We start from the raw sequence: 121896 nt of genomic DNA, 5'->3' as shown, positions 1-121896 counted from the left end.
AAGCAAACTTTGTATCCATGAATGAATTTCAAATCCTGGTCAGTTAAAGTTTTAATGTTAATTATTGATAAAAAATCACTGCTTTGCAGAGCTGGGTAGAGATTACATTTACTCAGTTACATTTACTTCAGTAACTTTTTGGAATAAATGTACTTTTAGGAGTATTTTTACTGTGCTGTACTTCTTACCTTTGCTGGAGAAATGTAGTTTGAAGCATCGATATTCTTACTTGAGTCTGGATTCTCTACCAGTGTGAGTAACTTCACTGAGTGAATACAAAGCTTGTTTTGACCAAAAATTCACCAGATAGACACTGAATAAAATTGATGTGTGAAAATGTTTCTTTTGCCTGAGCTTTTTACTTTTGCAATTTTGTTATTAATTTATATGGCTTTTAAAATAACAAAAAATTTGCATAATTTAATATTTTTGATCGATCATTCATTAGTTGAAGCCTTTTCACCAAATACTTTTTTACTTTTCACTTTTATTTTTGTAAAAATATGAAGTAGTGCTACTCTTATATGAGTTCAATTTTTGGGTACTCTACTCTCCTCTGCCACTTTGTGACCTTTGTACAGTGTTGCTTCTGTAATGGTCAAAAATAAGAGATCTCAGTTAACTTGTTTAAGTTAAAGGTTGGGTTTTATGTGAGGGTAACAGTAAATTAGACTGAAAACAAATGCACTTGGGAAAAAAACCGTATCTTGTATGGTCTATAAGCACTTTCTACGATTTGTTCAGCCAATTTTTTTAGACTGTGACGTTGCGTCCTTCCTCTGTGTCTCCACAAAACTGATGTCACGCATGGATAAGTGCAGCTCAGAGACTGAAAGGGAGGAGAAGTGATCCAAGGCGCGCATGAAAGCCGGTCGCTGATTGATTCTTCTTCTGGTTTATTACGCGCGTAAAGAAGCTCTAAAAGGGAGCTGTGTAAACTTTTATTTACCATTATAAGTTAGTTTTCCTCTCACTCTTTTTGGTGCACCTGCCCTGCTGACACAGCGGTCCATCCGTCTCCTCGCCGCGGGTTCTGGAGTTGGGCTCCCCCGCGAAACCTGGATGGACATGGGATACGTCAGAACCGCCGCAGCTTTGCGCTTGTTCACCTGAAAGAGGCTTTGCAGATTTAAAAGACGCGTTTGAAACCACAGACTGCGCTCCAAAGGGGGGACCTTTGGTAGATATCTGGATCTAAAGAATCTCCGAGAGGGACTTAATATTTTAAACGCACGTTTTGTTTATTTTTTTTTTTTGATGGTGGAAGGATGATTTCTTCCAGCTGCTTCAAACTGCTCGCCGTCATCTTCTGCTGCTCATCACTCACAGCTGGTAAGATATTGAATACAACTGTGGAGAGAAAATTGTAGCGTGAATATTGGGCAGTTTGATTCATTTCAGTGAATGATTGCAGCACTTCTGTTTGTTTTGGGCTCTACTTTTAAAGGAGGCGCTGAATATGAATCGTTTCATACTGCTGGTTGTAAATCTATAAATGGGGCCCAACTTTTATGGGTTATTTTTTAAAATATGGATACAGAAAACAGCCACATTTTAGGACATTCTGTTTGGATGTTGAAGTTCTGACATCATCCGCTAGAGGCAGTATTGTCCCTTTGAAGTTCCTTAAAAATTTGGGTCGTAAAAATCAATTGAACCTGGCAGGTAAATTGGGAGATTTCTTTCTGGAAACATAAGAGTGATTTCATGGACAAATCTGTTTATCCTAGATTTTCTCAAGACTTTGCTCTTTGTTTTATTTTTGAGGAAAAAGAGTTTATTCCAGGAATTGTTATCTCTGAGTGAGGAAGACAACATTGCAAGTTTTCCTCTCTCTTTTTTTTCTGTTTGTGAAATCAGCTTCATTGTTTGAGAGCAGCTCCTGCAAAACGACACGGAGCAGAAAACATGGATGTTCCTCCACCTTGTGTCAGGTTGATACACACTAAGGCTTCCAAATAAACAGCCCATCCAAACAAAGGAAACACTGTTCCCATTCTTACCCTTCGCCTCCCTCCCACTCACACACACTTTGAGCATATGAAGCTTTTGTTAGCAGTGTTTTTAAGTAGATTTCCTTCACTGTCCACGCACAAAGCGTGGGAAAGACGCACGCAGGAAACGGATGCAGCGACAAGAGGCAGCTTGGAATTGTTCTGGCTAGTAAAGGTCACGGAAATGTGACACGCTACCTGAGCACAAAAAATGTCTTCCCGTAGCTTCTTGAGATGATTTTTAAATATCTCGAACCTGATGCACAAGACAATGGCAGAAAGGAAGCAGGGGGCATTGTTTCTTTGAGGAGCAGCAGACTGGTAGAGTCATTAGTCATTTTATAAGGGACAATCTGCTGATGTGTGTAACAGGTTTGCTGAAGGACATAAAATTGTGATGAGTTACTCTTAACTCAACAAAATAAAAGGTTCAGAATCATTTTTATCATTTTCTGAGTTATGCAGAGAAGCAATAATCACATAAATAAAAAGCAATAAAGATTTTAAAATGGCATTTAATAAAGAAACTCGACAAATCTCAACTAAACAAATAGTACAACAAAAACCTTAAAGTTGTAGGAGTGAAATCTTATGTAGAAGTTTTAAAACATGGATGAAATCCAAAGAAATACACAAAAAATAAATATAATAACAATAAATAAAAAAACACAGTTCATAAAAACTGGAAATTATGTTTAACATATATTTAAACCAGATAAATGCCATTACTTGGCAACATTAAATAGATAAACGTAGTATAAGATTGATTACATTTAAGTATGTTTATTCCAATCAAAAATGTTGTTATATGTTTTTTTCCATAAAAATTAGAACGTTTTGTGATTCCCAAAACAAATGTAGTTCATGGTAACACAGATAAAATAAGAATATTTGTTGTTTGCATTTAAATTTTTATTTTCATTTAGAGATCTGGGTTTGAAAAAAGAAAATTATAAGTCATCCAACTCTGCATCCTCAAGACAAGCCTGTAGCTTCATAACTGACAGACGTTGAATAAATTATAGGTACAACTGGGTGTTTTTACTGTGACCACGGAAGAAAATGTTATGTTAATTAAATATATTCCCAAACTGCTTCCACAATATTGCTCCCAAAGGTAGTTTGTAAAAGGAAAATAAAATAGGACCTAAATTATGGTGTCCCTGAGGGACACCATAATTCACTGTAACAAGAGATGAGAATATGTTGCTTATGATATAAATTAGAATTAATCTAGCGAATAATTTTTCCAGAATAAGTTTGAAAATGTAGCATTAGTTGCTGATCAGTTTTGTGTGGATTCACTGAGGTACAACTGAGTGTCATCAGCGTAACAAGTGATACAATATAATATTTACTGCTAATGTTGTGAAAAAGTAGCCCTCAGATGAAGCATGTGTAAGAAAAGCTGAATTGAGCCTAAATCAGAACCCTGAGGGACACCATAATTCACTGTAACAAGACATAATTATATATTATATAAATTAGAACTGATCTTATTATTTTCTTAGAATAAGTTTGAAAATGTAGCATTAGTTACTGATCTATTTAATGTAAATTAAGTGAGGTATAACTGAGTGTCATCAGCATAACAATTCATGCAAATATAAACTTTACTGCTAATATTGTGAAAATGAAGCTCAGAATCAGGACTTGTAAGTCAAACTAAACTGAAACTAAAGCAGAGCCCTGGTGAACACCATAATTCCCTGCAGTAACAGTTGAAGATCTGCTATTGAAAGACACATATTTGAACTGGAATAAAGTAGAATCTGATAGATAACTGTGAATTGAACATGTTTATAGGGCTACTTTCAATTCAATGACTCATGTTGGCATAAAAGCACTTTTTTTTAGTCAATTATGGAGCCTAAGGAACAAAATTAGGTAATATGTTAATATTTAACTTTTAAGTTGCCTCAGGTTGAGTCATAACCTTCGGCAGTTAAACTCTTCTTCCTGCAAGAGGAAAAATTCTTCTGATTTCATAAATAAGCTTTGAGAATCATATTTTTTATAAATGTGGAGTTTTACATTGCTTTCATTTATTGCATTTCCCTCATACACGTAATAACAGGAGTGACGAGAGGTCAGCCGAGTTCAGCGGGGGCTTATTGCTCGCTGGCGATGCGTCTCACTGCACCGTCTGAGACGCATTGGCAAAAAATCCCCCAAAAAAACAAACAAAAAAAACCCCGACATGGATTGTCAAACAAGAAGAAGAAAAATCACTCCCCCCAAGACGTCCTTCTTTACAAATTACTCTATATGTCTCTGTTCTTATTTGACTATTAGGACATCTGGTCCATCTGGATGCATGCAGCGATATATTTTCCTTACGTCCTGCAGGGAATTTTAATTTCATGGGGCTTCTGTCTAACTGCCTGCCCTAATCACACGTTATGGAGCAGGAATTCTTTAGGTTTACTTATCTGGACTCCCATGCAGGAGACTCCTGGTTCTTGGCTCATCTCAGCTTTATATAACTTAGATTGGCCACCCATCTTGTCCAGATGTTCAGTTCTTTTGCAGTTTTAAGAGGAGTCAAAGGCATTTTGCCCCCAAATCTCCACAGGCTAATAAATGACTAATAAAAAAGACGCTTGCAGTAACTGTTGTCATAACCTTGCAGTTGGCAGAAAAGGAGAAGAGGTTAAGAAGTCTGCTTGTGAAAGAGAACTGCAGGACAAATGTTTCTTATTATGGCAGGTGGCTATGGTGGAGATAGTGCTGGGATTTTAGGAAACATAAATCCACTTTTGCAGCATTTAAATCCAATTTATCGCCTTCTCAATTAGGAATGTGGATATATACTGTAGAAGTGATAGAAATGTGGCCTGTGATAGAGATCTGTAACCACGGCTAACCACGGTAAAACTTGTTGATGACGTAACAGGTTGGCAACAAAACAGAGCAAGCAGGAAGCAAAGGAAGAGCTCTTTAAAAAGACAGATTAATTGTTGGGATGTTCTGTGGTGGCGCCGGGGTTCAGCACAACCCACATATAGAGGCCTTAGTCCTTGATGCGGCCTCCATATCGAACCTGCCATCGCAGGTTTGATTCCCGGCCTGGCGACCTTTGCCGCATGTCTTCCCCTTCTCATTACTCACTTTCCTATCAATTAACTATCAAATAAAAACCCCTAGAGCCAATAAAACCTTCTTTAAAAAAAAAGGCAAATGAAAAAAAGCATAAATTATCTGAACCTAGCTCAGGTTTAACCTCCCGTGGTATTAGCACGATGCTCAGATGGAGCGCGGCAGATGTCACGATCAGACAGTGGGGGTATATAAATTTTATATAAATTATATCACAATATACAGCTCTGGAAAAAATGAAGAGCCCACTGCGCTGAACCCCATTGAAAACATCCTGATTATTCCACCAAATATTGATTTCTGAACTCTTCCTGAGTTAAAACATTAGTATTGTTGGTATTGTTGTTTCTAAATAAATCTAAACTTGTTTTCTTTGCCTTATTTGAGGTCTGAAAGCACTGCAACTTTTTCGTTACTGAGCTTTTTCCCCATTTTCTGCAAATAAATACAAAAGTATTACTTGAAATTTCGGAGACATGCTGTCAGTAGTTCATAGAATAAAATAACAATGTTCATTTTACTCAAACCTATAAAGAGTAAAACCAGAGAAATCTATAATTTTAAGTGGTCTCTTAATTTTTTCCAGAACTGTACATTGTGATATGAATTTTATGCCGTATCTTACATCCCAATCTCAATATTGTTTATTGTCATGAAGGTTGAACAAGAGAACAATATCGTTGACTAGCATTCCAAAAAAAACCAAACTAATAAAAGATAGATTCCCTTTTTCTCTGGCGGCTTTGTCATAATTTGTCATAACAGGACAGGAAGCCAGGAAGGTGTGATGTATTTTCTTCAGAAGAAAAGGGAATTCCTCATATTATTTCCAGCACTTGAAGGGCAGAGTCTCGGGTTTTCCTGTTTGATTCAGTGACTCTACAGTCATCTCTTACAGTAATACTGGTTTTTATTATGCAACAGCTGTTGCAAGCGACTATCACGCGCGGTTCAAAATGGATGACTTGCTGCCAGAGGTCTTTCCTGTCTCAGGACTTCTGTTTATGTAACGCTTTGCCTTTACAAACATCCGTAACTTTTAAATCATTATTTTTCTATTTCTACATGAAATTTGTTAAATGTTTTATTTAAAAAGAAAACAGTTGAATTGTTGCGCTTACGTTTTCTCAAAGTGATGTATGGTTGTATTTGTATTAAGGATAAAAGTATTACAAACCGTATTTTCTAACAAAGGAAAATGTTATTTACGACACAATATATTCATCTTTTTATAGCCAAGCTTTTATAATAAGTAGAACCATGTTTATCCAGAAACGTGACTAAAGAGCACGTATGTAAATTTCTGAATTTCAAGAAAGTTAAAGGAAAATCCCTCTAATTTCTCTGGCAAAAATCATTTAAGTAATCATATCTGATCTAAAAGAGGAAACATTTTCTCTGGCTTAATCGCAGACAAAGGTTATAAGTCGTTTTATATTGTGTTTATTTGGTTTCCACTGCAATTACCACGCATTTTTCCACCTCTAATATTACTCAGCTGGTATAATCTTAGTGGCTTGAGCTGAAAATAACCCGCCCTCTTCCTCCTTAACACGGTTTGATCCAAGCCTGTTCTTTCCCTGTAATAGATGCTAATAGGAACCAGCTCCAGGGCCTTTGAACCATCAAAATAAGCACAAATTCTGGGATTCTTCAGAAAATATCCAGCAGGAATGCATCACACAGCTGGTACAGGAGCTTAGGAGTGTCTGGATGCTTTGCAGGGTCAGAGCTGGACAGCGGCAGGTGGGAATTGTGGGAAAGACAACGATGAGATTTCTTTCTTTTTTTTGCTCTCGTCTTTATTTTCATGCCTGTGACCCCTGTTGTTTCATCCATCTGTATTTCATTACTGAGGAAAAGGGGCAGAAATTATCACAGTTTAAGAGGACAGGATGCCCAATTTTCACATCGTTTTTCTATTGGCGGGTTTTGATTTTCAAAATATAACTCAGTCTTATTTATTTAAGTTCATAACAGCAGTGTCAAACTCTTTTTCGTTTTGGTCCATATCAAGATCTGAAAGTTCTTAAAGGGCTTGTGGGCCAGAAGGTATCGATAAAATCCATTATCCATCCATCCATCCATCCATCTTCTTCCGCTTATCCGAGGTCGGGTCGCGGGGGTAGCAGCTTCAGAAGGGAGGCCCAGACTTCCCTCTCCCCAGCCACTTCTTCTAGCTCCTCCGGGGGAATCCCGAGGCGTTCCCAGGCCAGCCGAGAGACATAGTCCCTCCAGCGTGTCCTGGGTCTTCCCCGGGGCCTCCTCCCGGTGGGACGTGCCCGGAACACCTCACCAGGGAGGCGTCTAGGAGGCATCCTGACCAGATGCCCGAGCCACCTCAACTGGCTCCTCTCGATGTGAAGGAGCAGCGGCTCTACTCTGAGTCCCTCCCGGATGACTGAGCTTCTCACCCTATCTCTAAGGGAGAGCCCAGCCACCCTACGGAGAAAACCCATTTCGGCCGCTTGTATCCGCGATCTCGTTCTTTCGGTCATGACCCAAAGCTCATGACCATAGATGAGGGTGGGAACGTAGATCGACCGGTAAATCGAGAGCTTCGCTTTTTGGCTCAGCTCTCTCTTCACCACGACGGACCGGTACAGCGCCCGCTTGACAGCAGACGCTGCGCCAATCCGCCTGTCGATCTCCCGCTCCCTTCTTCCCCCATTCGTGAACAAGATCCCGAGATACTTAAACTCCTCCACTTGGGGCAGGACACCCCCCCTGACCCGGAGAAGGCACTCTACCCTTTTCCGGCTCAAGACCATGGCCTCGGATTTGGAGGCACTGATCCTCATCCCGGCCGCGTCACACTCGGCTGCGAACCGCTCCAGCGAGAGCTGCAGATCACGATCTGATGAAGCCAAAAGGACCACATCGTCTGCAAAAAGCAGAGATGAGATCCTAAGGCCACCAAATCGGATCCCCTCAACACCTTGGCTGCGCCTAGAAATTCTGTCCATGAAAGTGATGAACAGAATCGGTGACAAAGGGCAGCCCTGGCGGAGTCCAACTCTCACCGGAAACGAGCCCGACTTACTGCCGGCAATGCGGACCAGACTCTGACACCGGTCATACAGGGACCTGACAGCCCGTATCAAAGGGCCCGGTACCCCATACTCCCGGAGAACCCCCCACAGGGCTCCCCGAGGGACACGGTCGAACGCCTTCTCCAGGTCCACAAAACACATGTAGACTGGTTGGGCGAACTCCCATGCACCCTCCAGGACCCTGCCGAGGGTGTAGAGCTGGTCCAGCGTTCCACGACCAGGACGAAAACCACACTGCTCTTCCTGAATCCGAGGTTCGACTATCCGACGGACCCTCCTCTCCAGGACCCCTGAATAGACCTTGCCAGGGAGGCTTAAGAGTGTGACCCCTCTATAATTGGAGCACACCCTCCGGTCCCCCTTTTTGAACAGGGGGACCACCACCCCAGTCTGCCAATCCAGGGGAACTGCCCCCGATGTCCATGCGACATTGCAGAGTCGCGTCAACCAACACAACCCTACAACATCCAGAGCCTTAAGGAACTCCGGGCGGATCTCATCCACCCCCGGGGCCCTGCCACCGAGGAGCTTTTTAACCACCTCGGCGACCTCGTCCCCAGAGATTGGAGAGCCCAACCCAGAGTCCCCAGGCTCCGCTTCCTCAGTGGAAGGCATGTTGGTGGGATTGAGGAGGTCTTCGAAGTACTCTGCCCACCGGCCCACAACGTCCCGAGTAGAGGTCAGCAGCACACCATCCCCACTATAAACAGTGTTGGTGCTGCACCGCTTCCCCCCCCTGAGACGCCGGATGGTGGACCAGAATCGCCTCGAAGCCGTACGGAAGTCTTTCTCCATGGCCTCTCCAAACTCCTCCCACGCCCGGGTTTTTGCCTCAGCAACCGCCCGAGCCGCATGCCGCTTCGCCCGCCGGTACCCATCAGCTGCTTCCGGAGTCCCACAGGCCAAAAAGGCCCGATAGGACTCCTTCTTCAGCCTGACGGCATCCCTCACCGAAGGTGTCCACCAGCGGGTTCGAGGGTTGCCGCCGCGACAGGCACCGACAACCTTGCGGCCACAGCTCCGATCGGCCGCCTCGACAATGGAGGCACGGAACACGGTCCACTCAGACTCCATGTCCCCCTCCATGTAAATCAAATATTTAAAATCCATTAAACTGTTAAAATATTAATAAATAGCTGCTTTATTATAATATGCTCAGTAAATGTTTCTTAAAATTAAATAATATCGAAAACAATTTCAGTCCCTCCAGGATTTTGTGATTGTTTTTGTGTTTTTTGCTATCAAAATCACAAAGTTTGTGGTGCTAATTTAGAAATATTTGCAAGAATTTTTACAATAGACTTAAATTAAATGTTTTTGACAATTTTTGAAGAAAATTTCTTGTAAAATTAGGAAAAATGTGAGAATCAATTGATTTTGCGGGAATTTCACGTGGATTTTGTAGGAATTTTGTTAAAATTTTGCAGATTTGAAAAAAACTCTATGAACTTATTGATGTAATTTGATGTCTGGAGTCTAGAGGGCCACATAAAAAGCTACAGCGGGCCAGATTTGGTCCCTGGGCCTTCAGTTTGACCCAAGCTGTATTTCATTGGTATTTAATGCAACAAGCCAAGAAAAAAAATGAAACTTTTTTCTCACTTTCTCTGCTTCACTTGCATGAAATCCAGTCCAACATTTTCCTTCAGTAATCACATAATTGCAAACAGAATTAATCTGTGTGTAATTTAATCTCAGTATAAATCCAGATGCTGTTCTTTAGAAAACAAACAGCATCGCAAAGATGAAGAAATACAGCAGAAAGGTCAGGAAAAAAGATGTGGGGAAGGTTGAAGCAGAAAAAACTTATCCCAACGTTTGAACATCTCAAATGGAAAAAGTGTTTTTCAGGAGAGATTAAAAGCTCTGGAAGGGAATTAAGATAACAATTAGTCTTAGACAGAGGAGGCAGAGCACCCAAAAATTATACTTAGCTAAGAGTAGAGATATTAAAACATAATTTTACTCAAGTAAAAGTAAAAAATAGCCGACCAAGAAATTACTCAAGTACGAGTAAAATAGTATTTGATTAAAAGTCTACTCAAATAATGAGAAACTGATCAAATTAACCATTTAATATTTAAAAATTACATCATCAAACAGAACAAAATATAAAATGAAGTGGATATTTTGGTATTTTAAGGACATAAATGACAATAATTAATATAAGAAACAAAAAATAACGAAATCAGCCAAAAGAAATTTTTCCAAATCAGTTTCCGTCAAAGTAAAAGTTATGAAACTGCAGGTGTGTCTCTGTGTTTGCTGAATTTTTGGTTAAAACATGTTTGTTTTTCAATTATTGTGAAGAGAATCTAGAAATTTTACTCAAATAAGAGTAGAAATACTTCAAAATAAAATTACTCAAGTTAAAGTAAAAAGTACAGCATAGCAAAATACTCCTAAAAGTAATTTTTTTCAAAAAAGTTACTCAAATAAATGTAATTGAGTAAATATAACTAGTTACTACCCAACACTTGTCATTATGCAAAAGAGGCAAGAGGAAAGCCGCTGTTGAATTTAAGTCCTAAGAAATCAGTTTTACCGCGGCTTTGATCACATCGGACCAAAGTGAAACATAAAACACTATTTGTAATAAGAAACATGGTAATGGCAGTATCATGCTGCGATCAGAGGGGTATTTTCTCTACTGTGTAACTGTAACAAAAGTATTTCTCCAAAGCGTTGACTCAGGGAGGTTGAATACATATCCATCTTTCACTTTTAACTCTCTTACTAAAGAAACAAAGAAAACCAAGTATAATATTTCCTCCACTTCACAATACCTTATAGTTTCTATCAAGTAAAATCCCAATAAACTGTTTGGGGTCACAAAATGGGAAATGGATCTATGGGTTCGGTATGGAGACACTAAGAGCAGAAAATCTCTGATGTAGTTAAAATTATGTGGTGAAACAACATGACAGTGTGTGAGAGAAAAGCCCTCCCAGTCTGCTCAGCCTTAAACAATAAAACAATGATGTTGTAATATTTGGTTAGGAAGTGGATATTAAGTACCAGTGCCAACGCTGGCTCATTCTTAGCACAACAGCTGTTCCAAATAATAGGAAAATACTTGGCCAGCGTGCAGAGTGTGTGTATTCCTAAACGCTTTGTGCTTGTCAGGGTTTCCAGGTGCATATGTGCTTACACATGCATGTCCACCAGCTTGGGTTTATGCGACTTCATTGTTTAGCCCTCCCCAAAGACGGTCACGTTTGAAGGATAGAGCTGATAAAGTTCGTGTTCTGGGCTGCCGTGTCAGTCTGTTCAGGGATTTTCTGAAAAGAAGGAAACCACATCAGGGTCTGTGATCGCTCCTGAACATCAGGGGGAATCATACAGCGCTTCCTCTGTCAGAGAGACCTCTCAACAGACTCTGCAAAGAGATATTTTATTATTATTATTACTAAAGAACGAGGGGCAACAAGTGTACAAAGAACAGTATACCATAGAAGTAGCAACAACAGCCAGGGGTTATTATAGCTTCGTGTACATAAGTTGAAGTTAGATAATACACTGAAAGTAGTTAAATAGGTTCCAACTCACAAAACAAGGATTTCTTCTATTCAATTTACATTTGTGGATAAAAAACTTTGCTAAAAATACGATCAAATTAATTAAAAAACAAATTTTTTCTTCTTTTCTTCAGTAATTGTGAAAACCAAGGATAATATTATCCCCATGTAAAACAATGTCTTTATATATATATTACTGATTATAAACCAACTGACATCTCCCCAAAAATTGGCAAAATTAGAAAAATTTATACAATTTTTGAATTTATAAAATTTGAAAAATTCATACAATTTTTGAATTTATAAAACTTTCAAAATGTATAATTGTTTTCCAGAATTTATAAAATTTAAAATTTATAAAAAATTTTAGATACATTTTTCTAATTAGGAATGTGGGAAAAAGGTATAAAAAAAATTACCTGAATTTATATTTAAAAATGATAAATTTTACCAAATTTATAACATTTAAATTTTATGTTAAAAACTATAGTTTTTTCCCCCATTTTTAAATCGGAAAAAAATATGAAAATGCATTAAAATTTTATCAAAATGTATTGAAAAAATATATACATTTTTCCAAATGTATAAATTGGAAAAATATTAATTTTTTCAATTTATATTTTTAATATTACGTGACCAGTATAAAATAACATATAGAGCAGTAACAACGTGTTTCTGAAATATTTTAGCTTTTTGTGGAAGTGATTTGAAACATATTTCACCGACAGGACAAATAGCAATAGAAGACGGCGAAGAAAGAATCAAACATTCAGAATACAAGGTCTAAATAAAAAAAAGAGTCTGGTTGACACATTCAGCAGCTCTTTGACTCTGTCCGAGCAGCTGCTCGGCCCGGACCTCCATCCGACTCAACAACCTGCCCTCCTGTGCCGGAAACACACGCAGCGGGCCACCACTTTGCAGAGGCAGGGGCAGAACGGCACAAAAGAAAGAAACCCAAAGCATAGCAATGTGGTGAATCATGGGAATTTCCACCGGTGTTTTGCATTCCTAGCGAGAAATAGTGACTGACACACACCATTACTGAGGGACTGTAAATGCTGAGCTGTGTGTGTTTGTGTGTCTTTGCAGGACAAGTGGACAGGGATCCTAAAATCCGTCCCTCTGATAATCCACTGGTTCGTCATAAGGGAAACTCGTTGAACCTCACTTGCAGGTATGCAGCGCAACACACCAGTGATGGTGAAGTCTACACTTCCCCAAAGATGCATGAGGTCTTATCGATATTTTTAACATAAATAATAATTAACCAGATTTACGCTGCAAAAACACAAAAATGTACCAAGTATTATTGGTCTAGTTTCTATCTTAGTACACTTGAAATAAGAAGAAACTAACTTAAAAGTAATGTATCAGCAACTTATGAGCTCGCTTTAAATCAATAATTCCTCAATGTTGATGAAAAAGTACTTTTTCCACTGGCAGATTATTTCACTTATGAGGAAATATGTTCAAATCCTAGTATTTTTAAAATACTAAAATATGTCATATGTCTTGTTGAAAAGTTATTTGTGAGTTAGTTTTGTCGTATTTGAAGTATATTAAAATAGTTGCAGTAAACTTGGCCAAAACTACTTGGTAAGATTTTATGTTTTTGCAGTGTATAGTCTTAAAAAACTTGACATAGTAAATAGTTCATAGAAGAAATATTCAAAATATGAATATTTATTATGAAACTTTATTAATTTTTATGCATCTGTTGGTATTTTGGTGGACTTGGTTTTGAAAGCGTGACCATTAATGGCTAATTGCAATCACCATACAAAACCAGAGAAATCCAGTTGACATTTATCTAGTTTTTGATTTGTTTTCATAGCAGCACCCAATAGAGTTCAAAAATGCAATTGTCTTGCTTTTATGTCTTGTATGAGGCTGCAGACCAGAGGAAAAATAAACAACCACAGCAAAACGGGCGAGAGTGTTTGACAGGAACCAGTGGTGGTGGTCCAAATTTATCGGCCCCTCGCTATTTCCTTTAGAGCTGGTGGGACCCAAGTGTACTACTGTACATTCACATTTATAAAGTATTTGGGGCATTATATCATTTCGCAGGCTTGCAAAGAATGCACAGAAACTAGTGGCTATCTAATGTAATGCTTCCCTACAAGGCGATATATGGCGAGCCTCTTGGAGGCATATAGGCCTGCGTTGTTTTCTGTCACTGGATGAGAACTAAAGGTTGGTTAACCCAAAATTTCTGCAGGCAAAGTCTACGGCATACTTGACATGTTTGATGTTCCTCTGGGATCGCTTTAATGAGAGTTTTAAAATGGGTTCTGCGTGGAAAGAATGTGTTAGCTGAGCACGTCTTTCAAGAGAAACATGTTCCCATGTGAAAGTTCAAGGTATCGGGTGACTCGAGATTAACTCCAAATAAACTCAGGATGAACATCGGGGCAGAAAATCCCCAAAGGGGGGGAAGCAGCCGCTGTCGTCCTGAACCGAAAAGATTGCAAGGCCGTTTGCCAGCTGTGACACTTTAACTAAAAATAGTTCTGAAATATGCACATAGTTGGTAAATATGATCATCTGCGCCGCTCTCTCTCTCTCTTTCTTTTTTTCAGAGGTCATGGCATCTTACAATGGATCCTTGCAAATCGACTGATCCAATTGGAGGAGGGTGTTAATGTGGAAAAGTGTGACTCCAAGCATTATTCGCACTGCAGCAGACTCACAATTACACACTTAATGGCCAATGACACGGGGACGTATACCTGCAATTACTCCAAATCTGGCTCAGAGCATTCCACCTCAGTTTACATCTATGTGAAAGGTGAGACAGAGGAAACACTCCTGACAAAATGTTGACCCAATGCATGCCTCCAATGTTTTTAAAACCTGATTTAAGAACTGGTCCTGCCAGATACTTAAATTAATCAATCAGAGCAACAGTCCAGCTATATTTTTGATGAGACAATAACGTTATAAAATGACATAATGATATATATGTTTTTTCCATTTTTTATTAAAGCAAATACAGATCAGTCCTTATCAAAAAAGCAGTTTAGACTTTTTTTCCACCAAAATTTCAAGAATTTATTTTTTGCATGTTAAGTTTTTTCTGTGCAAATTTAAGAAAAAGTGACCACACTGCAAAAACACAAACTCTCACCAAGTATGTTGGTCTAGTTTCTAGTGCAAACATCTTATTACACTTGAAATAAAACAAAACTAACCTACAAATAACTTTTCAGCAAAACATGGCAGCTTGTTTTAAGTAAAAAAGAATCCTTAATACTGATGAAAAAGTACTTGTTCCATTGGGAGATTATTTCATTTATAATAAGACATTTTACCCTTTTTATAAGTGGAATAATCTGCCAGGAATAAGTATTTTTCATCAATATCAAGGAATTATTGACTTAAAACAATCACCTATATATTGCTGAAAAGTTATTTACAAGTTAGTTTTGTTTTCTAAGATTTTGTGTTTTTGCAGTGCAATAGTAGATTATTTGTTATTTATGTATATGCAAATTAGTAGATTTAACGTACCTAACAAACATCTAGAGTGGCAAAAAAATAAAACTTTCAAGGGATTTCAGCTCCAGAAAATGAAATAAAAACATCTATTTTTAAAGGTCAGGTGTATCCAACAATGTATTTTCAATAGAAATTGATGCATAAAAAGTGCTGAAAGAACACAGATTGTTCTATTTCGTTCAAAAAAACCTCAAAAAGAAATCATTAAAAAATTATATTCACTCCAAAATAAACAACCTGGACAACTTATGTGTCATCAACGTCAAAGTAATTCAAAAATAAGATTTATATCTACAAAAATGATTCAGTAAAGCAAGAGGGTTGAGATACATAACAAAAACGAATTATTCTCTAAGCATGTTAGAAAGTGAGACAAAGTGGAGAAATATATTTGAAGAATTAGCTTTTATCTAAAATAAAAAACATAAATATGTCATACAACACTATTAAATCTAGATTTGTAGAAACAGGGAAAACATTGTTCTTCAGAAGACCTGCCAAGAAATAACAGACCAGCAAAACACTCAGACAAGCCAGAGAGGGTTAGGCATAAACCTGAGAGATAACCATGAGGTCAAAGGTTATCCCAAATGAGCTGCAAAACTTCGGAGCATCAGTCAAAGCTGCAAACCTGTTTTTCATGAAAAATGGTCCCAGATTCAAGAAGAAAACATGAAAAGAAGAAAAACTGATTTCAGAGAAGTACTGGCAGATTATTTCACATAAAAGATATTTCCCCATGATATAAATACAATTATCTGCCAATGGAACAAGTAATTTAAAAAAAATCAATATTAAGTAATTATTGAATTTGAAGGAGTTTCTACATCTTGTTGAAAAGTTAGTTGTAAGTTAGTTTTGTTTTTCCTTTACTAGATGTTTGCACTAAAAACTAAATAAGAAATACTTGATTTGGTGTTTTTTGCAGTGAATCAAACGTTTTGAAAGGAAATGACCCAAATCCTGTTATTTTATCGAGAATAAATTTGCTTGATTGAACCAAAACATTTTTTAAACTTGATGTCGATTAGTACAGCTAACATACAAAATCCTTTTTAAGTTTTGGATCTACAATGAACATACAGAATGTTTTATTTGCTTTATTTTAGTCTTTTTTTTATTAGTTTAGACTCAATGATTTTGACAAAAACATTTGGACACCTCTGCTCTAAATATAGAGATAAACACTGCAAAAACTCTAAATCCTACCAAGTATTTTTAATCTAGTTTCAAGTGCAAATGTCTTAGTACAACTGAACTAAGATAAAACTACAAACAAAAGGTTCCCATAATATTAGGCATCAAAATGTTTTTTGCATTTCTTCTTAAAAGCAAATATTTATAAGTCCTTGTGAAACAAAGCAATTATTTTTTTTACCTTTTTCAACATATTCAGACCCCAAATTTAGCTTTCTTGATAATCTTTGGTGCAGAATAGCTTAAATATTAATGCACACAAGAAGCACTTCTATATAGAGTTGTGCTTATCCTCCATTTTTCTGGTAGTCTGCAGCCTCCTTCATTGGTTATTCCTCTGGTTTCCTTAGAGAAACAGAGAGAACGGGAGCAGTTTGTGCTGTGGTTTCTCCTGGAGGTTAAAGGGTGAGCCTGATTGCACAGGAAGCTCTGGTCATTGACTGATTTCCTGCTCCTGCTACTGTTTTCCAAAGTCGTCCCTAAAGCATTGCGTCGCACCGGTTACAGTTCCCGTACTCTTCAAACGGAGCCTGAGCTGAAACTCCAAAGCTAAGAAGTTTATATAAATACAGAGTTCTTAGATTTGAGTCCAAGAAATGGTTTGCGTTCGAATGAAGCTGGATACTCTTCATTTCCTTTCCTGTTGCTCTGGGAATGTGGTTTCCACTCTGCCCGTGTTTAGTCTGGCAAACTATTTTCAAAGCCCCTCAGTTGTTTATTAGATTATGATACACGCTTACTTCTCAGATAAAAGTCCCTTCATCACGCCAATAATGCTTGACCTCACACCGATCGCAGACTGTTTGAGTTCCCACCGTTGTAGTTTGATGCCTGGCTGCCCAGCAGGCGCTAAGGCTAAGAGCTCCTCCTGGGCTCTGCAGCCTTATCTGGGCAGAATTAACTAATCGGTTCATCTCTGCGTTGAATTCCTGGACTTTGTCCTTTTTCAGCTCAGGCCGTCCAGCTGGGAGGCTCGGGCAATAATAAAAATATGTGCCAATCCTTGGAGCGTCATGGGAAGTTGGAGACAATCCCAACTGACTCTGAGTGAAGTATGACTGCACAGACTTTATTTCTAAAGGAGGGATGGACTGCTACACAGAAACCTGAAATACAAATGGATAAAGTTGGAGGAGCATCAATTGTTCCTAACACTTTGAACAATAATGTGATAAATATATTGATTATGACAGGTGTTTTAATTCGGCCTCTGTATATATTTTTAATTTAGATTTTATGACGTATAAATTAATGCAAACATTTAAAACAAAGAAATGATCAAATTTAAAGTGGCTTTCTGATAAACAAGATTATTGTTTGTTTCATTATGTCTGTTTCTCTCTTTTCTTGTGTCTTTCTTTCTCTGTTTCTTTATCTCTTTCTTCCTTCAATCTTTCTTTCTATTCCTGCTTCCTTTAGTTCTACAATTCTTTCTTTCTTTCTCTTTCTTTTTTTCTTCCTTTGTTCTTTTTTCTGCTTTCTTTTGCTTTTCCTTTTCTTTCTTTTGTTCCATTCTTATTTGTTTTTCATTCTTTGTGTTTTTATTTTTGTCTGTCTGCCTGGACTCTTTATGTTTACTCTTTATTCTGTAATTATCTGTCATAATTTCAAATTAAATTTGTGTTTTTAATATTTCATAATAAATATAAAGGACTGAAACATCTGGAAGGCTTAATCTGGAGAGAAAACATTGTTTATATACAGTATACAGTATAAGAATCTCAGTTATTTTTCAATGGCTTCTTCTGCTGCATATTTTCGTATATGATGCTAACTTTGGTGGCTTTTTTCCTCTCGTAGACCCTAAACAGCCGTTTGTTGAGCCTCACACCGCTACACCTCTGATTCTGAGCATTTACCAACATGAAACCTCCCTCGTCGTGCCATGCAGGACCACCTCACCTGATGCTGTTGTACGCCTGATAGCGGTAAGAAACGTTCGCACTTCTTCCGCTTGTGAGGTTAAATTGTCGTGAGCGCTCATGAGAAACTCTGAAAAATCACGCAGTGCATCATCTGAGAAAACAGAACTGTTTTTATTTTAACAGCAGGGAGTCTTTATTTATCATCTGTGGAGGGTCTCCATCATGAACGAAACTGTTTCCCACACTTAATGTGTGGTCAACATATTTTTTCTCAAGTAAAAGTAAAAAGAAGCCATTTAAAAAACTTACAAAAGAGTATAAAAGTATTTGGTAAAAAAGCGACTCTTGTTCTGCAAGAACACTAAATTTTGCAATTTTTTTTTTTTGTCTAGTTTCTACTGTAAATATCTTAGTGGACTTGAAGTAAGACAAAACTAGCTTACAAGTAACTTTGTAGCAAGAAACATAACCTTGTTATAGGTCAATAATTCCTTCAAATTTATGAAAAAGTTCTAGTTTCATTGGCAGATTATTTCACTTACAATAATAAATTTTTCCCCTGTCATAAATTAAATAATCTGCAAATGGATCTAGTACTTTTTCATTATTGACTTAAAATAAACTCTTATTTCTTTGTGAAATTAAACTTGTAACAAATATATTTGCACAAGAACCAAAAAACATGATAAAATATTGTGTTTTTGCAGTGTGATCAAAATATTCATAATTTAAAATTTAGAAATTACAACATCAGATGGACCAAAATATAAGGTTATGTGGAAATGTTGGTATTTTAAGAACCAACATGAAACAATTGATATAGATAACATAATTACAAAAAATCAGGCAAAAATAGTTGTTTTTTCTTTCAATATTAAACTTTAAGAAGAAAAACTGCAGGTGTTTGTCCGTGTTTGGTGATATTTTGGTGAAAACAAGGATCATTTTTTGTAGTAAAATTAACCGGTCAAGAAATTATTCAGGTAAACTGTATTTTGGTAAAAAGTCTCCTCAAACCATCCATTATTTAATATTCAAAAATGACATCATCAGATGGATCAAAATATAAAGTTATATGGGAGTTTTGGTATTTCAAAGATGAAAATGAAAATAATTCATGCACATAACATTACTACAAAATCAGGAAAATGTTTGCAAATCATTTAACACCATATGAAACTTTAACACAAACTGCAGGTGTCTTTGTTTAAAACATGTTTGTTCTTCATTCAGTGGGCAGAGAATCCAGAAATTTTAGTCAAGTAGGTTCTTCATACTAAGATTAAATTAAAATTAAAAAGTACAGCACAGTAAAAAATACTCCTAAAAGTGAACTTTTTCCAAAACCTTGCTCCGGTAAATGAGCAAGCTGCGCTGCGGTAAACAGAGTCGTGTTGTCTGCTTCCTGTGAGGACAGGAAGGTGCTCCAGGAGCTCTCATCTGCAGAAATAGACCCTGGGACCAAATTTAGCCTCGTATCTTGTCTAAGCATCAGGAAATGTAACAGAAAAGAAACAGCACACGGCTGAGGAAATGGCAGGTATAAAGCATTTAACAATATCCATTCATTATTTCATCTAAAGTTTATCACATCAGAATCTAATGGCACAGATTGTACAAACTTCCTGTTTTTATTACAACTATGACACCGTTCCTTCCTTCCTTCCTGGCCTCCTTACTTCCTTCTCATCCTTTGCCTCTTGTCCCAACCCAATGCTTGTCTCCTGACTTGAGAACAAACAGGAGCAGGCACGTACAGCTTTGCCAGACTCTGTGCTCCACTTGCATGAATGATTGCAGAGGTCACGCTCAGTATACACAGTAAAACTAATTAGATGCTCACTCTAGCAGATGTTAGTCCCCAGGTGATCTTAGTAAAGCAGAAGTTACATATTAAATGAAGTTGAAAGCTTTTCTTTGCAGTCAGTGATGTTTACCAGACATATTTTTCACGTCTTTATGTGTCCATTTGTGTCTGTACTGCTTCTACAAAAAACACAAGCACTTAAAAAGCCACTTTTTTGCCAATAAGTTAATGTTTTTTGGTGTCTGAAAAATGAGCCATGTCAAAAACCTTCCTATTAAGTTGTACTGCACCGTTACCTAGCAACCCCAGCAGAATTCTGCCCGTTACCTAGCAACCCAAGCAAAGCTCCAGCATATTTGGCCATCTAATTTTACCACATTGTTTGCTGGAAAGAGTGTTTTGTTATTGACTTACCATCCAGAAACCACTTGCTGCATTCTTGTTGGTTGTGCAGGAGGCTCTACTGAGCCTTTTCAAAGATGTACGGTTGTATAATTGCGCATGTGTTTGCAGCCATTTTCACGTGCAAGCGTAGGGTTTGGGGACGTGGCCAGCAGCAGCAGCTTATGTTATTCCATAGCATTTCATTATGAAAGGAGCTCAAAATAGGCAGAACTGAGCAGACTAAAATTTCATCATCTAAGAATGATTTTATGCAAAAAAAAAAATTAACTAATATGTTTTATGCATCCTATAGAGCTTCAGTAGGCTGTTTAAAACAAATGACCTTGCCTTTATCACTACAGAATCCAAATCTTTCAAGAGAAACAGATAAAGAGAAGGTGTGGGATCCCAAAGTGGGGTTCAAGATTCCTTATGCTTACTATAAGCTGCTCACCTGCAGCACTGAGGTCGGTGGGATTCAGTTCCACTCCTCCTACATTCCACGTAAATTCTGTAAGTTTAAAATTTTATTCTGAAATTTGCTGAAAATGTAACATTTACTAACATATTTTCCTCCGTTCTCCAGCTACAGATGTAAATGATTTAAAAGTCACACCAGATCGTGTCAAAGTGTTGGTTGGCGACACGCTTGTCCTGAACTGCAGCGGGGAAACCAGCCCAAACGGAAGAATAAAATTCACCTGGGATTTTCTGAGGCTTAAAGTAAGGAAGGCCTGGCTTTGTAAAAGTGGACCGTCAAAACGTACAGTAATGATGTTTATGATGCTTTTTTTCCCCCCCAGGAAAATCGATACCATACGACCAAAGTTGATCTGACACGTGATCGTATTATCAAAATGAGCAAGACTTTGGTGTTGGAAAACATAACAATGGAAGACAGAGGAGTGTATCTCTGCAAAGCTGCGACTGATGCAACAACATACTACAATGCTTCAGCAAGAGTAACTGTCTATGGTAAGCATGATGTAACAGGGGTTCTTCTGTAATGATGTGAGAATAATTTGAATATTATCCGTGTTGGAGTCGGGTTTTTGTTTTATTTATAATTTCTCTTCTGCTGCAGAGCATCCATTCCTCAACATATCTCATAAGCACAGCAATAGCGGCGTAGTGATTGTCCGAGAGGATACAAAGAAGGTTGTGTTGGAGCCCAAAGTCAAAGCGTTGCCACTACCAGACGTGATTTCATGGTAGGTTACCGTTTACAAGAAAACAAGTGGAACAAGGTTTTCTGGTCAGACGAGAACACGGTTTGACCTTACATGCAAGTTCTTTGTATCTGAAAACTAATTGTTCGTCTATGGTGAAACATGGTGGAGGCAGCATCATGCTGTGGGAATGTGTTTTCTTATCCATGAACCAGAAAAAGACTTGAAACTGGGGCAATACCATGGAAAAATGTCTTGTTATAAGTAAAACAATCTGCGAGTGGAACTAGTACTTTAAAAAAAATTATATTAAGTAATTATTTACTTAAAACAAGCTCCTTTATCTTACTAAAAGGTTACTAATAAGTTAGTTTTATCTCAAGTTTAGCAGGATGATTTGCACTGGACCAAAAATACTTGGTTAGATTTTGTTTGTAGCAGTGAGAGCATGTTGACGATCTCCTACACTGCAAAAACACAAAATCAAGTATTTTTGGTCTAGTGCAAATTATCTTAGTAAACTTGAAATAATATGTAGCAAACTAAGTTAGTTTACTAAAATAAGTTAGTAAGCCAACATAATGGAGATTACAAGTTAGTAAACCTGCAGACTAACAGGTTAGTTTACTAAACTTAGGTAACTAAGTCAACTTAGTAAGCTAACTTAGTTTAATAACTTGTAAACTTACAATCTGGTTCAGATCGTAAGTTATTTTTGTCTTATTTCAAGAGCAGTAAAATAGCTGCACTTGAAACTAGACCAAAATACTTTGTAAGATTTTGTGTTTTTGCAGTGTATGCAACTACATTTCAAAAATCTGCTTCAGATAACAATAACAATAAATTATTCAATCATCATGACTACATTTTTTTCTCCCTCCAAATATCAGGTACAAAGACGGCGTCGGCATTTTTAAGAACTCAACCTGCTACAGGATGTCCGGCTACAGCTTGTCCATCCTTGAACTGAAGCAGAGGCACTCTGGGGTCTACACCGTAACCGTGGGCAGCCGGGACGTGTTCAGGAATCTGAGCTACACTCTGATCGTTGAAGGTAGGCCGGCGCTGCGCTGCGCTCTGAGGTAATGCGGACTGAGGCCCAGCTGCTCTGGACGGCAGGTAGCAGCTCCAGAATGAGAGGAATTTGGGGGCTTGTTGTTTCCAGTGCTGGATTGACGTAGCTCGGGCAGCTGTAGTTGATTACTGAGGCTCTTCTGAGGGGCCAGAGCTGCTATTGTGCCGCTCGCATGTGCATACACAGACAGCGCTGCTCACAGAAACAAAATGTCCCATGCAACAAGTACAAGGACCTGGGTTTCAGTGTTTTGATGACTTTATGAGCGATGCTGATGGCCGTTAACACTTGAGGCTGTAAATATTTTAGGCCTGTTATGGGTAGTCTGCTTTCTATAGAGAACAGAGAGGTACTGCTTGCCATGGTGGGGGAGAGAGGGCGCAACCTTTTCTATTGGCTTCTTTAAAGTTTTCTGAGAAATCCCGATGGCGTGCCAAAAAGTGGAAAAATTGGACCCCTTCTGGCGTGTGTAATCTTTATTTATGATCCCTGACTGTTAGGCTTTGTGCCAGTTTTAGTTATCGGAATGACAAAAAAAAGGAAGTGCATCAGACAGAAATAAACAAAAGTAAAGAAATATTTCTGGCAACAATTAGAGAGCTGTGTGGGTTTTGACTGAAGTTATGAACGAGCAATAGATGCTTATCGGATGGATGTGGGATTTTTCACAGTTCATACTTCAACCTTGTACAACTAACAATTATTTAAGTAATTGATTATGCTATCAATCATTCTGATGATTAATCAACTGATTGAATAAAAATGGGTACATTCTGGTTTTTTTTCTTTTGACCACTTAATCCTTTTCTTTGCGATACAGCAACACATTTAAATACTGCAAATAAACAATTCAGTTTCCTTTTTTATGATTAAAAAAATTAAACATTTTATTAAAATGCAATAACGTAGCATTCCTTTGGTGAAGACTTGATCATTTGTAGCAAAAGATGCATCTCCATCTAAAAAATACTTCCAACATCAACATGTGAAATGCTCAATGCTTTCTGCATCAATACAGTTCAGGGCTGATCTGGTGATTATTTATCAATTAACTGATTAATAATTTGATAGCAAAAGGTGCTTAATATGTGTTTTTTTGTTGTTTATTTGGGGGTTTTTTAAATAAAATTTGAACTAGGAGAATCTAAAATTTCCCCCTTGGGGATCAACAAAGTATATTCTTCTCTCTTCTAATCACAACTAATCACTATTAATCACGATTAATCACGATTAATCCTATTAATCATTTCAGCCCTACAGCTTTGTGAATATTTAGGAATTGCTGAGTGATCTGGACAACCTCCTGAGTTGGCACAAGTATCTTGATCTGTTGCTCATTACACGGTTGAATCAATGACCGATGTGAGCTTGAGGTCACAAAAAGGTCGCTCTCTGACCTCCAGCCCCCCGGCTCTCCAGCCGTCCTGCCATTCTTCTTCTGCAAAGTGTCTACAGGACAATTGGACTCAAGGATGCCTTTTTCCCTCTCAGCTATCCATCATGATTGTCATTTTTCATTAAAAGACATTATCGAATACCACAACCTGTTTCTCTCTCTTTCCTCGCAGTTAAGCCGACTATTTCTGAGGCGGAGCTCTCCATCCAGGACGTGCAGCCCTACATGGCTGGCAAGCAGCATCAGCTGACCTGCACCGCCTTCGGCGTGCCGCTACCCCAGCATCACCTGGCTGTGGCAGCCATGTCACACCAGCACAACAGTGAACAGTGAACAGTGAGTCACCATCTTGGCTTTGTTTTCAGTCACATGTTCTGCAGGTTCCCACTCGACAAAAAACTTTACTGGAAGCTAAAACATCAAGTTCACAGAGGTGAGACCAAATCAGTGTTCACTTTATTGTCAAGTCCCAAGTCTGAAACTTGGGATTTCAAGTCCTTTCGAGTCTTCTTTCTTATCAACTGGTTCAGGATTATGATGGGGACAGAGATGATGCTTTCTGACACAGATCCGTGCTCACTATACACCGGCAATCCTGAGCTAACACGCTGCATTTTAAAACGAAAGTGTAGCCTAAATGAACAGAAATCAGGCCAAGGACGCACTTTAAGAATAACTCTCTTCTAAACCTGATTTCATTTAGAATAACAAGAATTTCATGTTCTGTTTCTAAATTTCAGAAAAAAGCTACATCTGTGCACAAACAATCATGATTCCCTTTTTTTATTATTTCAGAAAAAAATATTTATACTGATATTTGAAAGAAAATAGGGGTTTTATCTTTAATTTAAGCTGTAATGAAAGAATGAAATAATTATGACCATCAGATTCACTACAAGCTAAACCAGGTATTAGGAAATGCTTATTATAGGAAACTGAGTCACCGTTCCGCCCTGGGTAGCCAATATTGCAACACATCCACTCTGATTCAGCTCAGTCTGTCCCCGAAGATGACAAATAAATCAAAAGATGGAAACATTCAAGAACTGCCCTCTCCTTTCTGGTCAGTATGTCCGTGGGCTGAATGAGAAACATGGGGGAAATATATTAAATCTCAGATTCCTGGAGCTGAACAGCGCTGAGTGACTTTGCACGAATGCCGGCCTGGAAGTGAACCTGCGAAAAGAATAAATATTAGGACATTTACTGAGGTCCTGGCCTGTTGGGGGTATCAGCAAACCTTGGAGTGCTAAAATCAGGAAAACAATGGGCCATTACATTTGGCATATCAGCCAAATGTAAACGCTGACAAAAACAACAAAGTGGACTGAAGGAGGCTAAATTATGTTTCATGCTAGATGATTTTAATCTGCAAGTTTTTACATGTTCTCCAAGAACAATATGTTATTTATGGATTTCTGATAAATCAAAGCTGAGGTCAAACAAAGTCTGAGTGCAGATCTAAGCATAATCGAGGCTGGCATCAGGAACAGTGGCTGCACTGTGGTGACCAGCTAATGAGACGGAGGAACAACTGCAGCCTGGTGGGAGGCCAATTGCACAAAAATGTTTGTTTTATACAAGCGTCACACAACACAGAATATGTCACTGTAAATCCAAAATATGGCCCTTCAAGCTCATACCTCAATCTTAACGGGGATGTATTATACAAAACGTCTTCCATTTGGATCCCTACTGCTTCTAAAAACAGTCACAGCACTTTAAAAACAAAAACAAAAGCAGCCACATTTACACAATAAGTTAATATTTTTTAGTGTCTGGAAAATGAGCTGTTTTTTTTTTAAAGCCTTCTGAATGTAACTTCATAAATCAGCAGGCACTTCCCCGTTACCTAGCAACCCCAGCGAAATTCCAGAATGTTTGGTCAGCTGGTCTTATATGCATTCAAATGCAAATTCAAAAATACTTTATTGATCTCGAAGGGAAATTAAATGTTGTTGTAACTCATACTAATTCAAATTCTTCAAAGAGTTGTTGTAGGCAGGAAAGATCTCTTGTAAGCAGTCTGTGTTACAACAAATTAGAGGAAGCCTCTGACTGAAGACTCTCTGCTTTCCCCAGATATGCTGTGCCTGAAAAGACTAGTGTTTTATTGTTGACTTGCCATCCAGAAACCACTTGCTGCTTTCTTGTTGGTTGTGCAGAACGCTCCACTTCTGCTTTTCAAAGACGTACGGTTGCATAATTGTGCATCTGTTTGCAGCCATTTTCATGTCCGAGTGTAGACATTGAATTGGTGGGCGTGGCCAGGAGCAGTTTATTTGGGTTTAAAGTGAAAAGAGGCCCTAAAACTGCTCATAGGCAGAACTAAAATCTCCTCATCTAAGAATTATTTAAACTGTACAGAACAGGTTTTGTATTGCCCCTAAACCCACCCTAAACTGTTCAAGGAAGCATAATAGGTCACCTTTAATCTTTTGGAGAAAACTCTGGGATTTAGAGGTGACGAGGGAGCAAAACATGAGGATGTCTTTATCACCAGGCTGAGGAGTTATCAGCTGTTCCCAGCTGACCGTCGAGGTTTAGGATCGGCCTTATCTCCTCAGTCCAGAGTGCAGTGATTCCTGTACGTGGCGGTGCACAGCCCTTCCTGTCGCTACTGCTGTTTCCTCCTCTCCTTTTTGCCTCATCAGGTTAATTGTTCACCACGAGCAGTGAAGGGTTTCAGGGATGAGGTTTAGGGGAGGTTGGCTCAAATCAAATTCTCAGACCCAATCCAGACCTGGACTGTTCCCAGATAGTTTTCTCTCAAAGGAGTCACTCAGTTTAATGAGCAACTTCTTTGCATTTTGGGTTGTAGCTCATGATAGGCGTTTTCATGTTTGACGGACACTGAAAATAATTTAAAAGCAGTGGAAAGGGATGCTGTGGTGGCGCAGGCGTTAAGCACAACCCACATATGGAGGCCTTAGTCCTCGACACGGCTGTCACAGGTTCGATTCCCGGCCTGCTGACGTTTGCCACAGTGTCTTCCCCCTTCTCTCATTACCCACTTTCCTGTCAATTCACTAAATAAAGGCCACTAGAGCCAATAAAACAAACAAAAAGCGTGGAAGGAAAAACAATCAAAGCAAAAGATTGTTGAATTATCCATCACAGACAAAAGTGGTGAATTCAAAGTCCACAGCTTAGATTTAGTTAATAAAATTAAGATTTATATGATGTTTTTCCTTTAATGAGTTGGAGACTTAGGGGAACCTTATGGAGAGATTTAAAAAGACTCTGTTGAGAGTCCAGTCTGTCTGTAATCCACCACATTGAAACCAAATTAGTTTCCGTCAGTACAAGTCTGTTTTATAGTAGTGACTGATGCAAGTCTCACTTTTCTCTACATTATCAGCCAGTGTTTTACTCCTGAGATTTAAACCTAGATGACATTATTCTGACAACACCTTTCATGCAATTTAAACTCTGTTCACTGTTAGTTTCCTCATAAGAACATTTTTACCTAAACAATTGTTTCTAAGCTTATGGATATTTTGCACTGACTACAAACACATAAACAGCAGAAAATGTTGTGTAGTTTACACTTTATGCTCACAAACAACAGCTGTGGTCTTGCTGTTGAATCATTGCTCAATTTATCTTTCCTAATTCACTCATGTTCATAATCTTTGTTGCAAAACTGCTTGTTAGACCCACATCTATATCACCAATGAGTATCCAGAGATCTTTTTAAAATAAATAAACCAAGTTTGATGTGCAATAGTTATTTTAACATTGCAGACTGGAAAGGGTTTTTGTAAAACACAGCTTTGAAAAACACAGAAAAGGTCAGTTATGATCTATAAATGTTTCAACTGTTCTTATTTCTCTAGAATATGATGCTATTTCCTGTTTAGCATTCTATTGATCTAATCTTTGCAGGATAAGTTTGCATCACTGAAAATGCAACATATAGAGTTTTAAAACTTCTTTTCTTTGCAGATGCATCTCCGACAATGACCCAGTCCTGGTGACGCTTAATGAACAAAGTAATAATTTCCACAACTTGATCGCCAGTATAAATGTCGAGACAGAACTGGTCCAAGAAAAAAACAAGGTGTGTACTAAATTATTCATTTCTAAACAGCTGATGATTAATTGGTTAATTTTATAATCCTGTGTGACCACAAACAACTAAATATCCTCCGCTCCCTTAATCAGCACAAAACCTGTTTATCTTCATCTATGCAGTTAAAGAGACGTGATTTATTCCAGGAATACTCAGGAAAACATGAGATACTTAGGCTGCTTTATTGCTATAGGCATATAAAAGCCTCAGCCAACTTAAACACAAAATTTCAACACCCAGTGACAGTTTGAGAGAGAGAAAAATATCTTCAGACCATAAAAATGCAGCAGAGAAAATACTTGCACTGCTTTTAACATCTGACTGACATCTGAATGACTTTTCGCTGAGTTCAAACACAGAGCTGCTGCGCAAATCCATCTGATTCAAATGAAGTCTGCACGCATTCAGTCCTACAGCTTGTGAGAAGTCACACTCTGAAACACGTGTGCATTTCATTTATTCGGGACGTCCGTGCATTTGACCTCTAAACGGCAACGCCTGAGGCTAGCAGTCAGCTAACCTCATTGCAAAAAGACAAAATCTCACCAAGTATTTTTGATCTAGTTTCTAGTGACAATGCCTTATTGCACTTGAAATAAAACTTCAGCAAGATACTGGTGCTGGTTTAAGTCAATAATTGCTTAATATTAATGAAAAAGTACAAGTTCCACTAGTGAAATGCTGGTTTTACCGCAGCATGCGCTGTACAATGGCTGCTGGAAAAGACAAGTGTTTTGTTGTTGACTTAAAATCCAGAAACCTCTTGCTGCTTTCTTGTTGGTTGTGCAGGAGGCTCTACACTGTAAAACATTTAAAGGTGGATTAACTTGAACATGAAATTCCACCTGCTGCCTTTTAAATGCAATTTAAGTCAACAAGACAATTGTGCTCAGAAATTAACATCCATGAAGTTGATTTAACAACAAGACACAAGTTGTCTAAACATTATTTTCAAGTTTTGATATATTTAATTATTCATTAGTTAATGATTAATCTTGAATTGTGAGTTTTCACTTAATTTTGCAATTTAAACCAAATAAATTTTTTACATTCTGGAAAATAAAAAACTGTCTTCACCCAGTTAAACAGCCACATTTCTCTATTATTTTTACTCACGATATCAAGTTACAATTATTTATTTTACTTCAGAATAATTAAAATTCTTGTTTCAAATTGCATGAATAAAATTCCTGATCTGATAATGAATTTTATTAAACATCACAATGAATTCAAAACATTTCAAAAACATTTAGTGTGAATAGAACATTGTCCGCTTTAAAATAAACATTTGCCTTAATAAAACACAAGAGTCAGATCAATGAAACGCACAGGATACAGAAACATGCCTGCTAAGCATTCTGGGAAATAGTTCCCACTCCTGTCTTTTTCTTCTTTCCTAAAAACGTTAGTTTATTCAACTCTTGGAGGTTTGACAAAAGTTAACACAACTTATTACTGTAAGTTTATCTTTCACAAACTCACATATTTAGATTGACAAAGTAGGAGATAGCAGACATGACTAAATGTGTCAAATAAATGTTTTACAGTGTAGTTCTGCTCTTCAAAAATGTATGGTTGTATAATTAATTTCATTCTGAAATGAACTCAAAATAAGCAGAACCGATCATCCAAGAATGATTTTGTTCAAAAAATAAAAAGCATAATGAACATGTTTTGTGTTGCCCATAAACCAATCCTAACCTGTTCAAGGAAGAAGAATAGGTCACCTTTAATTAACTGTAAATTTATCAAAAGGCACTGTGCATCACTTCTAATATTTCCTTGACATTAATGGGGCAGGCATAACTAATTTACACATGCTTGTGGCCAGTCGCTGGTATTTTATGAGGGTTAGGACTGAGGGTCAATGATAACAAGCCGCGGTTTAAAGAGCGAGGGATTTGTTGGCAGCAAATTCCTCTCTGTCAGCCCACATAAATCGTGCCGGCCCGTGAATAAGAACACAGTCGGGGCCGGGCCTCGGAGCGGGCCCAGTGGAAAGGCGAAGCTCGCCCAACTCACAGTATGAGGGAAGACGTTGGCCTGGGGGGCAGGGGGGTCACGGTGCGTCTGGTCAGGTCACCTCTTGAGGAGTGTGAATGTTTTCAATCTCAGGTTGCATCATGGAGGGTAACATAATACGATAAGACCATGTTTTCACAGATGACATTTCAGCCTGGATTGGCCGACACGATCCAACTTTAATCTTTCAGTGCTGCCTGGACGTTTTAAGGGGCTGAAACGGGTTAATTTCGTCTAGAGCGAACACAATGGCAGTCCAGGAAGTTATGACCCAGCATACACCAGACAATCCTCCTCATTGTAGCTCAGTGCCAAAGAAAACAGATGTTCCCAAAAATGTTAAACAGAACCCACAGCCATCTGGCTCTCATCCAAGCTGCAGTTATTATTTTGTCTATCTAAACCATTAAAATGTTGTATTTTTTGTAAATTGAGTATGTCATTAGTGCTGCTTTCCAGGAAATGCACACTGTGCCCCAGCTCTAGGCCTGTAGCAAAGGTTTGAGGGTGACTCAGTGGGCTTTAAAAATCCAGATGCATCCGTTCATTAGCATCAGGACTGATGAATGCACAAGTACAGCCCACTGAAATAGACTAATGCAGGCAAGTAGTGATTGGACAGCGTTTAGGTAAATGTTCAACGTAAAATGAAAATCTAGAAATCTTCTCTGGAAATGTGTGGAATTTAGAAATGAAGAATCTGTGTTGATACTGAGATTAAATAACACAGAAACTGGTTGGAGGTTTGATGATCTCCCTGTGAATGGGTGGACCCTCTCTGGGTACTCCAGCTTCCTCTCACCTTCTTAAACCATGTCAGGTTAACTGGTTGATCTAAAGTGTACTGATTTATACTTACACTGGATTCAGGTTTGTGATATCACATTAACGGTTAAATACGAAACCCCGCCGCATTTTTCAGATTTTTATTTGTATCACATATATTTTTTATTTTATTATAGTTATAGCTAGATTCCTGGTATGAATACAAAATCAAACTATATTTTCTCTTTTCTTTTCTTTAAATAAAGAACAATGTGTAAAAAAAATAAGACACATCAAAAAAAGGAGGCTGGATTAAATACATTTATACTTTTATATTTAGAAAACTGTACAAATAATTATCTAAATATATATTATGCTATTTGAATTATGAATGTGAACATGTTTGACATAAATAAGTGAACTAAACTAAAGTAAACTAAATTGAACAGAAATAAAGTGAAATAAATTAATTTAAATTGAACTGAACCAAAGTAAACTAAACTAGAGCAAATTGAACTAAAGTAAAGTGAATTAAAGTACAACTCACTTTAATCTACTGAACTGAACTGAACTAAAGTAAACTGAACTGAGTAAAGTAAATAAAAGTGAACTAAATATTGAAGTTGGATAATTTGCTACATGACAACTTGTAGCTTTCTTGGTGACCGAAGCGTAAAAGAGAATATTCTTTATAATTCTGATAATCTGTTTAATTATTGATTTTAATCTGAATCATCTCTCGTAGACTGTGAGCACCCTGGTGATCAGAGAGGCTCGCGTGTCTGGACTTTACCTCTGCCAGGCCCAGAACAAACTCGGCACTTCCCACATGACTCTCCCATTCTACGTTAATGGTAAGTGTCGCTCAAAAAAATCGATCAAAAATTGTTTCAGCACTAATTGCAAAGCGCTGGATTATTTCAAATGGACTGCAGTGCTCGCTTTAATGAACTGCAAGAGCGGGAAAGGAATGCACAGATTGTGTTGTGCAATAAAGAGACCAGAGGGGGGCATTAATTGAAAACATCTTCCACTGTAGCTGAACGGCCCGAAAGGGGGAAGAGAGGCGAACGTGTCCTGAGCCATATGGGGCGCTGTAACGGCACGCGTTTAAAAACAACCGTGAATAACTGCATTCCTGCTCCGGTGCCAGCAGGTCATTCCTCTTTCTCTCTCAGCCCGTGTGCACGAGTGCGAGTTTCCTTTTTATGTGCATCTGAGCGTTTCCAAATGTTTCCCAAAAGGTTGTCTGTTGAGACGGTTATGTAATAACAGCAGAGATGAGGTGTTGGAATAAAGCAAAACACTTTTATGATTTTTTTAATCAAACTTGAGCAAATCACTTCTCCTTATGAGCAGAAAAAGCTTTTAGAAATTGAATAACCTGCAGGGTTATTCGATTCCCAGGAGGCACTCGGCTCTCCTCCTGAGGTGAGGAAGATGGAGAAAGAAGAAAAAAGAGAAGAGGACAATTGTAATAACATCTGTCTTCAGAGGACAGAGAATGCTTTCCAACAAAACTGAATAAACAAGCACAGTCTGGTTCCCGTGGGTCACATAGTCAGTCTAGCTCCAGTTGGAGCACAGAAGTGCCGTCAGCCACGCTTTTCGCCAACGTGCTTCCAATTAATGGTGATTAAACAGGAAACAACTTCAAATGTGACATTCCTTCTCTTCTGACAAGCGGTTTATGGTTTAAAGAGCACGGCTAGTGCATAATACTGCTGACGGCTGAACACCTTTGTAGCTGGGGAAGATTTATGAAAATGATGCAAAGTTTTCTTCTGTTTAGATGAACCGGAGGAAGTCACCATCGAACCTCGAGCAGCCATAGAGGGAGACGACGTCACCCTGACCTGTAGGGCGACCCGTTACCTCTACACAGGCCTGCGGTGGCTGGACTCCAGGAATAAAACAATCACCACTGACGTATCCAACCTCCGGGTGGACCGATACTCCATTTCCATGTCTCTCAATGTGAGCAATGTGTCCGAAAGCAGCACCGCAGGGTACCAGTGCTACGCATACAAGCTGCCGAAACCGAAAAAGTCCAAAGTCAAGATGGCCGCCTTGGAGTTGAAAGGTAAGAAACGACATTTCCATCCTGTCTGAGTGTTTATGTCAAATAAAGTACCACAAGACAGGATCTTAATTTGAATAGAAATAGTTAATGTGTCAATAATTAAATATATAATTAAGTAAACATGCATGAAATGTACTACTTAATGTTTAAATCATGTTTATATTTATTTTATGGTTCCTGTGCCAAGAAATAATTTAAACTTTCACCACAGTTTGTTAGATAAACTTTAACATCTGATTGGTCGCCATGAACAGCATGTCAGCTTCAGTCCAATCGGATTTCAAGAGTAGTGGTAGCCCCGCCCACTACTTCTGAGTATGGATAACATTAATTCAGTATGTGTTGCAACAGGACAGTGTAATAATTAAATAGTGGAATTGGTGCACATGATTTTTGTGAATGAAATAAACATTTATTTAACCTATGCATTATGCTCATACTGCATATTGCTTTTGTGAAACTTTATATCTGCTACTCCAAATGTCCCTTTTGCTGGGCTTCAATAAAGATTGTTTCTATTTCTAAATTAGTTTATTTTAATTGACTATTGACACATTTAACTACCGTACTCAAGGACAAACTAATTTAGTCAGATAATTTTGGCACTTTTGGACTTCCATACTGTTGCTTACTCCAGCACAGGTTGTTGGAATGTTTTCTCTAAGTTAATTGCATCTCCGATTGAATTTTCTGCTCATTTTGATGCAGAGCGGAAGCGGCCATTGCTCAGCCAGAATCTGACCAATCAGGACGTGAACAGCAGCAGCACCCTGGTGTTGGGTTGCTTTGCTTCGGGGGTTCCTCGTCCGCTGATCCGGTGGTACAAAAATGGTGTTGAAGTGGAAGAGAGTCCAGGTATTTTTCAGAATAACGCCACATAACATGATATGATGCAAATTTTATTTCATTTTTCAACTCTAAAGCATCAATGTATGCAAACTTTGTTGGTGGTGTTATTTGTGAGATGCAGAAATCATTTCATCTGCACATCCTGAGTGCAGGGAATCGTGTTTTTCATATTAAAATACCACAATCAGCTCAAAGCTTTGTGTTGCAGGGGTATCGCTGGGAGAAAACGGCACCCTCATCATCGAAAGGGTGAAGAAAGACGACGAGGGCCGGTACGAGTGTGTGGCCCAAAACGCTGAGGGATTCGCCAAAACGAGCGCCGTCGTCACTGTGCTGGGTGAGTCCGTCTCTCTGCAGAGACAGAGGAGAAAAACATCAGCTCAGTAGATCAGATCAAACAGACCAATTAGTCCAAGCAGCAAGGCCGGAGCTTTTTTCTTTTCTTTTTTTTTTATCTCCACATCCCAGGGTATCAAAGAGGCCGTTCTGGCCTCCTGTTTTCTTTTCATCACTGCAAATAGCTTTGGCCTGACTTTAGTGAGGAAAAATGGCCCCTGACGGAAAACTGGCAGCTGCCAGGAATGCCAAGTGAATTCCTTCATGGGTTTTATGATCAAGGTTTTGGCTGTGAGCGTTTCTATAGAGGCCATAACCTCTGTGGAGTATTCAGAGTGTCACTAATGACTGTGTTTTACAATACGGCGTAAATTTAGATCAGCAAGAAATCCAAAAAGTGGATGAGTTTATATATCTGGGTGTCATTCTGGATTCTCATCGTAACTTTGAGGAATTTAAGAGCAGCCTAAACTGTTTTTATGTTATAAGATCATTTTCATGTGAAAAAATTTCCTTTTTTTAAAATTGACTTTTAAATGTCTTGTCATGGAGTTAGTGAGCAGAATGATTTGAAGAAAGGAGTTGTAACTAGAGATGAAGTTAACGGAAATAAAACATACAGCTCTGGAAAAAAATTAAGAGACCATTTAAAATGATCAGTTTATCTGATTTTACTCTTTACAGGTACATATTTGAGTAAAATGAACATTGTTCTTTTATTCTATGAACTACTGACAAAATGTCTCCGAAAGGTCCAAGCAAACATTTTGTATTTATTTGCAGAAATTGAGAAATGGTTAAAATAATGAAAAAGATGCAGTTCTTTCAGGCCTCACATAATGCAAAGAAAACAAGTTTATATTTATTTAGAAACAACACCACTAATGTTTTAACTCAAGAAGAGTTCAGAAATCAATATTTGGTGGAATAACCAGGAGGTTCTCAATGGGAACCTACTCTGCTGTGGATAAGTAGCTTTCTCTGATATGTATCTTCATATTTTTCTTGTCTAACCAAGGCCTGGGTTTGCAAATTAGCCTGTGGCTAGAAAACATTTCTACAAAACTGAACAGAACAAACATAGAGAAGAGACTCCAGTTAACAATGAATCAATTACTAAATTAGTTGATTGCTATTTCAATTATAGACTCATCACAGTTAATCTGATTAATTGTTTCAGCATTAGTGATCTGCAGGAACAGGGAATAAATTAGAGGAGCTAAAAACAAAGCAAAATACTCAAGACATGAGGATCTGATCAAAATATGCAGGCAGATCTACAATGGAAAGGTCTAAATTAAAGCATTTTTGTCTGCTAGAATGGCCCAGTCAAAGTTCAGACATAAATCCTGTTAAGAATCAGTCTTAAAGCTGCAATATGTAACTTTTACATAAAAATATGTTTTATGTATATCTGTTAAAACTGTCACTATGTTGTGACAGTGTCATAATCCTCCATTACCTCTCTGAGCTACTTGTCCTGTCTTAAGAACTGCACAGCTTCCGGTCAAAAAGAACCTCTCAGAGCCAGGAGGAGGGTCTTATCGCTGTCAATCAATGTTGTGAACGTGTTGCTAAATGTGCTGACGAAGAAGAAACAACTCACCAATACAGGAAAATCATTTATCCACCATTATTGATGCTCATGCTAACACTGCTGAAGCTCTAGTCGTAGCACAGAGCATGATTGACAGCGCTAAGACCCGCCTCCTGGCTCTGATTGGTTGTTTCTAGTTAGCACTGGTAGAAGGCAGAGGAGCTTGATTTTTTTTCTCAGTTTATTTGTCTCATATTATACTATGACACTATAGTGACAGTTTCAACAAATATGTAAAAAATATTTTTTCTTATAAAAGTTACTGCAGCTTTAAGATTTTAAAATGGATCCCATTCATCCAATTTTGTAAAGAAGATCGTCTTTAAACATTTCAGTCCGTAGATTAGCATCCTATTTCACAATTATATGCTACTTTGTCCCAGATAAATACATCCCATTACGTAGTTGCATCGTGAACAAAATGTGGAAAAGAGTAATTTTGCACAACACTGCAACTGATTAAGCCGTTCAGTCTTTCTTTAATTAAGATTTATAGTTGTCCTTTCTGTGTGAATGTTAGTCAGAGACTGGAAAATAAACGGTTAGTGATTGCACGAATTACTTCAAAAACAATGTTTGAAGGAAAAATCCTTGGAAGAAATGCGGCGTGTTTGCTCCACGCAAAAATGTGATTCCACCTCCTTTTTTTCTGTACATCCACAGGAAAATGTCAAGGAACAAGTAAACAAAACAGAGAAAGAATGTCTTGACATAAAAAGCGTTGGTGACTTCAGGCAACAACAGCGATTTTTATTTGTAAATTTGCAACAGACGGTTTAGGTTTTGATGGTAAATTCTCCAAATACCTCCTGTTAACAATCGAATTGAAAAGCGTGCGCCGATTTCACAGGCCAGGCATCCAGGCAGCTGACGACAGCTCTTCTCTTTCCAGGAGATGAAAGCAAGTCAAACATTGAGGTCATAATTTTGGTGTGCACCGGAGCTGCTGCCACGTTCCTCTGGATTATGCTCATCCTGTTCATCCGAAAGCTGAGGAAGGTAAGAGCGGTGCAGCTTCAATTCTGTGGAAGTGGATTCTTCCTCTAAATGGAAACCAATTTGGTTTGCAGACATCACTAACCCACGCTGGGTTGTGACACAATTTAACACTGAATGATGCATTTAGCTGCTTTTCTAAACGTTTGTGTTCAGCTGAGTCATGTGGAAACAATACATCTCAGCCTTTTTTTCTGCCTCATCGCTCAAAATGAAGCCTAAGATGTAAGAAACTATTAAAATAACTTATTTAAGTGCTGAGCAGAGCACTAAACAGAAATAAAACTAAAGTAATTGGGCCTAAAGAGGAACAACAATCATCAGCAGCAGTTATAGTTACACTGTAAAACGTCTGAGTGTCATTTAGTTGTGTCTGCTGTCTTCTGCTCTTTAAGTCAAATAAATTTGGCCAGTTTTAGATTTTGAACCTAAATGTGAGTTTGTGAAAGATAAACTTACAGTAGCGAGTTGGGTTAACATTTTATACATTTTCTCAAACCTCCCAGAGTTGAATAAACTAGCGTTTTTAGTTTTTAAAAAACTGAAAGAAGAAACATGCAGGACTGGGAACTATTTCCCAGAATGCTTAGCGGCATGTTTTTGTATCCCGAGATGGAAGTGCGTTACATTGATCTGACTCTTGTGTTTTATTAAGGCAAATGCTTATTTTAAAGCAGATAATGTTCTATTCACACTAAATGTTTTTGATGTTTAGTAAAATTCATTATCAGATCAGAAATTTTGTTCCTGCAATTTGAAACAATAATTTAAATTATTCAAAGGTAAAATAAGTAGTTAATTTAAAGTGAAGTGTCTGCTTGCTCAAATGTTTTATTCAGCTAAACTAGATGATAATAAAAACTATAGATAATCGTTATGATTCTTCTGTTTCCTTTTCAGCAGCCAGCACACTATAAGATGGGTCCGTCCATCATCATCGATCCTGATGAGTATCCTCTCGATGAGCAACACGATCTTCTTCAGTATGACAGCAGCAAATGGGAGTTTCCTCGTGACCGCCTGCGTCTCGGTGAGCTGCAGTAACAAAAAATAAATACTCAGAAAATTCAATATTTCAACAAAAAAATTACCTTAACACAGTCTCTGATTTGTTTTTGCATCGTAATTGATACATAATGCATTTATGGTCATGAATTTATCATTTTTCCCAACCAAAAGAATATTGATTATGTGTCACTGATCTATAAAATGTGCTAAAATAAACTTCATGAAGGTTTTTCAGTTCTGAACATGATTGAGAGCAACAGGCCTTGTAAGTTTTAGTCAGAACGTTTATACTATTAGGGCCATTAAAGTCACGAATGGGACAATTGGGACATGTGAGTCACTGCAATGTTTAACGTAGGGTCAGTTTTTGCTTGGCAATCCAGATATGTCTGTAATGGTGCGATGTGAGATCCCAAGGTGTGAACAACCCAAACACTGAGCTGAGCAGAGGATAGAGCTGTGACTCACTCATCTTAATCGCCTAAGCAGCCCAATTAGTGTCATTACTGCAACTCATAATCCTGTTTCTGGCAACCATGTTTAAAACTAAAGACGTTTTGGATGAAAGGTGAAAAATCCTCAAGAAACATTAGAAGTCGTCCAGTCCCCCTCTGCTTTATTACTAAGAAGGCAAGAATAGGATTCAGTTTGGAGGCTTTTTGAAAACGGTGCCAACTTTTTTAAGAGGCAGAGGTCTCGAAAATCACGCGTCATTTGCCAATTCTTAGTGTTTAACTGAGTGTGCATGCAATGGCTCTTAAATATTTCCGACACCTTTGTTGAAAACGGAACGTTTTGTCCCCTTAATGTGACACCTGTCCTGCACAATTCATATAAAAACAAACACATTTATAACAGGAAATTTAATGCAAAAAATACAAGTACACACTTCATTAAACCTACCTCTGAAGCACCTTTTGAATCACTATCATCATTTAGCATTCTTTATTTTACACCAGCCATCAATTGTTTGAGCATTTGCATTGCCTAGGTAAAGTCAGAGTTTGTAGAAAAGTGACAAATAATCAGCAGGATCTGATTGTATGAAGTTTCAGTCAAGAGAAGAGTATAAAAAAGTTGATTTGATTTGATTCTTTCCAGAAATGTCACAACCATTGTGTTGAGCATTTCCCCATTAACACTAATATGATTGTTTGTTGGGATGTGGAGTCACCTGTCCTCATAATCTGACAGACCTGGGGAAATCAACATTAAGGAGTTATTGACTGAAAACAAAAAAAGTTACTTCTAAGTTGGTATTTGCGCTATAAATAATACCAAAAATACTTGGTAAGATTTGATTTTTCCATATTGCATGTTTACAGATGTGCATACTTAACACAGCCAAGTTATTTATCAACAAAAAAATAACCGTAACACACACACAAAGTTGAGTTCTTCTACTTCTAACAGATTTATTTGTTTGAGATGATCTGTCAGGAAGAAACACTATGAAGGGGTAAAAGGTAATTGTAGAAGCTGTTCATCGTGAGTGCCATTAAGATAGATGGCAGAGGAATCGCATCGCTCTGCAGCTGCACAGTTGAGTACATCACTTAACACTGACCTGCACTGTCGGCCCGGCTTAAGTGCACCATAAATTAATCTCTAAACACTAGAATATCAAAGCCTCCGTATGTTTTCTGCAACCTTAACGTTTGTTTTTCTTTGTATGCTTGGTTATTTATCCCCAGGGAGTCTGATTTAAATCCTCTTCTGACATATTTGATTTCCTTATCAGGTAAAACTCTCGGCCACGGAGCTTTTGGAAAGGTCGTCGAGGCATCTGCTTTTGGGATTGACAAGCTCTCAACATGCAAGACTGTTGCAGTAAAAATGCTTAAAGGTAGGAATAAAACAGATTAAAAACAAGCTATGAATAAAGAGAAAACTTGAAAAACATCAGTTCCTTGGGTTAAGTGAGTAACCAAATGAATTTCTCTTCTCAAAAAAACATGTGCAACTGGTGTTTGTGTGACTTAATAGTTCAAAGCAAAGAATTAGAGATGTGTTTGTTGCAGAGGGAGGCAGAGCTAAAGGCTAAGACCTCTAACCTTGCAGCTAATGTAGGGCTTGAGTAAGCGTTCTTCACATCTGCAGGTGAAGAAAAGTTCAAAAGTGCAAGAAATGAGAGCAAAACTATCAACAAATCTTCAAACTTTCTTATTCTATTCTTTGGAAACTTGTCACTGGTTTAGTTGTGGTTTAAAGTATTATGAAGGGTCTTTACTTTTTCAAATATTTCCAGTGAGTTACATCTGCATCAAAGTTAAAACAGGCAGCCAAATTAAAAAAAAAAAATCAGTTTTATTACTTAAGAGTTAACCAATAGACCAGAAAGTGAAAATCAAACATCAACATTACGGCTCTCAGCTGCACTTATTGTCTGCTGTCTTATCTTTGTGAATCATGTCTGGGGATAAATCACAGACTGTGAGAGAAAAAGTGGATGCAGGTCAGATTTAATGGAAAGCAGCAGCTTTGTGACTTCAGACTGCATGGCTGCTTTTGTCTCATAAATCTGATGTTGACCAAAGCAGCAGACTAAAAGTCTTGATTTGTATATTTCAAGACATTGTTATTGTTTAAATTTACCGCAATCAGATATGTAATCTAAGCACACATACTTATCTTATTTTTGTCTGGATTTATTTGTTTGAGTTGTGATTAAATCTATTAAGAGCTGCTTCATAAATCCTGTAAGAATGTATCCTTTATTTATCTTAGTTTTTTATCCAGTTTTGTCTACATACTTGCAAATTGCAAACATATCTATTTCAGACTGTACAAAATCCATGAAACTATAGACAAATTTAATCTTCAAGCTCTCAAGCATTCAGAAACTTTTGTTTTAATCTTCATAAAGATGCAGATTAAAGTAAACAAGTTGCAAACAGAAAGTGAAAAACAATTTTGGTAAAATTTTGATAAATGAAGAATTGAAAAAATGTAACTTACAAACATAAATCTGTTAAATTGTACTTAAAAACTGGGAAAATCATAAAATTATTATAGTTAAAATGGTAGGGAAAATTGTTAAAAATGTTATATATATATAGATATATATATACAAGCACCTTGTTCTCATTGTTGATACCGTGGAGGTTGTCTGTTTCTCTTTTTAAAAAAATATTTTTAGGAAGGTTTTCAAGAGACCCATCAAGGTTAAAAAAACCGGTGTAATGATATTTACTGAAGTTGTCTGTTTTTGCAGATGGCGCTACATCGAATGAGCGTAAAGCTCTGATGTCGGAGTTAAAGATCCTGATCCACATCGGCAACCACCTGAATGTGGTCAACCTGCTGGGAGCCTGCACCAAGCCTGGAGGTGAGCTTTACACTGCAAAAACACAAAATGTTACCAAGTATTTTTGGTCCAGTTTTTAGTGTAAATATCTCAGTGCCCTTGAAATAAGACAAACTAACTTAAAAGTAACTTTTCAGCAAGAAATAGGAATTGATTTTAAACAAATAATTCCTTAAAATTGATGAGATGTACTGGTTCCACTAGCAGATTATTTCAAGGAAAAGATGTTTTATTATAAGTCAAATAATCTGCCAGTGGGTTTAATATTTTTTAATAAACATTAAGGAATTATTGACTCTAGACAAGCTCCTATTTCTTGCTGAAAAGTTGCTATTAAGTTAGTTTTGCCTTATTTAAAGTGTACTGACATGCAGTAGAAACTAGACTAAAGATACTTGGTAAGATTCTCTGTTTTTGCAATCCAGAGGGTGTTTAGAGATGAGCAGACCTGTAACAAAATCATAATCAGGTTGTAGATTAAAAATATCAATAATCACAAGAACTGTGTTTAACAGGACGTTTAATGATGATTGTGGAGTTCTGCAAATACGGCAACTTGTCCATCTACCTGAGAAGCAAAAGAGACGACTTTCTTGTCTACAAGGTGAGTTTACTTCTTTCTCTTCCTGCACTGCAAAAACAAAAATCTTACCAAAATCTTACAGGACATTTTCCCCAGGTTTTAACTTAAATGTTTTGTTGCACTGACTGGAAGATTATTTTACTTATAGTTAATACCTTTTAAGGAAGCTACTATGTCTTGCTGAAAGTTAGTTTTGTCTTATTTTATGTGTACTAAGAGATTTGCACTAGAAAGTACACCAAAATTATTCAGTATGATGTTTGCAGGGTAGGGCCATATTTTCTCCAGGGAATCCTTTTCATCCAAGAAATAAAATAATTTTAAGGACTTCAACATATTTTTACTCAAGTAAGAGTAAAAAGTATTTGGTAAATCAATCAACTCAAGTACTGAATGACTGATCAAATTATCAAAATTTAAAAATTACATAATCAGATAATATAAAGTTAAATGGACATTTTGGTATTTTAAGGACCAAAAATACAATAATTTATATGAATAACATAAAATAACACAAACAGGCAAATTAAAATTTTTCCAAATCGTTTTTTCTTTTCAATAAAAAACTTTAAACTTTAATAGAAATTGCAGGTGTGTGTCTGGTGAATATTTGGTTAAAACATGTTTGTTTTTCATTCAGTGGGTAGAGAATCCAGAAATTGTATTAAATAAGAATAGAAATACTTCATAATAAAATTACTATAAAGTAAAAGTTAGTCGAGTAAATGTAACTAGTTACTATCCCAAAAAGTTACTCATAAGGTAGTTTTGTCTTATTTCAAGTGTAGTAAGATCTTTGTGCACTAGAAACCAAAAATACTTTGAGATTTTGTGCTTTTGCATTGTGATCTTCTGATCTAAACATTAATCAGCGTGTCAGCTGCAGTCTTTAACTCTATGGTTGTTCTTGATGCGGTCAGCGTCAGGACGGTAAGGTGTTGTCAGCGGGATCGGGCTGCGAGCTGAGCGAGCTGATGAAGCGCCGCCTGGAGAGCGTGGCCAGCACCGGAAGCTCGGCCAGCTCCGGCTTTAACGAAGATAAGAGCTACTGCGACTCGGAGGAAGAGGAAGAAGGTAAAAAGGCCAAGCCCGTTTCTGGAACGAGAGCTCCCCGCAGATTGTTTTCAGGTCTGATGGGACGTTTCCTCCCCCTGACCGGCAGTACAATCGCTGCAGCGGGAGCCGCTGTCACCCCACTGAGTCTGGGGAGGCGTCTGTTTGTTTTCCTGTCGGGCTCAGCATGCCGGACTTTTTATTTCCGAAGTGTTATTTCAGATCTGATTAGCTGTTTACTCAGGTGGAGAGGTGGAAGGACTCCTGAGAAGCTACTCAACAGACGAGGCTCATTACCACACATTTCACCTGACATCTTGTTAGAAAACACAAAAGAAGCAGTTTTGATCTCTCATCTGTTTTGATCTTTTAAAGAAAAGGAAACAGGACATCACTTTAAGTTGACTTGTTGTCTTTACCTTTGTTCCTCCCACGGGAAGTTTTATCTTGTCTGATTTATCTGGCAGGTGTACGAGGCTGAACACACCGAATGCTTTGAAAAAACAGCCCTAGATGAGGAGATTTAGCTGCTTTGGATGTTGGAAAAATCACCCTAGATGGAAAAACACTTTATGCTTTTCATTTTACAGAACCGGAAGATTTATACAAGAGAGTTCTGACGCTGGAGGATCTGATCTGCTACAGTTTTCAAGTTGCAAAAGGCATGGAGTTCTTGGCGTCACGCAAGGTATTCCCTTCTGCAGTCGCTTGTGCACAAGCATAAACAATTTGAGAACCAATTCTCATTTAAAAACATGACATGGATTTATGTGGAGTTTAATTGAGAACGTGAAAATGTTGAAAAGTGTATTTTGCATATGTTTTCAGACAGCAAACATACATAGTATTCTTGTCTAGTTTCTAGTGAAAATGTCTTAGTACATTTGAAATTGACAAAACTAATGTGGAAGAAACTTTTCAGCAATAAATAATCAATAATTCCTTAATATTGATGAAAAAGTTGTAGTTCCACTGGCAGATTATTTCACTTTTAACAAGACAATTTTCCTAATTTGTAAGTCAAATAATGTCCAGTGAAACTAGTTCTTCTTCTGTCAATAATAAAAAATGATTGACTTAAAACAAACTCCTATATCTTGCTGAAAATGTACTTGTAAGTTAGTTTTGTCTTATTTCAAGTCAGCTAAAATATTTGCACTATAAACTAGACTAAAAATGCCTGGTATCAATGGGATCATAGACGGGTTTTGCACATTTTCCTTGTTAAATAAAAAACATCTGGTTTGCTCATTATTTTGGTCTTGATTGAAGAAAAGTGAAAAAATATTTTGTCTGTTCCCTGCAGCAGAAACAGGATCTGTGTCAGAAAACACTTCCTGTGTTTGGCTAAGTTTCAAAAGCAGATTTAGGTGCATTAAGGTGTTGGAGGATAACTCAATAAGTAGAATGTAAGTCCTATTTAACATGAAAATATGATGAAACTTTGTGTTCCCTCCAACATTTTTGTGAACAGATTTTAATTTAAAAGTTTTGTCCTAATTTTATCAATTTGTGGTTGGAGGGGGCCGCATAAAGTCGGTCCAGAGGCCGCAAGTGGCCCCCATGCCTCACGTTGAACACCCTTGGCCTACAGTGACGGTGCCATTGCTGCTTTGACCCACTTTCAGCTGTGTTTTCTGGATAATGTCTCCCCGGAGGTTTGTGAAGGATGCCAGGCTTGATAGGCTTCATAGTTTTGGGGAGACAGGATGAAACTGATTAGAGAAAAATGCTATTGTTGTAAAACACCTTCAACAGAAGCAAAAACAAAAAATCCCGCAGCGCTATTACTGATCTCTTGGCCATATGTCTATCCTGCCCTATTGTTAGCATGCCAGTTTGGGGAGCCTGACATGCTTGTGTCCAAATTGTTTGAGTCTGACTGAGTGTTTTCCTCTCTCTCATCAGTGCATTCATCGGGATTTGGCTGCTAGAAACATCTTACTGTCTGAGAACAATGTGGTGAAGATTTGTGACTTTGGGCTGGCCAGAGACATTTATAAGGACCCGGATTATGTGCGCAAAGGAGATGTAAGTTTATTTTTATTTCAGTTATTCACACAAATGTCTCCATTTAACACTTAGTTGCTGCAGAGTTGGCAAAAAAAAATGAAATTTTGAGCTCTGCTAAATGATTTCAGGGTGAAAACTTAGATTTTTATGTGTAGTTCCTGTGTGGATTGATAAGTTTGATATACAAATAGGAGAGAAACGTGAACTTGTATCAATCATTGGTTACAGGCCAGGCTGCCGCTGAAGTGGATGGCTCCTGAAGCCATATTTGACAAGATCTACACAACCCAGAGTGACGTTTGGTCCTTCGGTGTCCTGATGTGGGAGATCTTCTCTCTAGGTGAGTGTCACCAACCCATAATGCAGTGGATATTATGCTAAATTATGATTAATTACACTTTTAGGAAAGCTAAGTTTAATTTTAGAAGCCACATCCAGGCCTGATTACTAAGATTTAAAAGATTAATCATGATTAATCTCTGTAATAATCGTCAACAAAGTTTTTTGACTGGACTATATTGGCATTTTATATCAGTCAATATCAACAATTATTAAGTTTTTTGACTTTAAATGTCTGATTTTCTGCCAGACTGGTGACAAGATCTTTCCAGTTGTAGCCACAATGTTCACTTCACGCCGTTGTTTTTTTTATTTTTAAGTAGTTATGAGGCACAGTGGCAAAACCTACTGTGGGGTGTTTACTGGGGCTCAAAAAGCATAAATCAAGAAATAAAGACTAAACAAAACTGCAATATAATGCTCCAGCATTAAAAAAAAATATTATTTTAAACAAATCAGCTGTGACTCTGGTTTGAATTCACAGCTTAAGAGCCAAAAACTATAACTGTAGAGCAGTAAATAAGAAAGCTGATGATTTTAAACAGAAAACTGTTTGCCAATAGTGATACAATTATAAATTTAAAACTAATATTTTTGTGTAGCAAAGTTTTATTAGATTTCAGTGCATTGTGTAGGTTTAAGGTAACAAAATCCAACTGCTGTCAAAAATACATCAAAGAAACAACATTATTTGTTTAATTTGGTCTTTTTTTGCAGTGTTTTTCTTTTCACTATGTTTCTCACCAACTTTCACCTAAATAAAAATTCTACTGGAGTTTTGATCCATGTAACCAGTAAGTCCTGGGACAGAAATATGTTTTGGATCGCCTCAAAGATGACAAATTGGGGATTTGGACAAATAAAAATAAAATATAATGTTTCACTTTATGTTTTCTTATGGCATGGAAGAAGTCCTACAGCTTTTTATTTCCCACATTATGGATGAAAAGTAAATAAGTTGAGCGGAGGTTCCCTTTTGAGCCGGTTCAGTGATAAATCAGACGGATTTATGGTGGAGTCTGAATGAGAATAACAGCAACATTTTTATTTTTTTTTTTACCATATGTTAAAAGCAAACCGCAGTTGCATCATGCAACTGTTTCTGATCACAAGTCTTTTGTTTTAAATTAGCTTTCAGCCATATCAGTAGAGGATCATGCATTTCTTTAAAACTCATGATTACGTTTCTGTTTGTCGCTGCACATTATCATTTAAGCTGCACCATGAAAACATATTTCCCATTCAGGTATCCCTATAAATTATTCTTTTTAAAGGAAAACAAATGCTGTAAGCTAAGTGTAATGCAGACGTCCGTTTCTTTTTTTTTTCTTCGTCTCCCAAGGTGCTTCTCCGTATCCTGGGGTCCAGATTGACGAGGAATTCTGCTGCAGGCTGAAAGACGGGACTAGGATGAGAGCGCCAGATTACGCTTTTTCTGAAATGTGAGAATTTATGTTTACGATGCTAAAGAAAAACGGGAAACTTTATGTTAAAAGAGCACTGTCAGTCTTTAAATGACTGAGTTTACCAAGTGTTGTTATGATGAAGAATTAAGGCTAAGAAAATAAAATTACAAGAATAAAGTCAGAATGTTGCAAGATTAAAGTCAATATTATGAGAATAAACTCAAGATAATAGGAAAATAAAGTCGTAATAATGTGAAAATAAAGTTGAAATAATGTGAGAATAAAGTCATAATATTACCTGAATAAAGTTGTGATATTATGACTTTATTCTCATATTATTACAACTTTATTTTCATATTTTCTCATATAATACTATGACTTTTTTCTTGTAATATTATGATTTTATTGTCGTAATTCTTTAATTTTCGTGTAACTTTATTCTGATATTGTTACTACTTTATTCTCGTATCATTTCCACTTTATTCTGGTAATACTAACACTGTATTCTTGGATTATTTTGACTCTATTCCCTTAACACTACAACAGAATAGAGCAGGAAGACAATTAGAGCCATTGAAAAAAAAGATCTGACTTTTTTTCTAGAGTTAAAATTTTAAGAAAAATAAACAGAACTCTTTGTTTTCTGTGGCCCTAGTCATCTTCTGTAGAAGAGGATCGAGACGCTGTTAAAAAAAATACTGTGGAGATCAAATGCCGAGGTTTCCTTTCATTCACATTTTAAAAACTGTCTTTTGCTTGTCAATCACACTCAATCCTAGTGAAATACATTAATGTTTATAATTGCAACATGACAAAATGTGGGGAGGTTTCAGAGGTGAATACAAATAAAACATCATATGTCACTGTATAACACAATATTAAGAATCTACTAGCTATTTAATGTTTTCAGTTTTACTTCCTGTTTGTCGCTAAAATAGTTAGCTTCTTCGTTGTATGATAAGAATCGGCTCTGAACATTGCAGGAGGAAACCTTAGCATCTGATTACCATTCGAACGTTGAGCTTTCTGACAGCGACACAGACGAAACTGAGCACCTAATTTTTTTCTGAGCAGAAGTTGGAGGATTCCTCTGGATTAAATATTTGTGGGGGAACACACAGTCCTCTTCTTTGGTGCTGCTGCTGTCAGTCAGCGATGGAGTGGGTGATTTTTCTTTTCCCCCTGCAGCCTCAGCGTGACGTCTGTGTCTGCTTTTAATTTAAACCTCCATCAGATCGTGATACACTTTAGACAAATGATGTTTAATCAAAAGGTTCAGCATTTCAAAGCATTTTAAGTAAAAAAAAATCATTTATCAGCCACACTAAAGAGACAATAATTTGAATTGATCTGCAAAATAAAACCCAGGTTGTAAGTTTCCGGACGGGTCAAGACTTCTGTAGTTTCCATCACCAGTTCGGAGTAAACAGCTCCACCAGATTAAATACTTTACATTCTTAAACCAAGAGGTCTGGCTTTAATTTAAAGTGTAGATAAACTAAGTAACAGGTCAAGCAGGACACACAGTGCTGCTGAAATCTACAAAATTCAGGTTTTGATCAACTCAAACCAATTTGGAAATAGAGGAATGATTAAAAACACATGAGGCAACAAGGGGATGCCATTTAATTTGTGCCTCTGCCGGCGGATATTCATCTGGAATGCGGCGATGTTCTGATGCATCGGAGAGGAATGCAGCGGATGCTTTGCAAAGAGTGGGTGCACAATAAAAGGATGCTCATTTCCCATCAGATGAATTAAAAGCACAATCCTTCCTTTTCCAAAAAAACAACTCCGCATTCACGGTGATGTGGGGCTGTGCTATTTATTCTCATTAAGAAGCAGGCAGGAAGGGTCTTGAATTGTGCTCTGATGCATTGTGTGCACTTCCTGGTCAATGAAATGCTTCAGATCATGCAGGAAAGATGACAACTGAATGGGTGAGCTCTGCATTTAATAAGGTGAAAATGTAATAAACCAATAAGGTGAAGACGTGGTACTTCAATAAGTGACAAAGTTAGACATTTAAGTGGAGCAGTAGGAAACTGATGCACGGTTTTGGTGGGTTTTTTTCCAAATAAAAATCTGCAAAGTGTGGCATGCATTTGTATTTACACTGATATATTCTGAAATCCCTAAAAAAAACAATCCTGTGTCTAATTATCTTCATCACTCACATAATAGGAACATAGAGTCCATGTGTGTCTCAGTGTAAACACAGCTCTCCTTTAAAGGCCTCAGAGGTTTGTTAGCGAACATTAGCGAGGCTTATTGGTGAAAAACTGTACCGAGGTGAAACATGGTGGTGGCAGCGTCATGCTAAGAGCTACAAAGAGGGAAATCCTTGAAGAAAACTTACTGAAGCTGCAGAAGAGTTCAGATTGAGGCTCTAGTGAGACTACAACTCATAACAAACAGCCAGAGCAACAACGGCTTCACTGCAAAAACACAAAATATTTCCAATTATTTATGTTTAGTTTCTAGTGCAAATATCATAACTTTAACGTAACTCTTCAGCAAGATATTGGAGTTTGTTTTAAGAAAATAATTCTTGAATATTGATGAAAAAACTACTAGTTCCACTGACAGATTATTTCATTTATTACATGGAAAAAATGTCTTATTATAAGTCAAATTAGCTAGTAGGTTTTTATCATTTTTTAAGGAATTATTAAAACAAGCTACTTGGTGAATAGTTGCTTTTAAGTTTGTTTTGTCTTATTTTAAGTGTACTACAATATTTACCCTAAAAACTAGACCAAAACTACTTGGTAAGATTTTGGTTTTTTGCAGTGTCGCATCTAAAACATGTGGCGGAACGGACCAGTCAAAGTTCAGACCTAAATCTAATTGAGAATCTGCAGGACGACATAAAATTGTTCTCAGGTGCTTTCAATCTGATCCACTTTACAATTACGAACTACTTTTGGGGATTAAATCTCAATAAAATACACTCAGATTTGTGGTTGTAATTTAATAAAATATAAGAAAGGTTGAAGTTGAGGCACGCTCTGTTACAGATGTTTCCAATCCTCCACTAAATCTAGGAGATGCTGACAGCTTGTCACGAGGAGAACAGGGTGTATTTGTTTCTGCAGAAGAATGAAAAGACCACCAGGCCCTACGGTTGTTCTCCATCTTCCTAAAAGTGTTAATTTTCACTGTATGTCAGTGGAAACGCAGTCTGTGGGTTTGAGGCTTCTGGAGCAGCCGTTCAGCGTCCTGAAAACTTCTCCTTTCCTTACAGATACCAAACCATGCTGGACTGCTGGCAGGGAGAGCCACAGCAGCGGCCGACCTTCACTGAGCTGGTGGAGAGGCTGGGCGATCTGCTGCAGGCCAGCGTGCAACAGGTACAGCACACAAAACGAAACAAAACAAACTAAAACTCTGCATAATACAGCTGGAGCTTCAGTCCATGGACTCACGCTTAGTGGACTCACAGTTGTAGTCAGAAAAAAGTATCACTGATTTGTTTAAGCCTTGTTTTTCAGTAAACAACTTCAGTGATTTAAGAACACAAAGTTGATTTTATTATGCATTTCTATATTTGACACGTTTAAAAGTACCTACAGGCACAAATCTTTGGACAAATGTCCCCTACTAAGTTAAATAGAAATAATTCTTCATTTAACCATTTAAGTCTATTTATTACAATGACAAAAATACATTTAAAACCAATTTAATTCCTTTTTTAAGTATTAAGATGAACATTGTATTGTCTGAAATGCAATAAAACAGTATTTCTTTAGTGAACGCTTGATTATTTTTTTTCTAGCAGTGAAAAAATAGTTTTAACATATCCATGTAAAAAACAAAACTAAGTACTTTCTGCTTTACATCAGTACCGTGTAGGGTGACCCGGTGATTCGTTTTTAGACTAACTGATTAAAATTAAGATAGAAAAAGGTGCTAAATAGGAAATTTTATTACTGAATTTGAGTTAAAACTATGCTTCTTAAGTTCTGTGGAAAAAATATTTAGAGAGTATTTTTTTAATCTTAAATGCAAAATGTATATAGTTTTTGTACAGTTTTTGCTTAATTACTGCTCTGATTGTGTTCTTTCAGTAAATGGCCTTTTTTGAGTCTGTACACTACAGTAAACGTTTAATCGTTAACGGAAGAGCCCTAGATTCAAATGTTAGTTGGGATGTATGTACATATTTGAGCCTCTGTGTATATTTCTGACCCAGACAAAGAGAAAATCTTTAAACGATTAAAGATTGGTGCCTCCAACTCTAGTTTTGGAAAGAGAAAACTTGTTATTGTTGTTACACGATTACTCACTAGTTTACCAGGATTAGTCACAGTAATTTCACCTAGTCAGGAAGAAGCTGAAGCTGAAGCATCGTAATTTCAGAGCAGAACAGAATAAGGAAACAACACTCAGTAAGAAGACTGAGCACAACTTTGAGATGGCGGCACACATCCCGTAAAAGGAACCACATGCTGAACAATGTCATTACTGGAGAGATCCAAGACTGTCTGATGTGGGCGCTGCTTAATGTCACAAACTGCAGACTTTGTGTAGCTGCAAAGATGTTAACCTGGAAGAAATTTAAAAACTAGAAAAATCGCTGCCCCTTGCGAAACAGTCATGAGAATAATCATTTGTTGAGTGAACGCATCAGATGGTACTGAAAATATTTTATATGGAACTCAATGAAGGAAGGGGTGACATCCCTACGCTCAGGGAGTGTTTTAAAGAAAACCGTAAAACCTACGGCAAAGACGCTTATATTCCCTCAAAGCAGACGCATGTGGCTACGTTTTGATGCATAAATTATTTCTCTAGAGTGAAAAATGTGCTAAGAGCAGCATTTTGTTTGTGAAAAACCAAAAATCGTCAGTTACTAGAGTGCGCACTCTGTCAGTTGAAGAATTCCGCCATTGGATTACATTGTAAAACTGAAAACGGGCAAAAACTTACATAAAACTTAAATCGTGATTTTAGAAACACCGTAAGTGATATACGAAAGCTGAATCGCTTGAAGATAGCCTAATGCCTTGTGACCTGTTTAAAAGTTGAATGGCGTTTCTAGGTTGACGTAGGCAGAAGTAGTACACTGCCAAAAAGCTCTGAGTTTTTACAGAATTTTGTGGAATTCTCATGAATTTCAATGAGGCTGAAATTTTCATGAGAGTTAAAATATTGAAAAAATTATAAAAGTTGAAATTACCCAAATACAGAGTAAGAGTCCCCAGAACAAGCTGAACGTTTTGATATATAAACTGCTGAAATCAGTTGAAGTATGCAGACAGTTAAGAACTGAAAAATGTACAAAAGACAAAATAATACAAAAACCCCCTAAATTTCAGGAAGTGAGAATGCTGAATGCATTTGGTTCAGTACATTAAAGAAAACTGAGCCAAATTTATTTTTCTTGAAAAATTCTTCTTTTCTACGACAAACAAATTCATAGTTTGCTTTATATGAATTTGTGGCTACATTCATGTCAAGAATGTAGTCTTTGACATTCTTGACTTTTTGCATCTCTTAAACTCAATGCTTCTGGCCATTTTTGAGGGAAATTTGCAGGAATCTGTTGATTTTGCATGAATTTTGTGGATTTGCGAAAATCCGGAAGGACTTATTGATGAAATTTGGAGTCTAGAGGGCCACATAAAAAGCTACGGCGGGACAGATTTGGTCCCTGGGCCTGGAGATTGACATATTTATTTTAATCCAACTGAGAATCTGTGGCAAAAGTTGAAAAATGGTGCCTTCACATCCATAATTCTTCTTCTACTTTACAATTATTTACCACTCTGTGTTAGCCTGTCAAATAAAACCTGAATAACACATATATTAATCAAGACACTGTGAAGATAAAGGGATTTAATTTCTCTCACAACATGGCCTCAAAATAGGATAAAGTGCGGTGATGAACTGCGCTGCTTAAACTTCATATTAAACGGTTTTGGATTTATTAAGCATGACCCTGGTTTCTTTGGCCTGTCGCCACCAACCTTGAATGTTTTTGTTTGCACAGCGCACACAGCACCAGACATAAATCTTCTTCTTGTGTTGATTTAGGAGGGGAAACACTACATACCCATCAACACTGCCCTGTTGGCGAAGGTGGGAGAGCAGATTGAGGAGACGGAGGAGACGTCCACACGACCCGTCTCCCACCGGGACTCGGGGGGCAACTGGTGAGAGTTTGGATCGCTCTTCATTGGCTAGCTTACATAAACAAACTCATTGCACTTTATACACCTTCCCTTACTGAATTATTTGACATTCAACTTTAAAAATTTCACCAAAGTTTTCTTCTTCTTCAAGTTTTCCCTCAACTTGAAAAAAATTGACTGATTTTTATGCGCTGCAGATTTCTTCTGTATCTTAAAATGTTGGTGTTGACATTTACGGCTCCCTTAGGATCAAATGTGACACTTTAACCTCCTGTAACTTATTTTATCTTTACATTTGCCTTGCATTTTGCTTATAATCAAATTCCAGTTCTGTATGTGTCGAGTTGCACAGAGCTGCAAGCCTGGCTGCACTGCAAAAACACAAAATCTTACCAAGTATTGTTGGCATAGTTATAATGCAAGTATCTTAGTACACTTGAAATAAGACAAAACTAAGTTTTCAGCCAGAAATGGCAGCATGTTTTAAGTAAATAATTACTCAATATTGATTTTAAAAGGTACTTAAACAAGCTCCTATATCTTTCTGAAAAATTACTTCTAAGTTAGTTTTATCTTATGCCAAGTGTACTAAGATATTTGCACCAGAAAAAGAACAAAAGATCATAGGAATGGGTCAAAACTCCAGCAAACTATTGAGAAGCTTGTGGAAAGAAATCTAAAACATTTGATCCAGGTCATAAAGCTTTTAAGGCAAATCTATGAAATGAACAAAAAATGCATGTAACCTTTCAGCAAGATATGGGAGATTGTTTTAACTCAATAATTCCTTAAAATTGATGGAAAAAAAAAATTTGTTCCATAGTCAGATTATTTCACTAATAACATGGGGAAATAGGGAATAATCTGCAAGTAGAACTAGAACTTTAATCTAATGGATTATTCACTTAAAACAAGCTCCAATTAATTATTATTATTATTATAACTAGAACTTTTTCCAACAGCATTTAGGACTTACTGACTTAAACTTAAATATCTTACTGAATAGTTACTTGTAAGCTAATTTTGTCTTATTTCAAGTCAGAAACTAGACTAGGTAACATTTTGTGTCTTTGCTTTGTTTTCCTTCTGCTCTCCTCCTTGAACTTGCTAAGACGTTGTTGTGGACAAAACCAGATTTTTAAAAAACTTTTCTGCGCTGAAAAATATCCAAAAACACAAAATGTTCTTAGCTTAGAGGAGATGTTTAGCTATGGTCAGAGCACAATGAGAACCCGATAAGAAATGAACACATTTGCAGCTCCTGAAATTTCACCCACCAGCCCCCAAAAAAGAAAACACAGCGCTGGCGTCAAGATTTAAGTCCACTTATAAAAATATTTGTTGAGCTCTTGGGTTTTCACAGCTCCTCCAAGAGTGTTTATTGAGGAGGTGCTGAGAGGCAGTAATGACAGTCAGGCCTGGAGTAAAAACTGAGCTTCTGTTTGAGCTTCCAAGTGTTGAAATGCAAAGCAAACAGTGAGAGTTATCAAAGTACAGTGTCATGGATGCTGAACGATGTTGATATAAATGATTAGATTCCCGTGGTTCTGTTGCCGAACTTGACTCGGTAGAATCAGAACAGAGTCTCAAAGCTGGACTTTCTCCTTTTGTTCCCGCAGGAACATAAAGATCCGCCCTGCTAGCGTGAAAACTTTTGATGAGATCACCATGGAGAACGGGACAAATGAAAACCAAGAGGTCAGTAACACAAACTGCAGTATGAACTCTCAGTTTGGTGCAGCTACTCTTACTGAAAGTTATTCCCTAAAGTTGTTTTTCACTCTTCAGCTGCTTTTACACACATTTTCTGTCTTGTCCTTGCAACTGAACATGATTATGGTTTTGCTGTGTGAGCTTAAATAAATCAGGAAAGTGGAGGACAAGGGAACATAAGAAATATCTTAAGACAGTTAAGATAATTGTCTTAAGACAGGAGAATAAAAGTCATTTTAATTTTGAGCTACATCAAGATCACGAATGTATTGATAAAACCAATTAAACTGCTAAAATATTGATAAATAGCTCTCTGTAAATCAAATAATACTAAGCTTCTTTTCAAATTGATCAGTTTTGTTTTTTGCAATCAAAATCACTAATTTGTTGTGTTAATTTAGAAATATTTGCACTTATTTATGACAATAAATATGACTTTTTGTTACTCGCTGTATCGATCACGGACTATAATTTGACATCAAGAAAGGCGGAGGCCGCAGTATTGTTTTAGTAAGAAATGCCGCCACCTACAGGTGGGAGTTAGCATCACTTAAACCCAATGTTTGACAATTGTGTGGAAGATTTGCAATAAAACGTAAAATTATTCATTTGATTCTATTAATCTTTTCCAAGATCTTTTGCATAAATTTCCATGATTTGCGAAAAACTGGAGGCACTGATGGATTTAACTTCCTTATAGTACGGAAAATACGGTACTTTCTGGAGTCCAGAGGGCCGCATTCAAAGCTTTGGCGAGCCGTATTTGGCCCCCTGACCTTAAGTTTGACATGTGATCTAAGAAGTCATGCCTTTTAGAAAAACGGAAGAAATCCCATGTTGGTGCATCAACTCTGATTTCTGTCACAATTATTGCACAGTAATGGCCAAAATAAATATTCTTTTACCAATTAGATTAAACATGTAGTAATTTAATTAAGAAATAAGGAACTCCAATTTGTCGTTGGACAAGGATGTGTAAGACGTAAAAAAGATCTTGAGATGTGACTCGCGTTGCAATTTCTTTAGGTGTCGACTGGAAGAAATGTAACAAAATGTAGTCAATTTTGAGAAGTAAAATCAGGATTTAGGCCACTCTTTGTTTTGAAAACATTTGCTGTTTTTAATCAAGTTTAATAAATTAATTAAAAGCAGATTTGGAAGCAGCAAAGTCACTGAATAGATGTGGAACGTCATTTTTTAAAAAACAAATAATTAGTTCTGTTGCCAACGTTTTCAATTTTAAGAAGATTTTTAGTTTGTGATAATTTTGAACTAATTGAAAATAAAAAGCCTCCATTTACATCTAACACTGTGCTGGGGGCCACATTTGTTTCATTCTTGAAGGGCCACACGCAGTCAGTTCAGGGGCAGCAAATGGCCCCCGGGCCGCACTTTGGAGACCCCTGACTTAAACCAAGCTCCAATAAAGTTACTTTTTGTCTTATTTCAATTGTACAAAGACATTTGCACAAGAAACTAGACCAAAATTATTTGGTAAGATTTTGTGTTTTTGCAGTGTAATTATGCAGTGTTGTATTTAATTTAGAAGCCTTTATATGCTTGATTAATTCACATATAACACTGTGTTTCTGTGAAAAAGCTGCAAACAAGTAGAAAAATCAACCAAAGTCATAAGAAAATGGTATCACAGACATTAAGAAAGCCTAAACACTACTTTAAATAAATGTCTTCCTCTTTGGGAAGCAAATGCAAAACTTCCTGCACACTTCCGTTCTCTCTTACACTTTTAGTAATAATCGTTTAATCATTTCCCATCTTCCTGTCCTTCAGGGTCAGTCGGACAGCGGGATGGGCCTTTCGTCCGACAACATGAAGACTCTGATGTCGTTGGCAGGCCGACCTCTGAGCATCATGGCCTTGGCGTACGTAAGCTGCGACCTTCCCAGTGCCCTTCAGAGGCAACGAACCAACACAAACACAGACGGCGATCACAGAAAACCAGCGTGGAAACCGGCTCAGCGAGCTGGAATGCAGACGCTATAACTGTCATACAAATGCACACATGTTAAAAGAAGTCAGCAGCCCGTTTTCTCTTTTGTCCAAAGGAACTTTGTATGAGTCAAAATAATAGAGATGTTAGAGGGAAAAGAAAGCGCTAAAAACAAAAGAAAAATATTTTTTTTAACTCGAGGATCCAGCAGTTTTCAATGACATTGCAGCTGTTTGAGGGAGGAAAACAAATCTGAGGCAATATGTTCTCAATTTAGAGGTTTACTGAAGGAACACGTCTAATATGGTGGAGATTTTGTCTTGAAATCCCAAAAATTACACATTTAGCTTCTATATTTTACACTGAAGCTTGAATTCAAAGTGCTTCTCTTCATCAAGGCAAAGAGAAAAGAGGCTAAACTTGTATGAAAAACAGCAGATTTAACTTGTAGCCGGGGGGGAGAGTAACATGTGGGACAGAGCTGTAATTCATTTACAGCTCACCCAACTTCACACCACATCGCCTCAAAGTGTCTTTTAGATCTGAAAACGAAACATTAAGGGCTCATTACGGTCTGCCTGTCCAATCAAACCCTCCGCCCGGCACAAAGCGTTAGCTCAAGCATCCAGACAATTATCTGTGTTTCAAGGGGAGTCGTCTCTCGCCAGGCAGCCACTCAATCACTGCCAGTTTCTAAACTTAAGAAGGTTTACAAGGACCTCCCCTGCAGGAGTAGCCTTCCTTCTTTCACCCAGAAAACAGGAAAAATCACCATAAATCTAACTTATTCCAACATTTTCAATAGAAAAACTCCACTCCACCACTGAGAAGGTAACATGTTGCGCTTTAATAACTGGTTTACCAGATAGTTTATTAATCAAGACCGAATTCCAGTTTGGTGTCGTGTCTTCCTCCTGCTGGGAGCTGACCCTTTACTCTGAAGGGAGAGGTTCTGGTCCAAGACAGAAACACTCAGTCATAATGTAGCAATAAAAGGAAGCAGAAAAACCTCAGGATGATTGATTATATCGAGCATAAAAACAGGGAGGTTTTTCTGGTTATAAGGATGGAAATGTTTAAAGGAAATTGGATCAAACAGGCTTCCAGGGGGACATTTTATTTCATGAAGGCATGGTTTTCTTTACAGTTATGCAAGTAAGGTCCATTAGTGGCATTAAAAACTCTTGATTGACAGCACTAAGACCCGCCTCCTGGCTCCGATTGGTTGTTTTTAATTAGCACTGGGAGAAGCCAGAGGAGCTGGATTATTTAACAGATTATCTGTCTCAGTATCAGAGGCGGCAGAGTATCCAAATGTTGCACTCAAATAAGAGTAACACTACTTCATCATATTTTTACTCAAGTAAAAGTAAAAAATATCCGTCCAAGAAATTACTCAGAAAGAATTTGATAAAAAGTCTACTCAAATTATCAGTCATTTAATAATTTAAAATTACATAATCATATAAGCCAAAATATAAAGCTGAGTGGAAAGTTTTGGTATTTTAAGTACGAAAATGACATTAATTCATATAAGTAGCAAAAAATAACAAAATCAGGCAAAAGAACATTTTTCCAAATCAGTTTCTTTCCATAAAGAACTTATGAAGTTTAACAAAAACTGCAGGTGTGGGCCTGTGTCTGGTGAATCTTTTTTAAAACATCAATCTAGAAACTTTACTCAAGTAAAAGTAAAACTAACAAAATACTCCTAAAAGTACATTTTTACAGAAAAGTTGCTCAAGTAAAAGTAACTAACTATTATCCAACTCTTCACTGTTTATAAAAGTTGATTACTTTAAATAAAACTAAAACCTTATTTTGTGTTTTCCTTTCTCTGTTTTCAGGATGAAGGCAGTGAGTAAGAGCAAAGAGTCGGTGCTGAACGACCCGGAGAAGGACAAGTTCCTGCCCACCGTCCCGCCGCTGGACTTCAGTCTGGACGACTCGGCTCTGGACGTCAGCCTGGAGTGTCACAGCCCGCCGCCTGACTACAACTCCGTGGTGCGCTACTCCACGCCTCCCGTGTAGCCTCCGCCCGAACCCCACCGGAGGATCCGAGAGTGGAAGCGTCAAGGCCTCGGCTTTGTTCCCCCCGTGCGTCAGCGGCCGGGGAGGAAAAGACAAGATTCCCTTTTCATGGACTCTGAAGTGACTCAGCTCCACTGCTCTCCCCTGTGGATCTCTGGATTGTTGATTCCTGGGGTTTTTTGGGTTTTTTTCCACATGTTGGCTTCTTGTTAATGCTGCTGGTCTGTCCCAACCTTCACTGAAAACAGCTGAAAACAGCCTCAGGTATTTCTGTGATCTACTGTGAAACAAACCGCATTGATCCCGACTTGACCCCAGATAATAACGATCCACAAAGAAGAGTTAAACCCAAGAAGGAATAAAATAATCTTAGAAAAAATCTATCTTTTAACAATGTAGCATAAACTGGTGGAAAATTTACGTTCTTTTATGGTCATAGTAAATAAACCTATATGGAGCATTTAGACTTAATTTACGTTTGTTTTTTTGTTTTTTTATTACTGCGTCTTATGACTGGGTGATAAATCAGTTTTATTGACTAATCAAAATTTTGTTTTTTGAAGATTTAATTTTTGGAAAATCAGATTTTTTTTTTTTTTTTTTTTTACCAAAGCACTCGTGTTTATTTGGGCTGTGAATTCAGGTAAAATCTACGACGAATTGTTATTGTTAATTGTTGCAGGCTAAATATTTTTAGTACGAGAATAAAGTTGTAGTCATGGTAATAGAGTAAAGTTGTACGACAATAAAGTCGAAATATCATGAGAATAATGTCAATATTAGCAGAATACAGTCGTAAAATAAGAGAACAAAGTTGTAATTTTATGAAAACAAAAATTAAAATGAGAAATGTTGAGAATATCATAAAAAAATAAGGAAATACTTCATCTTTTAAAATCAGCATCAAATTACCAATAGCAGAAGTTTAAGCAATCAAATTTATAAGAAAAAACAGACAAACTGAGCCACTCACATCACATTTTTATATCTCTGGAAGCTTTTTACTAAAAAATTACTTTTTATCATAATTTTCAAACTTGTTCTGGTAAAACTGCATTTTTATTCTACTAATAATAATTCTGCCTATTTTCTCATAATTAAACAAAAATCCTTGTAAAATAATATACAAATATTACTGCTAGGTTGGATTTGTCCACATTCTTTTGAATGTGAGATTTGAATTCACTCTAATCTACAAAAGAAGATTAATTTATTCTAAGGGTTTTTATGCCAGGAGAGCACTAAAGGTGGTATCCTAAACTACTGCACAAAATAAAAAAAATAGAGGACATTCACGTCTGAAATCTCTGTTTGAGGTGTGATTTTATACAAAAAAAATTAAAAAGTTGCTGATTGAACTCAGGTCTACCCATACAGGAAACGGTTTATTTGTTTGCTTTGCTGTTCAGAGTTTTAAAACTCCCAGGTTAATGAAGGAAACAGGGTTCAGATGTTACCTTACAGCGAAACATTTATATGATTTCCTCCTCCTGTTTGGTGCGAATTAAACGCTGCACTGCTATTTTATTTCTCCTTCTTTGTTCTGGCCTAAAATACGATTTGTATATCAACACATGTAATTAGAACAAATCTTCATAGGAACATTTGATCCAAAAAGTACTAGGAAGTTGTATATTTATGTAGAGATTGCAAACACTGTCACCCGTTGTTTCGCTTTTCACCCAGATTTAACGGTTAACTAAAGGATATTTTCCAGATCAGGTTTTCTGATGTTTTCCCGTGTTTCATTCCTGTTTTTGTTCAACTGTAGGAAATCTCCTCGTAAACAGGTGAGCAGGTTGTTCTCTCTGAGCCTCGTTTTGCAAAGTTTCCACCGCTGGCTGCACAAACTTTCAGTCAGCAGCAACAGCTCAGTCTGGTTTCGTAACATCTGCATGGAAACATGGAGTGGAAGTTTAGAGCTATGTTGTGTTCAATTACCACTAAAAATACAGTATTTGTGAGTAAAAATGAATTTATGTTTTTTCAGATGAAGTGGGAACAATTATGCACTGACACCAAGTGATATCAAGTAAATGTATTTTGTATTGTTACTGTATTTTATTGAGACAGTGTTGTTTGTTGTAGGTGACATTTTTTGCAAAGATTTTAGATGCATTGTTTATATTTAACCCATATCTATATAGTAGGAAGTTAACGTTTGCAGTATTTGGTGTGTTATGTCTTTTTTATATATATTTGCTTTGTGCTTAAAGGATCATCCTTTCCGTCCGAATAGATCACGCCTCACTTGTTTAGCTCATTTCTCCCTCTTGAACATTTCACCCTCACTGTAATAGGAAAAGTTGGCTTTATTGCATTTATTTGTGACTCAAACCCACACGGAGCGCTACAGCTTAGATTTATTAACGTGTAATGCTACCCAACACTGTTAACAGAGTGTATGAAGTAAATAAATGAATAAAGATTTATATATTTATACAGTCGTTCTATTCCTGACTCCATTCTTGGGGAAAAAAAAAAATTTTTATGAATCACTTTGCTGTGGAAACTGGGTGCAGACCGCTGTGACTCAAAGAGGAGAGGCTCTTTCCTGCTGCGGATGAGTTTTGATATTTCATTTTGGTCTCAAAGGGTTTTTATATTTTTATATCTTGTTCACCAGAAAAGTTACAAGTCTTGATAGCATCAGGGTCCTGACACACTCTGGAGACATTTTAATTTTGATTTAAGAATCACATTCTGCTTTATTGACCCAGTTTGTACACAAAAAAGTTAACATATTAACACCAAGTCAATGTCATGTTTATTTTACATGATAAAACCAGAGAGCATTGTTATTTAAATAATTTAAGATTTATATTTATACAGTATAATTACAGTATTTTACAGAAGAAGAAGACCAGGAAGATTTAAGGTAATGGCGTCAATGGTAGCTCAGTTTTTGTAAATGCCGTTCCTTACCGTCGATCTAAAGTTACAGTGAGTGTCCAGCAGGTGTGGGATCTGCAGAGTTGTTAATGGCTAAAAAGTGCTGAAAAATCTCCAGCTTTGACTCTGGAAGAGCACAGAGTTTTGACATGAACACATAGGAACTACTACGTACTACTAACATACACACTTGTCAGCAAGTTTGTCACCTACATCTGTGAAATTACTTAACATAAAAAACGACCAACTCAGCCAATCGCATGGCAGCAACTCAGATTTAATAAAACAGAACACACCTGCTGTCATTAGCATCGTTTGTAATTAGCATACATTATACCAGTGCTATTATGCCTACTGATTTTAACCTTACAGGAGTAACAAAGTTTTTAAAAAATTCATTTGGATTTTGAAATGCAGAGTGGTATCTTATGTTAACTATTTGAAAGTAACATCAGCTGATAAACACTAAATTTAATAACTTATATTTCCTAAATAGTGGCAGCAGCCATCAACAGAAAGAGATTAATCATTATTATTTACATTATTATTTATAAAAACAATACAGAAATTGTTTTTCCATGTGTAATAGCATTTAGGTTGCAATATTCAATGTTCTCTCAAATATATGTACATTTCCCTTGGGGGGCCGTGATCTAGTGTGTCTACATATTTTCTTTTTGTTGGTCTCAAAGCCACAGGTTTGCTATGCATTGCACACATTTACCTATTAAAATGGCGTGGGTCACTTCTGCTTCAGACTTGTGGGAACTAAGAATAAACATTTAGGAGCTAACTTAATTTTCACTTTTTACTGAAAAAATAAGAAATTGTACATTTTTATGGCAAAAATCCAACCTGAGAAAAAGAAATACTTTCAGTATGAAAGATTTTCCTACTAATTGCCTCCCTGACCTTCCAAACTTATCATCAAACCTCTTGGGACTGTGATGCAGACAGTGCATTAGATGAGAAGACTGCAGTCCAGCCTGTTGACTCAATAAACCAAAGGTTTGTCTGGGCTGAAGTGTGGGCCCGGCTCCTGGTCCTCGGATTGTGGAAGACTCACTTCCTAGTTATGACAAGGTGTCGGCAGCCTGTCTGTTCCTCGGGACATTGTCCGGCTCCAAGCAGAAAGGAAGGAACTCTTAATCATCCTGGTCACGACCGGAGGGCGCCACACACTGGCCTTCCTCTGGAGACACTTTTTACCGGCACTAGGTGTGTCCAAGTGAGGGGACCTCACACACACACACACACACACACTAGGGGACATGGGTCATTGACTGTCCCCTGTTGTCCCTTGCTGTGTTTACAGTAACTTGTGTGCCAACCATTGGATCTGAACGCATGTCAACACCTTCCTCTGCAGACTATTTCAGGAATATAAGATGCAAACAAACAGGGGAAGGATGTAGGAGAAGAGCGGGGTTTGTGACTGTCATGTTTTTTTCTGTCTTTTGCATCTGATGCAGTGATTTTCCATTCCTGTGCAGGTTGGAGGATCATCTCCAGAGGGACGGCACTGCTTCTCAGTTAAAGATTTAAGAAAACTTAGTCAAAGGTTGCAAATACGATTATCTTGCTGCTGTGTGTTGGGGAAGCAGCATCAGAGCCAGCGACTCTAATAGACTAGACAAAATCATCAGGAAAGCTGGCTCTGTACTGGGACTAAGGCTGGAGTCCCTGGAAACTGTGGTGGAGAGGAGGACACTGAAGAAGGTTCTGTCTATTATGGACAATAAACAGCACCCTCTCCACCACATAGTGGACAGACAGCGGAGCACCTTCTCACATAGACTGCTCCAGCTCCGCTGTCGTAGGGACAGATACAGAAAATCCTTCCTGCCACATGCCATCTCACTGTACAATAAAAGCTAAATCATTGTTCTGCACTAATCAGTCCAATTTTGCACAACTGCACTGTGGCACACTTGCTGTACATATATTTACATATACATACTGTATCTGCATTTTTTGAATCTTTGCAAGGACTGCTCTAAGTTGCTTTTTATATTGACAGCATGTTATATTTTATTTTTATTTTTGTCTACAATTGCTACTCAGTGGTGGTTGTTGTGTGTCTTGTTTCTATGCTGCTGTAACTGCGAAGTAATTTCCCTGCTGGGATGAATAAAGTAATTCTATTCTATTCTATTATATTCTATTGTCTTGCTTGTGCCCCCAAAAGAGGAACATGTTTTGGAGTAAATTGTCCAAATCAACTCCAGAATAAAACCAAAACACTTTGTAAAGTTGCTGGATGAAGCCAGTAAGACAGAGTTATGAGTCCATACCAACATCGGCTGAAAAATGAAGAAGACATCACTCTAAAAGCAAGTCACAAAGCTACTTTACAGTTTACAAATGCACTCAGGCACAAAGACTTCAACTTGAAAGAAAAGTCAAAGTTTGTAATATTTGGAGAAAGAAAGAGGAAATATTGCCACCTGAAAATAGCTTGTTAACTATGAAGTACGGAGGTGGCAGCATCATGATGTGTTTTGCCACAAAAGGAGATGGTGCACGTCATTTAAAATACTGCATCATAAGGAAATAACAGAGTTTGGTAACTAATTACATTTATTCAAGTTGCATTTTGGAAATAATTTACTTTTAGAACTGCTTGTACTACACTGTACTTTTTACTTTTATTTTATAATAAAATATTTCTACTCTTGAGTAAAAGTTCTGGATTTTCTACCCACTGAATGAAAAACAAACATGTTTTAACCATAAATTCACCAGACACAGACACAGACCGGCAGTTTTTGTTAAAGTTTCACAAGCTTTTTATTGAAAGAAACTGATCTGGAAAAATGTTTTCTTATTTGCCTGATTTTGTTGATATAATTGTTATTATGTAATTATGTCAGTTATATTAATTATTGTCATTTTGGTCCATCTAATGATGTAATTTTTAAATACTAAATGATATTTTGATCACTTGAGTCGCCTTTTTACCAAATACTTGAGTAATTTCTTGAACAGCTACTTTCTACTTTTACTCAAGTAAAATATGTCGATGTAGAGCTACTACAAAATTATTCAACCTGATAATAATAATTATATGAAAGTTTAACAATAAATATAGTTCAAATTGAATCATTTAAAGAAATCTTTATCAGCCCAAAAACAAGTATTGTAAAGTTTTTAAGAGAAATGTAAAGCCATTATAAATAAAAACCATCTACAAACATAATCTTTATTTTAGTCTGCTTTTCTAAAAATATATAATTTCTCATTAGGAATTCATCTGACTCGACAGCACAGCAGCACTTAAAAAATAAATTAAAATTACACTGACTATTTTCCTCCAAGGTGTCTTCACAATAGTTAGAAGATATGTTGCCTTTTTCTAAAATGCACTGCCATCCTGTGGCCTGCAGGACAATTACGTTAGTAAGTGATCATCATTGGCTGTGAGGCGTTTGATTGTGTTTTCCTCATTTAACAATAACACTCATGATCCCCTTCACCCCACTCCCACTTCCCTCTGACCGCTTCCACAGCCTCTTCCCAAAGCAAACAGAGCTGCAAAAACACTCCATTAATCACACAAAAGGAACCATTAATGAATTCAGAGAACATTTGAAGTTACAATTTAATAAGAAGTGAAAGAGAAACATCTGGGATGCGGCTTGTATTTCCGTCTAACAGAGGCTTTTTATGCAAAAAATGTTTTTTTAAAAAAAGAGGATGAAAGGAAGAAAATTAAACGTCAACTCCCTGGAGACAGAAACGCCCACACAATGACATTCCCAGATCCCACAGAGGCAGATGAGCGGCGGGTTAACCACGTTCACACCTCTCACCTAAATTCATAACAATGAGTTTGGTACTTTCCCATGAAAACTCCAAACTTTAACCCAGCCTCAGGTAGCCGAGGCAACAACTCATTACGCTAAATAAAGAGTTTATCTGGAAAAAGGAAAAAACATCAGCAGTGTACAAAAACATCTGTGGAGATTGAAGCAAGAACAACATCTTGTACTTCGACCTATGACCTTTAAAGGCTCTCTGCTCTCCTGCCAATTTCTGCAGGCCACCTGAATTTTACAACATGACCCCCAAATGAACTTATTTCAACCAAAATTAATGTTTTCTAGATTGCTGCTCATTACATTCACACGAAGGCCAGCTGCAGCTTCTTGTTCGACAAAAATGAGACCATAAAGGTTAATAAATTTTAAAATAATCCAAATTTAATAATTATGTCAGAGTTAATTAACACAACTCTTGTGTCTGGCTGATCTTGGATCACTTTTATTCATTGGCTGGTATTTTTGTCCAGTTTTTAATGCAAATATCTTAGTGCACCTGAAATAAGACAAAACAAACTTACAATTAACTTTTCAGCAAGATATAGAAGCTTAATTTAAGTAAATAATTCCTCAATATTGATGAAAAAGTACTTGACATTTTTTCCATCTTGTAAGTGAAAAAATCTGCCAGTGGAAGCAGTACTTTTTTAAAAATCCATATAAATGAATTATTTACTTAAAAGTAGCTCCTATATCTTGCTGGAAAATTACTTGAAAGTTATTTTTGTCCTATTTCAAGCTTATTAAATATTTAGATTAGAATTAGACCCAAAATAGTTGTTAAGATTTTGGATATGAGATTCTTTTTCATTTTTAGTGAATAGTTTGATTTCAACAAAATCTACGGTCACTAATTATGAATAGTGAGTTCTTTCAATGCTCAAATAAACATGCACATTTTGTCCATTTTTAAATTAACTAACTCCGGTGCACATTATTTTGAGCAGGAACACACCGATTCTAGTAACTGGATGATATTTATGCCTTTACCATGTGGTATTTTTATACTATTTTTATGTATTTTAAGAGTCTATTTGCTTTGATTGATTGAATGAGATGATATTTACTCAGTGAGGAAACATAATGCAGCTCAAACATCTGCAACTCCTGTAAAGCCCCACTTTTCTTGTTTCAAATACTTTTAAATGAAAACCAAAAACTGAAACCAAGTAATGAAAGAAATTATCCAACTCAGTGTGATCCAACCACACACATCACCAAAGATCTGCACTGCAATCCATCAGTCAAATGTGAACAAAACTTCAAAAATAATCTTTTAAAGCTTCTTGATTGCCTTCTTGTGTCTGCAGAAATACTTTACCCCAAAGAACATATTTTTGTCACCAAAACTTATAAAAAATATTTCAAAAAACTTTAAAGCAAGCTGCATTTTTATGAAGCATCAGTTAACCCAAACAAACTGCTTAATATTTCCTTTCTGACAGATTTATGGTCGTTTCTGCCACATAACTGCAAAGCAATTGGATGCAACAAGGATGAAAGGAGAAGGGATCGCCAGTCACCGCGCAATAACGGCTTGAGGCTGGAAACACGACCATGAGGGTCTGCTGCTGCACATTTTGTTTAAATTCACCAAACATGCAGACAGAAGCAGCAGAGAAAGAAAGAGAGAGAAAGAGAGGCATTAACACTGCAGACATGCATCTGAGCAACAACACAACTCCATCATGTTTGCATTAATGATGCCACTATGGCTGCAGCGTCTGGTCCCTAGGTCCTGCTGGTGCAGGAACACTCAGTACGCCTCCTTTGCCCCCTACCAGGAAGGTAAACAATAGGGTGAACTGGTGTTCACTGCGCAATGTATGTGTGGGAGCAAAAACAGCTCAACTTCAGCATCAAATGTTTCTACATCTGCAAAGTTTAAAGGGGCAGTCTTAAGTGTTTTCCAGACACATAATCCACAAATATTACTTAAATAAATTCAAACCCTTGAAATTGGGCCTCTGTCTCTTTAAAAGGTCCTGCTCATTCTTAAACTCCGCCTTCAGGAAGTCATCACAACATGGCTCCTCTATTAATCCTTTAACAACATTTTTACCAGCGTTTCACTGAGAAGTGGCTCCTATAATGAGCACAGCAGTTCCACCAGGTGTTTGCTAATTGCTGCTGGCTAGTCTGTAGGAGCTGATTGGGTGAGGGCTGCTCTGTGAAGCAGAAACTTCAGCTCTGAGGAGGAGCTGCGTCTTAAAGGCGGAGCTAGGTCCACCCAGGTGTTCTTTACAGCTGAATGGTTGCCATGGAGATGACAGAATTTCTCAAACATGCATGAAAAAATCAAAGCAACACTAAAGGGAAGGTTTTTGATGAGGGAATAACTTTATAACATAATGTAAAGCTCAGAAAGTTGATTTTACATAAAACTGCCCCTTTAAAGAGTCATCACAACAACAAATTAAATAATCAAAGTTCAGTTTTATTAGATTTGTATCAGATTCTGAATCCCAATCAGGTAGCAGAAACAGAAAAAAAAAAAAACCTCAAAGAATAACCAAATATTAATAGGTGTTTTAATCTGTTTGCATCTCTGGTTTACAAACCTGTTAGTAAAGCAACAGGTAGATTCAGATGTTCCCTTCAACAATAAAGAAGTTTCAAATGTAATATTTACAAAAAACAATAAAGTCCGAATTGCTGCAACAGAAATACTTCCCCTACAAACAGACATATAAACTGGAAAGTCTGCGGATGATTTGATTTTTACGGCCAACCACGTCGATGAACAGCCAAAACCACCGAGGCTTCCACCCCTGCCTTGTAACGTCTTCCACCAGCGAGCCAGACAGCTGCAACTCCTTTATTTAATCAGTAACATCCAGCACACAGACTGTTTGGGGTTGTTTTAACCCCACATACCCACATCTAAAAATATTTCTCAGAAAATCATTTGTTTTCGTCAGTATGAGTAAATTCCATTCCGGCCAACTGGTTGTTGTTTTCTTTTTTTTTTCTATTTTAAAATATGACTGTACAAAATGTTCTAGAAGTGCTTTTTTGTTGTTGTTGTTTACTAATTAGTTTGTTTACTTATTTGATTTGCTGATAACAAATTTTATGTGGAGTTCACACATGTTTTGAATCCGATAAGTAACAAACAAGCACATGATGACATATTTTCTCTTTCTGTAATACATTTCTTTGAGAGTAACATTTCCTCATGTTTATCTCTAGCAATAATTTACATATTGATGGAATATATTACACAACAAAAACTGTAAGCAATTAAAGGAAAAAAGAATATTTGAGTCTGTTGCTGTCAGTAAAACAGCCCATAAGCAAAGTACTTGGCTCGTGTTTCCACGTCTTTCTATGCAGACGTTTTACATTAGATATTAAAACTCATCACCGGTACCTCTGCGTCAAATAGTTGACGCAGATACTAGTTACTAGTTTACCTCCTTTCCTGTGGTCACTTCTCAAACATCTATAAGTTATACTGTACAGGTATTATTAACTTAATATTTAGTTAATAATAACTGAATGTATTAAGTTAACTTAATACCTTAAGTTATATATAACTTATTATTATTAATTAAGTCACATTTACTATTAATATTATATATATAATATTAATAGTATATGTGACTTAATAATAATAAGTTATTAATAATTTACATTAACAAGTTCTTAAGTAATTAACTTAAGTTAAAACTAACTTATCAACTTAATGAGTCAATAATAACTTATTTAGCTAATAAGTTAACTTCATAACTTAACATAACTTAATTTATTAACTTAAGTTACTTAAGTTATTAAGTCTGTCCATGCCCTATTGTTTTATCTTCTGCAATAGATGCATAAAACACTGTTTTAAATCAAACACCTGTCATAAAAAAAAACTTTGCAGGTGAAATTATTTGCAATTATTTGCAAATTATTTGCAGGTGAAAGCACCATTTAGAGAGAAAAAAAGTAATTTTGTATCTTAAAATGAATACTTCACACAGCTTCACAATGACAATAAAAAACAGCTTTGGATTTTTAAAGAAATCAATTTCTAACTAAATTGACATTTTTCACACAGCTGAATGAAGCCGAGGCATAGATTCAAACTGGAAGACTCTTCATCTTCCTCTTCTCCGATCATCAGGGTTCAATCCTTCATAAAGCCCGGCGATTTCTACACAACCTCCCATGACCTTACAATCTGCCGTAAGGTCATGATGCCTCTTTGTAGAGATCCCGGGCCTTCCTTCTTTTTCCGTCCTCCTCTTCTCTTTTTATTTAGAAAGCTCCTGCTGTTCGGATCCACTTTCTCCTCTTTCTCTGCTCTGATCAGGAGGATCTCAGTGATGGTGGAGATGAAGCTTCTTGTTTCATCTCTACCAACGCCCTGCAAGGCTCCTCATGCCTTTGCAGTCCCTCTCAAAGGCTTGGCAGGCATTCTTATCTTTCCCTACTGCAGTGCTTCTCAATTCCAGTCCTCAGGCCCCCCTGGTCTGCATGTTTTAGATGTGCCTCTGTTCCAGAACAGCTGATCCAAATGATTGCATGACCTCTGTTAATCACCCACAGGTGTGTGGCAGAAGGGAATAATCTACAACATGCAGAGCAGAGGGGCCTGAGGACAGGAGTTGAGAAACACTGCCCTACTGACATCTCTACATGCACCTTCCTTATACCCTCGAAGGCATCATTGTCCCTTTGCTATTTTCGTCATCTCAGTTTTTCTCGTATTATTATTCTGCAGGCACCCATTTACCTTTCCCTTTACTCACCTTTGCAGGCTCATTCAGCTCATTTCTTCCCTTTCGATTCTCAAGCAGTCTATACCTATTCTTCTCTGCAGGTACGCTTGTCTTTTCCTCTGGTCATCTTCTCAAGCATTCTTTATCTCATCCGACCTTAACTCGGTCCCGGTTCCCTCTTTCATTTGATTTTTAGGGAAATCAAATGTCTCTAATCCTTCTCTGCAGCGGCTCATCCTCTCTGACGGAGGTTACCAGAGAGGATGAGCCACGTCTTCTGCCGGGGTCAAAGAGCCAACGATTATCTGTCAAATAAACTTTCTGAAAACCACTTTCTCTCTTCATGAGTCTTTGCAGGTCAAAATGAAGTCTGGGCATAAATTCAAACTGGAAGACTCTTCATCTCACCTGTCCAGCCAATCACCTCGTCATGCTCATCCTCCATAAACTTTCTAATAGCTACTTTCACTCTGTGTGAGTCTTTCCTTGAAATACATCTATATCAAAGATGTAGCAAATTTTACCTCTGACTTCTTAGCACTAGAGAAAAATGTGCAATTATTTCTACTCTCATTGCTATTTTTTCAGAGGAACAACCTCCTCTTGGTGTTCTTCTCCAGGTCTCTTATTTAGTGAAAGTGTGTGTCAATGTTTTAACAGCACGAGAAAAGAATCTTCTGAAAGAATTGCCTTTCTTTTCCTGGTGCTTCTTCAGTTCATTTTCAAAACATGACACAACTACATTGTCGACTAAATTATGTTCGATAAGGGCCAGCGTCCTTCCAGAGGAGCAGCCTAAAGTTTCAGTGATGTTCTTGAAAACTGTCTGGCACAGACGAGGAATGCATTTCTCCTTAATCTGAAATTCCTGTCTCTCAACTCTCGCCCAGATTTTCCCCACAACTCGTTCCTCCGTGGCTTCCAGGTGATCAGGAAAGCAACACGTCTTTGCCTTCTTGATGCTTCTAGACATCAACGACTTCACGAAAAGCCGAACTGTATCTTTCCTGTATTTCTCAGACACCCCATCCACTGGAATGTCTGAGAATTTCTCTGAGGAAAGTTTTGACTTTTTCAGATTCTCGATTTTTCTCCTCATTGCCAGAAGTTCCTGGATCAAGATGGTGACGTGTTGGATCAAACTATTAAATCTTACATTCACCTGGAGCCACTGTGTGGGGTTTTCTTTGTCCAAAGGAGATGTTGCCGCCGATATTACATGTTTTAAGAAAAGGATGTTAAACATCTCCGTACTCTCTGTCTGGAAGTGCTCTTCGATGTCCAGGACTCGAGCAAAAGCCTGAGAAATGATGTTGCCCATTATTGCTTTCAAGTCTTTGTAATCGTATTGGCAGTTCTTGATGATGTCCAAAACCACATCTGAACAGACCTGTGTCATGTAGTGCACCAGATCTGCTATCCGTTCTCTGATGCTTACATCTGGACATCCAGATGCCAGATCTTCCCACTTTCCTTCTGGAATACAGTGGATAAACTCATCGATGGCAGGAATCACAGAGTCGTCCACTATGACCTGGAGCGCATTTCTCAGTACAGTTGAAAAACCCATCTTGCTGGCGAACACTAGAATCTGCTACCACTAGAACCGACTTTGAATGTGGGAGAATTTTAGCTAAAGGAGTCTTATAAACCCGTCCACCTGTTACGTAACAGGGCGGAACGTGACATCACGCCGTCAGCACAGCTGTGATGTAATTCACCTACAATTTTTTTTTTTTTTTTTACAAATTCTGCTTTGGAATGATGCAGACACGGCTATGGTGGTCATGTGACGTCACACTTCTGTGAAATTTGTAACTAGGCAGCTGCCAAGGAGTTGCTATGACAACAATAAGCGGAGCTCTCGCCTGTTCATACCTAATTTACAAACAACCTAAGTACATTACAACTATTATTATTACAATCCTTGAGTACTCTACCACCTCTCTGTAATGCTAAGATAAATAGCGCTTACCGTCGTACTTACTGCCAAGCTAGCAAAATTAGCTTAGCTGAGGTAGCTTTTATCTACACGCTAACACGGACATGTAGCCTACATGTATGTTACATGTACTTACTCTGCCGGTCACCAGAACCTTGCTATTCACAGGAAGAGTTCGTACGTCCTTTAAAAGCAGTTTAAACACTGCCACTCTTCCAGTTCATTATGAACTACGTCATAGTAAGAGATCGAGGCAGCTTGGACCCATCTTCTAATGTTTTCATTCTCTGTCTCATACGGGTCGATTCCGACAGCAGCGATTTTGTTGATATATATTTCTCTCGCACGCTGGTAAAGAGTTTCAATATTTTTTCTGTTCGTTGGTCGGGAAGCCATGGTTTATCTACGTTTTGCTCTGCGCTTGCCTACTAAGGTGGCGCGGATCACTTCCGGTTCAGATATACTTGTGGGAACTATATTTCGAAATGGTGCGTGTTTAAATACATTAAATAAGGAGAATGGCGCTCCGACTTTAAAAAAAGTTAATTAAACTACTCATGTAATTATTCCATTCCATTGATTGATGTTTCACAATAAGTTATTGCACTGAAGTAGATCTACTTCTGTTTTGGACATTAGAAATGAGACATTCTGCAGTGCCTTAATTTGATCACTTGATGGCAGTGTTGCACTGTTTTACTGTTCTTCACGGACAGAAAATAATTTACTTTAACTAAACCAAAGGATTGTAATACAAAAAAGAAAGAAAAAACAATGATACAGTATTTTACGATTCATAATAATAAGAAATATAAACAGTATAAACAATTTAACATGTATATGCTATATTCCTTCCCGTGTGTTTGTCTTGTTCTCTTGAAAACAACATGAAAACAGATATTAACGGCAGTTCACAGACCATGGAAGGGTGGAGCTGGGGAAGGAATACCAGTTTTCCATCTGCTGTATCCGAGGGTGCTAACTGAAAAGTTAGTGGAAGGAAAAACTTTGTCAAAAAAAGTTTCCAGGCAAAAGCAAAAACGTTTAGAGGATTATGAGACAAAGACCATTTAAGAGATTCATGAGGCATCGATTGCAGCCAGAGTCTGAGCATTAACAACACAGATGAATGCAGAACATGCATGACACCTTTCACATCAAGGGGCTTTTTTCCCCCAGAAGCTCTTGGGAACTGTCCACAATACCAAAAACACTGCTGTTAAAGTTTCCTGAGAGTTTTACTCTCTGAATTTAATTATCAAATTAGTTTTAACTTATTTTATCATAATGCAATTTATTGAGATATTCCTGTATTTTTAAGTCCTATACATCATTTTCAGGCTTTTGTTACATTTGTTAACATCTAAACATGCTGAATGCATAATGTGCACAAATCCACCATTATTTATTTGTTATTTATTTATTTGGTTGGAAAGTGTTGGACTGGACTGGGAGTGGACAGTGGAGGTTAACAAGGACCCCCCAATTTAGATTTTGCTCATCTAAATTAGATTTTGTAAATCTAAACTGGGGTTCTTCTCAGATAAACATACCAAATTAAAATAACATGTTTTCCACCTTTCATCAACGTCTATGTGAGCCTGTTAGACTATAAAATGTGCTTCCGTGATCAGTCAGCAAAAGGGGGCATCGTTTGGTCCAGAAAGCTTCACGAAGTGTGAAAACTGCAAAAATACCCTGATTACAAAATAACACAATCTATCAAAATGAGAGAGGCTGGACGAAAAATACATTGAAAATACATTTATATTGTTAAAATTGTCTTATTTGAATTTTTTATTCTGCAGTTTTAGTTATAAAATGCACATTTATGCTTTCTGTGCAGCTATTTTGTAATTAACAATGAAAGAAAATTGTGGGAAAATGGCAAAAAGGAAAATGATGCGTGGCTCTATTAAAAGATGCTTCTGTGCAGCATCTCACTTTTACTATCTCATAAACTTTTTGTGACCAATAAACAAGCAGACCGTGATTTAAAGAAGGATAATATGACTGATTAATGCTCACCTTTTTAAAAATGTGCTTGTATGTTTCAGTCGATAATTGAATTCAAACGCATTTTTTTTGTTTGTTTGTTTAGTGAAGCTCCATTTTAAAAGTAGTTTGAGCGGACAGCAGTGACCGATGGTGCCACCGACCACTGTTTGTCTCTGTGAGGAGGAGAGGGGGCTGCAGGAGTTTCCTTGTAACCGGAATTAGCTGTGAAGTGCGACCTTGAGGTGTGAACGGAATACGAAACAAGAAAAAGTCCCTCATACTTTGCACCTCGTTTGCAAGTGAATATCCTGACAAATAAGTCCGGGTTTACGTGTGAAGCGTGGTCACGGTTCCCACAGTAAAATTTCAAACATGATTTCGTTTTAATTCAGAGTGATAAAAGTTTAAATAGTCACCAATCCTAAGTAACGAAGGTAAATTATTTTAACAAGCTATTTATTGTAAAAGTTAATCTGTGCGTAATTACGCACAGGCCTCATTGTTTGCGTGTGTGGACGTGCAGGCCGGTTTTATTGCCCGTGTGTGCAGCTGATAGGCCCTGGTGATAATTTATTCATGGAGCGGATAACCCGTGCTCGGGATAGGCCCACTGTCACGGGATGACGCGCTGCAGGACAGACGCAAGGGACATTCGGGCCTGCAGCACCGGTCACTTCCATTTAGATGTAAATCTGCGAGGATCGAAGAGTTGGTCGACGTCAGGCAGGCCTCAGTGTACCTTTAGCTTCTTGTCATTTGGACGCATAATGTAAAGCTGGAGACAAACTGCATTTCACACTGGGAGCCCATTTGGACTACAGAGAGCGCAGGGATCGACTCTAACAGTTGGCAGGGTCAAAATGTCGCCGTGAGATTGGCTGCATTTTCCCCTCTGCTGCTGAAAAGAAAAACTTTCCAACCTTTTTTTTTTTTTTTTTTTTTTTTTTACAAAACATGTACGTTGGATACTTACTGGATAAAGAAAGCGGAATGTATCACCAAGGACCAGTAAGAAGATCAAGCATCAATCTACCTCCACAGAACTTCGTTTCGTCTCCACAGTACCCCGACTTTACAGGATACCATCATGTGCCAAACATGGACACGCACGCACAATCCGGGGCTAGTTGGGGACCCTCATATGGCGCCCCGAGAGAGGAATGGGGTGCTCCATATAGTCTTGGACCTCCTAACAATCTTCCTCCCCCCATGAACAACTCATCTCCTGGACAAGTTCCTTACTGTTCGTCCGAGTACAGTCACATGCACCCCCCCGGAGCTGCGGTGCTGCAGCCGCCGCCGGACAACGTTACTGTTGCGCAGCTTTCTCCTGAGAGAGAAAGGCGCAATTCATACCAGTGGATGAGCAAAACAGCACAAGCATCTTCTACAGGTGAGAGCGTCATCTTGGACAGACGTACACCTCCATTTTCCGTCATAAATTTGGATTTTACGCAGACGCAAGCCATCTCCCATAACCTCTAAAATGATCCCCGAGAATAAATCTATCTAGCTGGTGTTCATGGACACGAATATAAGTGATAAATGTAATAAACCTACAGCTTTGCCAACTATACTCTCTGTTGTTGTGGGTGGAAATTAAAAAAAAAAAAAGGTGTGAGGAATCGGCGTCGTGCCCAGTTGTGATGTTAATGTCATCATTCCTGGAGGGAGTTGTGAGCCCGACTTCCTTGTTACATTGTTTGCTGCTTCCATCGCTACCAGTCATATCCACTTTGATATGCGCCAAATTCCTTCCCCAGAGTCACTACTGTACCCAGAAAGAGTCACTTTTCCTCGGCTCTTTCCACACACACGCAGCTGGGAGCGTTTATGCAGAAATAAAATAAGCAGATTGTTAAACTGTCTCAATATGAAATATTTCCAAATGTAAAATTCAAATTTTACATTTGAATTTACTTAATTTCTCTTTTACAGCTCAATTTAAATACGAATAAATAAAATAAATTCAGTTGTTTCACAGTTCATTTCCACATATTTGTTCCTAACCTCAGTCTATGCTTAATAACTAAGGGAAAACCGAGACCTGGTTCTTTGAAATTCGCTTTGTCATCAGAACTAGATCAAAAGCAGCTCAATTTGCGTATCTGAGGAGAAGATGTGGATTTCACACGCGGCTGAATAACGATGCGGCGCTCAGATAGGCCTGGCCGGTCCAGACACGCAAGCCTGCCCAACCGGCTGTCTGCAGACTCACGACCATTCAGATAAAAACAAACAAACGAATAAATAAATAAAGCCGCCTTGTCCTCACCGTATGCATTTGTCTTGTTCTCAGGTAAAACAAGAACGAAGGAGAAATACAGGGTGGTGTACACAGACCACCAGAGGCTGGAGCTGGAGAAGGAGTTTCACTTCAACAGATACATCACCATCAGGAGGAAATCCGAACTGGCTGTCAACCTGGGTCTGTCGGAAAGACAGGTATGCATAAAAAATACTCTCATGCGTAATGTTGATCCATTCGGAAGAGGTGTAATATGTCTTGTCATAAATTATTACCAAAGCTTGATAAAAAGGTGATAAGACTTTGACAATATTGGCTGTAATGTGAAAATAATGTGGCATTTCTCCAATTCATAGCACAAAAATGTGTTCTTACAACTGTATCTTATACTTTGTTTTTCGGATTTTACTTAGTTTATTTTCAGAGAAGCAGAATTTTTTTTTTTTTTTTTTTTTACAGATTTTAGATAAATGTGACATTAGAAGAGGCTTGGAAAATGATTAGCATCAGATGTGGTGTACTTCAGCTATTTTATTTTTAAAGACTTAATAAAATATGGCAAAGTTTCCTCTAAAAATTCAGGGAATTATTATTCAACTGTCTGAGAAGTTTCAAAACAAATGGCTTATAATATGAAGGTTGTTTTTAACATTGTTTTACATTATTTCGTTGAAAAAAAAACGTCCTCTCTGAGAATCTCCATTTGTTCATCTACATCCTGTGCAAGTTTTTTATTTTTTTAAGTTTTATGATAAATGCATGCTTTCTAATATCCATCTGTTTTTATTTTATTCAAAATGCTGCCTTAAAAGAGTATGGTATTGTTTCTTTAAACATACTGGATATTAGGATTTATCTTGTTTATTGTTTTTGACAAAAATGGGATATAAATCCCTTTTAAGCCACAAAAATGAGAAAAGTAAAGTTTTACGTTGACTACTGTTCAAGTAGGAGCAGAGTTGAGATATCGATAGATATATATATATATTTATATATATATATATATATATATATATATATATATATATATGGCATGTATATGTTTGTTTTACTTTATCAAAAACTTTGGAAAATCTTACTAAAATATTTGGAGTTTACACAAAGACCCAAATTTATTTTTTACTATATTTAAACAGAAGGAAATGTAACAATCTAATTGAATAAATATTAATATTAGCAAGCGACAAGTAGATTTTATTCGATTACAAAAATGTAAAGTGAAATATAAGGTGGTTTTAGATGTTCAAAAGAAGACGAGTTACCTATCTACTAATATAATATAATATAATATAATATAATATAATATAATATAATATAATATAATATAATATAATATAATATAATATAATATAATATAATATTTTTAGTGCTGAATTTCACTGTTTGTGTCTTTTCTCAGGTGAAAATATGGTTTCAGAACCGCAGAGCCAAAGAGAGGAAGCTGATAAAGAAGAAATTGGGTCAGTCCGACGGCAGCAGCGGGTCTGTGCACAGCGACCCGGGTTCGGTGAGCCCTCTGCCGGTGCCGGGCTCCCTCAGTCCCACGGAGATCCACGGCTCTCTGTACCCTCCTCAGGGAATGAACACCTTGCCGTCTATCAGGAATATCCAGCAGGTGACTGTGACTCAGTAGAACAGTCCAAATGTGGACCGTCCGGTCCGCCATCTCTCCTAAACTGAGCACTCCAACACGCTGACATGCGGGACACTTGATGGGCAGCAGAAGGATCCGAACTCTCAACCCGTTTTGTTTTGTTTTGTTTTGGTTTTTTTATTACAACGACATGCTGGAGGCTCTTGAAATGTTACTTTTAATAGAATAGTTCTAATGAAGTGGGAAAAAATTTTCAACTCCAAAAAAAAAAAAAGGCAACAAAAAAACAAAAAAAAAAAAAATCTTTAAATTGCTTGTGAGTTTATAAGATATAAATATGGTGCTTTGTTTGTGAGGAAGTGTATGTGCTTGATGAAATTTAAGAAGAAAAGAGTCATTCCGGTAAAGTTTGAACCGATGCGTTTACTTGACAAATCATTTTTCACTTGTTTTTAGCACAACGGCAGCTTTTAATGACGCGGGTATATTGTCGTCTAATGGCAATTTTATAAATGTAAATAAAGTGTTTTTGTACAAAATTTATCACCTTTTATTTCCTTTTTTTTTAAAAAAAATTATACACTCATTATAAATAACAGAGTTATACCTAACCTAAATTATGCTTGAACTCTTATTTTCAGTTGGCCAAAACAAGTCGGAGAAACAAATCCAATAAATTCAAACATTACATGGCGAGGCATCTTTCGCTGATCAGTGATTTTTAATCAAATACGGTGTAAAGAAATTAGCATATTTGAGGTTCAATAGAGGTTGCAATTCAATTTTAAAGATTATAAAGTCTAGAAATGTTCCTGCCAATGTTAAAGGTGCGATTTCACTGTTAGAAGTAAGATTCGGTTTTATTCGAGGTGTTTCATGCTCCATTTTTTCCCATTTGACGTGTTAACTGCAGCTTGTTATTTTAGAAATAAGTTGATCTACAGCCTTTCCCTTGTGGGAATTTAATGGGTTAATTTATTACGTCTGAGTGGAGGGCTTCCGTGTGTCAACTCTCTAAAAGATTGTTCCACAGTTTTTCTGTCACGATGGACGGCGAGCACTTTCAGCTCTTGTAAATCCCAGCGCGGTGAGGCGATAAAACTTTTCAGCTCTGGTTGCAAGAGGTTATGGTAGGCCATTTTACCATATAATCAAATCAACTCTAATCGCTTTTTTTTTTCTTTCTTTTTTTGAAAGTTCATGTTTGAAAGACCTCTTAAGTTAAAATATTATTAAAATTACCTTCCCACCAGTTATGAAAAAACGAAAACTGTAACTGAAGGAAAAAGCTACCGTGACCCTAAAATCAGTGGCAATCTCTGCATGTTTTGAGTCATTGTGATGTTCTAGGGTCTATATGTGCTTCAGCTTTAATCTCATCTTTTCCTTGAGAAGCCTCTAATACATCATAGTAATGTGGAGTTTGCCAGCTCCTGCTGCAGCAGAAGCATTCCCAAACCATGACTCTTCCACCTCCATGCTTCACAGTTGGTATGAGGCTCTTTACCTTGGATGTTTGGTTTATGTTGAATAATTTTAGACTAATCTGTGCAAAGAAAATCATTCCAGACGTACTGGGTTTTGTTTCTGTTCTCCCTGGCAAACCTCAGTCTGGTTCTCATGTTTTAATTGGATAAGTTAACTTGAGCAATCTGCTTCTGATTGTAGATGTACTTCAACAATCACATTTTAATAACATTTTAGGGTTTTTGGATACTTCTTTTAGCATCTTGTGGTCTGCCCTGAGGGTAAACTTGACTGGATGGCCAAATGTTGGCAGCGGATTTGAATGTCCTCACCTTATAGACTTCTTTCTGTGAAGTGGTAAAGCTTATTTGAATTGCATAGAGCTCTTTAAATTCTTTATAAGCTACTGCAGATATGAGACAGTTTTTTGGATCTGGAATGAAGGAATGTTGTCACACCAGAGCTGAATGCCTTCTAGAAGCAAGCTGAAAATCTTAATGTGCTAACTACGAATGTATTTATTTTCAATCTATGCACTAAAATATGGCACAGTGTATGCTTTTGCTGTTTTAGTTAGATACAATCAATCAGGTGTACAAGAAAATAGTTTGTCCCTGTAACTTTCCCTGTGTTAAATGCATGGCAGCCATATTGGATTCTGGTATTTCTGCTTGTGGTCTTTAGGAGTACAAATATGACCTTGACACAACATAACAAACTAAAACAATTTATTTTAGTCATTCCTCAATGTGGGAAAGACAAGAGAGCATATTGAAATGAGGCTGATGTGTGTTGGTCTTCATAAATCAACAGATGCTTACAAGTAAACAGATAATTGTCTCTGTATCCATTGAATTAGAGCAAAGAATTATAACGTTTAAAACAACTAAAACCAGGACCAAAGTTTATCTTTTCAACATTCACAGAGCGAGGGGATTGGTAATGGAGGTGAAACAAATCTAAACTCTCACCAGGACATCTGGCACCTTTTTTTGGATAGATCTTTTACCAGAGTTCACATTTACATTTGAGGGTATTGTATCTTTAGTGTAATTTTTCCAGTGGCAAATAATTTCATTTTTAGAAATAAAATACAACAGGTTTTAAGTCACAAATACATCCTCTTTTCCTAGAGCAGCACTGGTGATGTTTGAAGTGCCAAATAAATGTTAGGTATCTAAAATGTAGCTTTTACTAGTAATTGTTTTCAGAAAACACAATGTACTACATACTTCAAGATTTCTTTCATAAATACGACTCCACAAATTCCAGCTGTTTCAAGTTTCACAGTGTAATCCCTTAATAACTATTTAAGATGTTTAAACAGGCAGTTTGTATTTGGAAAATGAGTACATGGAAACACATCTAACATTTAAAATAAGGAAAATTTTAATAATTTTACTATATGGTCTTTATTTGTACATGACAACATTACTAAGAACATTTTATTGCTGTATATGAATAATGTTTTTTTGTAGGACAAAAAAATAAAATGTAGATTCCCCCACAACTTCTAACTTTGGTTGAAAAATTGGGAGTGTATAATGAGTGTTATTGAATATTGGGAATTATTTGGGGGATATTCACTAAAAAGGTCATAGTAAACTTTGCATTATCAGATGATATTATATTTAAGTTTAATAAATTTGTTTGTGATAATCAGCTGGTAGATTTTATGAGAAATGGTTTCTCGTGGTAAGCATGTAATCCTAAAAAACTCAGTATTAGTGCATAGGTGTCCTTGAGTCCAGCTTGCATCATCATCAGAAATGCTAGCGCTACGCTAGTATGCTGCCTTGACATGTTGCAGTTGGTGGGAGACTGAAAGGCTAAAATAACATCACTGTTTGACAATGTCTCCCACTCTATATATGAAGCTATTGTTGAACTGGCGAGTTTCTCCAGTGATTGAATAATGCATCCTAGGTGCACAAAGGAGCATTATCACAGATCCTTCCTCTCCTAGCAGCTGTAAGACTTTAACAAACTCAATAAGTCTGTCTAAGCCTGCTATTATTGTTTTTTTTTTCATTTAAAGTGATCTTCCTGATGTCAAATTCCCACACAGTAGGACAATAAAGGATATTTCTAAAATCTTTTTTTTCTTTGAAAGATCCAAGTCTGCCTCTTACATGGCAAACTGTCTTGCCATACAAGGTTCCAGCTCTTGTAAATCTGGACGCAGCGGGGCGATGATGAGCGTCTTACAACCCAACATGGCGGACTTTGATACCATTTATGAGTTAGAAGACGAAGACGATGAACACGTAGTGAGCGAGGAGCACTTACAAAGATACTGTCCGGAGCCCGTGATCATGCGAGGGGCCGGGCACATCACCGTGTAAGCCGCGCCGTGCTCCTGTTTCTCCTGTCTGTGTGAGGGGCTCGCTTTGTTATTTCCACAGAGCCTGCCTAGCTGAGGCTAGCCTGCTGCTACTACTACTAGCTAACGTCAAAAACACAACAGAAACAGTTGAACATCTGTCAAGTCGCGGAGTTTAGCGCGCAATAAAGTAACGGCTATTTGTCACCATGGCAACCGTTACCTGGACCGGCAGTTGGTATTCCAGTTAGTTATGTTTACATGAAATTAACCGTTAGCTAGAAGTCTTATCACCGAGCAGCAGCCGTCAATCTAATGTTTTGGACTGACATTATCAGTTGAGTGTCTTATCTGTCAGTTTTTCCGACATTTTAAAAAGTTTAAATATAAAGGCTTTGAGTAGACACCCCGCTGGACAACTGATGGAGGCTGTTGCACCTTAAAAAACTCTGATTAAGTGATAACAAGGCTTAAAAAGCATCTCAGTTCAGCATCTGGTCATCACTACCGGCTGCCTCTTCATCTTCTTTTTGCATCATCTACCTCATATGCTCAGTCCCTGTCACTTTATTGAACTTGTCAGGGCGGGTTTGTTCTGTTTGGGGTACAGAACATTTCAAAAACAAATCACAAGTGTGGTTAGATTTGCAGACACAACTAGTCTATCATGCAAATATGTGAGTAAGAATATAATTGTTTATGTAGAAAAGCCTTGCTGAGGCAAAAGTATTTGTCACCTTTAATATCTGTTCTGATTTTCCTTTTTTGTCACACTTAAATATGTCAGATCATACTACCAGTTTTTAATGTGAGACACAGACCATTAAAACTATAAAATTATTTAAATTAAGGGGAAACAGCTATTTAACCAGCCTGGTGACAAACTAACAAACCTGATTAAATTATGCTATTAACCATATTCTTTTTTTTTACTCAAACATAACCCATCTGACAACTTGACATTGGCTGAAAAAATACCAAGAACAGATGAAGCATCAGTTAATTGGCATCTGTCTGCCTGGAAAGGGCTACCAAGCCATTTCTAATTTCTTGGGAGGCCAACGAACCACAGGGAGAGACATTATACACAAACAGAGATAACATTAAACCACAGTAAACCTTCCTAGGAGTGGTGACATACCAAAACTACCCTCATCCAACAATGAGCAAAAATGGCATCAATGGGACAGTTCCAGGACAAAAACAGTGCTAACAAACCAAACACAAAAGTACAGCTTACATTTGTCAAAAATATTGTCATGATCCTCAAGACTTTGGGGGAAATATTTTGCGGACAGATGACAGTAAAGAAGTTCTTGGAAGGAGTGTGTCTTGCAAGCCTGTCGCAATAAATCAATTAATGGCTCAATAATTAAAACTCAATAATTTCCATTTGCATGATTGTTAATTTTTCTTTTTCTAACAAAATCTAGATAACAAAAGTCTTTGGTTTGGTTCATTGGTCTCAACTTGCCCTTTTTTGAAGGACAATTTTGTTTACAGAGACTTCATAATTCATTTTAATTATTATTTTGTTTATCTATTTTGGATACTTAAAATATCTTCCTGTTCCAGTGTTAAATACTCATCAGAATTTAAAGTTTGTTGATCTTTCAGAATATGTTCTTGCGTTATTATGCCATTATCATAACATTACTTGAAAATGGCTTCAAAATCAAAATATTGTTTAGTGCAATAACCTCTGGGATAATTTATCATTATTGTTGGCAGCGCAGTATGGCAGTATTGGTTCATCTTTAGCAACATGACTGAATATTTTCTGCAATTTGAGTAAATGATTGAAAAGTACAATAACAAGCTCATTAATCTAATGAGGAAAAATATGTTTTTGTTGTTCATGTTTTCTGTTTTTAACATTATTAAGCTGCAGAAATGATTCAGTTAACTATTATAATCATCACTGCACCAACTTTCTTATGTTTTAGCTCTCATGTCAAATGTTTTTTTCTCTTCTTTTTTTCCAGGTTTGGATTAAGCAACAGATTCGACACAGAATTTCCCTCTGTTCTCACAGGAAAGGTACGGTTTGTTGTTGTTATTTTTTTATACACTACACTCTTTCATGAATTTCTGTTCAAACCCAACCGGGATGAATTAAGCAATTAAAGCTGCAGTGGATCTTTTGTTCTGCTGGGCCTTTAATGGCCCTGACTTCCCCAGAACGGCCCATTCAAAGTTTCCTGGGTTGGTTTGATCTGATGCAGATGCATTATAGGCAGCGCGGCAGAAAAGAGCCTGAATGTGCTGCTGTCCAGCTCTGTAAATGAGTAAGCCGTCCATTGGTGCTCGGCTGGCAGGGGGATCATCTGTTTCTTTTTCTCTTTTTTTTCGGAGGGTCGAGCTCCAGGTGATAAAATAATGAAATGAGGATTCTGCCGCAGACAGGGGAGCTTCCTGGGTCGGACACTGAAACACAAAAAGGCTGCGGGGGGAAGAGCAGGCCGAGGGAAGTGTAGGGTCATAAAAAGCACCTTCAGTATTGTGACCCAGGGTGACATGTGATGGATGAGGTCACAATTATGATGATTGAAGGGTGCAGATCAGACCCTGCTGGGCTTTATTCTGAGTTCTTTAGCTGTTTGCAAAGAGACCTTTGCATCCTGTCATAAAAGATTACGACCCCTGTTTTATGGCGTACAGACTCGGCGAGGAATGAGCAACCATTCAAGTTGTTTGGCCAGTGCTGCCACAAGCTCTCAGCTTATCTCTCCTTTGACTCCCTGCTTTGCCTTGAACAGTCTGGAGCTCAGTTAGCAAGTCTGGGTGTAGAATAAAGAGATCCCGTCTCTGGACAACATCTGCAAACATCTACCCTTTTGGTTTTCTCCAGCTCTTTGATCCTTCCTCAGCACAATTAAGCACCTTTTAGGTCAACAACACTGAGAGACACTTGCACTGTCCCTCTCCCTTTCAGCTGTTCTTTAGCTGCACATCTCCTCTAGTGCTGTAGCGGTTAATCTTAATGAATTATTGTAATAATTGTCAACTAATTTATAGTGCTATGCTAATTTACATTATTTTAATTTATTTTGAATGCACCAGCTTCTGTACTTTTTCGACGTCATCTGTTCCAGATGTTCCCTTACGGGGTTAACATCTCGTTTCTTTACAAAAGTAAGAAATAAAAATAAATAAGTCTAAGTAATTTCTGAAAACAGCTCCACTCAGCTATAGCGCCGTGGCGTTCAGAGCGCAGGAAGAACCCCGAAATTATTTTACTGCTTTTTACAAAACAGTGTAGCAAAGCATCATTTTACATGCAGCTATTCACAGCTGAAGTCAAATAAACATCTATTTATTTATTGTTTATCAGATGAACTGCAACAAGTATCCAGAACTGAAAGCGGTTTTTATTTTCTTTCTTTCCAAAAGGTGTACATGAAGCATGAACTTTACTTAACATTGATTAAAACAGAATGTTTATTTGTTTATTGCTTATTTGCCGTAATTAAGCAAATATTTTACAAAAATAAATTCATTTTGCATTTAAGATTTTAAAGAAACTTTTTTTCCCAAGTGGCATAGTTTAGTTTCATGTCGTTCAAATTCTGCATAAAGAACAATTCATTTTTTAGTTTTTCTGCGTCTTCTAATGTTTAAAATAATCTTGCATGACAAATCTGGAGGACATGTCATTTTTCTTCATCCGGTTAATCGTCAGAATGATCAATACTTGAAATAATTGTTTTTTTTTTCCAGGTAGCACCAGAGGAATTCAAAACCAGCATCGGCAGAGTGAACGCCTGCTTAAAGAAGAACCTGCCAGTGAATGTGAAGTGGCTTCTCTGCGGCTGTTTGTGCTGCTGCTGCACGGTGGGCTGCAGTCTGTGGCCCGTCATCTGCCTCAACAAGAGAGTAAGTCCGACTCCAATAGCCTGACATCAGCTCTCATTTACCATCCGGCAGGATTTTTATCCAGATTTTTTTCCCGATTTTCTCATTCCGACAATCTTAGGTCAAACTTAAGATAATGTTAACCCATAATTTAGCATTTAGTTTTCAAAAATAGTACTCAAGTAAGAGCAGCACTACTTCAACATGTTTTACTCAAGCAGAAGTAAAAAGTATTTGGTAAAAAGTTTACTCAAATACCGAGTAACTGATCAAGTCATCAGTCATTTAATATTTAGAAATTACCTCATCAGACGGACCAAAATATAAAGTTAAGTGGAATATTTGGTATTTTAAGAACCAAAATGACAATAATTCATATAAGTTACAAAAAATAACAATAAATCAGGCAAAAGAAAATTTTTCCACATCAGTTTATTTCAGTAAAAAAAAAACTTATGAAACTTCTACAAAAACTGCATTGTGTGTGTCTGGTGAATCTTTTGTTAAAATATGTTTGTTTTTCATTCAGTGGGTAGAAAATCCAGAAATTTTACTCAAGTAAGAGTAAAATTACTCAAAAGTACTCAGGTAAAAAGTCAAAAGTACAGCGTAGTAAAAATACTCCTGGAAGTAATTTTTTTTTCAAAAAACGTACTCAAGTAAATGTACTGTAATGCCTGCTTCCCAACTCTGGTTAAGGCTGATCGGCTCCAGTCGGTAGAACGTCGGGACCGCTCCGATCTAAAATTCAACATGTTGGATTGTCTTGGCCCGATATCACAGCGTGTGATGAGAACGCAGCCCGTTGAATCAGAAAGCACAGTGACAATCCCAAACAAAGAACCGCTGATGAGTCCGCTGGACATCAGAGATGGAGAACCGACTTGTTTACTCGTTAACGCAAATGTTTGTTCAACCAAAACAACAAGAAGAGAAACTGGATCAAAACTATATCATTAATTCGATGTAAGTTTATTGTAAGTTTACACTTTGGTCTAGTTTCTTTAGGAAACCTCTTATTCTTATGATTTTTATCGTCACACGAAGGCCTGTTACATTAAATTGTCCCCCAAGTTATTGTGATAAACCGTAATGTTGTCTGTTTGAAACCATTTTCAAGTAATATAATGGTAACAGCATGAAAATGCACAAACATATTCTAAATCCTAATTAACATTTAACACTGGAACTGAAATACATTTTAAATATCCAAAATAAATAAACAAAATAACAAATAAAATGAATGAAGAAGTCTCTGTAAACAAAACTGTCCTTCAAAAAACAAAAAAGACTAGTTTAGACCGAAACTTTAAACTGAACACTTTTGTTATTCAGTTTGTGGTAGAAACAGAAAAACTATAAATCATACAAAAACTATAAATTATACAAATAGAAATGATTGAGTTTGTTCTAATTTATCATGCCATTAATTGATTTATTGCTTATTGCGACAGGCCTAATCACGTGTGTTTTCTCTCAGGGTTTGATTTTTAAATCCACGATGGTTATAACGGCTCGTGTTCATGTTTTAGCGATTCTCTCTCTCCCAGCCCGAGGTGGCGTCGTTTAAAGGTTGTGTTACTGACAACAAAGTGGAAATTACTGGCCGATAAATTGGTTAGTTCAGTCCATAAATCCTGAAAGTGGGGGCAGTTTCCTCCTACCTGTTGGAGCGTTTGATTGACCTGTGATTCATGTCGTCTAACGTGCATCTCTTCATTTTTGTTTCTTTTTATTCCAAAGACAAGACGGTCAATCCAGAAGCTGTTAGAGTGGGAAAATAACCGATTATACCACAAGGTGAGACACATGTCAACCTGTACATTTGCCTGTTGTGTGGAAGTGCGTGATTTGTCTGCACGCTGAGCATCATCGTGACGGATAATGATCATTAACCTGTTCTGCAAACTGCGGTCTGCCACAGAGGTCTGAGAGGGCCGCGAGGTCGGCAGTAAAAGGCCGTGTTAATTTTGTTTTGTCTCACAGCAACAAATTACAGCTAGTAGCCGTGCGGAGAAATAAAGGAAGCTCTTCGGGGTGTCTGGCCACGGCTTGACCTCCGCGAGACCAGACAGTCCTGCTCCTGAATTCCCCCGACGCTAAAGAGGAGATCTCAGACAGATTCTCCTTCCTTTCTTTGTGTGTGGGTGCGTGTGTGTGTGTGTGTGTGTGATTCGGTCGGGGGTGTTTGAGTGTCTTTGTTTCTGCTGAAGAGCGGCGGAGATGTTCACTCCTCTGTTCTCCCTCCAGCTAGGGCTGCACTGGAAGCTCAGCAAGAGAAAATGTGAAAGCAGCAACATGATGGAATATGTGAGTTCACCGATGAACATTAGCTGATAAGATTTATGTGTTATCAGTTTCAAAACAATCCAGCATAGATGCAACTTTTTTTTTAGTTATCTGATGATGAATTGGAAAACAAATTAGCATTTTGTCCTTTTTATACAAGATATAAACTAATAAGTCACTTTTTTGCCCTAAATGTAATAACAGTGTTCCTTTAGTAAACACTGCAGCTAAAAAAATACTTCTAACGTCAACATGTAAAAAACTCAATACTTTCTGAGTGACTTGTCAATGTAAGTTGAATTAATTGATTAATAATTGGATAGCAAAAGGTGCTTAATAGATTTTTTATTACAGAATTTGAACCAAGTTTTTGAAAAGTTTTGTGCCAAACATTTTTACAAAAGGTGTTTTATTTAATCTTAATTACAAAATGTTTATATTTTCTGCACAGATTAGTTCAATAAGGACTTAATATTGATGTTTAAGTGTTTTATGTAAATCTAAGAATGCTGTGTGGGAGACGGAAACCCCAAAGGAATTAATTATCTGTCTACTTATCTTTTAATTTAACTTGGATAGCCTTTATTTTTATTCTTTTATTTAATTTGCAAAGACAAATTAGATATATTTTGACTTTCTAAATGTGCAAATATGTCTTAAGTTTTAGTTCAATAAATTATTTACACCTGGAGGGAATAAACACAACTAAACCAGGTTCTACTCCACAATTATTCACTACTTTGTGTTGAGCTATTGCAAAAAATCCCAACAAAATACAATAAAATGTGAGAAATAATAATTTTTGAAAAACAGTTCAGGATGTAGGAATATTTCTATATGCTTACCGCCTTTTCTTTTTTTTCCAAAACATATTTTATGAGAAAAAAAAAATCACTTTTGGCAAAAAATAACTTCGGCCATTATTATATGAAGGTGATGATATTCTAATTTATTGAGCATGGCTGCATAAATACCACTTTGCGTTCCTTACACTTTGCTTTAAAGCTAAAATATTTAGAGTGTTGTGCCGTTTTCCTGTAAACCGTTTTCTTCTCTCTGCAGGTGATTCTTATAGAATTCCTTCCTAAATATCCTATATTCCGGCCGGACTGAGGAAACATCATCAGACCGGATGGACGGCCCTTCAATCTTATCCTTAGTGCCTTGTATGTATATATATGTATGTTTATATATATATATACACACAGTATGTTGGAATAAGGGTCTGGCGTCTCTTGTGACGACCCCGTACATCTCCCTGTACTTTGTACAAAACAATTTGCAACACTGTCACTTTGCTTTAGAGCAGATTTTGCACATTTTCTTCCCGTTTGTTGATGTTGTTGCACTCTGATTTTATTTTATCTCATGTGTTAAAACAAGTAAAACTTTTGAAAAGTGCATTTACCCCAAAGAACCTTCAGCCTGGTAAACCAGTGACCCCTTCCTCGCAGACGAATGTGATGCCTCCACCTTTCCGTGACGATCCTTGCCTTATGTACGGTTAGATATTAAAGTATAAATCGATGTAACTGGAACCGGCTGGATCCAGTTCTTAGCAGGTAGACGAGACGGTTGCCTAGCGCCCAGCATACGTCTCCCCCTCCATGTTGTTTTCGTCTTTATATTAACTCTTTGTACCTGGGAATTAGCTAGTACAAGTACTTGACGTGTAAATACCATGGTAGGATAAGCTGTACAGTGGTATGCCATTGTTTACATAAAGTTTACTTAATCTTTTAGATTTCTTTGCCAATATATTGCTGTACCATAGTTTTGATTAATGAAAGATGTCTAGTTCATATGGACCTGTTTACCTTGTAAGCCATATATAGTTACAGTGTATCTGATGCCAGATTATTGCACTCGAGCCCAGAGGAGAATCCTGATATTCAAACAAATTGTCTTTTGGTGGGTTTTTGCCAATGATTGATTCTATAGGTATTTTTTAATCCTTCGATTTTGCATTATTTTTGTAGTTTTGTATCCGTCTGTGCCGTGTTGGAAGCACTTCACTTTGTTTCGGTCATCATCCTGATTGTGTTATTTTTTATTTAAGTCGGGGGTGTCCAAAGTGTGGCCCGGGGGCCATTTGCAGCCCCTGGACTGATTGTGTGTGGCCGCTGACTTCAGTTCAAGAAAGATATAAATGACAAAATGAAAGTAAAATCTTCTTACTATAGAAAATATTTGCTAAAAGTAAATATGCTTTTTCCATTCTCTTCAAGAACCAGAAACTTTTACTGAAAAGTTTCACTCAAATCTCTGCTTCTAATTGATTTAATAAACTTACCTAAATACAGCAAGCATTTTCAAAGAAAATGGGATTGGCCTAAATCCTGATTTTATTCATTTTTTCTTTCAATTCATACCTGGAAAGTTTACATAATTATTGTTGGTAAGGAAAATCTGCAGAACCGTTTTTAAGTTTTGGATCTAGAATAATTTACACATCATTTTTCAGGAGCAAATCTGACTACTTTGTTTAATTTAAATACTGCTTAGTTTATTGCTGATTGGCCCATGTGACAAAAGGTTTGGACACCCCTGATTTAAGTCAAAACATTTCCCGGGTTTCATTTTATTAGTGCCTCTGGAATAGTACCGTCTCCTTTATGTGTGAAGGAGACTGAAATCCTCCTCCCGGTATTGTTACAGTTCATGTAAACGTTCGTCACCACAACCTAATTCCTCTGAAGAGAGAAAATAAACTGTTGATTTTCACCTTTTTTGTTTTGTTTTTTTGTTTCTTCTCTTAATTCGTGGCGTTCTGCAACCGAAGCTGCAGCAGTTTGTCATGTTTAACAAGGCGCTGTATCGTTAACTTTAACAAGATGGGCTGCAATTACTTGACACATTTGTAAAACGTAAGAACGCTGCTACCATAACCTGCTGCTACTTCCTAATTTTACAGACCGGTGGTCAGAGAGCTGGAAACACGCTTCACTCTGTTTCTACTGTATCTTAAATACAAAAAAAAACCTCCCCTTGCACTGAAGTGGTGACATTTTATGATCCTTTGTTTCAGTTTTCCCATTCAATCTTAGTCTTGAGGCAGTAACTCGAGTTAATTTTAGTAAAGTTACACTTCATTATAGAGTAAAGTGTAACTTTAGACACTTTATTTTGCATTAAAAGCACATTTTTGTGCTTTTAATGCAAAATAAAGTGTGCAAAAAATTAATCATGCCTCCATCTACTTGTATTGCAGGCATTTTAATAAATATCTTAATTTTTGAGGAACTTCTAATTGGTAATCCATAACTTTCTGTTTCCAGAAACACAGTTTCTGGTGTTTCTGCTACTTATCTGCTATAAGTAGCAGATAAATGGCACATTGAGGGCAGGAGGTTTTCATAAAATACCATCTACACACCAAAAAAGCTTTTTTTTTTTTGTCCTACAATCAGAAATGTAAACGTGAAAGTTGGTACTTCTCGGATTTTAACGTGTTGATGTCAAAGAAGCCCACTATTGAGCTTTTCAGTAACTTAAAATAATGGATGTATATGTAGAAAAACTATGACCGAGTGTTAGGGCCATACCAAGAAAAAATAAAAACCAAATTACAAGAATAAAGTTATAAAGTCATTTTTTTGAGAATAAAGTCATAGTATTACAAAAATAAAGTTGTATGAGAATAAAGTCAGGTTTACAAGAATAAAAACACGATAAAATTGTAGTATTGCAACTTTGTAATACTACTTTATCTCATAATTGACTTTATTTTCTTAGTGTATTAGTCTGTCCATAAAAAGCCCACTTATGTACGGTAGAGGATTTGTGATGCTGTGGGCCAGCTTGTATTCCAATTAGAGTTCTGTTAGAAATCATAACATGACCAAGATTTTACATAAAAATCAAAATAAACTGCAAATGGATCATACATCAGTCAGGGTACAAAAGCAAATAGTTTCTCTTGTTTAATTTTTTTTTTTATCTTAAAAAAAGCTGTATTTGAAAATCAGAATTAATCCAAACATGCAACTAAAACCTCTCTACATATGAAGACTCAAATATAAGAATCTTCTGAATTACCTGAATCTTTCCCAGTCCAGATTAGGCCGTGTGTGAAATTATGCAAACATTTCATATTTATTTAATATACATATTTTTTACCACTAGGGGGCAGGTTGAGCAGTTCAGACACTGAACAGTTCAACATGTACAGCTCTCCAAAAGTATCAATACACCATGAAGTTTTATATATTTTCTCATGTTGCAACCATGAGAAATTTAAACTTTATGTGACAGATTAAAAATTAATGAACAGGAAAAAGATGAAAGTGTTCACCCTTTTGTTTCTCCAAATTTTAAAAGAACCGACAGTCAAATAATTTGAAATTCAAATCAGAAATTTCAGTCTATTGATCAACAAAACTGTTCATCAAAACTGGTAGAGATGTAAACCACAAGACGAAGCTGTAATTGAATCAAGAATTGACCTAAAAGGGCTTCCATACATATTACACTTCCCATCTGGGATAAAGAAACACACGCATATGTTCTCATTTTTAAAAAATGTTTTATTACTTCGAAACATTTCTTCGACTTCAACATGTTAAACTCTACAAAATGAAACCAAAGAAAACATGATTTGATATGATTTTATTGAACAAAACTAAACAGAGTGGGGATTATTTACATGTTACTTGGTTTATATTTCAAAAAGCCACTTTGTTGTTCGACAGCCGCCTCCGTCAGGATGCAGGCAAGGCCACGTTAAATCTACTTTTATTAACACATTTTGGTACAGAGACAGTTTAAGGCAGTTATTTGTCCTTCAATACCTCCAAGGCACCCACTTCCTTTAAATCTGTCAAGACTAACTATTTATGGAAATAAATACAGTGCTAAAAATGAAATGAGGGCTTGGATGTTGACAAATAAAAGAAAATTAAAAAATAAACGTCGAATTAGCAACACTTTCATTAGGAAAAGAAGAGAACAGCAAGCTTATTTGTTGTTCCTGAATGTGACTAAATAAAAAAAAAAGAGCCTAAACGATGAATAAATTTGTTTTCTAATCCAAATTTAGTATAATCATCTGTACATGAGTTACATTTTATTATTACATCATAACTTTACCTTCTTCTTTTAATAAAAATGAACATTTATACAGCAAAATACCCAACCCACCTTCTAAAACACTCTGATTTTATTCAGATTATAAAATAAATATTTTGCATCATGTTCAGAAAGAGCTTTAATTTTGGACTGAATCAAATTGTTCATTCGTTTGGCATCTGTCCACAGTCAGGATCCTACATTAAAGTTTATACTAGCAACGGTTGCTAGAATCAGTCATCAAAACTGAATCCTTCTAGTTAGTTTTGACTAAATTTTTTATGATTTGTACATCTTAGTGTTACAACCAGTTTCTACAGGACAGCTTTAACAGACGGGACTGGGATTATGTACAACATTCTGCATAAAATTAACAAAAATAATCAGAGATTAAAGGAATGCATCTGAACAGGGCTACTTGTGAATGCTCACATGAACACAAAAAGACACAAAGTTGGTTTTTATTACACTAAACTTCCAGGCCAGGACACAACAGTCAGCGTGACTTTGTTCTTCTGCAGCTTGAGCATCGGGATGAGCGAGGAGTTGTTCATCCCCACCGTCGTAGCGCCGTTCACCGCCACGATCTCATCGCCGCACCTGAAGAGAAACAGCCGCCGTTAACGCAGAGTCTGGAGGTACGGATGGGCAAAATCCAATTTTACAGAGTAATTTTGGTTTCTGGTGCAAACGTCTCTGTACCAGAAGAGGGGAGAGAACCCAACAATTATACTCAAGTAAAAGTAAAAAGTAGCCATCCAAGAAATTACTTAATTGCTGCGAGTCTTTCTAATATTTAAAAATTACACCACCAAACAGATCAAACATAAAGTTACAGGGAAAGTTTGGTATTTTAGGACAAAAATGACAATAACTCACATAAGTAACAAAAAATAACAATCACCCAAAGAAAATTTTTTTTTCAAATCAGTTTCTTTCAATAAAAAAACTTATAAAACTTTAACAAGAACAGCAGGTCTGTGTCTGGTGACTTTTTGGTTAAAACATGTTTCATTTTCATTCAGTGGGTAGAAAATCCAGAAATTTTACTAAAGTAAGAGTAGAAACACTGCATAATAAAATTTATAAAATTACTCAAGAGTAGAAATATTGCATAATAAAATTACTCAATTAAAAGAAAAAAGTGCAGCACAGCAAAAATACTCCTAGAAGTATTTTTTTCCCAAAATGTTACTCGAGTAACTAGTAACTACCCAACTCTGCTTAGTACACATGAGATAAGAAAACTAACTTGTCAGAAAAAAAATGTGAGCTTGTTTTTAGTGAATAAATCATTAAAATAAATGTAGAAAGTGGCAGATTATTTATCTTATAACAAGTCATTTATACTGTTAATAGTGAAATAATCTGCCAATAAAACTAGAACTTTTTCATCAGTATTAAGGATTTATTTACTTAAAATGAGTTATATCTTGCTGAAAAGATATTTGTAAGTTAGTTTTGTACTAAGGTATTTGCACAGGAAACTAGACCAAAAAAACAGGAAAGATTTTGTGTTTTTGCAGGGCATCGTGATAACAATAAGAATCTAAACTCTCCCTAATATCACGATGGATAGTTTTAGTATTTTCAATGAAAACGTCAGTACATTTGAAAATACAGTTAATATGTGCAGCTTAGTGATACAAGTTACACTTCACACGTTATAAATGGGAATGTTTTTCTAGAGCATTATATGTGTTTGTGGGGATATAATTGCTGTGACAAACAGTCATGCCTAAAAATAATGTAATAAATAGTTCTTGTTACCACAATAGTGCTGCAAAATATCGTGATGAAACTTTAAGTCTGTGTCGTCCGCCTGTATCTGGAGGGACTCGGCTCAAAGTGTGGTGAGTTTTACTTACTTTAGACGGCCGTCGAAGTGAGCAGGCGTCCCAGGCACGATAGTTTTAATGAAAAATGGCTGCTGCCCGTGGCTCTCCTCGTAACCCCCGACGATGCTGAAGCCCCAGCTCTCGCTGTTAGTCTTCTGCAGGACGATGTCCCTGCACCAGTGCATGTGACTGAGGGACAAAGTTAGAGTTAGAGCGCACGCTTTCATACAAACATATGTAATGTATATACAGTATATAAAAATATTGAACAAACGGGAGAGCATCCATTGTGATCAACACTGCAACTCTGTAGCTCCTCCACTGTGACTCTGGATTTCTGCAGGTTTCACCAACTCAAATTTAAGACTTTTTAAGACCACTATGAATGAAATTTAAGACTTGTATCATTACAGACATGTACAGGTTCAGCTAACTGCCGATAAAATTGTAAGTTATCCATGATGGATGCTTATTGGCAGCTAGTTAGCAATAACCTCAAGCGCTAACTAGCTTTAGCTTTATCTTTAGCATTAGCGAATCGACATTCTTTTTACCAGGTTACAAGGGAAATAATCTGACAGTGGAACTAGAATTCTTTATCACTATTAAGGAAATTATTAAGCTCCTATATCTTGCTGAAAGTTACTTCTAAGTTAGTTTTCTCTAATTTCAGTCTAGTAATACATGTGTCCTAGAAACTGGACCAAAAGAACTTGTTAATATTTTGTGTTTTTGTAGAGTTCCTGGGTTTAGTGGTTGGGATTTACCTCGGTAACCCCAGCCAGTGGGTCCACAGCGGCGTCCAGGTCCGGATCTCGTCTCGCTGGTCGTCCATGTTGTCAAAGTCGTCTCTGCTGCCGGTCTCCGCGTCCTCCTCGGCGCTGTCGGAGAGCGTCTGGATGACGCGCAGCACCACCTGGGCCTGAGCCGTCTGGGCCTTCAGAACGGATACGGCCTCGTTGTAGGTCAGCTGCGTCAGATCGACGCCGTTGATGCTCAGCAGAACGTCGCCTGAGGAAGTTTAACATTTAATGAGCAGGAAGCTCATAAATACAAAACGCAACACATTTTCTCTTAATTACCAAAATGATTGTTCGTCTGAATAATCCAACTCTGTAATCCGCCCACAAATATCTTCAGGAATCATTAAAGCAGCAGTGTGTAAGTTTAATAAAAAATATATTTTTTCTACATATTTGTTAAAACTGCCACTATCTTGTGACAGTTTATGAGACAGATAATCTGTGAAATTACCAATCTCTTCTCCCTCCTTCCTGAGCTACTGTTGCAGTAGCAACTGGAGGCAGGAGGAGGGGCTTAGTGCTGTCAATCAGTCAATCAATCTCATGTACTCACTGCTAAATGTACAATAATTGATTAATCGTTAACTGGAGTATACAGACTCAAAGGCCATTACCTGGAAAAACATTCAGAGCAGTAATTAAGCCAAAACTGTACAAAATGCATATAAATTTAAGATATAAAACCTTTGTAAATATGATTTACCCAATCAAGTGGAATAGTTTTAATACATTTTTGGCAATAAAAAGTTTATTTTCTTATTAAAAATGCAATTGATTTGTTTATTTGCATCTTTTAATGCGTTTCTAATATTGTATAAAAAGGGGATTAAATAAAAAATCTGCAAAATGTTTAATTTTTCTTATGCAATTAATCATCTTAATAATCAATTACTACAATAATCAACAGTTTCAGCCCTAATACAAACCATTACCTGGTGAAGTTAAGGTTTATTAGGTCAAAATAAATGTCAATTTTCATTTTCCCAAAGTTTGAGTCGATTGATTTGATGAATCAGCGCCTCTTCGCTCACATCCTCTCCGTTTACGGCCCTGGAGCCACACATTGTGTCTCCTCTGAATGGAGGCAGGATGAAAAGACGGAATAGCCCTTTTCCTATACAACCTATTGTCAATTTTACACAAAAGCAGTTCAAGGACCAGTCCAGAGCCAGCATCCAGTCTCTAAACTGGTGTTTTGATGGCCAAACAACTGGCCAGGAAAACTGCTAGCGAAACATTGCTAACACTTCACTCATCAGAAGGAAAACCGGAGTGAGAGGTCGACGTCGTTAAAGCCAAGAATCAGAGGAAACTACAAAGACTTCTGACAGAAATCAGAGGAAGTTTTTATATTTATGTATTTACTTTTGTCACTCCAAACCCTCCATAGTTTAATTTATTTTAGATGTTTAAAATGTCTTCCAGTTGCAGATTTAGCTGTTGATTAGAAATTAAAAGTTACTGATCTTTTCGAGGGTATCCTTGCATTATTAGATTACTTGAAAATGGTTTCCAAACAACAATATTGTTGTTTATCACAGTAACGTCTGGGAAAATGTATCAGGTCTGATGTAGTCAGAATAAAAGCTCTTTAAGTTTCTGGTTGTTTTTCCTCTGGTAAAGTCAGAAATGATGACCTCAGAGTTAAAACAAAGCAGCAGGGCTCCAGTCAGACAGAAATGTCGTGAGGTGACATTATGAGGGAATGAGTCATGATTCAGATGATACTGTGTAATATGCAAACAATAATTACAAATGGAGTGGAACTTCTTTGGTCCCATAAACACAACTGTGGAAATACTCACAGAAAAAAAAGATAAAAGTCTGAATATTACTCCAAACATACCAACTGCGTCTCCTTGCACTTTGGTGCCTAACCCTGAGAAGGTTAGGATAGGTTTATGGTCTACACAAAACAGTATTAATTACATTTTTCACATAAAATTATTCTTAGAGGATGAGATTTTCTGTATATTTTGAGCCTCTTGTGATCCAAATAAGCTGATCACAAGATTTGCTGGACACCCCACCCCCAACTCAATGTTTATTCTCACACTTGAAGACGGCTGCAAGCAGATGTGCAATTATACAACCGTACATCTTTGAAAAGCAGAAGTGGAGCCTCCTGCACAACCAGCAAGAATGTAGCAAGTGGTTTCTGGATGGCAAGTCAACAAAAAAACCCCAAAAACTTGTCTTTTCCAGAAGCGGTAAAACTAGTAGACCAAACGTGCTGGAGCTCCTCTGGGGTTGCTAGGTGACGGGCGGAATTCCACTGGTGTTGCTAGGTAACGGCGCAGTGCCCCTTGAATGTGACTCAACTATCGGAGAATTTACAATCAGCTCATTTTCCAGACAGAAAAAAGGCTGTGTGCACTTTTTTTTACGCTATTGAGCTCTTTTTAGAAGTAGTTGATACTCACATGGAAGTACATAAAACATGTAAAAAGTCATTTTTGATTAATAGATCCCCTTTAACAGCAATTTTATGTCAGCTTGTTTCCGTCTGAGTATCTAAAAGTGCCCACTCAGTACCTCAAAGCAAGTTTTCTGGCTATTTTTTTAAGTGTCATTAAGTGAAACCATAAGAATCCTGGGACAAGATGTGGTCTTGTACCTCTTTTGATGGTGCCATCTCTGTGCAGACAGCCAACTGGCTGAACACTCGTGATGTAAACAGGCAGCCTGCTGCGGCAGTCCCTCCCCCCGGCTATGGTGATGCCCAGAGACGTTCGAGGTTCCTTCTTCAGGCTCACCGTCTTCTCCTGACAGGTAAAACCGCCCGGTGGATCCTATAAAACAATTACAAACCAAGAAAACACAAAAATATTCAGGATTTCGAGCCAATTATTGTAATTCATAAATTACAATAATTCAGCAGGATCTTTTGACGCAGTAAATCCCGTTTAGAGGACCACTTGTAGAAACAAATGTGAAACATTTGAGACAGAGCTGAGAGGTAAAAGGGTACAAGTGTGAGGATCAACACTCGGCACTCGTAGTGGAAAAGATGTGTGGAAAATGACAACTTCAAGCAGCCTTCTCGCTGCTCCACTGAGTCTGTAAACTGTCAGAAGGGAAGCTTGGGGGAGGCGGGGGTTCTTCCTTCCCACAGCAGGGAACCCATCCCCCCCAAGCAAGACGAAAAGATTCGACTCCGCAGGCGAAAGCTAACTGTTACCAGCTTTGATCCTCTCACCTCCCAGAGAAACAACCAAAAAAACAACAACAAGAAGAAGAAGACAGCGGCCCCTCGGCGGCAGAGAGCAGCACCCGGACTCTTTTGATCAGGACAGAGGGAGGCCCAGAGCTTTCATCTCCAACGCAGGTGAAAACTTCTCACCCCTGACTGGAGGGGGATCGCTTTTCCCTTTACCGTCCAACAGAGGAGGCAGAGTCCCCAAAAACTGCACTCAAGTTAGACCAGCACTACTTCAACATATTTATACTCAAGTAAAAGTCAAAGGAAGCCAATAAATTACTCAAGAGTAAAAAAGTGTTTGGTAAAAGAACTCAGTGATCAATTAATCATTTAGTATTTAGAAATTACACAATCAGATGGGCCAAGATATTAAGTTAAGTGGAAATTTTGGTATTTCAATTACCAAAACTACAATAATTCAAAAAAAAAAAAATATATATATATATATATATATATATAACAAAATCAGACAAAATAAAATGTTTCCAAATCAGTTTCTTTCAATATAAAACTTTATGATGAGTTCTTGGTCCAACGCTTGTAGTTTGATTCTTGGGATCCAGTTGGAGGCATTTTTGAAATTATTGATTAATCTTAAACCCAGAGATAGGTAGAGTACCCAAAAATTATACTCAAATAAGAGTAGCACTACTTCAACATAATTTTACTCAAGTCAAAGTAAAAAGTCTAAATAATTACTCAAAGGATAGTAAGAAAGTATTTGGTAAAACGTCTACTCAAGTGCAGAATAACTGATCAAATTAATCATTTAATATTTAAAAATTTCATAAATCAGACGGACCAAAATATAAAAACTTTTAAGGATGAAGACGACAATATTTCATAAAAGCAAAAAAAATAAAAGAAAATGTTTCCAAACCAGTTTCTTTCAATATAAAAAAAACAAACATATGAAACAAACAAAAACTGCAGGTGTGTATCTGGTGAATTTTGGTTAAAATGTCTGATTTTCATTCTGTGGGCAGAAAATCCAGAGAGCCTGGTAGTAACTAGTTACATTTACTTGAGTAATGATAAATATTTTACCACATCACTTTTATTTTCTAACTGAAAGATAATTTGAAGGTGTTCAGATTTGCCGTCTGCTGGTTTCCTCAGTATGTGAACCTCAGCGAACGTTTCGCTGCAAACCAAATACGTTTCTGAACGTTTTATCAGCCGAAGCAAAGGAATCCCATCACACTTGTCTGAGTTCATCTTCCTTCTTCCTGCTGTTTTTTCTTCACAATTATCCACCAGTACTGTTTTTCCTGTTTACAACTTAAATGCTAAATATATATAGAGAAACCACTCAAGTAAAATGTAAGTACTTACTACCCAACTTGCAGATAAACATGTTTTTTGATAAAGATGCTCTTGTCTTGTCATTTGTGACACCAGAACCTGCTGTGTTTTCACAGCCAAACAGGAGTAGAAACTAAAAACCATAAATGTTGTTTTGCCAACCTTCAGGTAGGTGGTCTGCCGCCTGAAGTACTGCGGCTCCGGGGCCCTTCTCACTCCTCTGCTGTGTTGTCCCTCTCTGCTGCTTCCTGCTTCCTCTGGGTTCTCCGCCGGCCGCAGAACAGCAAAGTTCACACACTTTTCACTGTTCTAAAAACACAGAGAACAAAATAAAAACATTTGTTTTCATGCAAACCAATAGTCTGACACATCAGTAAGCGGCTGATAAACATATTGTTATAAATATTCCTAGTATTGATCAGAAATCTCTGTATGTAGAAGTGTCAATATCAGACACCAAAATGTACCATTTGTTTTTTTTCTAATAATGTTTCCTTTGCAGTTTTGTTGCCTGGTGTCGTTTTTTTAGCTTTGACTTATAATTCTGGTCTCTGTAATTGATTTTCTTGAAACCTGTGCATCTATCATTATAACTCAGGTTCATCTCCATTTTAATGTTACTAATTTCATTGTCATATTCATCTAAATTGAAAGTGAAAGCACCAAGAGTGTGTGGCCACTATACATATTTAAATGATTCCAACAAGTTCTTGTGGTATAATTTCCTATTAATTCTGACTGAACTTTAGAGTTCTCAGAACTTTACGTTATTGTTTTTTAATAATAATAATTCAACTTCTTGAATTTATGGTAAGTAAAATTCAGACTGGATGGAAGGATGCAAGGAAGAAAGACAAGGCACAACAATAAAAAGGAGGGTAGGACAAAAGAATGAGGAGAGGAAAGAAAGATGCAAAAGGAAAGAAGAATGTAAACAAAGGAAGGAAGGATTCTAAAAGGTAGAAAGGAATTATTTAAAAAAGAAAAAAGGAAGGATGCCAAAAAAGGAATGAGAAAAAGGCGGTATGCAAAAAAGGAAGAAAAGAAGGAAGGACGGAAGAAAAGATGCAAATGAATGAAGGCAGGAAGAAAAGTAAGGAATGAAGAAAGACAAGAATGGAGGGATAAAGCAAAGGGAGGAAAGATGCAAAAAAGGAAGGAAAGAGAAAGAGTATGAAGGATGGAAGCAAGGAGGGAAAAATGTAAAGAAAGAAGGAAGGAAGGACACAAGGACAGGGCTAAGAGAGGGAAGGAAGGAAGAAAGAAGCTCTTTGCAGCAAAAAGCAAAGAGGAGGAAAGAAGAAAGGGAGGAAGGAAGGAAGAAGGAAAAAAGGAAGGAAGGTTTAGCTTATTAGTTTAAGGACAATTTTCAAATAAACGTAAATAAAAGCTGCATCAGACTTCAGCTGGTTTCCGTCTGCGGTTCCTGAGAAGCTCAGTTAATAACAGTCCAAACCCATAAAACCTCCAGTCACGACACAGAGGCTGCAGGTCCAAACATGCAGTCGAGTCAGAAAAAGAGCAGCTGATTTCCAACCTGTATGATCATGGCGGCGCTCTCCGGCGTGCCGTGCATCAGGTCGTGTCCGTTTATGGCTAGAACTTTATCGTTGTTCCTCAGTTTTCCGTCTTTGGCTGCCAAGCCGCCGGGCAGAAGGTCCAGGATGAAAACGCCGCTCTCGTCGGACTTCCGGATGAGTTTGATGCCAAGCGGCTCAGGTGCGGTGCGTCTTCGTTAGCATGACGTGGAGGACCTTCCCGGGGTTGTTCAGGTCGGATGGACTGTTGCCGAGGGAACCATGAGGGGGTTGGGAGGCGGCGGTGGACGGGTGTTGATCCGAGCGCTGGTCTCTTATTTTGAAGCCTTTCTCCTGCATGACGGTGAGCCGGAGGAGCGGGGAGCGCTGCAGAACCGTAATGGCCCGAGTGTGGGGAACCGAAGCCAAGTTGACGTCATTCACCTGGAAACAGGACACCAGGATGAAACGACACGACCCAAAACTGTGATCCCACTGAATAAAGAGCTTAAAACTTTATTCCCACTGAAAACTTAAATATAAGACATCTACAGGTAAAGGCAGGCCCGTCACAACAAGCAATAAATCAATTAATCACGATTAATTAAAACAAACTCAATAATTTTCATTTGCACAATTCTTTACCAAAAACTGAATAGCAAAAGTTTTCAGTCTGAACTTTTACAGAGGCTTCATAATTCATTTTCTTTGTTTCGTTTATTTATTTTGGATATTTAAAATATTATAACATTTAATATATTTTAAATATTTAAATTTGAGTTAATTGGAAATATATTTTTTATGAATCACAAAGTTCCAATTGAATTGTTATTGATGATTCTGATCAAATGTAGAGTTTGTTGATGGTTTCATATTTACTGTGTCATGTAAATAACTGAACTGCTGTTGTTGCTGAAATGCGATATACACACAAACTTCACCTCAACTGTATGTAAATAAAGGTAGAAATCAGGAATAATTAACATTTCTGGTTAAAACTTCAAATTAGTTTTCCTTTATATAAATCCTAGAGCAACAACAACAAAACAAATAAAACAAAAACTTTACATGTCTTGTTATAAAAACAAACATGTCCAGTAGAGAAAAATAAACAACACATTACTTTTCTTTGGAAATCAAACCAGCAGTTTGCACCAGGCAGGTGAGGCTGCTCTCTCTGAAATGACGCGTTTGTGTCTGGTGTAAACACACCCCGTTACCACGGCGATAAAACTCGTTAATCTTGAATATCTACTGTCCCCCATTGCGTCACTTAAAAAGAAAACAGCGTTTGCATTATCCTGAGAGTACAGTTTGAAGTTGTTCATTGAAAACCAGGCTGGGATGAGCGGTGTCACGCTATGCAGCGTTTCCCACACAGCAATCAGACACATTGGAATATTTATTTAGGAATTAATCACTACCCAAAATAAGGAATCTTTTATCTTGGAGATCATCTATTAACCCCCCTTTTCTCCTTAAATGCAGTCATGTTAGATCAGTCTCTTCCCTGCTAAATACACAGATCATGTAAGCAAAGAAAGCTCAACGGATTACAGAGTTTCCAAACATGTAGCAACACCGTCCTTCCTTCTGATGCAGAGAGATCACAAGCCGGGATCTCTTCAGTTTACGCTTTTCTCTGGAAACTATCTGGGTTCTTACTTTCACTTTTAGTGCACGTTTTCTGCAAGGTATCCACAGAACTGCAGGAGCATTTTCATGTATTTTCTTTATTTATTTAAGTTGGTGTTAAATAAATCAGAAGTTTATTCTTCCCATGATGGTTCTATTGTAAGGAGTGAATGGACCATGACCGGCCTGTAAACGAATAAAAGGAGTTTAGACAGCCTTGAAAACTTAAGATTTTAGAAAAGTTTTGTAAACTTTCATACTCAGAGAAATTCAGATGAGATTTTTTTCTGAATTAAGCGCTAGGCCTAGGCCTGTCACGATAGCAAATTTTGCTGAGCGATTAATTGTCTCAAAAATTATTGCGATAAACGATAATATTGTTTGAAGACCTTTTTACACTGATTTAATGGAAATGACATAATAATGCATGCGATTTCTTGCCAAAGATAGATACACTTTATTTTCAAAAGAACACTAAACACTGGAACTGATAAACAAAATAAACAAAACAACCAAAAATGAAAATAAAATGGTCTCCATTAACAAAAAACGCACTTGAAAAAAAAACTAAACAACATAAAGTAAAAGTGGAAATAAATACTGCATTCAACCAAAAGAGTGCAGATTATGAAGTCTGTATATTATGTTGCCCTTCAGTAATAATTAGATTTAAATAGAGAAGATGGGCACATCGACTACCTGATGCAATAGTTCACACTACATGATTTTTTGCTCCTATTTTTCCCCTTACAATAATCTTAGATCGTTGATCTTTCTAAGATTGTGTGGTGTGTTATGGTAGATCGTCGTTGCAGCTCCGATCCAAATCAGGGTTTTCCCCGACTGGGCGCTTTAACGCAGCCTGTTGAATGTGACAGGCAGCCAATCAGAAAGCGCGGATGCACTTTCTGCACTTTCTGAGGGGAAATTACGTCGGGGAATCCCAAACAGCTGACACGGCGCAACCCGAAGTCCAGCGGACATCGGAGATGACATGTGGAAACAACATTAATGTTTATTCAACATGCAAAGAATATAGAAATGACAAGAGGAGGAGTTGGAGCGAAATTGCTACCGCAGTTGATAAACCCGGTAACTTTTCAGCTGTTCTTCGTTAACGTGACGTAAATAGGTTATAATGATTTTCATTCAGTCAGGACTTTACGCTGACACTAGCCACATGCATTGCAGGTAGATTGTAGTAAAGCATTGATTAATGCCTGGTTTTAAAATTAGTTCACTGGACTTGTAGCCATTATTTTGTGCCCATTGTTGGACACCACACGGCAGGACCGAACCCGATCGAACCGTTATACCTAGGATTTCTGTCGGCTAATGTGTGGTCTGTCAGGTTTTGAAAATGGGCCGACAATCGGCCGACAGCTCTAAGATCGTGTAGTGTGCGCTGGGCTTTACACTAAGGAAATGAGGAAGGGAGGAGTCAGTGGAGAGCACCGGAGTTGAGCCTTTTTTCATTCAGTGTCATTAACAGAAAGAGAAAAAGGCCGGAAGAGAAGATAATGCCGATAATTAAAATGACGTCGATAGTTTTAATTTATCGCACGATTAATCGATTTATCGTTTATCGCGACAGGCCTAGCTAGGCCTGTCACAAGAACAAGTTTCGCTGGACAATAAAGACATTATTGCGATAAATGATAATATTGGGGTTTTTGTAAGGCCATTTTCAGGTGTTATAATGGTAATGGCTTGATAATGTAAGAACACATTCTCAAAGATCAATAAGCTTTAAAGACTTCTGAGAGTCTAACTGGAGCTGTGTTTTAAATATCCAAAATAAATAAACAAAAACAACAAAAAGTGAATTACGAAGTCTCTTTAAACAAAATTGTCATTTAAAAAAGGGCTAGTTGAGACTGGAGACTTTAATCATCCAGTTTTTGATATAACGAGAGAAAAAAACAATAAATTATGTAAACTGAAATTACTGAGCTTGAGTTTCAATTGATCATAAAATGTATTAATTTATTGGTTATTGTGACAGGCCTAGTAAGTGAACAGTAAGTGACTTGTCATGTTTGTCTCTGTCAGGTTTGCTCCAGCTGTGTTTTGGCTCCACCTTCGTTCTCATGCTTTGCCTGAAGCCAACCTAAAACCGTGGATGTAAAGGAAACGCTCATGATCTTCCTCCGCCCCATTGGATACATTTCAATTAAAACGCTGAAAAACCACATAAGGTTTTTCAGCAAACCCGTCACCAAACGAGATGATAATCTACTTCAATGTTGCTTCCTGCAAAAGATAAACTTCCCGTCAAGTCCAGAATAATAATTCCTTATATAAATGGCTTAAACATAATGAAATGTTCAGTTTGAGCCCTTAAAACATTTACAGTTGTTTTAGATTTCCTTTTATTTCATCATTTTCACTAGATGTGTAAATATGTATAATGTGGAACATATTTGGATGAGAGAATTTGGGTTAGGATTTAATAAACTTTGTCCTTTTCAAACTGGATATGGAAATTTTGTTTTTGTTTAGCTATGATGAATATTTTTTGTTATTTTTTTCCCTGACATTTGACCCATTCCAAATAAATAAGAACTAATTTAATGCATTTTATCTGGAGATGTTTTTTTCCAATAAGTTACAATAAGAACTTCATATTTTCTACAATATAATCTTTTAGCTAATAAAAGGTTTGCTATTAGTGCAGCAGACAAAAATGGCCAAAAGTCACCAAAACAATAAGAATTGAGATTTAATCAAAGTTGGGTGGAAACTAGTTACATTTACTTGAGCAACCTTTTTGGAAAAATGCTACTTTTCAGCAGTATTTCTACTGCTCTGTACTTTTACTTTACTTGAATAATTTTATTATGAAGTATTTCTACTCTTACTTGAGTAAAATTTCTGGATTTTCTACCCACTGAATGAAAAAACAAACCTGTTTTAACCAAAAATTCACCAGATACAGACCCGCAGTTTTATTAAAGTTTTATATTGAAAGAAACTGATTTAGAAAGATGTTTCTTTTGCTTACTTTTGTTATGTTGTAATCATGTTATTTGTAGGAATCATTTTGCTCTTTAAAATACCAAAATGTCCACATAATTTTTTATTCTTTGGTCTGTCTGATGATGTAATTTTTAAATATTAAATGATTAATACTTAGAGTAGACTCTTTACCAAATACGTCTTTTACTTTAGTCATTTCTTAGATGACTACTTTTTACTTTTACTTGATTAAAAATCTATTGAAGTATCACTACTTCTTACTTGAGTACAGCTTTTCGGTACTCTATCCACGTCTGCATTTAAGTTTAATCAATAATTTCAAAAAAATGCCTCCAACTGGATCCCAAGAATAAACTAAAGGTGTTAGGACCAAGAACCCATCTGAAGGTTCAGGACTTCGGTCCCAGAGTACTGGAGCCTGACCCGTCTAAATGAACTATAAAAAGACACGACATCATGCAAAGTGCTTGGCCCACCTCCAGGATGTGGTCCCCTGGAGCCAGTCTGCCGTCGCGCGAGGCTACCGAGTCCCGGATGAATCTCCTGGATCACGATGTTTCCCAGGGGAGTGTCTTTTCCTCCCACGATGCGCATGCCCAGCTCCTCCTCGGGTTCGTCTCTGAACAGCTCCACCACGTTGGCCTCGGCCACCAGACTGGACCGCAGCGGCGTGTTGTCTGCAGAACCGCAGAGGAAGAAACAAAGCTGGGTTCATCATCTCTGAGGCAGAAATCATAAACAAATGGCCAATATACAAATAACAGTTTTCAAACATTTTTCACTGCATTTGTGATTTTATTATCCAAGGTGATGACTCAATATCTTAGAAACTCATTTCAATGTTAACGTTTGCTTGTTTAATTAAAGTTTTTACATTATATTTACCGAGTCCAGCAATTTAAATACTATTATTACATTCAGAAAAAATTAAGGCCACTGTAAAACTGTATACATCCTTTGTACTAATCACTTCTTAAAGTTATAGGTTTTATTTAACATTTAGGTACAGAAATGTATTTACACACTGCAAAAAAACACAAAATCCTACCAAGTATTTTTGGTTTACTTTCTATTGCAAATATCTTAATACACTTGAAATAAGACAAAACTAATTACAAGTCAATGTTCAGCAACAAATAGGAGCTTATTTTAGGTTAATTTCTTAATATTTATGAAAATCTACTAATTCACTGGCAGATTATTTCACTTGTAACAAAAATGTTTTTCTCTTTTAAAAGTGAAACAATCTACCAATGAAACTAGTAATTTTTTGTCAAGGAATTATTAACACAAAACACGCTCCTGTGGCTCGCTCAACATTTACTTGTAATTAGTTTTGTCTTATTTTAAGTGTTCCAAGATATTTGCACTAGAAGCTAAACCAAAAATACTTGGTAGGATTTTGTGTTTTTACAGTGCATGGATGGCTTTCAAAATAAAATGTCCTGCTTCCAGAAGCAGAAGAAGTCTGGGAACATTCTTTGGTCAGACAGGACCAGGATGGGTGTTTTGGTGCAGCTGGTATCCAGCGTGTTTGTGGAGCACCTGGGCAACGGAGGCAGGGGGAGTTCAGACAACGAAGTGCCAAAGGCATTTTAAAAAGACGATGATGAGGAGATAACGTTCATATCAATAGTAAATTACAGCCTGACATGATGACGAGATCTAATTTGAAACTTGGACTTGAGTCACCTGCTGATGTTTCAAAGAAAAACTAATAATTAAGGTTGAAAACGGCAGAGGAAATAATATTTTGGGTTCAATTATTAAGAAATTCTTGGTATTTTCCAATGGAAGTCGGACTGAGTTTTACGTGGGAAAATAAATGAACCTCGGCGATCAAAGGTTAACTTTTAATTTTACGTTAAGGGAGACAGCCAACACCTCAAAGTGATTTATGGTACTAGGACAGCAGGTGAGGTAGCAGCTGACGGTTATGTAATGTTTAACAGGAGTGTGCCGACCTTTGGTTCTAGCACTAAATTCATTAAAAGCTCAATTTGCCTTCGTTTGACTTCAACCCAAAATGGTTGCATAATGCGGTTAAAAATTAACTTTTCCTTCTTAAACAATCACCTAACCTCATAACGCGAAGCTGCATGTTTATGGCTGAAATGTTTAGAAAACATTAAAAAATATAAAAATTAGAAATATGGTGCAGTATGAGATTCCAATTTGATTAAAACTAACATGAAGTCACTTTATTTAAAGACGTTTAAGTCAAAGACATAGATTATATTTAAAGCTTACAGCTTGCCGTATCTCAAACTAAAGCATTTTCTATAATCATGAGAAAAACTTATTACAGTTTCTCTTATTTTACAGGTATATGTTTGAGTAAAATGAACATTGTTCTTTTATTTTATGAACTACTGACAACATGTCTCTGAACTCCCAAGGAAAAAAGTTAGTATTTATTTGCAGAAAATGAGAAATAATCCTTACAAAAAGGATTTAGTGCTTCCAGACCTCAAACAATGTAAAGAAAACAAGTTCATATTCATTTAGAAACAACAATACTAATGTTTTAACTCGGGAAGAGTTCAGAAGCCAATATTTGGTGGAATAACCAGGAGGTTTTCTATGGGGTTCAGCGCAGTGGGCTCTTAGTTTTTTCCAGAGCTGTAGCTTTCTTTCAGCCTCCTGACCAGCAGTGCACAGAAACAGGTGTGGCAGCGCTGACTTACTTTCTGTTTCATTTAGCTGGAGAAAACACCAGTTATTCCAACATTTGCTTTGGCATTTTATTAAATGATTTTAAATTGCAGAAATTTTGTGATTTTAGCAGTTTTAAAACTCAACAACACATTCAAGAAAAATATAGAAAGTTCAGAAATTGAAGAGTTTTATTTTAAAAACGTGCTTGCATTTAGGAAACAGAAATAATTTTGAATCATCCTAACTAACTTAAAACCCTAAACAGGAAAAAAAATGTAATATTTAAAAATTTATATTTGAAAGTGAGTGGAATTAGTATTTTTTTTTTGCTTATTTTAAAACAAGTTTGTTTAAATATCTGGCCTCCACTGTATTTCTTTTCTAAATTTAGAGCTGGCGATCTTTACCTGGAAGAACCGTGTTAACTTTTGGAAGCCAAGCAATAATTATCCAGTGATGTCGGCAGAGACATTTTCCACCTCAACGTTTTTCCACAAGTCCCGTCTGACGCCGGACCTAATGGAGTGTGGTCGCTTTGTGTGTAAACTCCAGAGGCTTTCTCAAGCTCAGCGCAGGGTTGAAAACTGGGTCAGTGAATTAAATAAACGCAAATTTAAAGCTGTTGTCAGCGAGGTGATTTGCCGTCTTTGTGTTGCTCTTTTATTTTTTTTTCTTGGCTCTTCAAGGCTGAGAGCGAACAGAAATTTGAGGCACATTAATCAGCTCAGGTGTGTTGGCAGATGTTGATCTGTGATGTAGGTCTGCTGTTGCTTTAAGGGTTTTTCCGATGATGAAACTGTGTGGTTAAAGCATCTGTGAGCTGGTACATGTTCCTGCAGCTAGGCTGATGATTCACCTGCGATCAAGAGAATCATTTAAAACTGAAAACCGTAGCGGCTCCGTCCACCTCAGCTACTGCAGCAGTTAATCCACTTTTAAAGGAGAAGTTTTATGTGTTTTCAGCCAGATTGGGCCATTTTACAGCACAATCAAGTAACTATATACATGCCTCTGTCTCTTTAAGAAACTCCTGCTCTTTCTGAAACTCCGCCTTCATAAAAACATGGCTCCTCTATTAAAACAACGTTTTTAATAATTGTTTTACTGAGAACAAAAACAATTGTACTTCAGTTAGAGGGATTCAGGCACAAAATAATTGTTGTGAGGAGTTAAAACTGTGTTTTCCCCTTTTAAAATAAAAAAAATATGTATAAAAATAATTTGCTAAACAAATTCAACAGGGCTTGATTGTTTTCTTTTAAGAGTTTGCCTACTGACTTAGATATGAAAACATTCAACATTAAATATGTTGTTGCTTTGATTTTGACTTCTGTGTAACAAAGTGACGTATAATAAGCCACACCTTTTTTCTTTCTTTTTGGGGGTCCACTTTTGTTTTTTTGCCATTGACAGCAATTTAAATATTGTTTATCTATTTCTGTACTAGTTTGGTCCTGCGTTTTTTTCTTTATTATTTGACTTGTGTATGGAAAAGTTAAAAAATGACCGAAAAATAAATGAACTTATATCAAAGTAGCTCCTATAATGGTCTTAGTTGATAGGCAGTTCCACCAGGTCTTTACTAATTGCTGCTGGCTAGTTTGAAGGAGCTGAATGGGGCGGAGCTGCAGCTTGAAGGCGGAGCTAGGGCCAACCAGGCGTTGCCATGGAGATTAAAGGATTTCTAAGATGTGTGAAAGGAAGACGGCAACACTGTAGGTGTGTTTTAATGAGTAAATAACATTATAACATAATGTAAAGCTCCAGAACAGTTTTACTTCTTTCCAAGAAGCCTCTAAAAGCACAATTAGCTGCCAGTGTTGCAAAGACGCAGCTTATGTAAACAGTCAGAGGAGGATGTGGTCATATTAAACATGTTGTGACCGAAAACAGGAGCAGGTGATAAAATGACTCCCTACCATCGTCGATTTCCTCGTAAGCAGGATTAATTAAGCCCGGCTCCGACTGATCTCGCGTGTGGTTTCGGGACAGAGTCGCTGAATGTTTCGCGTCTCCAGACGGCTCGCCGTCACCCTTGCGTCCTTTTATTTCGTTCCAGGAGGGCCGCTTCCTCTTCTCCGCTTCCTCCCGTAGCCTCTTAAAAACAGGACATCTGGGAAAACACAAAGACACCACATAAGAGGTTTTATTCTTAGAAACAGGAATATGAGGCTATAAATAAACAGAAGGAGACAGCGCTAATTGGGTCATAATACATGGAGCTGTAGAAATGGATGCTTACACAGGTTTGGACAACAAGGGGTGCTAAGAAGAGCAGAGCAGAGGTTTCCAACGTGGTTTTGCTTAATTTACTCAGAGATCTGCTGCTCGTCCCTCACTCCTGAACTTTGTATCCCTGTTATTTGCACAAAGGCAGAAGGAGGGCAGCCTGCCTCTCATAAGTAACTGAGTAATGTGTGACAAGCGCCATAAGCACCACACTGTGCAAAACAGACCGACCTGCACCTTGTATGGGACTCTGATTAAAAAGCAGAGCGTTTGAGCTTTATCTGTAGCAACTGCACTGCAAACAAAAAATTACCAAGTATTTTCAGCCTAGTTTTTAGGGCAAATATCTCATTACACTTGAAATGAGACAAAACTAACTTACAAGTAACTTTTCAACAAAACATAGGAGCTTGTTTTGCTTTGGTTATAAGTGAAATAAAATGGCAGTGAAACATTTTCCACTTATGCAAAATGTCAAGTGGAAAAATGTCTTGGTACAACTAGCAAAATAAAAATCCTATTAAGCATCTTATTCAACCCAATTATTAATCAGTAAATACAAAATCATCAATAGATCAGTCCTACACTGTACTGATGTACCTTTAACCAGAAAGGCCGCAGCTTTTCACATGTTTGAAATATTTTATTTTTTAGATGAATCCTTTGCTACAAATTGAGCTTTCACTAAAGGAACGCTGTAACAAAATGATTATTTTCTTATTTAAAAAGAGCAAAAGGGATTATTTTATTTTAAAAAGCAAGTGAATTATTTATTTATTTGCATGTTTTATGCGTTTCTAATACTTTATAAAAAGGTTTAAGAGATTAAATGAAAAATCTGCAAAACTTGTGCCATTTTTTAATCTGTTTGCTCCGTTAATCATGAGAATAATAATAACATAGATTAAACCACATTTTCCTTTAGCGACATTAGCATCTCAGCTACTAAAGCTATGCATCAAGTGTAGAACATTTAGCAGCAAGAGAGACCACCCGGCTTGCCAATTAACTCGTTGGCATAAATACAGAGAGCAAATGGATAATCTACAACAAATTGCATCCAGGCTGCCTTCTGTGATATCAGGTTTCTGACTGCAATTTGATACAATGTGCAGCTGTAATTTGTAGCTTATTAAATAAAATGGAAAAAAGTGAATCCAAAAATGTAAAATTCACAACCGCAAGAAAAATATTATGTATATCAGCACATGGGGTGAAGCTTAAGCATGAAATTTAAGCTATAAGTGGTAATAATTACTGTTATTATTGCCACTATTGATGTTATTGTCACCATTTAATGTAAATTTTTACAGCACAGTGTTGATTTAGGAAGAATCTTAACATGGTAAAATGATACTTGCTCATAATCGCATACAAATATGAATGCACTAGTTATAGACACATATTCAGAAAATACTAAGGTGGAATGCTGAAACCAAGATAACATGAATTGTAATCAATTAGTAATTACTGTAAGATTAGTGGGTGTAAAAATAAGTTCATTCTTCTACCCATTCCTTTGAGCCTGTAAATATACTTTACAACTGTCCTTCTTTTGTTTTTAGTTTATTTTCTTTTTATACAACTCTGTTTAATCTTAATCTGGAAAATTTTAAACACTATTTCTAAGTAGCGTACAACAAACAGAAAGGTTTCCCGAACTACAATATCATCTTAAATATTTCTTGAAATTGACTAAATATTAGAGGTGCACCGACTGCAGGTTACGATCTTTAAAAAGCCTGACCTGCTGGTTCCGATTTTCACCGATATCAGTTTTTTTTGGTCAGAAATGTCGCTAAATATAGCAAGAAAGTCAGCAACAGTGGGATGACTCTTGTTAACTGAAAACGTGCAAACATGACCCAGTGGGCCGGTTCGTCCGTCAAACCTCTCACTTCGCAGAGCAGAAGAAGAGAGCGGCTGATTTTTATTGCTTTGCTGAGGTTGATAAAATCTGCTTCATATTTAAGTACCAGCCAATCACCAATCTCCCAAGATTAAGGAAACCGGACGATAAATCGGTGCACCCCTCCTAAAAATGTTGTGATGAATCATGTGGATCTCAGCCAGAATCCTACCTGTTGTGCAGGTGAGGATGCAGCTCGCAGCGCTGCATCTCCTGCTGGCACTCTGCGTAGTGGGGACAGGTCACCACCAGTTTGTCCAGCAGGTTCCTCACCAGCAGGCTGGAGGGTCGGCACTGGTGCAGCTGCAGACGCTGCCGATCCACGGGGCAAAAGTCCTGCTCCTTCAGGAAGTTGCTGATACAGTGGAAGCAGTAAGTGTGTCCACACGGAGTGTCCATGGGTCTGAGGAGCGGCTGCAGGCAAATGTGACAAACCAACTCATCGTCCACCTCGTTCTGATACTCGTACAGGTGAGTGTCCTGAGTCTCGTGCTGCTGGCCGCATTCTTTACAAACACGAGCCCAGGACAGACCCGCAGAACCGCTGCTGGCAACGGAGACGGCGGCGGTTTTGGTTTCTGTTGCTGCCATCGTTTCAGGAAGTTCAGTCCACTATCGGCTCACGCTGATCGGTTTCAGATGTTTACATCTTCATTTTTGAAGCTGAATAGATCCACAGTCACAGTGTTATCTCCTGGTCTTCATCCTGACTTTCTGTGGAGAGAGCAAAAAGGAGTGAGGTCCATGGCGGCACTTCAACTCGCACTGGCCACCTGCACAGGAAATCACAAATCCAGAAAGCAGCAGCAATATGGCAGCGAGCTGCAGCTGCTTCCTCTCTGCAAGTTTCCTGAGGGACAGAGGGAATTTCACTAGCAGTCAGCTAAAAGTCACGCTGCTTCTCACGGAAATCGCTAAACTCTGTGAAATGAGGCAGAAAAGAAATGGACTGAAGTCAAACCTGCGCTTATGGGAGAACCACATGGTACCTCACTATTATAAAACTTTTAAACTATATGGGCCAGAAATGCAATCCGCCTTCACTAATGATCCATTCAGCACCAACACCAGCAGTCACCGTGATTTTATGCAACTCCTAATCTCCTTTTTAATTCCTGAAAAACTGGAAGAAACTTTGAAGAAATTAAAACATTAAGTAAAAATCTCACAGTATCATGTTATTTCTACAATGTCCTATTTTTTAACCTAAAATAGAAAACATATTTTCTTTCTGTTAACTTTCCCTTTTGCAGTTATATTTATTAAAAAACACTTGCTAATCAATAAAGATGCACCAATTAAAAACAAAACAAAAGCTGCTCACTGAAACCAGACGATTTTCAGCATAATTACCCTCATCAGGAACAGAAAAATCTGATATTTCCATTTGTTTAGCCAAGCGCAACTATACTGCGCTGACAAAATCACTCTTCAGTGTGAATGTTGTTGCTGAGTGAAGACTCAAACTTAGCCATTGAATACATATTGACAAATTGAAAATAAAGTCAGAGGAAACGGAGATTAAATAATCTCTGTAGTCCATTCAGGCCTGAGGACAGACTTATATCAGGAAGGCTAAACACAGTAAGGCAAACTTGAACTTTCAACCTTGGTTTCTTTTAGGAATGCTGCCAGCGTTTTGAATATTTCAGACTGAAGGAAATTTATTCTCTAGCTACACACACAGCAGGTCTTTATGCTCAATTCAGAAGTACCATTGGTCAGTTTTAAAGTTTATCTAGCTGACAGATAATCAAAACACGAAGGAAGCTAATAAAAAGAAAGCACAACTAATAGCAACATCCTTCTACATTGACTGTAAGTTCTGAAGAGAAATCTGTTTGGATGCAAAGTTGGACCAGAAGTGATGGGATTGTTTACAGCTGGATTTACTGCATTTGGCTTCTTCTGGTGCAGAATGATGATGCAAGTTTCACTTCAACAACATAAAAGTCTGATAAAATGTGAACGTTGAGACTGCAAATACTTTAAAAACTATCAGGCTGAAACTGGGCTGTTCAGTCAGATATGGGCAGTCAAATTGACTACTGTGTGAACCAAAGAGACTCCGTTTTCAGTAATGCTAGCAGCGCTAACTGTGCTAATTGCTAATAAACGCCAAAATCCATTAACATTTTGTCTTTGCTCTAAATCCTGAATCCGAGTTTTAAAGCAACTGCCTTCTTGGATGTTGTAAGATTGGCATGAAGAAAATTTCCAATGCTGTTATTGAAGGGAAATCAGAATTTACCCAAATTTTAAATACTTATACTTTGAATTAAAGGTGCTATATAAATAAAGTTGCCTTGCCTTGCCTTATAGAGACAGTGTTTACTCTGGCTATTTTTGGCAATGATCCTTTTTTGTAGCTTGTTTTAAATAATGTTAATAAAATTGATCTGCACTGTTCCTTTAGATTCCAAACCATGACAAACATTTCCAAAACAACTTGAATTTATCCTTTCAGGATCCAGCTGACCAGGAGGACACAGCAACACGAGGGGGAGGGGCAGCAATGCCTTACTTTGTGCTACATTGTATATGAAAAAACTTTGCTTGAGGAGATTCAAAAGACCAAACATTAACCCACAGGAATGGTATGACGGAACATTTTTGTGATTTTAAGACCAAATATTTTTTGAACCAGAAAACACACCGTGTTTAACACTTGTGTCTAGATGTGGAAAAAAACAAGAGATGCAATCATTAAAGTGAATTTTCTAAAAGAAAAGAAATGAAGAGCATCCATTTAATATGAAGAGATCATTTATAAAATGCTAGCTACAATTAGAAAGCGTCATGCTACTACAATCATCCACCTTAACAAGAAAAGATTGAAAGGAATAAAGAGGAGGAAAGTGTTGCTTTCAGGCTTCATGTGTGAAAAGGGTTAAAAAAATTTGCCACTACCTTCATACTTCATATCTTTGTGATCCTAGTCCAGATTTCAGACTCCAAACCAAAAAAAAGAGGGTTCGCTCTTTTCTGTGTTACTGGAGCGACTCGCAGGAGATGATATCTTCTGCCACTGCACGCAAACTCGAGACTCTAGCTGTCGCCCGAAGCCTGAATGAAACCAGAGCTCAGCCTCCCAGACCATCAGAATATGGCCGTGTGTGTGCAGCAGCGCTCTGGATGTGCACGCTCTCCGACTGCACCGGTCCGAGGAATGCAAAGGGTACGAAGGGAGGGGTGGGCTGGGGTAAATCAGAAGCATGATAGGAAAGGGAAAAATGTTCAGCCTCTGTCGTCGGTACCATTATTCAGGTGTGTTCATGTATCAGGGTGAGCTCAGAGCTGCTGACGTCCTACCGCCACAGGTAAAAGGACTGTCGGATAAATGATTGATAGAAAACACAAAAGCCAAGTAAGAAATTTGTGTGTGCAAGTTTTTTTGGTTCCTTTTCCCATATGCACACACAAGTCCACTCCCTTTCTTTGTCTTTCCTAGCCTCAGGGAACATTTACGCCTGTATCGGGTCACATGGTATCAAAACTCGCAAAACTAGACTCTATTAAACCAATTTCACCTTGTGCAAGAAATAAAAATGACATGCAAAAAAAGATAAATATTTTCCTTCTGCTTAGAAGCTGGTTGAAAACAGCAAAAAAGACAAAATATACTTAAGTTTTAAGGTAGAAGTTTCTCAATCCTGGCCACCTGCTGACCCACCTGCTCCAAAATACCTGAAAGTGATGCTTGAAAAACCTCCAGTTTCACTAGCAGCCCATTAATCACCAAACAGTTTTAATCTGGTGTAATGAAGCAGACAAATATCTAAAAAATGCAGTCAAGGATCTTAAGGACCAAAGAATTGTACCACAAAGCAGGATTAGTGGTTTTGTGACGTTGCCACCCCCTCACAGTCATCTGCGCTACCAAAAATGTTCGTTAGTGCCGCTGACGTTTTAAAGATATCAATAAATATGTTTCCAGATGTCATGAAAGGTCCAAACAAACAAAATCCTGTCCATCAACTCTGCTGAATTTATTTTGAAGTTATTAATGAAAGTTTAAACCAAACCGGAGCCACACATTCGAGCTACGTTTGTGCCGCTATCGTTTTAAAGATATTAATAAAAATGTTTCCAGAGCCCAAAGGTCCAACCTGTATGATAGCGGCACAAACAAAAATTGTTGCTGCACATTTTTGGCACCAATTTTCTTTCATTTGAAGGAGATGAGGGGGGCAACTTCACTAAAGTGTTTTGAGAGGTTCAGTTTAGATTCACATCTAAAATTTAGAGAACATTTTACCTCCAACTTTAAATATTCAAGTTAAAAACACAGTGAGGTCTTCTGATCAACCTACTCTTTGGATCTCACTTTCACTGGGAAATAAATGTTTCTTCATTTCTTTGAATACATTGACATTTTTTTTTAGCTATGGCTCAAAATCCAGCACATTTAAGACAATATTTTGTTGCAAAGAGTTTTGAAATCTATTAGGATTGTACGTCCTGAGACTCGAGACATTTCTGCAAAATATGAATTTAATCAAAACACCAAATCGGATAATTCACACTGTTTTCTAAACATTGATAAGCTTATTCATTCACGCATTATTTATTTGCTGTTTATGTTTTAGAACTTCCTGTATCTTAATTTCAATTTATTTCAAGTTTAATAGGAAATTTACAGATATTGTAAAACTTAAGCATACTACAGTTTTTCACCTTCAATTAGAGAACAAATTGATCTTAAAAGGGAAAGAAAATGCCAAAGTACATTCCTAGACAGAGACATTTCTTTTATGTTGATTAAAACACCAAACTTCTAGAGTTTACTTATTTTTTTATCTTAACTGGAAACAGTAAAGCCATCATTTAAGTCCTTTATCAGTTGAGTTTGCAGCCGTCACAGGTAATTATCAGCTGCAGTTTCACCATAATAACATAGAATTACCAGCCGTGTCACACATGGACACTCGGAGTGTCAGGAGAGTCAATCTGCAAATTAAAGCTCCAAAACGGAGTCGCTACGTAAACAACTGATAGATTCACCGTCTGTCCTGAATCGGTAATAGACAATAAATCGTCTCAGAAATTATCGCGATAAACGAAAATATTGTTGTTTTGAGATAATTTTCAAGTGATATAGTAACGGTGTGGTAATGTTAGAATGCAGTGTCAAAAATAAAATTTAATGAACATTTAACTGGAACTGCATTTTAAATATCCAAAATAAAAAATTAAAAAAGACAAACAACAAATGAAGTGAATTATTACGTCTCTGTAAACAAATTTGTCCTTCAAAATAAGGGTTAGTTGAGACCAAAGCAGATTTTTGTCCTCCAGTTTTTGATAGATAGAGAGAAAGAGAAAAACAATAAATGAAGTAAATGTAAATTAGTGAGCTTGTTTGAATTTCTTAATTCAAATTGATTTATTGCGTATTGTGACAGATTCAGCCCAACAGATTCATGCTTCCTGCTTGCAGCCGATTGTCGCACGTTATTCTCAAAGCTCAACAAAGGCAACACTTCATCCATCAGAACAGCCTTGTAATCATGTGAGAGCATTAGCTTCCAGGGGAAACGTCTGCAGCCCTTCAGCGTCCCCCAGCTGCTTTCAGGATTACCGGCGGCGGCGTTTCTTCAAAGCGGGTCGAATCCCCGCTCCGATGGCCGACGCGAGTCAATCACATGTGCTGCAGCCCCACCCTCTGCGAACGCAGGTGAGGCAGAGTTCGACTGCAGTTTTTCCAGATCTACATGTCACTGTACGTTGCGCCAACGTCTGGTATTCCCAGCAGCAACAAGAAATTTAATTAAATACAAACACAGCTGTTGGTACCTGTGAATCATCAGCGTCTGAGAATATCACAATAGGAAACTTCAGACATTTCAGACGCTTGAATCTTCTAAAATGTAATTTAAATGATGTAATGAACAAAAACGCCATATTTCTCCTCAGTAAAGTGTTTTAAAGAGCGATTTTAAGCCGTACCATACATGCCTGAAGTTTGACCGATTACTCTGAGGTGTGTTGGTGAAACTTGTTTCTCTAAACATTTTCCCACAGTGAAAATCTCCCACGTGTTTATTTGACTTTACAATGTTTGACATCTGTTCACATAATACCTCAATTTAAAGTACATGTACAAGTCCCATTATGATCATAATGCAATTTCATTTTTTCCACCAGGCTGCAGGAACAATAGGCAAATTCTTCTGCTTTGCATTCAATCAGCTGTTTGTTTTGCATATGCAGGGAACAAGTAAAACCAATGACTAGGACAATCCTAAAGTCTCTTTCTTTATGTTTCATTTACTTATAAAACTAAAAACACTTCACAAATACAAAAGCACGCTGTCCATTTTTCTCTATTAAAAACCAAAGTGGAAAAACAAGGGACGCATTATCTCACTATAAGGCAATTTTCTACAAAAAGGCGCCCAATAAACACTTACAGTATATGTGTTATTTATTCAGAGTATACATTTAAATTAAGATCAGTAATCGAACTTCTGAAAATTGAAGGGGTCATCACAAGTTGATAAAGTTGTGCTATTCCAAACGCCAACTTTCCATAGGAAACCCTTGTTGTATTTAGCCACAATTAATAAGTGGATGTAAAACAGAAATAATAAATAAATCATCACTGGATTTCTCCGGCCTTTCTTATTAAAAATCATGGTTAACGAAAGAAAAACATTTACTGTTGTCCCTAGCATTTCACATTTAAGACAGTCAGACAGAAGGATAGACAGATGGCTAGATAGGTTACTACAATGAAAACAAATACGACTACACATAGCACAATTAAAAGATTTAAATTAACTCACAAACACTTCAGCCATTGCTTGTAAACCTAACACAAAGCGTTCATCTGCTCCATATGTTTTAGAGCTACATTTATACCATTCTTAAACTTCAGTTGTGGACCACACAAAATTAATCCGAAGGCCACAGATGGCCCCCGAGCCGCAGTTTGAACACCCCCGACCTGAAAGCCGTGAAATAGCGCTTTCATTCGATAGGTAACTGGAAATCCAGCTTCAGATTATGAATGAAAACCATTGTGAGTCAGTGGAATCGGTTAAAAAAAAAGAACCTATAATTCACATAATCTTGATGTTTCTTATTATTCTGACTGAACTCAGCAACAATAACAAGCACTTTCCATCCTGTCGGGATTGTCACCGATCCCATAAATAACTCATCGTCAACCATGTGCTCCTAATCTCCTCACCACTCTGACAGATCCCAGTGACAGAGGCAATAAAAATGGGACCTTACTGGTCTAACTGGGCAGCTACAGCAACGGCTTCACCTTCAGCTCGGCTTGCGCTAACTGCTACACACCTTAAGCTCAGAAACTCACTTCTCTATCACCGAAAGGACGCGTTTTACAGCACAAACACACGATAATTTCACCCACATCCCGGTTTCCAGTCAGAAAGTAATCCACATATGTCCGCTTAAAGCGATAAAGAAACAGTTTATATCGGTTTGACGCCGAAACTCGCCTTACCTGTGTGTGAAGGTTGTTTTCCGGAAGTAGCTAACGTGTCGCTCGCTAGCTGCCACAAAACAGCTCCCGGTGAAGTGGAAGAATTAAAAAAAGATAAAGTAAAAACGAGGTCAATGTTTCCTGAGCTCAATAATCTTGAAGATTTTTGTCCAGACTCATTTTTATCTGCCGCTGAGCGACCCGACAGCCCGATGCCCGTCCCAGGCGGAGCTCAACCTGCAGGCGACGTCTGGGCAACTTTCCCAGTTTCGAGTAAATATACCTTGAGCTCAGGAGGAAGTCCGTCCAGGTGCGACACGGTGCTGCAGCAGAGGTGCTTCAAACATATATTTATATCCAGAGGTGGGTAAAGTATATATCAAAATGTAAATAAGTAAGAATAGTTATACCTGAATAAAGTTTTACCAAGTAAAAGTGAAAAGTAGCTGTCCGAGAAATTACTCAAGTGAGATTTGGTAGAAAAAAAAAAACGACTGATCAACAAAATATGTGGGAAATTTAAAAACCGAAGAGAAAATAAGTCGTACAAATAATTACAAAAATAACAAAACCAGAAGGAAATTTTCTAAATAACTTTGAATATTAAAACTTATGAAAGTTTAACAAAAACTGCAGGTGTGTGTTTGTATCTGATGGAGTTTTGGTTAAAACATGTTTTTCATTCAGTGGGTAGAAAACACAGAAATATAGTAGCAAAACTTCACAATAAAATTACAACCGAGTAAAAATACTCTTAAAAATAAAAAATTTTCCCCAAAAGTTACTCAACTAAATGTAGCTGAGTAAATGTAAATAGATACTACCCAACTCTGGGTGAGGTAGAAAAATAATTGTAAGCAAGTAAGAGAAGCACTAATTCAATACTTATTTTTACCAAAGTAAAAGTAAAAAGTAGCCATCCAAGAAATGACTCAAGTAGGAGTAAAAAGTATTTGGTAAGAAGAAAATCGACTGATCAAAACATCCAAAAATGACATCATAGGATGAAATGTTTGATGAGTTTCCTGACAAAAAAAAGGTGTTCAAGTCAGCCCTCAGCATCTTAATTAGACCCAGATCCGGGCTTTGACTAGGACGAGGACCTTGGAGGATGTACTGATATATTTTGGGTCATTTTCATCTTGCAGGTTCGATTCTATGGATCCATGATGGCAGCAAAACGTCACCAAACTATGACGCTTCCAGCTCTGTTCTTCACAGCAGGTATGAGGTTTTCTTCCTGGGTTGTTGTAGCTGGTTTAAGTCAAACATTTCCTCTGTTCTGCTGTACAAACAATTCAGCTTTACAACAATTTTACTAAACAAAAAAAAAACATTATTATTACACGAATACTGGCAAACTTCAGGCTGTCTTTTTGTCTTAGAAAGTTCACGTTTTGCTATTTTCATACTAATATATGCAGTTGATATTAAATTCAAACACTTTATTGATCCCAAAGAGAAACTAAATATTGTAATTAATATATCTAAAGCATTCTTTTAGGTCCCATAATGACATTTTAGGGGTTTTTTTAAGGTTTTTTAGAGACTTCATTTAGCATCTTGCACATGTTTTCCACTTGTGGACTATTTCCTTAACAACAGAGAAGCTGATAATCATTTTTATATTTTCCTCCATTTTTTAAACATTAAATTTCACAATTGATATCCATGTACAGTACAGACCAAAAGTTTGGACACACCTTTTAATTCAATGAGTTTCCTTTATTTTCATGACTATTGACATTGTAGATTCACACTGAAGGCATCAAAACTATGAATAACACATGTGGAAATATGCACTAAACAAAAAAGTGTAAAACAACTGAAAATAC

At 37.3% G+C, this 121896-nt stretch overlaps 4 protein-coding genes and 1 long non-coding RNA gene across 5 annotated transcripts; 4 read left to right on the top strand and 1 right to left on the bottom strand.

Annotated features, from left to right (window-relative positions):
- The first annotated feature begins 1268 nt into the window (after positions 1 to 1268).
- On the top strand, positions 1269 to 60772 carry kdrl (kinase insert domain receptor like). The gene is given in 31 exon segments (XM_032555049.1): positions 1269 to 1332; positions 12757 to 12841; positions 14250 to 14458; positions 18166 to 18293; positions 20784 to 20934; positions 21008 to 21144; positions 21225 to 21396; positions 21506 to 21632; positions 22481 to 22644; positions 24234 to 24337; positions 24339 to 24397; positions 28010 to 28124; positions 31669 to 31777; positions 32716 to 33006; positions 33715 to 33861; positions 34064 to 34192; positions 36681 to 36787; positions 37685 to 37814; positions 39534 to 39638; positions 41007 to 41120; positions 41615 to 41703; positions 42603 to 42756; positions 43326 to 43423; positions 44644 to 44766; positions 44977 to 45088; positions 46430 to 46529; positions 49741 to 49846; positions 52533 to 52651; positions 54250 to 54328; positions 56135 to 56226; positions 58142 to 60772. Coding segments are annotated over 31 exon segments (3903 nt in total). The 3' UTR covers positions 58326 to 60772.
- A 13580-nt stretch (positions 60773 to 74352) lies between these two features.
- Positions 74353 to 78066, top strand: cdx4 (caudal type homeobox 4). Its single transcript, XM_032555471.1, has 3 exons — positions 74353 to 75080; positions 75987 to 76132; positions 77335 to 78066. The coding sequence occupies exons 1-3, from the start codon at positions 74642 to 74644 to the stop codon at positions 77566 to 77568; spliced, it is 819 nt and encodes a 272-aa protein (XP_032411362.1). The 5' UTR covers positions 74353 to 74641; the 3' UTR covers positions 77569 to 78066.
- A 3110-nt stretch (positions 78067 to 81176) lies between these two features.
- Positions 81177 to 90188, top strand: chic1 (cysteine-rich hydrophobic domain 1). Its single transcript, XM_032555554.1, has 6 exons — positions 81177 to 81337; positions 83305 to 83359; positions 85040 to 85195; positions 86918 to 86974; positions 87425 to 87484; positions 88526 to 90188. Exons 1-6 carry the CDS (start codon positions 81189 to 81191, stop codon positions 88574 to 88576), a joined length of 528 nt encoding a protein of 175 aa, XP_032411445.1. The 5' UTR covers positions 81177 to 81188; the 3' UTR covers positions 88577 to 90188.
- Positions 90189 to 91981: 1793 nt separating this feature from the next.
- Positions 91982 to 115720, bottom strand: lnx2b (ligand of numb-protein X 2b). The gene is given in 12 exon segments (XM_032555141.1): positions 91982 to 93130; positions 94399 to 94557; positions 95136 to 95379; positions 97789 to 97963; positions 99841 to 99987; positions 101216 to 101395; positions 101397 to 101639; positions 106286 to 106345; positions 106347 to 106486; positions 110387 to 110580; positions 112778 to 113319; positions 115516 to 115720. Coding segments are annotated over 11 exon segments (2097 nt in total). The 5' UTR covers positions 113197 to 113319; positions 115516 to 115720; the 3' UTR covers positions 91982 to 92994.
- On the top strand, positions 96127 to 108525 carry LOC116714519 (uncharacterized). The gene is made up of 3 exons (XR_004338071.1): positions 96127 to 96138; positions 101855 to 101859; positions 108261 to 108525. It is a non-coding gene; the product is annotated as an uncharacterized LOC116714519 (long non-coding RNA).
- Positions 115721 to 121896: the final 6176 nt, after the last annotated feature.

Source organism: Xiphophorus hellerii, chromosome 23 (genome assembly GCF_003331165.1).
Source record: "Xiphophorus hellerii strain 12219 chromosome 23, Xiphophorus_hellerii-4.1, whole genome shotgun sequence".
Taxonomy (NCBI): Eukaryota; Metazoa; Chordata; class Actinopteri; order Cyprinodontiformes; family Poeciliidae; genus Xiphophorus; species Xiphophorus hellerii.
The sequence above is the reverse complement of the archived record's forward strand: the minus strand, read 5'-3'. Positions and strand labels throughout refer to the sequence as shown.

Bases quoted from the DNA above. Each gene is read 5' to 3' on its own strand.
- cdx4 (XM_032555471.1), top strand. From the start codon at position 74,642: ATGTACGTTGGATACTTACTGGATAAAGAAAGCGGAATGTATCACCAA. The intron at 75,081-75,986 runs GTGAGAGCGTCA...TCTTGTTCTCAG, and splicing joins AGCACAAGCATCTTCTACAG to GTAAAACAAGAACGAAGGAG. The intron at 76,133-77,334 runs GTATGCATAAAA...GTCTTTTCTCAG, and splicing joins TGGGTCTGTCGGAAAGACAG to GTGAAAATATGGTTTCAGAA.
- chic1 (XM_032555554.1), top strand. From the start codon at position 81,189: ATGATGAGCGTCTTACAACCCAACATGGCGGACTTTGATACCATTTAT. The intron at 85,196-86,917 runs GTAAGTCCGACT...TTTATTCCAAAG, and splicing joins TCATCTGCCTCAACAAGAGA to ACAAGACGGTCAATCCAGAA. The intron at 86,975-87,424 runs GTGAGACACATG...TTCTCCCTCCAG, and splicing joins ATAACCGATTATACCACAAG to CTAGGGCTGCACTGGAAGCT.